Genomic DNA, 143428 nt, shown 5'->3' on the forward strand with positions numbered 1-143428 from the left:
ACACTTGGTCTCCGTGGTTGCGCCTCCAGGCAGGAAAGCGGTGGAAAGTTAACCCATTTTCTATGTTTCCATGGCGATCAAGTGTGGAGCTGTTACAGCCCACAATACAGCAATGGATTACCATGGTTGAAACCAAGTTAAGTATTAATCAAATTAAAACACGGCTGAGAGGGAGTACAGTACGCGGTAGTCATAGGCAGTAGTCTGAGCAGCGGTAAAAGAGGCATTCAAGGTGGCGGCGATGCAAAGTGCTTACGTCATGACGACCAAGCCCTATTATGTTTTTGATAAAAAAATCATTTGGCTAAAATGCCATCAGAACGCTGATAATATTAACTTCTTCTCCTGAAATTGATCACTATCTTCTTGGTCTCTGAACACCAGTAAGACCAAGGAGATGTTGATCGACTTCAGGAGTCAGCAGGCCCCTCCTTAAAACCTTCTCTGACTCTGTGGGGGCCTCAGCCCTCCTCTACGCTGTCGTCTGCTGGGCCCCTGGCAGCTCAGAGCAGGACAGAAAGAGACTGAATAAGCTGGTGAGGAAGGCCACTTCTGTCCTGGGCTGCCCTCTGGACTTGGTGGAGGAAGTGGCTGAGAGGAGGATGCTGTCCAAAATCACATCCATCATGGACACCACCCCTCACCCCCTGCACCAGACTGTGGAGGATCTGAGCAGCTCCTTTAGTCAGAGACTTAGACACCCTGTCTGTAAGAAGGAGCACTACCGCAGGTCATTCATTCCTGCTGCCACCAGACTCTATAATAATGCACTATAACCACAATAACTCCTGTAAAAACCACTGTGCAGCTACATTATAGTTTTTTTTATTTATTGACTGTGCAATATTCTGTGCAATATGCTGAATGTGAAATATATGTGAAGCTTTAAGTTGTTTTAAAAATAATACTTTTACACTTTGACTGGAATGAAAAGCTGAGGTTGATCCTTTTTAAACAGCAGGATTTCTACTGGAGGAATAAACATGAATAGTTTGACTCCTCTGACTGGCATTAAGATGAAAGCAGCCTTTCCTGCCTGCAGGCTGGGCGGAATGCTTTTCCATCTTTTGACCACTAGGTGTCGCCATTAAAGCAAACTCTATCATAAGCAGGTGAATTATTTAGCCAACAGATGACTGCGGGGAGGTCAGAAACAGCTGAGCGGAACCTTTGGAGCGCAGCTTCCGGGAACAGTTTAAGTGTTGCACCGTTGCTTCATGTAAACACTCCCCCAACATGCGGCTGTTTCGCTGGTGTGAAACTAGAAGTCATTCTGGCTCCTCTACGTCTATAAATCAGTGTTTTCAGTATGTGACGTCAGAGAAATGAGTTTATTATTTTAAACCAACAGACAATTCGATTAAAAAGGAAGAAAAGAAGTGAAGTTATCCAGCAGGAGGATGGAGGTGGAGGGCCGGGATTTCCTGAACACTCCACCCATGAAAACGGTTCGGTTCGGAGGGAAGGTGGCGGAGACCCTGGAGAAACTGAAACAGGTCAGAGGTTTGAATGTTTACAGGAGATCAGCGGAGAACATGGCGGCCGCCACTTCCGGTCCAGGAACGGACCTTCAGCAGCGATGATCCAATCAATGAGGCTGAATATCAGCTGACCTGCTGATTCTTTAAAACTATTTCACTCAAATCTGCTTTGAATTAGATGAATATTAGTGACATGAAGACAAGGAAAACTTATTATTGTCCAGCAATTCACTTTAATACAAAATAACAAAATAAAACTGAATAAAATAAGTATCGTAAACATAAGCCTATCCTGATTCACTTCAAACTGTAACAATGAATAGAAAACAATAAATAAAATAAATAGTGCAGATTTTTGGTGCAACAGCAAACTTGTCCAGGGGCGTCAGCTGATCCATTACTGCACAGGGGCACAATAGGGCACCAAAAAAACAACCCTGCATTAAATCCACCGTTAAATGGATCAGACCCCAAACATGCAGGTGGAGATTCTCCGTCATCCAGGTCAGAGTCACTCCAACAAAAGTTAAAATCAATCATCTGGAATGTGTTTCCAAGTTTTTTTTTTTTTTTTTTTTTTACTTATTTTTTATTGAACATTTCTGAACACATACAGTGGAGAGGCAATCATACATTCAACTTCATAAACAATGTTAAACAGCTGTGACCATATTTATCTGGGTACAAGAGTGGTATTCTCCTTGCGCCTGTAGTCGCTCCATTTTTCCCATTTAACAACGAATTTGTCCTCCTGCAATCTCAGTCTATGTGTGATTTTCTCCATTAGAAAAATCTCTTCCACGATGCTCAGCCACTGCTCCGCCGCAGGGGGGTCCTGTCTATACCATAGTTTTGTGATGGGTTTCCTAGATGCTGAAAGTAAAATTTTTACCAAGTATTCATCATCTTTGTGAATTACCTCGTGTGTCAGGCCTCCTAGATAAAGTATTTTACAAGATCTGGGTATTCCATAACCCAGTATTTTTTTCAGAATAAGGCAAACATTACGCCAGTATGTAGTTAGCTTTTGGCACGACCAGAAAATGTGCGTATGGCCTACATCAGTCTGGCCACAGAGTCTCCAGCATGGCTGTGAACTGGATAGCATCCTGGACCTGACCTTTGGTGTTATAAAAAATCTAATCATGTTTTTCCAGTTAAATTCCCTCCACCCACGAGAGCAGGTGGCCGTGCACTGCATTTTACAAATTTTAAACCATTCCTCTTCGCTTATATGTTCCTTTAATTCGTCCTCCCATTTTTCTTTAATGTAGATAGTAGATGTCTTCCTGCCTGCCATCAGTCCCTGGTACAGTGCTGAAATAATTCGTAATTTATTCCCCTCATAGGTTTTATGAAATATCTCTATTATTTTACTTACGTTGGTTTTTATCTCTTTCTCATAATAATCTTTTATTTGCAGGTATCTATACTGGTCTTGGTCCTCTAGTTCATATTTTCTCTTTAACTTATTGAAGTTCAGCATTTTGCCCTTTTCAGTCAATTTACACATTGCTGTGGCGCCTTTATTTGCCCATTTTTTGAAACCTGTGTCGTAAATACCTGGTTTAAACCTCGGATCCCAAGCAAACCAGCTCAAACTCCTAGTTTCTTTCTCTAGCTTGTATTTATCAATTACTGTGTTCCATATTTCGATTGTAGTTTTAGTTATTGAATCTATCTTATTGCTTAGCTTGCCTAAGAGTGTTTTATCTGCTATTAAATTTTTTACTTCTATGGCTTTTCTACCCAATTCCAAATTTTTCCATTTTGAAACATAGTCATCATTGCACCAACATACCAGAGGTCTAATTTGTGCGGCCCAAAAATATTCCTTTAGGGCCGGCAAGCCCAGACCTCCCCTATCTATTGGGAGCTGAAGTGTTTTATATCTAACCCTAGGTTTCTTCCCGTTCCATATAAACCTTGAAATCCATCTGTCCCATTCTACAAATTGTTTTAGCGGGACAGTCAGTGGCAGGGACTGAAACAGGTACAACAGTCGTGGTAAAATATTTGTTTTAATTATCTCCACTCTAGAGCTGAGATCCAAGCCAATGTCCATCCATCTCCCTAGGTCCTTCTTAATATTGTGGTTTATTTCTAGATAATTTGCATCATAGAGTTTATCAATTGTTTTGGTTATGTTTACCCCCAAATATTTTATAGATTTTTCGTTCCACTTAAGTTTGTAGGTATCTCTTATTTTCTGCTGCGGGGAGTAATTTATTGTTAAGATCTGTGTTTTTTCCACATTAATTTTGTATCCCGAGAGTTTCCCATAATCGTCGAGCAACCTTATTGTTTTTAAAAACATTTCATTTGGGTTTTTTAAATAAATCAAAATGTCATCTGCAAACAACCCTATTTTATGTTCTTCCCCTCCTATTTCCACTCCTTTTATTTCCACTTCCTGCCTAATCATCTGAGCTAATGGTTCTATAAAGAGTGCAAAGAGACTCGGTGAGAGGCAGCATCCCTGTCTTGTTCCTCTCTCCAGTGTAAATCTACCTGACAGGTTGCCATTAATCTTAATCTGTGCAGTTGGCTCTTGATAAATTGATTTAATACAGTTTACAAATGTCTCATTAAATCCAAATTTTTCTAAGACCTTATACAAAAAGTTCCAATTGACACTGTCGAAGGCTTTTTCCGCGTCTATGCTAATTAAAACTGCCTCCTCCCCACTTCCCTGCAGATGGTCTATGATATGAAGAGTTCTCCTTATATTGTCTTGTGTTTGTCTTTCCTTTATAAAACCAGTTTGATCCTCATCGGTTAAATCCTGCATTAAATTTTCCATTCTTTTAGCTATGATGGAGGAAAACAGTTTATAGTCAACATTTAGTACCGATATCGGTCTGTAGTTTTGGCAGTATTCTTGGTCTTTGCCTTGCTTTGGGATTACGGAAATAATGGCTTCCTTCCAAGAAGGGGGCATCTTGCCGGTCCTGAGACTATAGTTAAACGAATCATATAGTAGTGGTGTTAATTCTTCTTTGAAGGTTTTATAAAAAGAGGCCCTAAACCATCTGACCCTGGTGACTTTCCTGTTTTAGTTCTGCCAATTGCCTTTGTGATCTCTTCTTCTGTAATTTGAGAGGTCAGTGTCGCATTTTGTTTTGTGCCTATCGCTGGTAGATCCAGTTTTTCCAGAAAATTACTCAACTCCTCTTCCCCAGCCGATGTTGGTTGTGCATATAGATTTTTGTAATATTGCTCAAATGTTCTTTGTATTTCTTCCTGTTCATATAGGATTTTATTAGAAAGTGGATCTCTTATTTTATGTATGTTACCTAATGTTTGTTGTTTCTTAATGCGCCTAGCCAAATTTTTGGTGGCTTTCGGTCCCCCCTCATAGTACTTTTGTTTAGTAAATCTAGCCTTCTTTTCTACCTCCTCCCATAGATTCTCATCCATTTCTTTCCTGGTTTCTTTAATCAGGTTAAATATGTCTGGGTCATTTGTTTGGTTATGTTGTTGTTCTAAATCTCTTAGCTTCCTTATTTGTTTATTGTATTTTTCTAATCTTGCTTTTTTCATAAATGCTGTGTAAGAAATCATCTTCCCCCGTATTACTGCCTTAAGGGCATCCCAGAGAATTACTGGGTCTACTTCATCATTATCATTTTCCTCTTTATATCGGATTATCTCCTCTTTTACTTCCCCAACTAAGGCCTTGTTATTTAATATTCCTTCATTTAGTCTCCATAGAGTATTATTCTTTTGGCTGATAGATTGCGTTATGATCGGAGACATCTGAAACTCCAATCCTACATTCTTTCACTCTGTGCAGTTCTCTCTTATTCATTAGTATATAGTCAATTCTGGAATAATTACCATGTGGTATTGAGTAATGAGTATAATCTCGGTCTAAGGGGTGAAATTCTCTCCACACATCTACAATTGCCGTTTCTGAAATCATAGTATTCATATACCTACTGATTTGTTTTTTACAAATTTTCTTGCTTGTAGTATCCATCTTATAATTTAACACAGCATTAAAGTCCCCGCCACATATCAATATTCCCTCTGCTTCCAAGATAATGAGATCAAATATTTTCTTATAAAGTGCTTTGTCACTTTCAGGAGGGGCATATACATTGAGTAGTGTGATTAACTGATTTTCCAATTTGCCCTTTATCATTAAATATCTTCCTTCTTTATCCCCAATTTCCTGCAATAATTCAAACTTTACACTATTGGAGATTAATGTCATAACTCCTCGTTTATGCCTTTCTCCAAAAGAGGAGGAAAATGAGTTTCCATAGCCTAATTTTTTGTACTTTCCATGCTCTTTTTTTGTTAGGTGTGTCTCTTGTAAGAGAATGACTTGTACATTTTCTTTTCTAAATTTGTTTAGGACCTTATCTCTCTTTTTAATATTATTTAAACCATTGACATTCAGTGATACCACAGTTATAACCTTAGACATTGTTTGTAAATCCTGGTTTGAATCTCAGCCTCTCCACTTGAACTTGTTTCCAAGTTTGAAGACGTTTCTCTTCCATTCAGGAAGATTTTTCAATTCAAAATGGAAGGAATAGAGTTGAGCTCGAATATTTTGTAGAAACCAAACAAGCTCTCCACAGATGCATGGCCCAACACAGAAGAGCGCCCTCCTCTGGACAAGACTCTACATCTACACCTGATGGACAAAGGACATTCTTTGGAGTAGGGATGCATGATATCCGGATTTTGGCCGATATCCGATATGCCGATATTTTAAAAGTCATGTAGCCGATAACCGATATCGATACCGATGTTAAAGCTGGACAAAAATAAGTAGTCATTGAAAATAGCAGTTTTGTTATCCATTTCTGACACTTTGAAAAATAATATACTCAAATATATTTTCATATGCTGATATCAAATAGATTTTTAAAAACGCGGTATCGATCTATTTTACTTTCAAAATCTGGTGAAATTTCATCGTTCTGTTACAAACTCTCGTGATATTTTGCAAATTCTTGTGAGATTTTGTTAGTAAAATAGATTGATGCCGCGTCAATATATCAACATATAAAAATATGGCAACATTTGGTGAATTTTCGGGGGATTTCGTAGCATAACGATGACATATAGCAATATTTCATTAGTAAAAGAGATTGATATGGTGTTTTTAAATGGCAATATATCAGCATATGAAGATATTGGGATATTTTAATGGATCAATATTTTTTCCCTCGTCTTTCGAAGTTTTTAAGTCTGTAAAAAAGAAGTTTTTGAGGAAGAAGTAGTATTTTTTATTTTATTTTTTTTAGACTTTAGAAACTCAGAAGCTGATCAAATATCGGGTTAAATATCGGTGGGGGGGCCGATGTCCGATATTCAGTTTTAAGGCCGATACCGATAGGGGGCCCATTATATCGTACATCCCTACTTTGGAGGACCAGAATGTTCACATTTTGGACAAAGAAGACAGGTAGTTTGAGAGGAAGGAAGCCATCTATGTTAAGAAAGAAAAAACAACCTTAAACGGCCCGTTTTACAGGAGAACAGAAGACCTCACCTGTTCAGCCAGGCCAACTATTCCCTTTAACGACCCCCCTTTCAGAGACATAGACAGGTATGGGGCATTGCAGGCTAACAAAGAAGCCAAACGACCCCCATTCCAAAGGGGGGGACCCGTTCATCCGTTTCTATTTGCATGTTTTCTAAACTAAAACCAGGCTTTGTTGGGCTGCTGGATAAAACCTGGAACTAAACGCTATTTCTGACATTTTGAAGTGAAAAAGCTTCCTGGATGGAAGAGAAACGTCTTCAAACCTGGAAACAAAGTCCAGTGGATTGATTTGAACTTTTTTGGTAGGAGAGGAAAATGAGTCCTTAATTAGATGAAATTATTTTCAGACTGTAGATGAAGTAGAAAAGCACTAAGATGAGCCTCTGACCGTCTGTCTTGTTGCTCAAAGGGCGACGGCAGCGATTATGAACTCCTGAAGCATCAGCTGGCTGATCCAGACATCAAGGTAGAGTCTGAGCTGAACGTAGATCTGTGGTTTTTGGCTGAACTCGGTTCCTCAGCAGGTCTCCTCTCCTCCAACAGGACGCTCAGATCATCAACTGGCTGCAGGAGTTTCGGAGCTGCATGACGCTGCTGACCAAAGACCACGAGCAGCTCATTTACACCGTGCTGGTAAGAGAGCCACGGCCTCCTCTGATTGGCTGCTCTAGAATCCGTATTTAAATTCACTGGACTCAGACCTGAACCTTCAGAGTCTAGTAGAGACCAGAACACAGTGGAACCTTCTATCACCTGAAGAACATCTGCAGGACTAAAGGACTGTTTAAAAATGGCTTCCTGCAGCGGCGTAGGTCTGCCTACAGGTCTGCCTAGAAATAGATCATAGAGCCGCAGCTGATCTAGAACACCGCTGCCTGCATCCTCACTAGAACTAAGAAAGTAGAGAACATCCAGGGGATCGACAGCCAGACCTCTCAGCTCTAATGGATCAGAACCAAACCAGGAAAAGTAGCTTCTAGTTCTTCTGCTCCAATAATCTGGAATAAACTCCCAGAAATCTGGAAATGAGCAGAAAGCTTCAGTTTTTTCAGGCGTTCAGGAATCCAGCGATGATTTCCTGTGATTCCATCTGATCAGCAGGAAGAGGAAACAGACACTTTGCTCTAATAGGGGCGACGATACTTCATAATGTCATTAGAATAAAAGTATGATGAAGTGGAAGTACTCCTGGAAGTAAAGTGTGTCGGTTGAAGTTTCTTCCTTCCTGGTTTTCCTTCCAGAGGCTTCCGTGGGTCGGCCGCAGCCAGGAGGTGGTGGACGAGTTCCTGGGCTTCCTGGCTAACCTGGTGTCGGCACAGACCGTTTATCTGTGCAGCTGTCTGAAGATGGTGGTGTCCCACTTCACGCCCAGTAAGCGGCTCACGGCGGTGGGGGGGGCGCTGTGGGTGACCTTTAAGGTCAAACTGTTTCTGTGTTTTCCAGAGAGAGTGACGGTTTCTGAGGGAGGGGTGGATATCTCGGATTCAGACGATGAAGAGGAGGGTGAGTTCTGACAGCGTTGTCTTCCTCCTCCTGCTGCTCCTCCAGCTGACCTCCTCTTCTCCTGCAGATCTCCCCAGAAGCTTCGCCCAGAGTCACCAGGCGCTGCAGCTCATCATCAGATACGTTCCCTCGTAGGTTCCTCCTCCTTTGGTTCACTGACCAGCTGCATTCTGAGTTCTCCTCATAACCTTCTGTCCTTATCCTGGTAGGACCAGTCGCTTCCTGGTGCCCATTCTCCAGGACAGCTTCCCCTTCATCCAGAAATCCTCCAGAACCCTGGTAGGAGCCTCCTCCAGCTGCTCCCTCCTTACGGCTGATTCTTTGCTCCTAATCGCTGGTGTGTTGATCTTTGAAGGAGTGTTACGTCCACAACCTGCTGAGGCTGACGGTCTACGTCCCATCCATCCGACGGGACGTCCTGGAGCTGATCGTTGGGAAGCTTCTGAAACTGGATGTAGGTCCTTCAGAGTCTGCTTCAGGTGTTAGAGGGGAGCATTTACCTGAGGGGGGGCTAGAAGGAGAATTAGACCCGATCTACAGAGGTTCCAATAAGGAACTTCTGCAAACCCACGATTCTTCTAAACAGCTGGATTTACCTCCATCAGCTCGTCACCATATTAGAAACTGAAATGTTCGTTTACTAAAGCAATTTTATTTTAGATTAACTGAATAATAATCAATAGATCAGTCGATAACTAGAACAATCCATAGCTTCATGCTAGTTGCTAACTCTGGTCCTCAGGTTCATGCTTTAGGTGTCTGCTTTACTACCAGACTGCTGACCTAAATGAACAGGTTTAGCAGGTTAGCTGGAGGCTAACTGGACTCTAGGTGTCCCTTGGAACATCCCTCCTTTCCCTGAACAGATTAATAATCTGCAGAACCAAACCTGAGATGTTTAGCTTAGCAGCTTTCTCTCCTCCATGCGTTTGGATCGGATCCAGTCAGGATGCCTTCATCCCTCCATAATAGTGAACTTTAAAGCTTTAAACAGTACAGATATTATTCTGCCAGTTCCAGACGCTCTCATCTAATCTCCTATACTTGTTTTCTTGCGATCCATTAGGGGTGAATATTTAATTTTCTGTTATTTTTTCATTCAGTGCTAATTTATTATAGCGGCTGACTGACTTTATATCTTTAGTTTCTACACAGAAGCCTAAAAAAAGTGATTCCCAGTCTGAATATACTGGTAACGTTTCTCAGTCATCCAGGTCAGAGTCATTCCAAAAAGTTAAAATCAATCCTCTGGACTTTGTTTCCAAGTTTGAAGACGTTTCTCTTCCATCCAGGAAGATTTTTAAATTCAAAATGTCAGAAATAGCGTTGAGTTCCAGGCTTTATAGAGCGAACCATCAAAGAATCTTTACTACATCTGAGGCTCACAAATTAAACTCTGTTTATCCCAAATAAAGAAGTGAATGAGTGACGATAGAGACGGTCATTATTGCTCCAGATAAAACCGTTCCTGGCATTAAGCAGAAGTTAGGTCACTTCAGGGGAAAAACAGTTTATTTAATGATGCAATGTCTCTGTAGCAGAACGCAAAACAATTCATAAAAATCGGTTTCTTTCAGCTGCGTAACAAAACTCAGAAGTTTAGTTCCTGAAAATGACCTTTAGACGCTCAGCCATGCATGTGGGTCATCATGTTTGGATCGCTGCAGTAGTTTAGCATTTCCTCCCATTCTGCACAGCCAGCGACGGATCATTAAAATCACAATAAATGGAGAACTGAGGAGGCGTTACTGAAGTCTGATTCCTGCAGGCAGGTTCACCACTATAGTGGATTCAGACCCTGAAATTATGGCTTATAGTTTCAGTGGCCCCCAAGATTTTAACTGGCCCCATCTGCCCCCCCCATGAAACATTTCTGGAGCGCCACTGGATCACCTGCAGTTTCTGCAGAAAGGATCTACGTCCAACCAGAAGGTCTGACTCCGTTCCTCTATACTGGTTTCCATTAGGGCTGAACCTGGACCATTCTGATCCCGTACCTTAGAGCCCCGCATGGACAGGATCAGTCTTCCATCTACGGCTGATTCAGCCGCGCTTTTCTGCTCCCAGTCTGAGAACATTTGATCAGTCCCTCAAACCCGCTGATGATCCCGTTTCTTTCGCCTCCGTTTAAATGTTGCTGCTTTGTTTTTTTCATGCGTCATATTGTGCATCACTTGGTGACGCTCGTCTGAGATAAACCGTAGTTAACCTCTGTGGATCCGGGCTGTGTTTACTCAGAGGTTTGTCCGTCTGTCAGGTTTGCTGATGAACGTCGTCTGAAGGTTAATCTGTGTTCCAGGTCAGCGTGTCGCGGGCGGACATCGAGGAGCAGGAGGAGAACGCAGCCCAGAAGCTCCCAGAGGACGGCCTCTTTGACATGGTAGCCACCCTGATGGTCCTGGAGGGGGGCGGGGTCTGAGGCTCTTGGTTTAACGGTTCGTTTGTTTCCGCCAGGATGAGGACATGTCTTTGGATCCGCGGCCCGGCGGCGGCGCCATGGCCCATCCGGTGGCGGAGAGGCTGGACAGCCTGATGGTGGTGCTCCTGGCCTACATCCGAGACGTCTGCCATGTTGACGGTAACCAGAAGGAGCCGTTAGCGGCGGGTTGACGGATCTGGGCCCAATCAGAACCCTCAGTGGAGTGGGCGGGGCCTCAGAACTCTGCTGTTTTGCAGGTTCGTTTCACGCGGATCGGACCAAAGATCTGTACCGAGATCTGCTGAGCGTGTTTGATAAGCTGGTGCTGCCCACCCACGCCTCCAGTCACGTCCAGTACTCCATGTTCTACCTCTGCAGCTTCAAACTGGTGGGTAACTGGGACAGAACCACAGCCGGTAACCAGAACCAGGCCTCAGGGTGTATTTTGTTCTGGTTCCAGGCGCTGGCCGAGGCTTTCCTGGACCACCTGTGGAAGATCCTGCAGAACCCAGCTCAGCCCGCCGTCCTGCGCCAGGCTGCAGCCGGATACCTGGGCAGCTTCCTGGCCCGGGCCAAGTTTGTCCCCGTGCTGTGAGTCCATCGCCTGGTTCTGGGTGGGGGTCTGAGCTGGGTCTAAACCTGCTGTCTTTTAGGACGGTCAGGGCCTGTCTAGACCTGCTGCTCACCTGGATCCACGCCTACATCGACGGGCAGGACAGCAGCGGCAGGCAGGTGGTCTGTGACATCAGCCTCCACGGGCCGTTCTACGCCGCCTGCCAGGCCGCGTTCTACACGCTGGTCTTCAGACACAGAGCCATGCTGGAGGGCAACATGAAGAAAGGTAGGCGGCATGCAGCAAGAAGCGGGTCAGAACCAGGACCAGGACCCGGACCTGATCAGAGTCTCTGTGTTTGCCTCAGGTCTGGAGTATCTGCAGAGTCTGAACCTGGAGCGGGTCGTCATGTCGCAGCTGAACCCGCTCAAAGTCTGCCTGCCCTCTGTCACCAGCATGTTCGCCGCCGTCACCAGGTACCAACGGTTTCTACAAAATCTAAATGCCTTTATCGATCCGCATCAGAGACTCCGCCTCCTCCGTCAGCAGCCCGCTCACCTGCGTCATGCAGTCTCTCATGTTAATCAGTGAGAGCTGTTCCACGTCCGCCGTTACTCCTCCGCTTACCGCTTCTCCGACCTTCACCGCCAAAACACGGAGCCGAGCTATTTCTGCTCCGCTAGATCCGCTATTCCAATCGCACCAAACAGGAAAAAGAACGGCGAGAAGATCCGGTTCGTCTAATTAATATATAGTAACACCAGGTCGGTTATAACTACAAATTAGAGAATAATTCTTATATAATAATAAAAAAACGAAGACTGTTTATTTAAAAGATTGGATAAAAAACTATTGGTTCAACAGACAAGGAAGCAGATTTCTCATCTCCATCAAATTATTTATTTTATACAGAGAGGTTTAAAAGTTTAATACAATTTATTTAAAAGAACCTTTTTAGTTGAGGAAAGGATGAAGAGACGCTGAGTTTGGAAGCAGAGAACAAACATTAAAAAACGGTTTAAAATTATCCTGGTTTTCCCTGTTAAAAAAATCTACAAAAATAAAATGTTTGGGCAGAAACTGAACATCTGCAGGATGCTGATGGAGGTTTTTTAGAGCGTCATATTAAATTTAATCGTTCATTTCTGCATGTTTTGCTCATATGAGTTTAATAATAATAATGGTGCTGCTCTCCTGGAGCTCTGAGGAAGTCTGAGCTGAGCAGGATGGGAGGAACAGCAGAGGCTGAAGGCTTTGCTTTGAGCAGGCAGTCTGGAGACGGTGGATGTGGGATTTCAGGGTTAGGGTCTTGCTCAGGGACCCAGAGGCTGTGGGGATCGAAGCAGGTAGCTTCTCAGAGCAGAAGTTTACCGCTCTAACCACTGAGCCAGAGGTCTGCTACCGTTCATATCAAAGAGCCATTAAGCCCAGAGTCCAGATAATGAAACTCCTTTGGAGCCGCAAAATATTACATTACTTTTTAACAAATTTAAAAATATATATTTTTATTAAACATCTGCCTAAAGTAATCTGTTGCCATTTTAAATAACCAAAAACTTATTTTGATTCTTTTAAAATAAGGAAAAACATAAAACAATTCATATAAATAAAATTTTTTTTTCTGTAGATTGGGGGTCAGCAACCTCTAGGGGTCCACAGAGGTACTGCATGGGGAAAGGTTTGGTTGATTAGTCCCCCCCCCCCCTGCTATTTTTCCAACTAATTGAAATGTCTTTAAATCCACAAAGTAATCCCTCCCTGGGATTATTAAAGTATTTCTGATTCCTGGTTGATGGGACAGGTGTTGTGAATGAAACGGTGTCCAGCTTGAAAGAGCTCCTCTGTGTCCCTGAATGTGAGCATTGATGACTGAAAGACATCTTCTGCCTCCATTTATCTGTTTACTACAGTCTGCTGGATTCATGTTAATGTGGATTTAAAGACATTTCAATTAGTGGAAAAAAATGCAGGAGGAATATAAAAAAAAGTCTAATCAACCAAAACTTTTGCGTCCCCCATGCAGTACCCCTGTGGACCCTCTAGGGGTCGCTGACCCCTGTTGAAGACCTCCGCTTTTGTATAATTTATAGCCGCTACTAAGATTCACAGTAGAGGGTCCTTAAGAGCCACATGCGGCCCCGCCCCCCCTGCACTAGGCCAACCCTCCACGGAGACGACCAGGTGACCCCCCCGTTGCTAACGGTAACGCTGTGGTTGTGCTCCAGGAAGTACCAGGTGGTTTTCTGCTACACCATCATCGAGCGGAACAACAGGCAGGTTCTGCCGGTGGTCCGCAGCTCTGCAGGAGGAGACGGGGTCACCGCCATCACCAACCCTCTGGACAGCTTCTTCCCCTTCGACCCCTACCTGCTCAGACGGTACCAGCCCCCCCCCCCCCCGGTTCACAGGTCCTTCATAGATCCGCCTCCTTCAGTTCCTGTGGTTCTGGTGTGTTGCAGGTCGGGTCAGCTGATTGAGCCGCTCTATCAGGTCTGGGATGAAGTAGCAGAAACCAGTCTGCTTCCAGCCAGAACGGCCCAGCAGGTGAGAGAGGAGACCTTCCTGTTCTCCACGGTTCCTCCGGTTCTCTCTGCTCCCTGACATAATCTCTGATCTCCGGCTCCTCGCTTCCGTTTCAGGGCCTGAAGGACGATGAAGACGACTTTCTGAGTGGGGAGACGCCGCACGGCGATGCCATGCTGGGAATGACGCCCAGCTCCTTCGACTCCAACATCTGCAGCCCCAGCGGCGTGGGTTCTCCCCCCATCGCCCACAGGTTTTAATCCTTCGGACGGAGCAAACTGGTTTTATTTGGAGAACGTTGGTTCTGCTGGACGGAGGTGGGCCGCAGATGGACCATAAAACATGTCCGCCTCATGGCGCTGCAGCAGCGCCGTCCCTCTGGAGCTACAGAACCGCAGCAGGACTGATGCTGTGGAGAATCAAACTCGGTTCCTCCGGTGGTTCTGGTCCGTTGATCATTTGGATCAGAATAAAATCTAATCTTCTGGAATAAAAACGTTTTAACGTTTGTGGCTCAGGAGGAATAAATAAAAAAATACTTTATAATCCCAAAGAGAAAATAAATGTTTGTTCCAGAAACAGTTTCAATCATCGCTCTGATCCATGTGACTGCTGGCAGCAGGGAGGAACACAGACACTAGGGGGCGATAGAGCTTCTGCATTTTCCCCTCATGAAATATTTTTCTTTTAAGTTTTTAACCAAAAATACTATTTATGAATTTAAAAGCCTTTCAAAGATTTACATTTTTGCAGTTTTGCTCCATGAGGCGTGTAGCTCCGCCTCCATAGAGCGTTGCCCTGGTGACGGGCCAACTAACCATCCAGGTAACAAACTGCGTCTCCAGGAAAAGTCCGATCAGCAGGAATCAATGGATCATTATTTATACCTAAAACTGATACATTCACAGTGATTTAATGAATTTAGAGTTAATCAGTAAAAAAAATTAAGTCTGGGAGCGGCCATTTTAGCCCAAATCTAGTAGCCCCTCCCTCCTGCCATCTTCCAGCAGTGACGTCACGGTGCGGTAAGTCTAGTGCCATTCTCCCCGCTTTCCAAGCTAAATCAATGGGAACTACTAGACACATCTGCAATCAACAACAATTATTGAAGATTTCCAGAGGACTTCACCATTGAAATTCACCAGAGCTATAGTGAAACTGACAATGCCCACGTGCATGGCAGCTGGATGCTGGAATACATCGGGTAAAAGGGAAAAAAAAGAGTTATTCCACCTTTCTGATTCCTGATCCTCCACGGACGGGTTGGTCGTTGGATCGCCAACTTGAAGAGGGAGGATTTGCCATCGAACTTCTGGCCAGAGAAAAAACCCGTAATATGTAGCCCACATTTGGAAGAAGAATGTTTTCAAGATGACTTGGATAATAGCGCGTTGTGACAAACACCAGATACAGCACTGGGACTTGATCAACAGCCGATACCGCACCGTGACAATGTCACTAACCAGTAGGTGGCAGTAGTGTTCTTTGACAAACATGGATGCCTCCAGTAAAGCACATTCACATGAAAATTACTCTGAATTAAAAACACTGATCATTTATTGAACAGGATGGAATCATTTCACATTTAAAGAACTTTCAGACGTTTGGATTCTGAATATGAGCGACTTTTCCTTTAAAGACTTCTATCAGTTACAGCATAATCTGTTCCCTGCAGCTGATAACTCACATCTACATTCGCTTATATCAGGTTTATTTGTTCAATTGTTTTTTTTTCAAAAAAATTAAAAAACAAAGTAAAAAAAACTTGATCTAGTTCATAGTTTTTCAGGTTTGTTTATATCAGTAGATTTGATCGTCATCATGTGACGCTGTCTGCATCTCCATCACGCGTCCTTTTTCCAACCTGCCACCTAAAATGCTCGACACTGTATCAGTTACTGAAATTAATTCCCAAAAAAAGCCAAAACAAACATGATTGGATCATTTTATTTCAATCAAAAACAGTTTCTCTTAATTATCAGATCAAATGATGAATGTTTTAGTTTAGCATCGTTAATCGTGTCATCGACGCCTCGTTACGCCCCAAACTGGTGATGTCATCGGGAGTCCTGCTGAGGCCTCCTCACATCCGTGAGGTGCAGTCCGCTCTCCTCACCAGGGACCGGCTCACCTCGGCGACAGACCGACAACCTGCACACAGGGGGTCAGCCAACGTTAGCGCTGTATTCAAAGACGCCACAAACACTGAGGTATATGACGGGCGTGACCAGAGCAGCGGTCGGCCGCCTCCATGTGGGCGTGGCTTCCTGCTGCAGTAAACTAGAACCACCAATGATTTAGAGATGCTGCAGTGCTGCTGGTGGCCTTCAGGGGGAGCTAGCCCTGAAGGTTACAGGTGTAGCTCCCCCTGGTGGCTAAAAGTTGCACATCGCTGCCTGAATGTCTCTGATACTGTGAGATCAGACGATCTAAAGTTACAGATGTGGAAACTTCAACAAGGCGTCGGTATGAGGAGCTGAGGTGAAGCAGACCTCCAACATGGCGTCCGTCCAGAGGAAGGATGTTTGGTCCAGTTTGGACCATCAGAACCTCGCTCACCACGCGTTACCTGATAGAGCCAGCGCCAGGCGGAGCTCCTCCTTCAGAAGCTCCAGCAGCTCGATGACGCCGTCCTCTCCCTGGAGGAGGACAGGAAGTCATTAGGATCCATCTGCAGGTTCTGATCCAAGTACAACCGTCCCTGGGGGGGGGGTTACCTGGCAGGCCAGCCCCCACAGCACGGGGCGGCCGATGAAGACGGCCTTAGCTCCCAGAGCCAACGCCTTGAGGACGTCCGTCCCCCTCCTCACTCCTCCGTCCATGTAGACGTCGCAGCGCCCCCCCACGGCCATCACCACCTCCTCCAACACGTCCAGCTGCAGACAGAGAGGCGTCAGCATCTCCCTGGATCTGAATCTGAGAAACCAGCAAAAGTTTTAATCGCTGGACGCCTTAATGAACTTTGACCCCAGATGGAGGATCTGGACCAATAAAGCAGATGAAGGAAATATTCCACTTTAGAGGCAAAGTAGACTCAGGTTATGGAGCAGCAGGAACGCCCCCTCCACTGGTCCGGGGGTCACGGCCCAGGGGTCGCGGCCCCCCGTTGTCGACTGGTTCTGGGTCCAGTTTTCTGGTTCTGTGCTCTTTCAAACCTCAGTGATGCAGACGAACCGTTTGGAAGCAACCAAAGTCCCACTGACCGTAGCAGGAACACCATCCAGCTGCCGAGCTCCGTGGTTGGACACCAGGATGCCGCTGACCCCATAGTTCACCGCCTGGACGGCGTCCTGACCTGCAGACAGCTCATGGTCAGTTACTGGTTCCCATTATGCAGACCAGGACCACTCCAGTGGTTCCAGGAGATGTTAACCTTTAACAAGCAGTGAAACCAGTGAAGCTTCATTTTCTCAAGATGGCAGCAGCGTGCCGTAGGTCTGGAAAGGATTTCACCTTTTCCACATTTTCTCTACAGCTTTGCTCCAAAATGGATTCGGTCCTTTTCCTTCATCTAAACTTTGTTAAAAAGGTTTATTTTCTTTATACAAACCGTCTTTGGCATTAATCTAAGGGACATGCAGAAGCTCTACCAAGAAAACTTCTGTTATGTGAGAAACTTATATTAGACTAAAAAAAAATGGGAACTAGGGCTACGTTCACACTGCAGCCTAAAGTGACCCAAATCCGATTTCTTTTTCATATGCGACCTGGATCTGATCTTTTCATGGCAGTCTGAACAAAACAGATACTATTTGTTCCAATGCGACCCAGGCCACTTGGCTCTGTGGTCCTGAATCTGATATGATTCTGATCTTTTCAAATGGGACCCGTGTCTGAACGGCCAGTTCGGATTCATCCGACCTGAACGTCATTAATACCAGACATAGGTCACTCTTCTGCGTCCTGCTACGCAGAAGAGGCAAGAAAAACAACAACCATGGCGGATGATGATGCGGAGAGCAGTATTTATGTTTAACCATACTGAAAAGATTGAGTTTTTATGGTTGGAAAAGACCACTAGATGCGCGCCGGCACTACCATCCATGTTTACTTCCGTAAACGTAGAGCACGCTGGCCAGTGATGTCATTGCATCCTCTACTGCACATGCGGGACACTTGCGTTGTATGACTGCAGTTCCCACAGGAGATCACATACAAGCCGCATATATTTGGAAATATGAACAGCAACGCAAAAAAATTGGATTTTGCAAAAAAATTTGAATTGAGCATCAAGGCCTGCAGTGTGAACGTAGCATAAGTCAGCTATCCTTAGCAGGGAACATTAGCTCCCAGGTTTCTTCACCCATTTCAATGTATCCTACTTTATCGTTTTTTTTCCAGAACCACCAGGAACATTGGACCAGGACTGGATCCCCACACATTTTTTTTAGTTCTGGTCCTTGTATAACCAGAGTGCTTATAAAGAAAAGCAGAAACATGGAGGTGGCTCCGTTATGCTCTGGGTTGGGCTGCTGGGATTCATTGAATCTCTGCAGGGAGGAGCTGAGGTCTGACTGACAGAAGCAGGAACCAATCACGGCAGAGCTGGACTCTGAATGCCGGGGACTAAAGATGAGGAACCATGGTTTTATTTTTTAACCTCTTAATATCCACCTCATTGCAGCGAAATTCGCCTATTCTGTAAATCCAAATGGAACAGAAAATGATTGGTGAACTGGAAGCCCAAATTACATTCATGATACGTCATTTGAAAGCTAACAGCTTCTAGTTTCTGATATACATGAATATTGGGTGAGTAAAACACCTAAGCCATATCAGTTCAAACAATAGCTTTTTTTTTATTCTCTGATTTCTGAAATCAGCAGTAATAAATCCCTGCTTGCTTGGACATGCTGCTATAAATGTGCTTTGCTGCTCGCTGTGTCCATAAAATTAACTTGGTTGATTGTGGAGAATCTAATCTTTCCAGCGATGTCTAACATCTAAATTGGTAAACATTTTACTGCTGGAATTTTCATGCGTTCTGAGTTATTAGATGTAAACGCTTTAAAACGGGATTTTGAGGTTAAATCATTTGGTGGAAAAGCAAACGTCTGACTTCTCAGGGAAGCTTTATCATTTTTCTGGCCAATTGTTTACCTTTAAAATCTACCTCAAAATCTACCTTTAAAATCTACCTTTAAAATCTCTGACTGAGCCGTTCCTCCATGATTTCTCAGACTGGTTCAAATCTGCTCCTCTTAAACCCGCCGTACACTGCGTGATTTTCAGGGCGATTTTCCAGGCTCACTGCCCTGCATGTTCTAGATGTTTCCCAGCTTTCACACACCTGTTATCAGTTGATAGATTATCAGGCTTTGCTGAACTGCAATCATCTGGATCAGGTTTGCTGAAGCTCAGAAACCTCCAGAACATGCAGAGCAGGGTGCCTTCAGGACCAGGGTTTAAACGCTGCTCTAGGCTAATGGTGCTGGTACCGTTCAGAATGCCTTTAACGATCACAGGGAGGCGCGTGTGCTTCTTCAGCCAGGTGATGTCATCCCAGCTGAGCGCCGGCTCTATTGCGTTAGCCACATAAACCGCCAAGCCGCTGTCGTTACCGTAGTCGTCCTCAGAGAAGGAGAGGGAGGAAGAGGAGAAGTTGGACATCCTGGGAGTAGACAGACAAAACCGGGTCACACCTTGGTTCTGATGATCCCAGCAGAACCTCCTCAGCCTCCAGGTTTTGGTTCCTACCTTAAATGTGGGGGCATTTTGAAACGGTTGCGCACGTCATCCAGCCTCTTCCCCAGGTAGGGCGTATCCACGGTAACAAAGACCGCCTTGTATCCGGCCTCCTCGGCGCGGCGCACCAAGGACAGCGTGAGCTCCCGGTCCTTGTAGATGTACAGCTGCATCCACAGGACCCCCCCGCTGCCTGGTGCTGATGTCATCGCTGACATCACTTCCTCTATGCTGGAGGTGGCCCAGGAACTCAGCATCATTCCCGTCCCTACTGCTTTGCATGCTGGGAAGACAAGAGATAAAATGCGGGTGAAGCTTTTTAGATGCAGAGTTCGTTCTAGACTAGAGTGGATGTTTTTAAACTTTTCTGGAATGACCTGGATGACTGAGAATCTTCCCCAGCTTGTTCTTCCCTGGGCATCATTCTGCTGCTGTTCCGTTCCTGGACCTGTTCCCGACTCATCCTCAGTTCATTTATAAGATTTTATCATAAAATCCTCCTTTGGTGTCATCTCCCCTTTTCCCCTATTTTTTTTTCTCTGAACACCTGATACTCTTAGTTTGCAGCAAAACTAACTTTAAAAGTCTCAGCTGGCCATTGTCCTGGTCAAACCATTTTATGTTGAGTGGGGGGAGTTCTAATGGCCCCTTATTTAAAGAAAACATTAAATATACCTAATGCATATATATATATTTTTAGTTATTTTACTAATAAATATATTTATCAAATATTTTCTGAAAAAATACTTCTGCCTGTATTGTTAATGGTCAGAGAGTCAACCCCCCCAAGGGCCATTTTACCCGTCTGTCCCCCTCCTGACTGCATGGAGCAGGCTGAGTCAGTGCGCTGACCTCTAGCGGTGGCGGTCTCTCCTGCAGGATGAGCCATCCTCTGCATGGCGGTGGATCCGACGCAGAGCGGCATGCTGAGCCTCTGACCGAGCACAGAGACGGACAGGTCCACCACGGAAACGTCCCTCAGCACGCGCGGCACCAGATGCCACCTGAACACACAGCATGCACGCCCTGATAAACATTTACATCTAAATACCTCACCTTTTCTTCAATTCACGAGGAAAGTGAGAGACTGTCAATGGAATAAAATAAACTTAAAAATAAGAAAAAAAAAATGCAGTCTTTTATTTTAAGTGTATAATATCTGATCATTTTATTTGAACGGTAAAATGTTCGTTCCATTGGTGGATCATCTCCAATTAAGGTTAAATACACTTATTTTAACAAATCATTTTTGCGGTGCACCATCTGTTGTTTATAAACTTCCACCAAAAAACAAGAAAAGCTGCAAATGTTAAATCAAAATTTTCCTTGTTTCCATATTAAGCTTATTGCTTTTTGTGAGTAAACTGGAAAAATGAATAAAATCCAGAAATGATACACTGAAGAACCTTTGTTTATCATTTATAGACACCTAGTAAAATTATTAGTAGCTGGTGGAAAGCACAATGTAACAAAATGGAGACCAAATCTGAAACATTTGCCGTTCAGAGAAAGAGACAAAGATTAACAGGTAAATTAGTGAAAACAGAAAAAACCGGACTGGTTTCAGAACAACAGAAGGTACAGAATGAAAAAACAAAGAAATAGGAGAGAAAGCATCAGAAGAATAAGAACAGACCCCAGGCTGGGAATTGAACCGAGGACCTTATGCTGTGAGGTAGAACTGCTATAAACTGGGCTCCTGCAGCCTGAACTCAGAGATGCTTAGAAGAAACAGCAACAACCAGAGGAACAAGAAACTAAACAAACTGGGATTAATCCACAATAGGCCTGTTTTCCAGTGTAGTCCTGTTTCTCTTTTTCTATGTCTGCTTCTGTCTCCTTGAACCCCAGTGGGCCTCAGCAGATGGCCGCTCACACTGAGCCGGGTTCTGCTGGAGGTTTCTTCCTGTTCAAAGGGAGTTTTTCCTCTCCACTGTCGCTACAAGCATGCTTAGTGTGAGGGATTGCTGAAGAGTCAATGAGCGGGAAAGACTGGGTTGGTTCTGTAGTGTCAGAAGACAGGTTGGGAATAGGAGCTATTGAAATAGATTGAGCTGGATTCAGCCATCTTGGACCAGTGATGAATCAGAACTAAAGTGGAAAAAGTTTCCAAACTTGAAGCTTAATTCCTTTTATGGAAATAAAGATTTACTGAAACGAGGATCTGTGTGGAAACAGAATTTCCTGAACTAAAGCATTTAAAGAGGCGGAGCCATCACTAAGCCCCCCCCCCCCGCCCCGTTCCTTCACATGGATGTTCTGGTTCACTGAAGCTCCTCTATGCAACAAACCAGAACCAGCAGAAATATTAGCCACTCCCACAGCCACCACAAGGGGGCGGGGTTAAGCCTTCATAGGGCAAGTTAGCAATTTTAATCACTTATGTTCCCCTTACAAATGGAGTCCTCCCCCCGTCCCTCAGTAAGGTCTAGAAGCAAAAGATCTATATCCATCCATTCACTATGCTTCTACATGGCTCTACATCTGGTTTTGACATTTGACCAATTAGATGAGTCAGTGAATGATAGATTACCTGCTGGAAATTAACCTGGGAAAAAAGCTGGAAGAAAAAAGCTACTTGAAAATGTAAAAAGTAGAGAAAGTTAGAAAGTTAATTAACTTAGTTAGCAATTCTATTTAGGTTTATAAACTATAAATATAAGTACCCTATAAAGGGATAAATGCAGAGGTAAATGTGAGATCAATAAAGATGTTTTTCTTATTTAATTATTGAAATAAACCGATTTCTCATTTAGTGATTTTTTCTTTCCTGGTTCTTTATCAAACCCGGCAACTGGAGCCGCCGTTCTTCTGGTCTTTCTGGTTAACGGACCAGAAAGTAAAAAAAACTGTTTCCTCTGGATTCTGACGGACAGCTGGGTCATTTTTATTTCCCAGCATTTTGAGAACGTAGGATTCCCTGAGATCGGCGCAGCTGTAATGGGTTAAAGATCTAACGGTGAGCGGCTGCCGCTGCGTCTCGCTCCACCTTTGCCCTCCAGCTGCAGTTACCTGTTGAAGGCGGCCACATTGTCGGCCAGCGTGCTCTGGCCGTCGGCTCCTGAGCGGTAGTAGTCGTACACGGCTTTAGGAAGAACCCGCCTGGCTTCCTCCTCAAAGTCTGAGACACAGACGCGCTGCGCAGACATGGTTCCTGTGAGCCGCCGTCCGTCCGTCTGTCTGAGGATCTGCAGGCTGATCTAGAAATAAGCACAGCTCCTGTAATCATTAACCTCCATCGACCCTCAGGGGTCCGGCTGGTCGCAGCTCCACAGTTTACACAAGATTACGGCTGTGGATCAGCAGGGACTTCATTTCCTGTCGGTTGCCTGGATGTGAATCCTCGGCTGCAGATTAATTAATGAAGCAGTTTGGTCTGACAGACGTCCAGCAGAGACCAACACCTTTTAATTCACTTCTACGTTTATTTGGCATTCAACAGAATTCAATAAAAGGTTTAAGAATAGACACTTTTCACCGTCACCACAAACCAAATGTTTCCGAATAAAAAGGTAAAACAGGAAAGATTCAAAAAAGAGGGAAGTAGATTCCTACAGGAAGTTAGAGAGCGCAGCACAGACCGAAGGAAAATAACCAACGAAGAAGAAGTCTCTACCTGCTTCCATCAGCAGATCACCAAAAAAAACAAACAGTCGACACCAAAGATGTTTGAGTTTAATCCACAAAACGATGCTGAGTGGAGAAAAGGACTCCGTCTGACCCGGGGCGCCACGCCGCCCCGCAACAGTTTGATTAGTGGTTCTCCCCTCAGCCGTGGGGGGGAGGGCCCCACCCCCACAGGCCCCCTAAGGGGCCCCGTGTCTCTGAGGAAGAAGAGCAGAGAAAGAAGAGATGCCCCCGTCCGTGTGAGGCTGACCCCGGTCAGGTGCCCCCCTGCTGCTGCACCCCCACCCTCAGAGAAACCTCCGCTGGAAGCGTTTATGGGAAACATGGTAGAGTGAGCTCTGCAGGTGGAGGGAAGGTGTTTCCAAGAGGAGGGTTAGGAGGCCTTTCCCCTCCTCACCCCCTCCCCCCTGGCGGCGGTGTTTTGCCCGCCCTCGCCCCTGAAAGGCGGGGGGGTCAGCAGGCTCACTAAGCGTTGCGTTAGCCTGAACGCCGGTGGTTGCAGGGGAATGTGGTGCAGCGATGCCGCGAGGCCGCTGCCCCGGTTTGGATGCCCGGGTGCAAAGGAGGGCGGCGAAGGCTCCGCCTCCCATTTTCCTCCCCCTCGGGTGGCCCGGTGCTGCTGTTCCGACTCCCCAGTCCCTGAGGACTCTGGTGGATCTCCAAGCCTTGGCTGGACCATAGACAGGAAGTAGCATGGTGCTCACACCCAGGCCGTCCAGCCCTCGTACAGCTGGGCCAGGTTGTCCATGTTGGTAGCCTCTCTGATGACGAAGTCCACCTGAAAGCACAGGATGAGGTCAGCTTCCTCCACAGCGTTTTAACGCCTGAACACACCGGCTGGTACGACTCGTTAAAGGAAAAGTCGCTCATATTCAGAATCCAAACTTCTGAAAGTTCTTTAAATCTGAAATGATTCCATCCTGTTCAATAAATGATCAGTGTTTTTAATTCAGAGTAATTTTCATGTGAATGTGCTTTACTGGAGGCATCCATGTTTGTCAAAGAACACTACTGCCACCTACTGGTTAGTGACGTCACGGTGCGGTATCGGCTGTTGATCAAGTCCCAGTGCTGTATCTGGTGTTTGTCAATTTTGAAGCATGGTCTGTGCACTGTTATTCCCCGCCACAATGTCAGAGGGACAATCAGGAACTAGCTAGGACTGTGGATGTCCGTGTGTCAGTTTGACGAGCTTGTTCGCCGTCTACAACCCCTCATCCAACGCCGGACGACACACAGTTCCCCCGTGAGTGTTCCCCAAAGACTGACCGTGGCGCCGCATGTTTTGGCTTCAGGTGCAAACCAACAGACCGTCGCACAGAGCTACAAACTATCGTCCTGCACAGTGATAGTGTCCAGAGTTTCTGCCATTAGGTACCAAATAGGAAATACTCATAGCGTAAAGCGGATGTAGAATTGACTAATCAGAGGCCTCCTGTCTGCAGTCACCTACAATATGGGAGAGGTGCAGCAGAGTGTCTGCAGAAGGACGCACACAGACAACCTGGTTTCTGAGCATAAACCAGACTTCAGAGGTGGAATAACTCTTTTTTCCACTTTTACCCGATGTATTCCAGCATCCAGCTGCCATGCACGTGGGCATTGTCAGTTTCACTATAGCTCTGGTGAATTTCAATGGTGAAGTCCTCTGGAAATCTTCAATAATTGTTGTTGATTGCAGATGTGTCTAGTAGTTCCCATTGATTTAGCTTGGAAAGCGGGGAGAATGGCGCTAGGCTTACCGCACCGTGACGTCACTGCTGGAAGATGGCAGGAGGGAGGGGCTACTAGATTTGGGCAAAAATGGCCGCTCCCAGACTCAGTGATTGTGAGGAAAATAATTATTTTTATTTTTTACTGATTAATGCTAAATTCATTAAATCACAGCGAATGTTGTGTAGGTATAAATAATGATTGATTGATTATTCCTCGCTGAACAGACTTTTCCTTTAATCTGTGATCATTTTCTCTCCATGTCCCACTGACTGCGTATAGAGATGCTCCCACTAGGCAGGATGAGCAGAGTTTTTCCTTCCATCTCTGTGCTATAAACACATTGAAACTGTTTTCCATATTTAACTTGGAAAGATTATTAAAAGTTATTAATAAAAGAAATAAAAAAAAAAATCCACCTGTGCATTCTATGAACCAAAGCTCTACTTAACGAGTCTGTGCAGCATCTAGAACCAGAACAGATAGAGAATGTTCATCTATTAATGACATCTACGTCTAAAGAAAAGAAAGACGCAGCAATAAACTCTGTGGGACGGTTTCCATGGTGACAGAGAGGTGATTCTCAGAGAGATCTGGGAAGTTTATCTTTCTTGTTTCCATGAAGAGGTGAGAGAGATACGCTGCGCTGACCTGCTCTGTCTGCTCCTCCTTATTCTGGAGGATCTCTACTTTATCCGTTTCTGTCCTCCTGAACTCCCGTCATGGGGAAAATTTCTATTTGAATGTTTTTGCTCCAGTCTGTCCTGCTAACTATAAACACGATGCGTGACCCAAACTGACTCTTTCTCAGTGAGATAATGGATTTTATTTTTTATTTTCCTCCAAAGCGGATGTGTTTTACTCTGTAACCGCGTCTCTCTTCCTGTCAGACCAATGAAATTGCTGCTGAATTGCTGCGTAGTCCGACTAAAATAGACCTGGGCTCTATCTCAGTCGTATTGGGTGTGTTCAGGACTTTAGTCTAAAACCAGGAGTTAAACCTGGTTTAACGGGTAGATCCCACCTGCTCAGTGACGCTCATCCTCCTGCTGGGATCGATGTCTCTGCCCTCCAGCTTGGCTTTCACTCTCTTCCACACGCTCACCGCATACGAGTTCCTCTCCTGCACAGCTGCAACACAGACAGGAGGCGTTTCAGAACCTCTCAGAGGAGGCGGAGCTACGGCCAGCAGAGCAGCGGTTGGTACCTCGGCCTGTTTTGGGGTCCCGTACGGCCCTCTTTGGACTCGGGTTGAGGCCTTTGCTGCTCATCAGCAGGTTGCTGGGCGGGGTGTCCGTGGGGGTTCCCAGGTTACGAGGCAGCACTCTGCGTGCATTCTGGGACATCGAGTCCTGCTGCGTCTTGGCTGCACTGCATCGGACGGCTGAAACCAAACACAGAGCTTTAGGAATTAAACCCGACCTAAACCTGAGCTCCTCAGAACAAAGGAAGAAAATCGGAACTCAAAGCAAAGCATAACAGGAGCTGCAACTGGTCAGACCAATCATCTCCTTTCTGATAAAGCTTCTAGTTAGAGTGGCTCAGGTTATCCTGATCTATCTCTATAGTTCTGCTGCTATAGGCTTAGACTGCTGGAGGACATAGGGACCCCTTTTTCATCATTCTGCTTCATTCTATCTCTATTCTCCCACTCTGCAGAATCTGTTAGTTCAATCTCTAACGTTCTGCTCTCTCTGCTTTTTCTCATAGTAGCTTCATCTGGTCTGTTCCTGTTTGGCTGTGACTCCATCCTGGAGAGAAATATCAGCTGTGCTGCTGCCATCAACACCTTTGTTTCTAGATGTTGGAGCTTGGCCTGTTTTCCAGTGTTTAGTCCTGTTTCTCTTTTTCTATGTCTGCTTCTGTCTCCTTGAACCCCAGTGGGCCTCAGCAGATGGCCGCTCACACTGAGCCTGGTTCTGCTGGAGGTTTCTTCCTGTTCAAAGGGAGTTTTTCCTCTCCACTGTCGCTACAAGCATGCTTAGTGTGAGGGATTGCTGAAGAGTCAATGAGTCGATGCAATCAGCTGGTTTTCCTTAGATAGAAAACTTTGAATCAATCTGACTGGATGATCTGGTGAACTGGAAAGTGACCTGAGATGACATGATGTGAATTGGAGATATAGAAATAGACTGAATAGAATCTCCTTGGAGATTAATGCGTCCAATCAGAGGGTCTGCACTATCAGAAGAAGCAGAGTCCAGTTGATGTGAGCTTCCTCCTGCATAAAGCTGCTGTGTGGCTGCTTCATACCTGCAGCGAAGCTGGTCTGAGCTGAAGACACGGGGCTGGAGCACTCGGCCTCTCGGTCTGTCACCAGCGGGGAGGCGAAGCCCACCAGGCCGTTATAAACGCTGCGAGGGACAGAGAGACGTGGGTCAGAGACGGGTGGCCTGGGAGCAGGCGGCTGAGGAGCGGCGCAGGGTTCTACCTCTGGCTCTGGGCGTGCAGCTCCTTCAGGGTAGCGGGGATCTCCTCCAGCAGGTCCAGCTGCTCCTGGCTGCGGTGCTGCCCACTGGCCTGGACCACCGTGAACAACACCAGCTGGACGTTGTCCTGCCAGGCTTTGTACTCCAGCAGGTAGTGGCGGACGCTGCCTTCGTACGCCACCTCCTCTCCGTCTGCCAGCGCCGCTTCCTCATCCTGGAAAACAGGAAAGCCATTTAAGCTTTAAGCTATAAACAGGTTGGTCCTGAAGAAGTTCTACAGCTTTCTGTCTCCCTCCAGTGAAGGAGTGAGTTCAAAGGTCGCGTCCACAGCCGCGCTACCTTGGCCATGGCTTTCAGCAGGTGCTTGACGTCGGCCAGCTGGCGGTTGTGGTTGGAGAGGATGGTCTTGATGGAGTCGATCAGCAGCTGCAGCGTCTCTCCGCAGGCCTCCAGCTGCTGCTCCCGCTCCTCCTGCTTCCTCCGCTCCACACTCAGCTCCTCCTCCAGCTGCCTCTGGGCACAGCTCAGCCAATCGGGGGTTCCGATGGGCAGGTCCACCGTCGGACCCTGTGGAGACGCAGGACAAACAGAAAGGGACCGTTTTCAGGCGGTGGACTCAGGCGGAGGAGGAGGAAGGGGCGTGGCCTGCTGAAGGAGAACAACCCACCAGTCTGTGGAGAAGCTGCAGCTCCAGAGGAGAAACTGTGCTGCTGAACTGGGAGGCGTAGGAGCAGGTCTGCTGGCAGCGCTTCAGCAGCTCAAACAGCGCCGTGTCCATGCTGAGCGCCTCAGGCGAACGCGTCCGCAGGCCCTCAAAGTTCAGGATGGTGGAGCACAGGAAGGTGACCTTCAGAAACAAGTTCAGGTTAGATTCACCTGTTTTCTGCTCTTTAAAAAGCAGCAGAGGACGGAAGCTAGCGGAGCGCTAACGGAGCCGTGGTTCCGTCCATCATACAGACGCGCAGACAGCTTATCGTTAGCCTCGTGATTAGCCGCGGTGCTAATCAGCCATGCTTGATAGAAACATCCGCGTAAACTTTTCTACATGTTTAATTCTTTCTAATCTAATTCTTCCACAGCGGGTTAATAATGAAGAATTAAAGTCCTTAGAATATAAATACATTCTATAAATGCTGACGGGTTCAAAACATAGAAATATTTTCTTAGTGCTACCATGCTAACAGGATTCTGCATAGTAGGTTGAGGTTCTGTGAGACAAAGCTGAGAAACGACGTCTTTTTGTTTCTCAGATAAAAAAAGGATAATGAGAGAAAATCTGGATTTTTAGAACGTTGGAGTCGATTGAAGGAAGCACAGGAGCTCAGAGGCAGAGGAGGCCTCTTTTCTTCTGTTTTCTGATCAACTGTTCGATTAGCATTAGCACATCTGGCATCCTATTGGCAAATAGTAGAGAGAGAGAGCGCCTGAGAGCGCCACCTACAGGCAGGGAGGAGTTAAAACCCACTGCTAAAACCGTTCAGTCTTACCAGGGTTTATACAGGAATGATTAACTCTAATTTAATGCTTTTTAATGCCAAGTGTGTGTCTTTATATTTCTATACATCTATAAATGTATATCTATATATATGTACAAAACGGTGAAATTCTTGGTTATCTTTACCGTTGACAGGCTGCAGCCATGTCTGGAATTCCTCGTTTTTGGTGAAATTTGCATTTTCCGATTCTCTAACTTTTTCTCCACCTTGAGCTTTTTTTCTCCAAACACACGGCTTTACGATCAACCAGAAGCAGTTCTGCCCAAATATATTGTGATAATACATCTGGCAAAATCATTTTTAGAATTGTATTTCTTTTTTTAAATAAAGCATTTTAAATGACATGATGACATTCAATACATTTCAATCAGGGTTATAAGGAAAGTTAAAGACTTTTTAATGCCTCTTAAAATAAAAATTTAAGACCAACTTGACAATAAACACAAGAAAAACCTGGAAGTGACAAATTTACACCAGATGTTTATTTTCTGTCCCAGTTGATATGTTTCCAATTTTGAACAACTTTCCAAATAGGAAGAAACACAAATAACGGATATATGTTTAAGAACTTCTGAACTGAATAAACAAACTTGTTTTTTCCGTACTCAATCCCTTCGCTTTCTTAGTCGGCCTACCATCAAACATTATCCGGAGATGTGGTTCTACTGATACTGCTGTTGATGTGAGAGATGAATGTGGAGGCGTTGCTGAGACAAGCGTGGAACAGAACGGAGAAAAACCCGCTGCTTCTCCATAACTTCAGTTTCCCGCTTCGCACATGTGACTCCACTGCTTTGATTCCCGTCGTGCCTCATCTACATTCCCTGGCAGTGGTTTTAGCCATGCAGAAAACTCTTGGATAGCCTATTTAAAACTTCCCCATCTTCTCCAGATAAAAAGTTACTGGCGCATCATCCCAAGGTCCAACTGCAACATCGTTTTTATACGGTAGCGCTATCAGGACGGAACCGATAATGGTTACAGCGAGCAGTTCTGTAAATCTAAGAAAAATATTGTCAATTATTTTATTGTTTGATATTGATTACAAAAACAAAATCCTATTTATTATGTCTTAACAATTTTAAGACCTATGAAAGACTGATTTAAGACATTAACAGGGTTCTTGATCTGCAAGAATCCTGTTAATGCCAGATCTTATTTAAAAAAGAATATTTTAATGATTTTTAATGATTTTTAATGACCCGCGGAAACCCTGCTTACGCCAAGTTCGAATTCAGGGGCTGCGTCCTCTGAACGCCAGATTCATCTACCGATTACGTCGTAGCGCAGCGCCGCGGTCTGTCCGGATCGGAAGAATGGCATCCACTCTTTTCCTGCTTTGTCTGTCAACTGTCATGGTTGCTAGGCGACAGAGTGAACAGCAGTGAAAGCTGGAGAATGCTGGACCCGTTTGAACCCACAGCCAAACTCTTCTGGCCTCCTTATTTTCACTGTGTTCGATTTCAGAGGCTGCGTCCTCCAAGGACCAGGTCTACCTGGACCGGGTCCTTGGAGGATGCAGCCTCTGAAATCGACCCGGTCTACCTGGATGTCAGATTTGCGTTTATCTCTTTAGTTTAGTACAAATAATAGACTTTAAACTACCTCAACTGGGGTGCGTCACTTTAGTCACATACAAAAAAAACAAAAAAAAACAATGCAAGGTCAGATCGCCATACGCTTCAAAAAACACCAAAAAGTAAGTTATTAAGTAGTTTTCTCTACATGACTGAAGAGATAAATGTCTGTTGAGGTAGTTTAAAGTTTATATTTCTCACAAATGTAAAGTGATAAACTAAAGGGATAGACGGGTATTGAATATGGTTATGCTGGTCTGACTGGGTATGCTCATCTGACAGAACGGTGTTTCGACGCGTCCCGGTTTTGCACGGCGGGTTTTACCTGGCTGGTACGCTGGTTGTCTCTGGCCACCATGGCTCGTCTGTCTCTGATGGTCAATTCAAAGTCCTGCAGAACCGGAGCCAATGCTGGGTTTGCTCCACCGGCCCATTTCAGGCGCTGCTCAATGCTGCCCTCTAGAGAAGCCAGTTTCTCCTGAGAAACGAGTCCAGAGATCAATGCTGGTTAATCATGTTGTTCAGTGGGAGCTTTGATCAGGTTATATCTGTTCCAATAACGTGGCAGTTTATCATTAAAATGAAATGCCTCACTTTTTCAAAAATGAACTAAGTTAGAATTACCCTTTAAATGTGTGATCATAATATATAGAAAGAAATGGAAAATACTGGATGCAGGGAAGCTTTAATTTAGCCAAATAACAGAACTTCAGAAACATACAGACAGGGGCTGATTTAGGAAATGTGGGGCCCAAGGCAAAGACAGGCAGGGGCCCCTCTGAACTGAGAAGACAACACAGAACAGCCCCATCCTCCAGATAGAGAAATGTTAATAGAATAGACATCCATTATCTGTTCTAGGTTGTGTCCCTCTCTTCTTGTTTTCCTCTCTATGTTTTGTACTAAAACATGTTCAAACAGCATTTATTATATATTTAGTTTCTATTTGAAAATCTGCTGCTTCAAGCACTTTTTGAGGTTTAATTTATTCAGGCCGTTTCTCAATCGGTGTACTTGTGCGTTCTTGTGTCCTCGTGAAAACGTCATCATCCTCAGCCCTAGCACTGTTCCAATTCACTAGAACAGCAGACCGAGAACGTCAAAGTCCCCGGATGTTGTTCTGGCCCCTCCCTCTTTACCCAGCATGCATCAGAGAAGAGCTGTCAATCCTCCAGACTGACAGCTGTCCCAGCATGCACTGCGGCAGCAGCAGCTTTAACTTAAAAGTATTAAGTTAAAAGTTCTCTTTTCTGTTGCTGTGGTTCAAGAAAAGTACGTTTTAAGATAATTTGAGGCGAGAATATAACACTTTAAAGGAATAGTACACCCAAAACATGATTAGCCTTCATTTTCTACTCACCCCCATGCTGAACAACACTCTGGAGTACTTTTTTGATATCTCAAATGCATCTGGAGATCTGGGAGGCTTCTTGCTGTCTGCTGACATTCAAATAATGGAGGTCTATGGCGCCCGAGACAGAAAGGTCCATAAAAGTCCACAAAAAACGTGTCAATATTCCTCCATACTGCTCGTCCAATGTATTCCAAGTGTCCTGAGTGGGTAGCGTCCATAATTTACTCGAAACGAAGTCATTTAGAATGTTTTTAGAGCATAAACAGTAGTGTATAGGATTTCCTGAAAGCGCGTTCACGAGTCTACGGAAACCGCGGCAGACCAAATTAGATGAAAGTGCGCATTCAGCGTTTTGTGGACTTTTATGGACCTTTCTGTCTCGGGCGCCATAGACCTCAATTATTTGAATGTCAGCAGACAGCAAGAAGCCTCCCAGGTCTCCAGATGCATTTGAGATATCAAAAAACTACTCCAGAGTGTTGTTCAGCATGGGGGTGAGTAGAAAATGAAGGCTAATCATGTTTTGGGTGTACTATTCCTTTAAGCTATATCCCTATATGGCTCATTTACTGATTTAATGCTTAAATGAAAAAAAAGTTCTGATGTTGAGAGAACCAAGGCAACCAGCGGCGCTCTGAGGCTAAATGCAGCCAGGGCTAACGTTAGCCCGTCTGCAGCGGCCCTCTCCCTGCATAGCTGTGTGTGAAGGACCGTTGGCTCTGATGGAGCTATTTTAGTTTTTTTTGGCAACATTTTAATTTGTGTTTATTTGACTATGTTCATTACACCAATCACATGGTGAAGTTTGCAGACGACGCCACGGTGGTGGGCCTCATCAGAGACGACAACGACCTGGACTACAGAGAGGAGGTGGAGCAGCTGGTGGTGCAGAGATAACAGCCTGATCCTGAAGGTGGAGGAGACCAAGGAGATCATGGTGGACTTCAGGAAGAAGCGGCCTGATCACGCTCCACTGCTCATCAACAGCTCAGCTGTAGAGGTGGTCATTCATCACAGACACCCTCACCTGGACTGGAAACACCACCTCACTGGTCCAAAGGGCCCAGAAGCGCTTGGACTTCCTGCGGAGGATGAGGAGAGCCCACCTGCCCCCCTTTAAAAAATGAAATTGTCTAGAGCTGTTTTAAACAGATTTAGTCATTTTGTACACTTCTGTATAAAAAAAATGACTAAATAAATCTATCTCTAAATGAAAAAGGTCATAATTTATTATTATCTAGAGACTATTAATAGGAGGTGAAATGCGACGAGCTTTGAATGTGGTGATGTCATCAGTGCGTACTGATGACATCACCACATTCATTCCCGTTCTCCCAGACTTTTAGGGTTGCTCTATAGAACATACTTGGCGAGGACACGAGTCCGCACTCGCGTTCTAGTGAATTGAGAAACGGCCTCAGAGTGGGGAAAGAATAAAGACCAGATCAATCAAGTAGCAGAATAATGGAGAACCGGCCCAGACCAAGGGGTCAGTTCATGGACTCGCTGTCTCTCATTGGTCCAATTCAGCCGAAACACACGGATCAGATGTGATGTCATCACTGTGAGACACCCAGGGAGTCGTTGATGGCTGCAGACACTGACCTGAATGGCTACGATGGCGCCTTCATCCTGGCTCAGCTTGTAGAGCTTCTTCTTCATGTTGCTGAGGATCACGGGGCGGGGCGCCACGCTGACACCTAGTGGCTGATTATTGGGCCCGAGAACATCCTCATGCTGCCACTAGAGGGCGACAAAGAGAGTAATGTTTAGCCAGGCAGCAGGAGGACAGGGCGCTGGCATCAACCCTATCAGTACCTGGAACATGGCGCTATGCAGCTGGCTCCTCTGCAGGCTGGCCTTGGCAGCATCCAGATTGATTTCCAGCCTCCTCAGCAGGTCCACCTTCTTCCAGGCCGTGTCATAGGAGGAGGCCAGGACCGTGCATCTGTTCAGCAGCAGCTGGGAGACTCGGCCGGAGGCCAGAGTCTGCTCCACCGCCTTCTTGCAAAGCTCCTCCAGAGAAACCTGCAGAACCAGGAAACATCGAACCACTGAGGGCCTCTGATGCTGAGCCCTCCCCTCCCTACTAACTAGCCCAGACCCCCCCCGAAAGGCTTCTGTTTAGCCATATTTTACTCCTAAACCCTATTCACATGGAACTAGTTTACCAAGGGACCAACTGGGACTTGTAATATTAACAGATTCTTTGTTTTAATGCCAGTAATTTGTAAAGTCAAACTTCTCCAGAAAATGACCTTCAATTTTCCTCTAAACTCTGAGGCGCTGTGAAAACTCTGATCCCATACCAACGGGCATCTGGGTTAAGTGGACAGAACTGGGTGGGATAAATGTGATTAGCTGTTATGTCTTTCCTGGTTGCATTTTTATTTGGTGAAGAAAGGAGGCTGAAAAAGTTTGGGTCGCAGACCACCACACCTTCCACGGGGTTACAGGGTTACAGCAAAAAAGCTGGATGAGAAGAAACATCTCCAGATCCAATGGTTGATCCCATCATGCAGCGCTCTGTGCGCTAACAATGACTGGCCAGTGCCGACAGGAACGGCTCTGACCATTTCTGGGGGACATCAGGGTGCGGTTATCCATTCTCTTAAAAAGCTGATATATTTATTTATTTAAAATTAAATGAATCCCCTATGACTATGAGTCTAGATGAAGCTGCTACAGGAGCTGCTGCTGCCACCAAATCCAGGCTTTAGTTTCATACAGAAAGAACTCCTGGATCAGCGCTTCCAAGCATTTCTACTGTTCCTGCTCTCAAACTCAGCTGAAGGGTCACTGAGACCACGACTGGTTCTGCTGGAGGATTCTAGCTGTTCAATTTCCCTACGGACCATATTCCCTACAGACAGCGTTCCTCTACGGACGGCGTTCCTCTACGGACGGCGTTCCTCTACGGACCGCATTCCCTACGGACCATATTCCCTACAGACGGCGTTCCTCTACGGACGGCGTTCCTCTACGGACGGCGTTCCTCTACGGACGGCGTTCCTCTACGGACGGCGTTCCTCTACGGACCGCATTCCCTACGGACCATATTCCCTACAGACAGCGTTCCTCTACGGACGGCGTTCCTCTACGGACGGCGTTCCTCTACGGACGGCGTTCCTCTACGGACGGCGTTCCTCTACGGACCGCATTCCCTACGGACCATATTCCCTACAGACAGCGTTCCTCTACGGACGGCGTTCCTCTACGGACGGCGTTCCTCTACGGACGGCGTTCCTCTACGGACCGCATTCCCTACGGACCATATTCCCTACAGACAGCGTTCCTCTACGGACGGCGTCGCTAGGGATGGGAATCGAAAACCGGTTCCTGTTAAGAACCGGTTCCGTATTTTCCGATTCCATGGCATCGTTTGGCAGCTTACTGAACGATTCTTTTTTCGATTCCCGCAGCACCAGAGCCTAGAGCGCCGGCTCTGGGGAGCACGACTTACGTCACGTTTTTTACGTAAGTTACGTAAGTTACGCAAGTTACGCAAGTTACGCAAGTTGGAAGAACTATTCGAGGAGGAAGACAACGAGCTGCGGTCACTTTGTGAATCAAAGCCCCGTCTTTCCTTAGCCCAGAGGGTAGATCAGGAAATCCAGCTCTATAAAAGCTTGCCCTCCATCCCCTGCAGGGATAGCGCCACACTGTGGTGGTGGAACAAGCAAGATACGCTGCCCTTGCTATCTGACTGGCTGAAAACTACCTCTGTGTGCAGGCTTCATCCACCCCATCTGAGAGGGTGTTCTCCATGGCTGGAGACACCATAAGCCCTGAAAGATCCCGTATCCTTCCAGAAAAAGCAGATATGCTCATCTTTCTGCAAAAGAACTGTTAATTTTCCCTACTACTGTTTTATAATTAGTATTTTTTGTTATTTAAAATAGGTTATTATCCCATCATTTGTTATTAGACATTGTTGGTTATTAAGTTTGTTCTTGTATATTTATTTTTCATTTAAACACAGATGTTACTCCAGTTTCACATTTCCTGTGGACATCTTGATCTTGTTGAGTTTGTAAGATTGTGCAATAGTTAAGTAAACAAAGTTGATTCTGATAATCAAACTGTTTGTTCTCCTTTTTCCCCCAAATTGGAATCGAAAAAAGAATCGATAAAGAATCGAATCATTTCATAGAATCGAAAAGGGAATCGGAATCGTGAAAATCTTTTCAATTCCCAACCCTAGGCGTCGCTCTACGGACGGCGTTCCCCTACAGACCGCGTTCCCCTATGGACGGCGTTCCCCTATGGACGGCTTTCCCCTATGGACGGCGTTCCCCTACGGACCGCGTTCCCCTATGGACGGCGTTCCCCTACAGACCGCGTTCCCCTATGGACGGCGTTCCCCTATGGACGGCTTTCCCCTATGGACGGCGTTCCCCTACGGACGGCGTTCCCCTATGGACGGCGTTCCTCTACGGACGGCGTTCCTCTACGGACGGCGTTCCTCTACGCACGGCGTTCCTCTACGGACGGCGTTCCTCTACGCACGGCGTTTCCTCTACAGTTCTGCTGGAGGATTCTTTCTGTTAAATTTCTCTACGGACGGCGTTCCCCTACGGACGGCGTTCCCGTCTTGCATAATTCCCACCTAGAGAGCTGTATTATGGTGGACCGCCGACAGGAGGCGAGGAACTGTGCTAGCGTGATGTGTAAATAGTCTTAAGAACCGAGCTGGGCACGGTTAACTGACCCAAACTGGGTGGGAACTCTGCATGGATCGGTTTCAGAGGACTAGTGTAAATGGGGCATATAGATCTGGTTTCCCAGCTGCTACTCCGTCACCCTTCGTGTTCACAGTAGAGCTATTTAATATTTTTCAGTCATCTTGTTTTTATGCGTTTTTTTTGGTGGGGGGGTCCTGGGATCTAAAATCTTAATGAAATCAGAGACCCAACAGAATGAGAAGGTCCTAATCCATCTCCTGCTGAGACTCAGAAATGGCCACTCTACCTTGATTTCTGCCCCAAAGTCCTTGGCCTCCACCTGAGCTACGACATCCAGAGCCAGAGCTGACAGGGTGCTGCAGAGGGCCAGACCGATGGCCTGGCTGGGCAGACCCATCAGCATCTGGCGGACAAACTCCGCCGTGAAGGCCTTGATAGGCCGAGTCATCTGCTCCTCGCTGACCACGCCTGACCCCGTGCTGCTGGGCCGCCGGTACAGAGGCTTCCCCAAACCTACGGGTCCATTGGTAGAGATCAGGTCTTCAGCTGGAGGGCAGGTACCTGATGAAGGAAACCTCGAGTCCATAAAACAACCAGGATCTGAAACCAAACCCTGCAGTTTTTTAGAAGGTTTCTGCAGGGCGCCATGCTGACGCCAAGAGCAACGCTCACCGGACAGAGTTTGAGCAAACGATGAGCAGAGGAGGAAGAAGTCTCTGATGGTCTGCAGCCTCTTCAGGAAAAACACCTCATCCATGAGCTGCCGCTGAGTCGGGCTGTCAAAGAAGTGGAGCTGTGCTGCCCTGGCCTCCCTCAGAACATCCACCTTCCTCCAGGACGGCGGCACCTCCAGAGAGCTCAGCTGAGGGAGGGAGAGGAGGACAACGTCATCAGAAATAACCAGACCCAGGTGTTCAGGTCTGAGATACTGAGCGGCTGGAGATAACCACATCATCATCATCATCATCTTCATCACCACTCAGTTCCTCTTTAAGACAACACCAGGTAACCTTTTAACCTTCATAAAACATTTTAATAGCTTCTGTGATTCTACGTTGACCTACACCTCTGTCATTGCCTGATATTCCTAAATTTCCCTGATATTTGTTCCTACATATGTGGCTCCTTCCTGCTGGGATCTATATGCATTAATGTGAGATTATTATCATATTTATCTGTTGCAAGGAGATGTTTGGGGACTCTTGCAGGAATACGCTACGAAACCAAAGTCGAACGTGGAGCTGGAAAAAGAAACGTAGTTCAATCCAACTGCAGGCGACCAGAGATCAGGATGTTACCACTATACGGGAAATGCTGTCTTCCTTCTGGCAAAACAATACAGCTTTTCTCCACTAGGGGGAGCCAAAATCCAACAAAAATAAGAAAGCTGACTTGACACATAACACCATAATAATAATTGGAAATAACTATCCAACATTTTAACTTTTTGTAAAAAATTTATTTTTTTCCCTACATTTTGAAATCAATACTAACAAAGTATTTCAAGATAATTATTTAATATGTCGGTTCTTTGCTTTTGTACATAACAAACCACTAATTGTTTAAAATTACTTAATTCAGAATTGTTCGGGTTATCCATAAGTACTGAACTTTGCTGAATCGAGCCACTAAACTACTGTAAATAGCAGTTTCAGCTGACGCTCTTATAAGTGGCGTAGTAGCACAGGCACACTCAGTAGGGTTAAACAAGCGCACCCTTTCCCAGGCTGTTGTTCTATTGGCTGGAAAGGTTGCTAGGCGACGATCCAGCTGCAATCCGAGAGAGAGCAAAAAAAATCCACAAGCAGAGCCTATGGGTTTGCGAGCATATCTGAGATTCGAGCAGAGCGCGGTTTGTGCGTGAAGAGATGGAGGCAATTTCTCAAATTGAACATATGCGCTCTGGCATTATGGCAGGATAATTCTCCCATACAGATGTGTCTAGTAGTTCCCATTGATTTAGCTTGGAAAGCGGGGAGAATGGCGCTAGGCTTACCGCACCTTGACGTCACTGCTGGAAGATGGCAGGAGGGAGGGGTCACTATATTTGGGCAAAAATGGCCGCTCCCAGACTCAGTGATCGCAATGAAAATAGACTTTTTTACTGATTAACGCTAAATTCATTTAATATAAATAACGATCCATTATTTCTTGCTGACCGGACTTTTCCTTTAAGATTTAACGGCGTTAAAAGTAGGAATTGGGAACTTCTGAAGCTGCAGGTGGATCTGAGGGTCAGAGATCATCCATCAGATACGCAGGTAACCCATCGTGACCCTCAGGTTAGCTACCTTCTCGGTTAGCTGTCCGAAGGCAGCCTCCAGCTGGGTGAACATGCCATCGAAGGCAACCAGCAGCATCTGACCGGCGGACATCTTGGGCGTCTCCTGGCCGTCCATGCTGTGAGGCTGGATCAGCTCCGAGTACTGGGCCCGCAGCATCCTGAACAGAACCAGTTTCACACAGTTTACTCTCTCTGTTCACTCTGAGCGGCCGTCGGAGAGAAGCGATGAAGAGGAGGAGGACCTGGTGATGTGTAGCAGGTGGCTGTGGCCTTCGTGGTCCAAGCCGGTGGTGGCCTGCAGGCTGTCGGCCAGGCCCTGCAGGCTGAGCCCGTCCGAGCTCTGCTCCACCAGCTGCTCCAGCTCCACCAGCATGGTCTCCAGGGTGGGCTCTCCTTTCATCATGCACCGCAGAGCCTCGGGGAAAATGATCTGCCTGAAGTTGGTGTTCAGCTCCTGCGTTGGACCATAACAACCATCAGAACATCTCCCACCGCAGTCATTCCTGCTGCGGCGGCTGAGGGAGGGCGTACCTGCAGGCAGGTGTAGACGGCGTTGGCCAGGTACACGGCCTGGGTGGTGAGAGCCGGCGCCGGCAGCTCCAGGTCGTGAGGCAGCAGCGGGCAGCGCTGCAGGAGCGTCATCAGGCCGCAGACGTTCCCCAGCATGCTGCATAACTCCTCCAAGAACCAAGCCCCGTCCCGAGACGTCAGGTCCACCAGCTGATCCCCGGCGCTGGCTGCGGCACCCTCCATCACCAGGTTACGCCTGCCGCCCGGAGAGGATCAGAAGCATCAGCTCAGAGCTCATTCCTTCCTCTAACAGCGTTTAAAACATGGGTAGAACCAGACCTGCAGAGAGTGCACAGGGCGGAGGTGATGACGGCCGCCAGGCTCAGCGATCCCGGCTCTGCGTTCTCCCGCAGGAAGACTGCGATGCAGTTTTCTATCTCCTGCAGCTGGTCCTCGCAGGCTGCAACCGTGGCGCCCTCAGCCTTCAGCCGCTCCGCCTGGAGCAGCGTGCGCTCGTTGGCCTCTGCCACTTGGCGCTGCAGCGCTAACTCCATGCTGGACAGGAACTGGCAGGACGCTGCAGGAGGCTGAGGGGCAAACAGCACTTCGTACCTGAGGACGGAGACAGAGGAACATCTCAGGAGGACAGGAGACGTCTTCAGGTTTGATTATCGGCATCCGGCCGCTACTTACTGCCTGTAGATGTGCTGGCAGCGCTCGGCGGTCATGTCTCTCAGGAGCTCCTCCAACCAGGCCTTCCACTGGTGGACTCTGTGGAACAGCAGCGTGGTGCGTGGGTACAGCAGAGCCACGGTGGCGTAGCTGTGCAGCTGTTCCAGGCAGCTCCTCAGGGCGGCGCGGCGCTGCTGCAGCAGGGAGCTCAGCTCCGCCTCCAGGCTCTCGCACTGGCTGATGAGGTGGGCCTGGCCTGCGTTCTGCAGGAAGGCAGTAGCTGGAACATAGCTGGGAGGACCTGCATCAGGGATTTAGGGAAAACTAGAGTCAAAGCAAGATGTGCGACCGATGAAAGGGAAAAACTGAGAAACTACGGCAGCGCTTACCCAGGTCTATGGGGCTGCTGATGTCCTGCAGCAGGCTGGCCAGCTGTGTGGCCTCCAGGCTGGAAAAGGCTGCGTGGTACTGGGAGATCCACTGCTCCAGGTCAGCCAGCTTGGCCTGGATGGCCTCCTGCACGGTCCTCTGCTGTGACTGCAGCTGAGTGTGTTCAGAGTACCTGCAGCGGACACAGACGTTACAGCTGCAGCTAAACTGGATCGGTCTAAGCACCGAAGGAGTCCATCTACAAGATGGACGGTTTAAAGCGGGGATGGACTAGAAGGTGAGGAACAGAATAACGGTTGGAGATCCAACCTGATGTCCTGAAGCAGCAGCAATGAGAGAAACATGCAGAAGAAAAACCTAGATTCTTCCCAGCAGAGAGACTAGAGCAGATCCAGGAAATGATCAGACCAGCAGGCAGTGGCTCAGACTTCTAGTCGTTAAGATCTAGAGCATCTAGTTGGTCCACTTTTAAGCAGAACCCTTTCTGTTCTAGCAGATTTGATCTGAAGCCTGTTAGCACCTATAGCTAACTTTCCTTTTTGATAAAGCTTCTAGTTAGAGTGGCTCAGGTTATCCTGAGCTATCTCTATAGTTCTGCTGCTATAGGCTTAGACTGCTGGAGGACATAGGGACCCCTTTTTCATCATTCTGCTTCATTCTATCTCTATTCTCCCACTCTGCAGAATCTGTTAGTTCAATCTCTAACGTTCTGCTCTCTCTGCTTTTTCTCATAGCTTCATCTGGTCTGTTCCTGTTTGGCTGTGACTCCATCCTGGAGAGAAATATCAGCTGTGCTGCTGCCATCAACACCTTTGTTTCTAGATGCTGGAGCTTGGCCTGTTTTCCAGTGTACTCCTGTTTCTCTGACTGTGACTAACTGGATGTGCTCTCTTCATCCTCTGACATGGGAGCTGGCTCGGAGCTCGTCTGCCTGGCTGTGTGTTTCCTGGACGGGGCCGCCTGTGGAGCTGGTTGACAGTTGCCTTTTGTATCTATGCTTCTTTTTCTATGTCTGCTTCTGTCTCCTTGAACCCCAGTGGGCCTCAGCAGATGGCCGCTCACACTGAGCCTGGTTCTGCTGGAGGTTTCTTCCTGTTCAAAGGGAGTTTTTCCTCTCCACTGTGGCTACAAGCATGCTTAGTGTGAGGGATTGCTGAAGAGTCAATGAGTCGATGCAATCAGCTGGTTTTCCTTAGATAGAAAACTTTGAATCAATCTGACTGGATGATCTGGTGAACTGGAAAGTGACCTGAGATGACATGATGTGGATTGGATCTATAGAAATAAACTGAATAGAAATTATAGAGCGATATTTGCTGCAACTCTAGAAGGACAAACATTAAAAACAGTCCATGAGATGACCGCTGCGTTCCTATTGGCTGATCAGTAGACTGAGGAGATCCACAGAGTGAGATATTTAGCACGGGTTATCTCAGGTCTGCAGATGCTAACGCGCTAACAGCCATCTCTCAGTGAGGCAGACTTAGAGCCACGACTACAGATTCCTCCCTGATTCTCCTAAAGTCGTCATGGTTAATCAGCGATGGCCCAAGAAACACACAGGGCAGGTTAAAGGTCACATCTACAAGTTGAACTCCTGGCCAGCAGGTGGCGGCCTCGTTCAGTAACCATAGCAACCCTGTGTAGAATCACGGCTTCTGAGCTTCCTTTAAAGTCAGACTAATCTTCCTCTTTTTGCTTTTTCTTTGTTTGAACCTGAGAAATTTAACTATCCTGGATCTACTAGTTTCTATTCTAGTTTCCTGGATCTACTAGAAACAGCTGATGCCACTTCAACCTACTGTTCCTTTGGTGTGCATGTTGGCATGGTAACCAGAATGTCTACATATTTAGGACCTGTCAAAATGTGTAAAACATGAACTGTTAAGTCATATTCAGCACCACTGCAGACCTCCTGTTGATGTTCTTATCCGAGAACTTCAGCAGGAACCAGGAGGCCTGCATGCTGCCTGCTAAACACAACGACCCAGTGGACTGGATATGGACCCGTTCTGGTCCTAAAGACCCGGACGGAGCCCTGCTGCAGGGAAAGCATCTGTTCTAGCTGCACGGAACACGTGAAGACGGGGAAATCAATCGGCTGGATACTAAAAAGTTTGGGTTTCTAACTACGGCAAAAGGTGAAGAAGGACGCCGATCCGGGCGGTTCTGAGACCTTTGCTCCAGGGTCAGGATCATGTGGTCTGGACGGTTCTCTGCTCCCTCCAGGAAGTCCATCTCCTCCTGCAGCTTGGCCTGGAGCTTCTCTCCCTGGCACAGCAGGTCCTGGAGGAGCAGGTACTCGTCCACGGCCTCCTCCACCTGCGGAAGGACCGCCAGCATCTCGTCTCGGTTCTTGAACCAGTTCACCTGGAAGCAGAACAGACAGAACGTGCTGTATTGCTGGTCCCAGTCAGAATCTTCTCTGTGGGCAGGTACGGCCCGTTTGGGTCGGCTCACCTTGATCTCAGCGACCCTGGAGGAAAACAGCGAGCGAGTGATGTCCCTCTCCATCTCCCTCTTGCTCTTCTTGTTGTCGGCCTGCTGGCCGCCGCCTCCATACACGGCGCCGGCGAAGCCCACCTCCCCGCCGGCGGTCCAGTCCACCAGAGGATCATAGACGAAGGCCTCCAACAGGGTGAGGAGGGTCTCTCTGCCCCGACGCATGATCTGGACCACCTGCAAACACAGAGCTGAGCTCAGAGGCGCCGCAGGCGGCGGGAAGGGGCAGGAAGGCGAGACGTGACGGAGCAGGAACCTGTTCACAGGACAGCCTGAAGATCCCCTCCACCCCCGTGGCTCCCAGGGCGCTCTCTATGTTGTGGGTCATCCTGAAGGGAACCTTCTCCGGCACCCGCAGGCTCTTCCCTAGAAATGGCAGCAGTGATTCAGATCCACCAGGCCACGCTTCCCCTCAGACCATCATCATCATCATCATCCTCCGAGTCAAACTGACCTTTTTCGAAGCACACGTTGTAGTCGATGTGGACCACCTCCCCGGTGGTCATGTCGATCAGCACGTTGTCCAGGTGACGGTCGCCCAGGCCGATGATGTAGCCCACCATGGACATGACGGCCGTAGATCTGGCATACGACTGCAGGACACACCATCATCATCATCAGTTTAAATGCTTTTTATTCCAGAGCTGCTGAATCTCCTGCGTTAGCAGCAGCGCTAACCGAGAAAACATCTCTGCTGCTAACAGCTACCAGACAAAATATCTGAAAAAACGAATCAATGATCTGAAAAACGTTGCGGCTGACCTGATCAGTAGCATCACATCAGCGGACGTTCATCATCTTTGTTTCAATCAATCTGCTGGTTATTATTTTATCCAATCAGACGGTGGATGAGAAAAAAGCTGTGATTTTCTCATTATGTCTGAAACTAAAACTTTCTCCTCGTCCGTCTGCAGAAATTGCTTTATTAACTGTTAGGATATAAAGTAATGATCTGATGAAGCTCCTCCACCCAGATTCACCTCCTGGTGAGGTTTATCATTTTAGATCAAGTAGTTTTACTGTTTTATAGTCCATTAATTCCAAAAAAGTTAAAATCAATCCACTGGACTTTGTTTCCAAGTTTGAAGACGTTTCTCTTCCATCCAGGAGGCTTTTTCAATTCAAAATGTCAGAAATAGCGTTGAGCTCCAGGTTTTATCCAGCAGCCCAACAAAGCCTGGTTTTAGTTTAGAAAAAAAGAAAATAGAAATAGTTATAGTTATTGCGTCTTTGTTAGCCGCAGTGAGGAATGCTCTGATCTTTATATTGAGGAAACCAAACTATCTCTTCACAGACGAGTGGCCCAACACAGAAGAGCCCCCTCAAAAACCTACAATGCAGCGATAGAAAAACCAATCAAACATATACTAAGTTATCACACTAGTATATTTATATGAATGCCAACAACAAAAATCATTATAAAAACAAAACTTCATTTCATGTCCAGGTTTATTGTTTGTCCATAAATCTTGCCCTTCTGAGGTTTACTGAAGGTAAATCTATGTTCTTCATGGTCAAATATTGAGTCACAAACCTAAAAAATAATGAACCAGTTTAATAATGGAGAAGCTATTAGTCAGCTTAATATTTTTGTATATATAAAAACTATTTTTTTTCAGAGAATGTGTTTATTTAAGAACAACTATACAAATGATCAAACACCTAGAAAAAGTAGACTATATTCTATTATTTTCAATGTGAATCCCAGATTGTTCATTCTTCTTTGCCTTTTCTACAAAGCGCTTTAAATCAGTCCTAGCTGTCTTTATCCAGGCTGGATCAGATCCTGACATTTGGAAAAGGAGGCAGGGAGGCAGGATAAAGCCTTAGCCTCGCTGCAGGCAGTTAGCCTCGCTGCAGGCAGTTAGCCTAGCTGCAGGCAGTTAGCCTCGCTGCACGCAGCTAGCCTCGCTGCACGCAGTTAGCCTCGCTGCACGCAGTTAGCCTCGCTGCACGCAGTTAGCCTCGCTGCAGGAAGTTAGCCTTGCTGCAGGCAGTTAGCCTCGCTGCAGGCAGTTAGCCTCGCTGCAGGCAGCTAGCCTCGCTGCAGGCAGCTAGCCTCGCTGCAGGCAGCTAGCCTCGCTGCAGGCAGCTAGCCTAGCCTTGGAGCTAAACCTGGTCCTGGAAAATGACGTTTCTTGCACCATTTTTCTCTCTCTTTCTCTCCGATGCGTCTCCAAGCCCCGCAAAACATCTGCGCTATGGTGAGAGGTGGTGAGTAAATACACTTCCTGTCAGCTCTGTATTACAGAGCAAATACCGCGCATGTCCGACTTTTAACGAGTCAATGGGCAAAGGTTTTTGCACCCTAGGGCGGAAATATGTCACCAATCTGACGATAAATTGAACGACCCTTTACTCATCATTAAAGATAAAATATTTATTTTGCACATCTAAAAAAATATATAGATATATTTCGCAATATTTAAAATTTTTATTTAAAATTTATATTATAAAAAAATAATAAAATGCTTAATGTCTTATTCAGGGTCATTGGGTGTGGGGACGGCGCCCTAGCGCCCTCTATTGGCCGGCTGCCACTGGCGAAATGTCTTCAAACATGGAAACAAAGTCCAGTGGATTGTTTTATGACTTTTTTGGAATGACTCTGACCTGGATGACTGAGAATCTGCACCAGAACAGTCCGTTAATCTGCATTAATATCAAATCCTAAAACTAAAACATCTGGTTTGTGTTGGTAGCTCCCATCATGCACCTGGGTGACTCGCCACCACTCGCTGGGTGTGGTGCAGGAACACCAGAGCTCCTTAGCCAGCAGGTTGGAGGGCGTGGCTTCCATCAGCTCCTTCAGCACCTCCTTCATCACACTGAGGGGCCAGTCCCGACGGCTGACCTCCAGACTCAGGCCCACGGCCTTCAGAGCCGGCCCGATGCGGCTGTAGTAGAGCTCGCTGGGCCGCGGCACCGGGGGGACAGGCTGCGGCTGCGGGAACGAGTCCTGGGCCTGGACGGAGGAACGTCAGAGGAAGCACAAACATTAGCAGAGCTCTGTCTCTTGACAGCAGGTGGTAGATGAAGTTCCAGCCCAGGCTGACGGTCTTTGGACTTGAGCCAGGTTCTGGATGGCGCCGCTCACCTTCTGAGCCTGCAGCACCGCCTCCCTCTGCTGCCAGCGCTTGTAAAGTCCAAAGAGCGGAGTGGCGCCGTCCACCCACTGGATCAGTCCGGATCGGGTTCCCAGGGGGGTGACGGAGTAGTGGCGAGCGTGGAAACGCGGCTGCTCCTGCTGGTTGATCTTGGTGAACATGGTGTTGACGATGGACAGGAACTGCATGATGCGCTCATCCAGATGCAGATCCTCCAGACCTGAAACCAGTTCAGAAGAGCTGAATGAAAATCTATCTCAGTGGAAACCAGGAACTACTGATCCACTTTTCCTCAATTTAACCCATTTAACTGGAAACTTCAAAACTGCTTAGCTTGGCTGCTAACAGGCTAACTCCTTTCCTACATCCCCCACAATGCAATGCAGATTAATTTCAATAAAGTTAATTAAACATGCCAATGTGGAGATCAGAGCATCCTCCTGGCTTCCATGTAAACCTGGTGGAGCCAGACCCTTTCCAAGGTATAATGCTCTGAGTGCCTGCAGCGTCCAGCCCGCTGACGCTCCACTTTAGGGGACCCGGCATCCTTTAGGGACCTGGTGCTTTTAGGGGACCCGCTGTGTTTTTAGGGGACCCGCTGTCCTTTAGGGGACCCGGTGCTTTTATGGGACCCAGCGTCCTTTAGGGGACATAGTGTCATTTGGGGGACCGAGTGCTTTTAGAGGACCCGGTATCCTTTAGGGGACCCGGCGTCCTTTAGGGGACTGGTGTTTTTAGGGGACTCGGCGTCCTTTAGGGGACCCGGCGGCTTTTAGGGGACATAGTGTCCTTTAGGGGACCGGGTGCTTTTAGGGGACCCGCTGTCCTTTAGGGGACCTGGTGCTTTTAGGGGACCCGGCGTCCTTTAGGGGACTGGTGTTTTTAGAGGACTCGGCGTCCTTTAGGGGACCTGGTGCTTTTAGGGGACCCGGCGTCCTTTAGGGGACTGGTGCTTTTAGAGGACTCGGCGTCCTTTAGGGGACATAGTGTCATTTGGGGGACCGAGTGCTTTTAGAGGACCCGGTATCCTTTGGGGGACCCGGCGTCCTTTAGGGGACTGGTGTTTTTAGGGGACTCGGCGTCCTTTAGGGGGCCCGGCGTCCTTTAGGGGACCCGGCGGCTTTTAGGGGACATAGTGTCCTTTAGGGGACCTGGTGCTTTTAGGGGACCTGGCGGCTTTTAGGGGACATAGTGTCCTTTAGGGGACCTGGTGCTTTTAGGGGACCCGGCGTCCTTTAGGGGACTGGTGTTTTTAGAGGACTCTGCGTCCTTTAGGGGACCCGGGGGCTTTTAGGGGACATGGTGTCCTTTAGGGGACCGAGTACTTTTAGGGGACCCGGCGTACTTTAGGGGACCATGGTGTCCTTTAGGGGACTGGGTTCTTTTAGGGGACCCGGCATCCTTTAGGGGACCCGGCGTCCTTTAGGGGACATAGTGTCCTTTAGGGGACCGGGTGCTTTTAGGGGACCCGCTGTCCTTTAGGGGACCTGGTGCTTTTAGGGGACCCGGCGTCCTTTAGGGGACTGGTGTTTTTAGGGGACTCGGCGTCCTTTAGGGGACCCGGCGTCCTTTAGGGGACATAGTGTCCTTTAGGGGACCTGGTGCTTTTAGGGGACCCGGCGTCCTTTAGGGGACTGGTGTTTTTAGAGGACTCTGCGTCCTTTAGGGGACCCGGGGGCTTTTAGGGGACATGGTGTCCTTTAGGGGACCGAGTACTTTTAGGGGACCCGGCGTACTTTAGGGGACCATGGTGTTCTTTAGGGGACTGGGTGCTTTTAGGGGACCCGGCGTCCTTTAGGGGACATAGTGTCCTTTAGGGGACCCGGCGTCCTTTAGGGGATATAGTGTCCTTTAGGGGACCCGGCGTCCTTTAGGGGACATAGTGTCCTTTAGGGGACCCGGTGCTTATAGGGGACCCAGTGTGTTTTTAGGGGACATGGTGTCCTTTGGGGGACATGTTGCTTTGTGGGGATCTGGTGTCCTTTAGGGGACCCAGTGTGCTTTTAGGGGACCCAGTGTGCTTTTACAGGACATGGTGTTTTTAGGGACCTGATGTCCTTGAGGGGACCCAGTGTCCTACCTTTGAAGAGGTACGGGTAGCTGTGGCCGTCTGAGCCCAGGAAGTAGAGCTTCTTGGGTTTGGTCTTGGTGGGCAGGATGGTGACGGTGTTTCCAACACTCTGGATGGTGACGGCGTCCGAGGCAGATGCCTCACCGGGCAGGGCCATCTCCGTGGTCGTCATGGAGACCAGTCGAGGACTGATTTCATCCAGATGTAGCAGGTAGCTGGCTCGCTTCTGAGCGCGTTGCTGCAGACTCATCATGATCTGAAAGGTTGGGGGAGCGGTTACTGGGACAGCTCTACTAACTAGTTTTACCAGAGTTAACAAAGTTAACTAAAGAGGTCAGAGGTGAGCAGCACCTGCTTGAAAGGCAGCCAGCTGCTGGCGGGGTTGGCAGGATTGGCCGGGTTCTTCAGGCGCTCCAGAGCCGACTTGATGGCGTCGCCGTAGGTCTGTTGGAACCAGGTCTCGTGTGGCGTCTCTGCCGGAGCCGTGGTGATGCTGCAGACGTGGTCCAGAGCAAAGACCACAGGCCGCATCAGGGCAGAGTGCTTTTCACGCATGATGGCGACCTTCTCGTCCCTGGAGAAGAAGCAGAGGAGACCATAAACGCGGGGTTGCAGAACTGTCGACGCTTTTAGGAGACACTCTACCACAGGAACTAATTTCCCTTTTGGCAGGGGCCTAAACCGGGCCTAGATTGTAATGGTAACCTGCCAGCATCCTCACCTGCGAAGCGTGTTGTTGTTCTGCACCCTCTTGACCTCGTCCTCCAGCTGCTGGATCCTCCTCAGGACCAGCATGTGCTGCTGCTGCAGCACGCCGAGCCACAGCTCATCCCACAGCAGAGTCACGCGGCGCAGCTCGCCCACCAGCTGCTGAACCTACCAACACAGCAGCAGAACATTCAGTGCCCAGAGCAGAGGGAACATCTGGACCAGCAGAGGGGACATCCGGGCCCAGAGCAGAGGGATCATCGGGACCTTCAGGGCCCAGAGCAGAGGGAACATCCGGACCTTCAGGGCCCAGAGCAGAGGGATCATCCGGACCTTCAGTGCCCAGAGCAGAGGGAACATCCGGACCTTCAGTGCCCAGAGCAGAAGGAACATCCGGACCTTCAGGGCCCAGAGCAGATGGAAAAATATCCGGATATTCAGGGCCCAGAGCAGAGGGAACATCTGGACCTTCAGTGCCCAGAGCAGAGAGAACATCCGGACATTCAGGGCCCAGAGCAGAGGGAACATCCGGACCTTCAGGGCCCAGAGCAGAGGGAACATCCGGACCTTCAGGGCCCAGAGCAGAGGGAACATCCGGACCTTCAGTGCCCAGAGCAGAGGGAACATCCGGACTTTCAGTGCCCAGAGCAGAGGGAACATCCGGACCTTCAGTGCCCAGAGCAGAGGGAACATCCGGACCTTCAGGGCCCAGAGCAGAGGGAACATCTGGACCTTCAGTGCCCAGAGCAGAGAGAACATCCGGACATTCAGGGCCCAGAGCAGAGGGAACATCTGGACCTTCAGTGCCCAGAGCAGAGAGAACATCCGGACATTCAGGGCCCAGAGCAGAGAGAACATCCGGACATTCAGGGCCCAGAGCAGAGGGAACATCTGGACCTTCAGTGCCCAGAGCAGAGAGAACATCCGGACATTCAGGGCCCAGAGCAGAGGGAACATCCGGACCTTCAGGGCCCAGAGCAGAGGGAACATCCGGACCTTCAGGGCCCAGAGCAGAGGGAACATCCGGACCTTCAGTGCCCAGAGCAGAGGGAACATCCGGACTTTCAGTGCCCAGAGCAGAGGGAACATCCGGACCTTCAGTGCCCAGAGCAGAGGGAACATCCGGACCTTCAGGGCCCAGAGCAGAGGGAACATCTGGACCTTCAGTGAGGCAGCTCTGAATAACGCTGCATCATTATGCTAGCATTTTAAAAACCCAGGAACAGATTGGATTTAATTTTGGGAATAAAAAAGGGCTTCTTAACATTAAAAGCCTCTTTCTATCTCAGCATGAAACATGAAGTTTAAGAGGATCAAAATAAGTAAGTCAAATATAAACAATCTGACAATATTATTCATCTTTTTGTGCAAGTAATGCAGCAATCTACAGAAACAAACGTGCAAATGGCATCAGTGCTATGAATCATAGGTATCGTATCGATTTAATACCAATGAGTCCGTATTTCTGACTGACTCGTGTTAAAATGAACGTAGCAGATTATTCGGTCTCTGTGTCGCTAAAATCAGGTGTCGGAACGTTGAGCTCCATCATCTAGAGGTAAAAGAGGAAACCCGGCTTTCTGCTTCCAGACCTGCGGAATGACAGGAGGAAAGTCCAAGCATTTCCAGGCTGTTGGCCTGCTGTTGGCTTTAAATGATGATCTCAGCCCAAATGTTCCAACATTCTACCGATCTCATGCATCAAAACTGATGTTTAATCATTTGTTTTATTTTATAATAATTCAACATTATGGCCACATAACAGGGATGAGAAAGAAAAACAATATTTTCCAGGAACCTTGTTTTGCTGCTAAAATGTTGAAAATTATGAACAATTCTAAAGATGTTTAACTGTATTTACAAATTTTTCAGTTTACAACAGTTTTATTATGAGAGCTAAATGTGAAATATAGAGGATAAACATGCAGGGATGAAGATTAGAAAGCTGCTCTTCTACCTGCAGCACCATGGTCGGGTTGGCAAGGGAGAGCTTCTCCACTATCTTGCTGTAACAGTCCTGCATCATGGCCTGGTCCTGGCTGGAACAGGTCGCCATCTCTTCTGCAGCTCCTCCCACTTCTGCGTTTTGCAGCTCCTCCTCCTCCTCCTCCTCGTCATCCTCCTCCCCCTGCATGCTCCCGAGGAAGGCCGGCAGGGACGGCGGCATCTTGGTCCCTGTTGAGACATCAACCAGTAGATCTTCACTGGTTCCATATTCCAGCTATGAGCAGCTGGATGAATGAATGTTGATCAAAGAATTTCTAAAACTATTTTGGAGTTTTATAAGCTATAGAAACGAGACCATCCTGCAGAGCCTCTGAGAAAACGTCTGCCACCAAGCAAACATTGGCCCCCCCTAACATTGGCCGTCCTTAATAAAGCTAACATTGGCCGTCCTTACTAATGCCAACATTGGCCGTCCTTACTTATGCCAACATTGGCCGTCCTTACTTATGCCAACATTGGCCGTCCTTACTTATGCCAACATTGGCCGTCCTTACTTATGCCAACATTGGCCGTCCTTACTTATGCCAACATTGGCCCTCCTTACTTATGCCAACATTGGCCCTCCTTACTTATGCCAACATTGGCCCTCCTTACTTATGCCAACATTGGCCCTCCTTACTAACGCCAACATTGGCCCTCCTTACTAACGCCAACATTGGCCGTCCTTGCTAATGCCAACATTGGCCGTCCTTGCTAATGCCAACATTGGCCGTCCTTACTAATGCTAACATTGGCCGTCCTTACTAACGCCAACATTGGCCGTCCTTACTAGTCCTTACTAATGCCAACATTGGCCGTCCTTACTAGTCCTTACTAATGCCAACATTGGCCGTCCTTACTAATGCCAACATTGGCCGTCCTTACTAATGCCAACATTGGCCGTCCTTACTAATGCCAACATTGGCCGTCCTTACTAATGCCAACATTGGCCGTCCTTACTAATGCCAACATTGGCCGTCCTTACTAATGCCAACATTGGCCGTCCTTGCTAATGCCAACATTGGCCGTCCTTGCTAATGCCAACATTGGCCGTCCTTGCTAATGCCAACATTGGCCGTCCTTGCTAATGCCAACATTGGCCGTCCTTGCTAATGCCAACATTGGCCGTCCTTGCTAATGCCAACATTGGCCGTCCTTGCTAATGCCAACATTGGCCGTCCTTGCTAATGCCAACATTGGCCGTCCTTACTAATGCCAACATTGGCCGTCCTTACTAATGCCAACATTGGCCGTCCTTACTAATGCCAACATTGGCCGTCCTTACTAATGCCAACATTGGCCGTCCTTGCTAATGCCAACATTGGCCGTCCTTGCTAATGCCAACATTGGCCGTCCTTGCTAATGCCAACATTGGCCCTCCTTACTAATGCTAACATTGGCCCTCCTTACTAATGCTAACATTGGCCGTCCTTACTAATGCTAACATTGGCCGTCCTTACTAATGCTAACATTGGCCGTCCTTACTAACGCCAACATTGGCCGTCCTTACTAGTCCTTACTAATGCCAACATTGGCCGTCCTTACTAGTCCTTACTAATGCCAACATTGGCCGTCCTTACTAATGCCAACATTGGCCGTCCTTACTAATGCCAACATTGGCCGTCCTTACTAATGCCAACATTGGCCGTCCTTACTAATGCCAACATTGGCCGTCCTTACTAATGCCAACATTGGCCGTCCTTGCTAATGCCAACATTGGCCGTCCTTGCTAATGCCAACATTGGCCGTCCTTGCTAATGCCAACATTGGCCGTCCTTACTAATGCCAACATTGGCCGTCCTTACTAATGCCAACATTGGCCGTCCTTACTAATGCCAACATTGGCCGTCCTTACTAATGCCAACATTGGCCGTCCTTACTAATGATAACATTGGCCGTCCTTACTAATGCCAACATTGGCCGTCCTTACTAATGCCAACATTGGCCGTCCTTACTAATGCCAACATTGGCCGTCCTTACTAATGCCAACATTGGCCGTCCTTACTAATGATAACATTGGCCGTCCTTACTAATGCCAACATTGGCCGTCCTTACTAATGCCAACATTGGCCGTCCTTACTAGTGCCAACATTGGCCGTCCTTACTAGTGCCAACATTGGCCGTCCTTACTAGTGCCAACATTGGCCGTCCTTACTAGTGCCAACATTGGCCGTCCTTACTAATGCCAACATTGGCCGTCCTTACTAATGCCAACATTGGCCGTCCTTACTAATGCCAACATTGGCCGTCCTTACTAGTGCCAACATTGGCCGTCCTTACTAGTGCCAACATTGGCCGTCCTTATTAGTGCCTACATTGGCCGTCCTTACTAGTGCCTACATTGGCCGTTCTTACTAATGCTAACATTGGCCGTCCTTACTAATGCCAACATTGGCCGTCCTTACTAATGCCAACATTGGCCGTCCTTACTAATGCCAACATTGGCCGTCCTTACTAATGCCAACATTGGCCGTCCTTACTAATGCCAACATTGGCCGTCCTTACTAATGCTAACATTAGCCCTCCGTCCTAATGCCTACATTGGCCGTACTTACTAATGCTAACATGCTAACATTACACCTCCTTGCTATAACCATGCTATTTTTTATTTTTTTCCTTTGCACCAATCTGTTTTTAGGCAAATGAGAGTAAAATGCGAGTAATGTACATTCCAGACAAGAGTCTGCTGCTACTGAACTCAGTTTTATTATAATAAGAGTAAAACCCCTTTGAATGCAGGATGGTAATCTGTTTTCAGGAGGACTTTCTCACCTAAATAAAATAGATTCAAACTACTTTTTACCCGCTGATCACAGCAAATATAGCTGCCATTGTTCCAGGCAAAGAAAGGATAGGGTAGCTCCGCCCAACGCGCATCAGACCCACTTTACCACCGCGTAGCTAGAGCAGCAAAGATGCTTCAGCCATTTTAAATGGTTCTGCTGCGTGCGGTCTGAAAGTAGCATTGGATGCCATCAGCCTGCAGGAGCTGGGGAGTACCTGCGCTCTGAGCCTCCCCTCCTAAGGACAGGGACCCCACAATGGCCGGGTAGAGGATTAGGTGGGGGGAGTCCTGGGCCACCCGGCACAGCAGGCTGCAGATGCTCTGTCTGATGTAGGCCTCTGGATGGTTGAGACGCGAGAACAGCTGAGGGATGATGCCTGGGGAGGATGAAGAGGATGATGAGGCTCCGACATGAAGGGTTCACTGCTCCATGGCTGCAGTACTTACGCCTCCAGGGAGCGGTGGGGGTGGAGGCCAAGCCCAGCTCCAGCCCCTCCCTCAGCTCTCCAGCGTGCTTTACCAGCAGCCGGAGGAGACGCAGCGTCGCCATCACGATGACATCATCGTTGCTCTGTTTGCCGCCCTGGCAGGACAGCAGCAGCTTTGGGTCGTTCTCGTCAACATGAACCTAAAAAGGAAACAATGGCGGTAAAACCGGGCAGAACCAGCACCCGGGTCCAGAACCTTCACTAACCGCCAAGTCTCACCTGTCCTGCATTCAGCTTGAGGAAGGTGAAATAGGCGTGGCAGGAGACACGGTACAGCCCGAAGATCCGGTCCACCACCCTCCTCCAGACCCCAATCAGTCCGTCTGTGACGTGCTGGCCTGCATCTCCGAGCCAGGGGCACGAGGCGGTGAGCTGCCGCCAGATCACGTCCACCATGTCGTCCTCATCATCCTCCTGCTGCAGAGCCATGTCCTCGTCCTGTTGGAGCGGACGGAACGGAGGAATGGGTCAACGCCACAGGAGACAGACTTCCATTTCTATATTCAACTAACCCGACAGAAGGTCAGACAGGCTGCTGAAGGATAGATTCCCCATAAAGCCATATTGCAGTTGTTAAGTCGTAGGAAGCGGCTGTTCCAATCGTTGCATTCCTGAATTTTCCCGAGTGGTGCCCGACTTTACACGACTGAATAAAGTGAATGTGATTGGTCGATTATCAAGGGGGCGGGATTGTTGTGGCAGAAGGTTCGCAAGCAAGTTTGGTTGAGGCCGGTTTGTTGGAAGCATCTTGCTAACCAGTTAGCAACTTAGTGCTAGTAGGTTCCCAATGGGAAATTCCATTGGGACCAAGTAGCACTAAATTGGTGACTTTGAAACGACGCTGTCAAGGAACGCTATGGACAGAGGAAACATGCAAGAGGAGGAGAGTTTAGTGTCGGAGGTCGTGGATGAGTCTCCTCCGTCATCCATTTTTTATTTAGAGGAGGAAAGCGGGAACGAAGATGTTGTGGAAGAGGACGCCAGGGCGGCAGAAGCTTGGTTTGGTGTAGAAGGCTTCCAGCCGTACATGTTTGAGCCCTTGCCTCGCAACGCTGCCAGTTCTGTTAGCTCTACGCCTGCCGAAGACACAGACGTCCATCCCCGTGAACACTGGGACGCAACTCAATGGGAAAGGAAAGGATTCTGCGACACATGAATCAAGATGCCATGACCGAAAACATTTGATTGACAGATGACTGTTGATATATGATTGGCTGAATGTAGGTGTTTAGGCTGACGTAGAACTAACTGGCCTGCAGAAGATAATGGGGAAAAAACACTATTGTTTAAAAATTTTCTAACTTTTGGGACAATATGGTCTGATAAAGAGTACCTTTATATACACGTTTAAGCCAGAATTACCTGACATTTAAATTTGATTTCCCAACGACTTTATTTTTTTGTACAAATCAAATGAGTAACTATATGTGGTTTTCTATTAGAACTTTAATCCCTGCTGCAACCAGACTCCACAACGCAACAATCAAACCATAATAACTTGTGCAGTGCATAATGTGCAACTACTATTTGATACCCTATGCAATAACTATATATATATATATATATATATATATATATATATATATATATATATATATATATATATATATATATATATAAATATCCATCTATATCCCGACACAGCCGAACTGGGATAAACTGGTACTTTATCATCAGTGTGTCCTCTTTATCGTGTCCTCTTTATCTACGATAAAGAGGACACACTCTGGTGCGCCTCCTCCAAAATTGTAGGTGGCCACACACAGTGCCGCATGCAGGAGGCCTCTGATTGGTCAAATCTACATCTGCTCTACACTGTGCGTATTTCCTGTTTGGTACGACTGGTGAAGATGGAGCAGCTAGCAGAGCGAGGTGCGGGAGAACGCTGGGACCCTTTTTCCACCTGGATCTCCGCTCTTTTTGGCCCTCATGTCCCTCCGTTGTTGCACAAACTTGCCCCCACTTCCTCACCGCCTCGGCCGTACCTCTAATCGATGCATCACTCCTGCCAGAAGATAACTGGTTTACCTGAATCCCAGTGGGTCGACACATGGCCTGTCCCAGGATGCTGAAAATGGTTTCTTTGTCTTCTTCACTGGTGCTCGCTGGCAGCAGATCCTCTATGTCCTTCTTTTCCTCTGGAAGCAGCGGCAGACCCTCCCCCTGACTGAGAGAGAGAGAGACAGAGAGCAGGCTGAGTGCTGCTTGATTCTTTAAGGAGTGGTAGGTCCCTGCAGAGCCTCCTCTGCTCCCAGCTCTTGTAACGTGGCAGATAAAGGGTGGAAGGAGGAAGACAGAGGAGCCGCAGATTCAAGCAGCATTTAGAATAAATGGATTGTTGTTGGGCTGAAGCTGAATCCGAACACTAATCTGTTATTTTGCCTTTAGATGAGCTCTCTGAAGACGGCTCTTATTGGTGTTCAAGTATTGTCGATAATATCTAAAGGTTTTCTCCCTATGTTTAGCACTTAATGATAACGGGCTGCCCTGGAGGGGCCTTCTACCCACCTATGCCCATTTTCTGGGGGAACTATGGCAAACTATGATGAAATCACTGCTAGCTGCGCGGCTAACCAGCGGTGCTGTAGAGGGCCGCACTGGATAAACGCGGTGATTTCATCTCATCATCAAAACACTCCAAGCCGCTTCTTGTAATTGCAATCATCCATTTATTCCATTTGGCCTTCATAGACTTTACATTGACTGACACATACTGACCAGGCTTAACTACACTATGATGCCGACAATAAAGCGACAATACAGCACGGTCAACAGAAACTACGACCACCACCGGCGCACCCGCTTCCTCGTACATAATGACGCCAGAATGATTCATACCTTAGTGACACTGAGCCCACCTTAGACACACCCAACACCCAGGTGTCAAAGCCGTGTGATGCTGCCATATTAGTAATTGCTTATCTTGCTCATATGGCTCTTAAAGTGGATGTGTAAACCTTTAAAAAATATATATTAGATTTATTTTAAGGCTGTATTGTATGCTATTATTTGTGTTCTAAATCTGTATTAAAAATAAATCCGTAGAGTAGGAATGTTTTACTACACAGGTTTTTCTAAGTATTTACAGTAATTGATTGATTCCCCCCAAACATTTCCTGCAGACCACCTTTTCACATTTATGACAAACGTAATATGAGCGCTTTCTTTGTGCAGCGCTGAAGCTCCTGGCGGCGTTTTCTGTGCCTCGCCAAAGCTGCTCTACTGCGGCGGAGGGGCTGGAAACCTGCGTTTTGCCCGCAACTGTTTTACCAGTTCAAGGATAAAATCTCTGCGTGAAAAAGTGACGTACAAACAGCTTCTGAACAATACCAAAGCGTTTATAGCTGACATTTCCAGGAGATCATAAATTACAGCCACAGGCCGCCTTTGTGTCACAGCTTTTATAGAATCCTTTCTAATCATCTGATCCGACACACCCACCCTACCTGTGTTAGGTTAGGGTTACCCTCTGCGTTGATCATCCTGAGACTCGCTGTCATAATCTGAGCCGCTTCCTATCCAGTCCTCCTCATCGGTCTCTTCCCCTCCGCCCGAATCGCTATCATCAATATTTTAAAGCATTTCTAAAGCCTGTTTCGCTGTTCGATTACTTCTGAAAGCCGTTTTTCCATATTAGCCAAAGAGTTCTAGGTGGAATGTTGGTTGCTAGGCAACGGGACTGAACATCTTTACAATGCCACTAATAGAGCCGTCAAAATCACAGCTTTGGGAGATCGAGGTAAAATTAACCATATTTATTTTTTACTATTTTTTTTTTAAAGCTACGTGAAAATGAAGGAAATCTAGAAACTGAAAAAGTCAATTAACATGAGCAACATCAGATTAATTTTAAATATAGTTCTTTCCCTTTAAAATCTCAGAACCGTCAAAATGACGGCTGTGGGAGTTCTAACGTTACGGATTAATCGATTACTAAATTAGTTGACGATTATTTCAATAATGGATTAATCGTTTCAGCCCTAAAGCAAACAGGGCGCTGCTGTTGGAACAGTGCAGAGAGACGAGGTCGGAGGTCAGAGCAGCGTGCAGACGTTCCTCCAGGACGCCGTTCACTCACCTGGCGTTATCCACCACCTTCCTGCCCCAGCGGTAGGCCCAGCTGGCCAGAGCTGCCCAGGACTTGGCCATCTCTGGAGCCAGGCTGGTGGACAGCTGGTAGAGCTGGCCCAGCACGAAGTCTGCCTCCCCCACTCCTACGTTGACTGGAAACAGAGACAGCAGGTAGTTAGACTCTGGGGGGGGGGGGTCCTAACAGTATATCTGCTGAGCCGTCTGACCGGAGGTGACCACGGTGATGTGGGGGACGCTCTGGTCTTCCAGAGGAAGCTCCAGCAGCTGGCTGATGTTCTGGCTCAGAGGGGACATGTTGACCGCAGCGGAAGAGTTTACAGCTCCGGACTTCTTCACCACCTGAAACAAACGGATCAGTTGATTAAACGGCGTCCGGAAGGATCCGGATGGACGGCGGAGCGAAGCTTGCCTGTTTCAGCTGAGGAGTCATGTCCTTCCAGTCGGCCAGCAGCCATTTGCAGAGAGTCAGCAGAGAGCGGCAGGCCGCTCCTTCGTTCTTCCCCAGCTGGCAGTAGGACAGGGCCGCACTGCTCAGCATCTCCATGGCAACCACCGACTGGCCTGCAGACGACAAACCGTTCAGACGGAGCTCAGAGACACGACACAACGCTCCCACACCTGGACTACATCTGCTTGAGGGATCTACCTGCTGCTGCCGCTGCAGACTGAGGCATGATTCAGCCACTAACCCTCCTGCTGCCGTCACACCTCAGCTACACCGACTACCATCAGGAGGTTTCTCACCTCCAACGCTGCCGCCATTTGAAACCCCAAAACATGGAAGGACTTCCAAGGATGGCCGGATTTAAAAACTTTCCGTTGCCCTGAATTCGTATTTTTAATTTTGGGAGAGATCAGACCTCCCAGCCATCTGGAGGGAAACATCTGAGCCACCAAACCTGCAGAGGAAACCAAACCCATCCGACAGACTTTTACATCCCAAACTCTTCCTCACTGAGGAGGAAACGTTTCTCTGCGTGTCTGGGGCTCAAAATGGTAATAAAAATGGTTTAAAAAATAAAAAATCAAGACAACGGAGATGATTCACTTCATCTTTCCGACCGGATGGGGGGAACCGTTTATTTACAAGTCAGATTCCAACATGCTGTACTCCAGCTTACATTGGTATTTCCCCCGAAACCGCCTGACCTGTCTCAGCTGTATTTATTAGTGGTGGACCGATTCCAGGGGCGGGTCCACGATCCAGCAACCGGCAGGGAGGGCACTGATGCCAGTTTGAGAGCCAAAAGTTTCTTCAACTATTGTCACCCATTCCATCCATCCATCCATCCATCTTCCTCCGCTTATCCGGGGTCGGGTCGCGGGGGCAGCAGCTTAAGAAGGGAGGCCCAGACTTCCCTCTCCCCAGCCACTTCTTCCAGCTCTTCAGGAGGAACCCCAAGGCGTTCCCAGGCCAGCCGAGAAACATAGTCTCTCCAGCGTGTCCTGGGTCTCCCTCTGGGCCTCCTCCCGGTGGGACGTGGCTGGAACACCTCACCAGGGAGGCGTCCAGGAGGCATCCTAACCAGATGGTGAGCCACCTCAACTGGCTCCTCTCGACGTGGAGGAGCAGCGGCTCTACTCCGAGTCCCTCCCGGATGACCGAGCTTCTCACCCTATCTCTAAGGGAGAGCCCAGCCACCCTACGGAGGAAACCCATTTCGGCCGCTTGTATCCGCGATCTTGTTCTTTTGGTCATGACCCAGAGTTCATGACCATAGATGAGGGTAGGAACGTAGATCGACCGGTAAATCGAGAGCTTCGCTTTTTAACTCAGCTCTCACTTCACCACGACGGACCGGTACAGCGCCCGCTTCACGGCAGATGCTGCACCAATCCGCCTGTTGATCTCCCGCTCCCTTCTTCCCTCATTCGTGAACAAGATCCCAAGATACTTAGACTCCTCCACTTGGGGCAGGACACCCCCCCTGACCCGGAGAAGGCATTCTACCCTTTTCCGGCTCAAGACCATGCCCTCGGATTTGGAGGCACTGATCCCCATCCCGGCCGCTTCACACTCGGCTGCGAACCGATCCAGCGAGAGCTGCAGATCACGACCTGATGAAGCCAATAGGACCACATCATCTGCAAAAAGCAGAGACGCAATCCTAAGGCCACCAAAACGGATCCCCTCAACACCTTGGCTGCGCCTAGAAATTCTGTCCATGAAGGTAATGAACAGAACAGAGTCCAACTCTCCCCGGAAACGAGCCCGACTTACTGCCGGCAATGCGGACCAGACTCTAACACCGGTCATACAGGGACCTGACAGCCCGTATCAAAGGGCCTGGCACCCCGTACTCCCGGAGAACCCCCCACAGGGCCCCCCGAGGGACACGGTCGAACGCCTTCTCCAAGTCCACAAAGCACTTGTCACCCATTCCAGGTAGGCAATAAAAAGTTCTACTGTATTCACTTTGTTTTAGTCTTTTTCCTGCTTCACAAAGGTAGGCAGCAGCTTGACATGAAGCCATGATGGCAACTATTTTACATCCAGGTAGTAGGGAGATTCGATTCAGTATCGATTTCCTGACCCAACGATTAGATTATTTTCGATACTCAAAAATACACCACGATACGATTCGATTAATTGTTTTTTTTTTTTTTTTACACCTTACAGGCTAGACAATGTTTCAAATTTGAAATAAATCAATGAAAGCTGTAATATCGTTATGCAAATAACAGAAGTAGAAAAGTTGCACTCCACCCAGGCCTATTAAAACCTCATTCACTGAAAAATAGTAGATTATAGATTCTGAAAGGCCTTGCATCAAAAAATACTGCATAAAATCAGTGCAATGGTGGAACGCAATACCTCGGCTCCAGACGTCCCCCCCCCCCCTCTCAGACGCTCCGCTGCTCCTCTCCCAGATTGTAGCTGATGGCAGACAGTGCCGCAGACAGGAGGCCGGCTTGGTTTGTTTTTATGACCAAAATTGCGGAAAACAACTCGTGAAGTTTGACCCGCTAGAAGAGCGAGGTGCGTCAGACGGCTGGGAACCTTTTTCCACCTGGATCTCCGCTCTTTTTGGCCCTCATGTCCCTCTGCCGTCGGACAAACTCGCCCCCACTTCCTCACCGCCGTATCTAGACCCACAGCTAGTTCCTTATCGGCCCTCTGGCATTGTGGCGTGGAATAACGTAACGCAGAGCACGCTTCAATGTTGGGCAGAAATCAAAAATATGTGCAACAAGCTCACTGCGACGCACTGCTGCAGGAGGACAACCAGACCTTCAGCCTCAAATAACATGACAACTACACCTGGATCTACAGGCTTCTTTCACATCCAGGGTTCAGTAGAGGAGCTGATCTCCATTGGGGCTGGTCTTAGACTCGGAGAGATTCAGATTTATTTGATCATTTTATATATACGAGTGTATACAAAAAGAAATTTCATTTAAAACAGCTCTAGACAATTTATTTTTTTTGAAGTGCAGCCTTGAAAACAGAAAAAAAATTATGATAAATGGTCATTTGTCAATGTTCTGTTTAGGAGTATTTAAAGTTTGGAAAGTCAGGATTTGGGTCCACCAATGGGCTCTCTGGGCTTCCTTAGATCAGCTTTGCTTCATTACTTTCTCTCCTTAAATGTCTCATAAGTGATTTGATCACTCATCCAGCTGCTAACATGTTCTGCTTTATTTTCAGCTGGATTTCCCTGTGGTCTAAATCAGTGGTTCCCAGCAGCAGAATCTGTCCTGCAGGGTTTATGTCTTTCCTTGTTGCTTCTGATTGCAGAAGAAGATCCCTGATATGAATGAGGTGTGTTGGAACAGAGACATAGCTAAAACCCACCGGACTGGGAGCCTCTGCTTTAAAGGAAGGTCAGATGTCCGTCTTATTTCCATGCAAAGTCAATTGTTGACGCGCATAAAGGCGCAGCAAAAGGTCCGGCAGCGTCTAGAGCAGCAGCTTATGAGCTCCTGAGCATCAGAGGTGCTTTACAAGCAGCAGCCGCTGGAGCTGGAAACATTGAACTTCAGCTGCTGGACGCGCCGCATCAACCAATGAGAGAAGCTGATCTGGGAGCTGGCAGGGAGTCAGACGCAGCACTGCTGATGCAGAGCGCTATGATCACTCCTCTGAAACAGTTTATTAACGCCTAAATTAACTTCGAATGTAGAAACCTGCCGGCAGAATATGTTGGCTTTTATTATCCTGCTGCCTGCAGTTTGTAGCACAGACCTGAAAAACGCTAACATCTACTTCCAGCCGCCACCAACAGGAGGGGAAAACCCTGGAGAGGCGAGCGGGCCTGAGGCAGCTGCTGCTGGGGATTCCCAGTGACAGCGCAGCGCCGGTATGTGGGGGTCTGAGCGGCTCCCACAGAGAAATAATCTTTGAAGGCAGGATGGTAATCTGGATGAACTGACTGCACAGACCATGTTTTCAGGAGGACTTTCTCACTTCAACAGAGATTCTAACTACTTTCTACCCGCTGATCACAGCTAATATAGCCGCCATTGTTCCAGGCAGAGAAAGGATAGAGTAGCTCCGCCCACCGCGCATCAGACCCACTTTACCACCGAGCAGCTAGAGCAGCAAAGATGCTTCAGCCGCATCAGAACTAAACTGGTTTAAGCATCAGAAATGAAGCAGGACGCGTGTTTCTGCTGCTCCTGCTGCTTCGCTCTGAACGTAGCATAAAGTTTCATGATAAACAATCTAATAAAATAGATCGGATGTTTTAGACGAATCGTCCTTTCCACCATCCATTGCTTTCATGACCGTCAACCTAAAGGGGACTTGGGGGACTTAAAGCTTTTTAGCTTTAAGTGGAACCTCGACATCTTCCAAAGCGCTTTATGTCATTTCCATCATCCGGTTTTATAATACATCCTTTAGTTTCACAGTAATGAGAAAAAAAAACTTTTTTTTTTTGGATAAACCAAATCCTGACGGCATCAGATGATGACGCTGCTGCTGTTAAAAAGTAAAACTAAACACGTTCAGATCAGAGAACCAGGTTCTGCTCCTTACCAGCCGTTCGCAGAACTTTGGCCTTCTCCATCTGAACCTCTGCTCCCCATTTCTCCCCCACTGTCCCCCCCAGGGAGAGGCGCTTGAAGGCCTGACACACATCCTCGTTCTTCTCCTCCTGCGTCCCGTTGCTGCACTGGCTGAGGAGCCGAGATGCTAGAGCTATGTTGCCTTTCTTACGGGCAAACTTGACGGCGGTTAGACAGAGCTCCAGAAGATGGCCGTCTACGGCGGAGGAGGGACCTGTGGAAGACAGAAGGCCGTCAGGGAGGGGCTGGGTTATAACCCGAGCATCTATCCAGGAAGCTCACCTTTCTTCAGGTTTTGGAGCAGCTGTCTCTGGAATGTGGAGTAGCGCAGAGCTTGGAGGAAAAGCTGCACGTCTTGCTGTTTGCAGGAGTTCAAGGCTTCGCTGCTGAGAGGAATCAGACAATCCTGGAAAACAAGCAGGGGAGCGTTTTAAACCAACGGACCTGGCTTCATTTCTCGGTCTGCTTGGTTTCTGCTTACTTCTTGGCCTGTGAGGGCGTTCTCCAGGGCGCTGGTGCAGTGCAGCTGCAGGGTGGACAGGGTGGGCAGGGCGTCACAGAGGGTGAGGGTGGACAGGCGAAGAGGACCCAAGCAGATCCTTCCTGTCTGCTTCAAGCATCGCACCAAAGTACTGCAACGTGACGTCAACAGTTAAAAACAGGCCGCAACACGAGGGCAAGAGGCGGGACAGCAGAGGCCTTCTTACTCTGGGCTGGATGTAGCGCTCCTCTGCTCCTGCTGCTGGCCGCTTTTAGCCATGGCGCTTACGGCGCTGCGGAGCAGCTGCACCTCGATGGCTCTCTGCAGCTCCGCCGGATCAGGACTCATGGAGGGCAGGAGCCGCTTCAGATCTGCAAAAACATTGTCCGTCCTATCAAAGCTGGTTTCAGCGCAGCGTACTGAAGGCGGCGCCTGGTTATCAGACTCACCCAGCTTGTCTTTGTTGCCCCCCGGAGCGCTGTAGTCCTCCCCAGGCAGCAGCTCCAGCTGAGCCCCGCACTCGGACAGGTCTCCCTCCTCAAAGCGGCTCAGAGCCTGGATGTAGTTGAAGTCGGTCCGCAGGCCGACGCTGACGGAGTTCTGTTTGAGGGTGCTGGCGGTGGCCTGCCACTCCTTCACCGCCGCCCAGTCACACAGAGACACGTAGCACTGGCACGCCTTGTTGGCCAGGAAGTTAATCACCTCAGGGGAGCATTCAGTCGACTTCAGCAGCACAGTCTTCCTGACGTCACCTTATGGAGGGAACAACAGTTAGATACGGATCAGGGACGCCTCAGAGAAACACTGATGAAGATTCTCAGTCATCGACGTCACAGTTATTCCAATTCCTCTGGACAAGACTCTGTCCATCTACACCTGATGGACAAAGGACCAGAATGTTCACATTTTGGACAAAGAAGACAGGTGGTTTGAGAGGGACGTGAAGGAAGCCATCTATGTTAAGAAAAACCAACCTTACAACCTACAATGCAGCGATAGTTCCCGCTATCATCGCAGCTCCAACCCCTTTAGAGGAGAACAGAAGACCTCGCCTGTTCAGCCAGGCCAACTATTCCCTTAAACGACCCCCTTTCAGAGACATAGACAGGTAAACTGGAAAAAACTATCTAGAAATAAGTAAAAATTTCTTAAAGAGTAGCTGAGTGGGTAAATGAGATGATATTCCAGTGGAATATTGGATATTTCTACTCTTAAAATAAGATATTTAGATAAAATGCACTTGAAATAACACAATGCAATTGTGTTTTTATTTTAAATGTAAATCATCTTGTTTCATTGGCAAAATGTCTCTTTTACCTCCTCAATTCAAGAACAAATGCACTTATTGTTCTTATTATTTGGATTTTTCCAGTGTATGGGGCATTGCAGGCTAACAAAGAAGCCAAACGACCCCCATTCCAAAGGGGGGGACCCGTTCATCCGTTTCTATTTGCATGTTTTCTAAACTAAAACCAGGCTTTGTTGGGCTGCTGATAAAACCTGGAACTAAACGCTATTTCTGACATTTTGAATTGAAAAAGCTTCCTGGATGGAAGAGAAACGTCTTCAAACCTGGAAACAAAGTCCAGAGGGTTGTTTTTTAAATCTGATCAAACCTCAGCAGGTGGCAGAACAGCTCATGGTCACAGAAGTGAAAAGAACTTTGTGTTCTGGTTGATTTCGCACCAGTTTCTGTTCTGGTTCACACAAGGCTCCAACACTGACCGCCAGCCTTAACACCCGGCTGCCAACCGAACTCAATCGAACCCAGCCACCACAGAACCAATCCTGTCATCCCCTCGTCAAACAAAAGCTTTAAACCAATTAAAACACGGCAGCATCTGGAAAATGTTCTGAGAGATAATGAACTTCCACCAGCTCTACAAAAGATCAAAGATCATTTAGCAGCAGTGATTAAACCAGCGAGCATCAATAAAACCACTGAGACTCTGATTGCTTCGTATTCGTCCTCGTTAAAGGAGAAAATCACAGTTTCTGTTCTGGTTCTGAACCAGATGTGGAAACCTGGTTCAGGCTTTTAGCTGGCTATGCGTTCAGGCGTACACTATATGCCCTTTATTAAAAACTTTTCAGATGCAGCAGCTGCTGGCGTTGGAAAAATGGAAATTTTGCTGAAAATCAGAGAAGCTGCTCTGGGAGCTTTTTCCAACAAATAGAACGAGCGTCGAACCGTCCGCTGCCTCCGTCTAACCTTAGCATTAAGCTCACTTTCCATTTTCACACATTTCCATCGTGAGCTAAACCTCTTCCTTCTGAGGGCGGCCATTTTTATTACAATAAATGACCTTTATAAAGTTTTTTAAGGACTCAGTGGAGGAAGTGGCTGAGAGGAGGGAGCTGTCCAAGCTTCCATCCATCATGGACGCCATCTTCCACCCTCTGCAGCAGACTGGAGAGGAGCTGAGCAGCTCCTTTAGTCAAAGACTTTTACAGCCTGTCTGGAAAAAGGAGCTACTGCAGGTCATTGAGGGTCAAATAGAAAGGAGTGAGTTTATGGTGAGTGATGGTAGATCAGCCTCTTTTCTCCATGTAGTCTATATCGCACTAAAAATGCTCTAAGTAATAAAAATGGAGAGAAATTTACAGTATCTGGACGCCTCTAGATCAGTCAGGTGACGAAATCCAGTTGTGAGGTTTAGAGTAGTCAAACATTCTCCAGCAGGTGTATAGAAACACTACTTCACGCATCGTTAAGCACTCTGAACGCGTTGTTAAAACGTCATTACGATGCTCTGTTGTACTGATGCCAATTGTGGGAATGGCTTTGGATCGGGAAAAGGAATGTTGAATTATCCGAAGGACTCGATCTGGAAAGTAAACGGATTAGACAAAAATCACCCGAACATTCTGTGGCGTCCAAACCGATACAGCAAACTATGTTGGATCATCACATCCCGGCAGATTATTTTATCATCAATCCTGCTCTCACAGCATCAGTTGGATTCAATAAAGCAAACTACACTACTCAAAAAAATGAAAGGAAGACTTTGTAATCATAGTATAGCATGAAGTTAGTTAAACTTGTGTGATATTGATTTGGTCAGGTCAGTAGCAGAGGGGGTGTTAATCAGTTTCAGCTGCTTTGGTGTTAATGAAATGAACAACAGGTGAACTAGAGGGGCAACAACCAGACGACCATCAGAACAGGAATGGTTTTACAGGTGGAGGCCGCTGACATGTTTCCCCTCCTCATGTTTTCTGACTCTTTTTCACCAGTTTAGCATTTAGCTAGGGTCACTGTCACTACTGTTAGCATGAGGCGCTACCTGGACCCTACAGAGGTTGACAGGCAGTCCAACTCCTCCAATAAAGCTGATTCAAAGCATCGTTTATTGTTTTATGAAATATTTTATTTCATAAAACAATGATCCCTAGCTAGCTGCCAGTTTAGTAGAGCCACAGCTCCATTTCCATACGATTATGATCCGGCCTCCAGAATAACAAGAACCGCGATCGATAACAGTCAGCGCAGGCAGGGACCCACAGCTGGAACCAGGTAATAGCCACATCCGAAGGGGAAGGTTTCCCACCCAGACAGCAGAACAGACCCGGCGCATCGAGCTATTTTCCATGCATTGTCCCTTCTGGCTCCTTTCCGGCTGCGGTCAGCTGGACGCAGACGGTAGCTCACCATCGGCGGCGTGTTTGGGGCTGCTGCTGAGCTTCAGCAGGCCTCCTTCAGAGCTTCTGATGCTGCAGTCCGACCCGGTCACAGCAGAGAGCTGGTCCTGATACTCCAGCGCCGCTTTCTCAAAGCTGCAGACACAGATATTGGAGAAGTGCATGATGGGAATGAGAGGGAAGGTGATCAATTACATCATCAATAAGCTTCCGGAGGCTGTGGCTCATTGGGACGCGTCCTGAACTACGCGCCGCTGCTCACTCTGCATCATTGTTACATCAATCTAAACATCTTTCTAATTAATTGTTAAAAATGCTTTTAGATTTTATTTAATGCCTCTTTAAGGTGGGCAGCCTCTGAGATCCTCACCGTCCCTCCGCCTGCAGGGCCACCGAGGAGACCCAGCCCAGACTCTTCCCACAGGTCAGGAGGCTCCAGGCGGCCAGGCCCTGGATGGCCTCTGGACAGCGCAGCTCGCACAGAGCCTCAACCAGCAGCGCCAGGGGAACCTCCAGCTCCGCAGCCTGACGGGAACACGACACAGCTGATCCAGCGTCTGCAGACAGACGGAGCAGGAACCGCCAGCAGGCCCCATACCCACCTGAGCGCCGCCGTTCTTGAACTCTGTGAGCAGGTCGAAGCCGTGGCGAACCGTCACGGCGGGCTGGCCCGACAGAAGCCCGACCCTCATCAAGGCCAGGCGGATCCGGGTCAGCCAGTCCTGGCAGGTCTGCCGGTTGGTGTAGAAGAAGGTCTTTATGGCCTGGAAGAGATGAGGAGGACACGTCGCATCACAGCCGGCCGTGTGAACGGGTCAGACGCTCCCATCGGGTTCTGCTGTGGGCGGTACCTTTGGCGGCGCGGTGAGCGCGTTGGCGCAGCCTTCGTAGGCGTTGTACATCAACTTCTCCAGGTTCTCCAGGTACTGCAGCAGCAGGGTGAGGCGGAGCTGGTTGGAGTGGTGGCCGTCGCCGTCGCCTCCAGGACCGGCCCACGCTCCCAGGTCCTGTTCGGGGTTCAGGCTGTGTGCAGCCAGGCTTCGGATCATCCCTTCATCAGAACCACACAGACCCGTCAGCTCACAGCAGAACCTGAACACGGCTCTGAAGGATCGGCTTCTTACCTTCGATGGTCTGGAAGGTGTCCTGGGCCCGACCCAGAGGCGTGCGGAGCTTGGACAGCACGGTGAACTGCGCCGCCTCCCAGACCGCCCACTGCCACAGAACCGCCTCGGTTTTCAGCAGCGCCCTGGGCACGGCGTCCGGCCGGCCGCCGTCCGCGCTCCCACGCCGCTCCCGCTTGTCCAGCCGCTGGCAGCTGTGGTACAGACGCTCCAGCCACGGCTCCTTCCTGTCAGCAGAGGAGCAGAGGAGCTGAAGGCAGCGACCAGAACACCGACCGCACCACAACTTCTAAACATCTAGAGGATCCATCTGGGAAAAGTTCTGCTCTTTGGTCCTGATGTCTACAAGCTAAGGACACAAGCTTCATTTTTCTCCCTCTCAGATCAGAACCACTGGTCCGTCCAATCAGAGCTGCGCTCAAACTTAAGGAACCACAGAGGTCGTTAAGACGGTTCGAGTCTGAACAGACAGGAACCAGTTTTTCTTGACCCTGGAAGATCTCGTTTCCATCTTTGCAGGACTTTCCTGTAACCTTTGTGTGAAAAAGTGCAGCAGGCATGAATCTGCAAGCTAGTTGCATCTTTCTTTGCAAAACTACTTTAAGCATATTCCCATCCCCTAAAGGCCTGGAATAACACATTTAACCACTTAACTGAAATTAGTTGAAAGAGATGTGACCATAAATTGAAAATTGTGTTTTGTTAATTTGCGACCATATTGCAAATGCAATTAATCGTCCAGTCCTAAACCAGTGCTCGGCAACCAGCGGCTCTTTGGTGCCCCCCCTCTGCGGCTCCCTGGAGCTTTTTCAAAAAATATATGATTTTTTGTTGTTGTTTATTTTAACATGGGGCAGGAGGTAGGGATGGGAATCGAAAACCGGTTCCTGTTCAGAACCGGTTCCGTATTTTCCGATTCCATGGCATCATTTGGCAGCTCGCTGAACGATTCTTTTTTCGATTCCCGCAGCACCAGAGCCTAGAGCGCCGGCTCTGGGGAGCACGACTTACGTCACGTTTTTTTACGTAAGTTACGCAAGTTACGCAAGTTGGAAGAACTATTCGAGGAGGAAGACAACGAGCTGCGGTCACTTTGTGAATCAAAGCCCCGTCTTTCCTTAGCCCAGAGGGTAGACCAGGAAATCCAGCTCTATAAAAGCTTGCCCTCCATCCCCTGCAGGGATAGCGCCACACTGTGGTGGTGGAACAAGCAAGATACGCTGCCCTTGCTATCTGGACTGGCTGAAAACTACGTCTGTGTGCAGGCTTCCTCCACCCCATCTGAGAGGGTGTTCTCCACGGCTGGAGACACCATAAGCCCTGAAAGATCCTGTATCCTTCCAGAAAAAGCAGATATGCTCATCTTTCTGCAAAAGAACTGTTAATTTTCCCTACTACTGTTTTATAATTAGTATTTTTTGTTATTTAAAATAGGTTATTATCCCATCATTTGTTATTAGACATTGTTGGTTATTAAGTTTGTTCTTGTATTCATTTTTCATTTAAACACAGATGTTACTCCAGTTTCACATTTCCTGTGGACATCTTGATCTTGTTGAGTTTGTAAGATTGTGCAATAGTTAAGTAAACAAAGTTGATGCTGATAATCAAACTGTTTGTTCTCCTTTTTTCCCCAAATTGGAATCGAAAAAAGAATCGATAAAGAATCGAATCGTTTCATAGAATCGAAAAGGGAATCGGAATCGTGAAAATCTTTTCAATTCCCAACCCTAGCAGGAGGTCAAACAAACATGTTTTCCAATGCTTTGTAACATCTGTATAATAAATAGATCTAAACAATAAATGTAACCAGAGATCAGAGGTCCCAGCCTGCAGCAGGTGTGAGCGGCGCGGCGCCAGGCAGGTGGCTGCTGCAAACAAAGCGGCGGGTGTTTCTCAGGCCGTGGAACCCAAAGGGGAAAAAGGAAGATAGTTGATGAGGATTCAAAGAATAATGGAGGAAATCATTTGCTTTCATCAACAATCAGGAAGGATCGCCTGCATGATTGCTTTGGAAGGAGAAGTCAGATAATACGATTAGGAAAGGCATTTCCAGGGAAGGCTCAATCTGCAGCCCACCACCAGGCTGGGAGGGAGAGAAAAAGTGCTACTGCAGAACTTCTGGATAAATTAGAGGAGAACAAAGATAGTTTTAAGACGTGGGTTACATCTCCAAACTCCACTACTGCTGCTAGTTTGCTTTCAAGCATAGAAAACCGTTCATAGATCCAACAGGTGGCGCTCTGATGCAGGGATGGGAACTTTCTAACATATTCCCAAATCCTCAAAATAAAAATCACACTGCAAAAACAATCTAGAAATAAGTAAAAATTTCTTAAATTAAGTGTATTCCCCCCTAATTTGAGTAGGTAAATGAGATAGTTTGCCAATGGAATGAGTAATTTTACTAATTAGATAATATGCACTTGAAATAAGACAATGCAATTGTGTTTTCTTATTTTAAGTGTAAATTGTCTTGTTCCGTTGACAAAATGTCTCTTTTACCTCCTCAATTCAAGACCAAATGCACTTATTTTAAGAAAAAAATGACTTATCTAGATTCAGATTTTTTGCAGTGAAGGAACGCTGTTGATGTGTGATTTCAGGGTTAGAGAGCTCTGCTCTGATGATGTCACTTCCTGCTTGGTTCCTTAATCAGCTCCTCCCATCAGAAACACATCCACCATAGAAAGATTCCTTTATCCTGTTTCTATCATTTCATCAATGCAACCAAACCTGAACTGTTCCTCCCTCACCTGCTATGAGACATTTGCTCCAGGATGAACTTTTAATGATGAATGCTTATTATATATTTAAGCCCATATAGTCATATTCTATAGTGGGATAAAACACTTAGAGCCTGTGTTGCCATAAAAGGCTGATAGAAGACTTTTACAATTTTGCGTCTCCAGACAGATTAGTTTTTTGGTCCAATATGGCTCTTTGAGCAGTTTGGGTTGCCGACCCCTGACCTAAACAGGCAACTGTTGAAGCCTAACCGTGTTTTTTCCTGCTCTGCATCCAGAGGTATCAAGTAACAAAGTACAGCTTTACTTAATTACACTTTTTAGGGACTTCTACTCATTACATTTTCCCACCAGTATCTGTACTTTCTATTCCTTACATTTTTAAAACAAACGTTACTCGTTCCTCTTGGCTTCGGTTTAATGTTTCTAAATCTTTATTTCCCGTCATGCGCTCCATCCAATGCAGATCATTGGCTCCGCCCACATCTAGTGAAAACTAGTGTGATTGGATGAGTCATAGAAGGCAAACACTCATTGGTTAGCTAAAGGAAATCATCAGAAGCTAGCAGGTGTTCTTCAAACTGCTAACGTGAATTGTCTATGCCATGCTACAATGTGGGATTCAGAAAAAGATGTTGAAATGTCTGAAAGGTCGGACACAGACGAGAGCGTATCGGGAGACGGAGACCAACCAGACCTCCCTCATCCTTGGCCCTATCTCAGAGGATTTCTAGAAATAGTCGAAAAATTGAGCTTTCAGTTCACTTAGTGGCATCTGGCTGTTTTTTTAAAGGTTACTTCATAGTTTTATACTTTCAGTAGTTTTTGGAGCAAATACTTTTTCACTTTTACTTGAGTAAAGAGGTTCAACCTTTTACCAGAGTGTTTTTAAACTGCTACTGCAGTTTAAAAACACAGTGGAGACTGAAGCTCAGTAATTAGAACGGCAACTAACAATTATTTTGCAAATTGATTACTCTATCAATAATTTTTTCACTTAATTGATTAATAATCAGATGGCCAAAGGTTCTTTAAAGAAGACTTCTTACGAAATTAAACCAGGTGAAACTAAAACTTTCTGGATTATAGAGCAGATTGATTTTATCTTAAATAGAAATGTTGGTATAATTCCTGCTCTAAGTGGGTCCCTCTGTCAGCTAAAGGCGTGGTTTAGAGTCTCTATACTCCAGTTAACGGTTAATTGATTACTAAATTAGTTGACGGCTATTTCACTAATTGATTAATCTCATTAGTTCAGCTCTAGCTGTAATTAAGGCCTCTCTAGTTTAATGGTAGATCTGAGTAACGTCTAATTTTGATCCTGTAAATGATCAGAATAAGAACAGGGCCGGTCAGACTGAGTCAGTGCGTCTCTGGTTCTACGATGGATCAGGTTAAGGACTTAGGAGTCGGGTACCCTCCACGATGCAGGACTCCATACAGGATGAAGCTGATGAGGTCGCTGAAGTCCTGGGGGTGGAAGGTGCTGCTGGGCGAGCGGCTCATGTGGTGGCGGATGGCCTGAGAGATCTCCCTGACCTGGGCGTGGCTGCGGTTACTGCGGAGCAGAGAGAAACGCAGATCGTTCAGCGTGGATCTCAGAGCGCCGCCGGCTTCATTCAGAGGACGACTCACCTGAGAGCCACGTCCAGAGGAACCGTCCGCAGCAGCTTGGCGAAGGCCTGCCTCACTCTGACCGCTGAGTGAACCAGCTGGACCCTGCAGACGTCCACGCACCTGGAAGGAGCGGAGCAAATCAAACAGAGTACGGAAGCCTAGAGGGCCAGAAGGAGGAGGCTCACCTCTGCAGCAGCTCCGTAGACAGAGAGGGGGAGAGGACCTGCAGGCTGTGGCACGTCTGAAGGCAGATGCTGTGATCTTCATGCAGAGCTAAGAGGAAAAACCACGGTGAACATTCCCCAGAGAGCCTTCAATCACAGAGGAGGGAGGAGCGGTTGGAGCCTCACCGTTATCGAGCAGACCTCTGCAGAACCTGCTGAACGACGGCAGGGAGAAGAGCGGGCTGTAGGTGTCCGACTTCACCATCAGCAGTGAGATTTCCTGAGCCCAGGTCAGCAGGAGCTTCCTGACAAACACAAACATTCAGTTCAGCCAATCACAGGAAGCCGAGCAGCACCAGGAAGCGATGCTTCATTCAGCCGATCGCTGCCCTGAATGTTTCTGATTATTGAACAGAACCGGCCTCAGCGTGACGGCGGGAAACATTCATCTAGCTCTGGTTTCTCCCTCATCCATCATCCACCAACCTGGCATCGGGATAAAGGTGCTCCTTGGAAAGCAGATTACCCAGCAGGCCGAGAACCGTGGCGAAGTGCTTCTTGGTGGCCGTGGTCACCGTGCTGATGACGGCCCCGTCAAACAGAGACGGCGATGACGACGACAAGCTGGAGGAGATGAAATGATCGTGTCTGCGGAGAAAACAACAATTCCTTTAGTTCACCAGTAACAGTGGAGGGAAACGTCTGAATACTTCCTGCTTCCAGGTACGCAAAGGTTCCCTAAGCTAAAGGAGACATGGACGTCACTAAAGCTAAAAGACGCGCCTTCCAAATGTTGGCTACATATTACGGGTTTTTTCTCTGGCCAGAAGTTCGATGGCAAATCCTCCCTCTTCAAGTTGGCGATCCAACGACCAACCCGTCCGTGGAGGATCAGGAATCAGAAAGGTGAAATAACTCTTTTTTTCCACTTTTACCCGATGTATTCCAGCATCCAGCTGCCATGCACGTGGGCATTGTCAGTTTCACTATAGCTCTGGTGAATTTCAATGGTGAAGTGTAGGGCTGCAACTACCGATTATTTTAAAAATCGATGAATCGGCCGATTATTTTTTCGATTAATCGGACAATAATATTTCTTATATTAACCTCTTTATTCCAAAATAAACATTTCAGACAGAACAAACAAGCACACCAGTACAGGTTGCTCATTAACTGTACTGGTGCAATATGAAAAATAAATGTTTGTGTTAAAACTACGCAAACTTACATGAGAAATGTAGCTGTACATCCACAAAATATAGGCTACTTTGTTTCATAAAGCGCAAAAAAAGACATTTTTGTTTTTAAAAGCCCCTAAGGGGCTCAAACAATAGGCCCCCCATTTCAACAAATGAGTTTTATTTTAGACTAGAACTTAACTGCTATACTTTCCTGTCTTAAAAGGCAGAACCTTTTAAGACAGGAAAGTATAGCAGTTAAAGTTGCTACTTGAGAAAATACTTAACCATAGAGATAAAAATAGCCCTGTGATTCAAATTATAAATTGTATTTGGAATAAAAATGAGAGAACTAGGGGTGCTAAAAAACACATCCTCCAAAGACAGATGTTTACATGGGAATGTGGCAGATAATTAATTGACATATTACTGATCTTGCTGGATTTTATTCTGCTTTAATTCCATAAATTGCAGGATCTTCTTTACTTTATCTTTGCCAGAAGATTTAAACTTTAAAATCCTTGCCCTCATAATTTGCAAGTTAATTTATTTATAAAGAAAATATAAACGCTGCTTAAGCTAATTCAAATGAAATTAAAAGTAAAATAAGTAGCCAACCTTATCACTGTCTGTAACCTACTAACACGGTAAGGAAAGCATCAGATGAGCTACCTGAGAAACTAACGTTACGTTTCCCCTCTTTAAAACCAAACAAACATGGCCGCTCACCCTGCTGATCAGCTCTCTTCACTGCCATCGAAGGCTCCAACGTGTTTCCTTTTCAGGTGCTGCATCATAACAGTGGTGCTTCCGTGCCATGTTCATTTGTTTTTACAAAAGTTGCATGTTATGACTTTTTTCGCTTTACAAAGCGCAGGCTGTCTGGAAATTGAGACGCAGCTTGCGTTTGCGGTATCGGTCATTAGAACATTTGACTTTACTGCCTTTTCAAAACAGCCTTTGCTCACCTGCGGCGCTGGCTCGCTCTGCTGTATTTTTTTTCTTCCCGCGTTTCAATCGAGTGGCAGTGTTTACGACAGCGGCGAATGACGCATTAATCGCGCGACACAACAAATCGATGACGAAATTCTTTGCCAACTTTTTTAAAAGTCGATTTTTATCGATTCGTTGTTGCAGCCCTAGTAGAAAGCGTGTTCCCTTACCTGGTGCAGTGTGAATACAGCGAGTAGAGCACAGCGTACTGGATGGCGGGGTAGAACACAGCCAGCTCAGAGTGGACCAGAAGCAGGTTCTGGCTCAGCAGAGTGAAGACTGTTGGAGACAACGCCCACATCTAGAGGAAACAGAACAGACCTTCAGCATCCACATCTGCAGCTCCAGCAGAGGAAGAAGTCTGCGTCATCAGACCAGCTCACCCCTATCAGAGAGTTCTTGGTGTTCCCGATGGTGGTGAGGGTGCTGAGGTTGAAGATGACGGTGAACTGAGCCTTCTCCACAGGCAGGCTGAGGGAGGCGAAGGCGGGGTGCTGGATGGTGGAGCACGGGCTGCAGGGGCCGGCGTCCCGGTCCGACGGAACCAGGCTCTCCATCAGGCTGCGCAGAGCGCAGGCCATCTCCCCCAGCACCAGTTTGTACGCCGCCTCCAGCGTGGGGATGTTCTTGAGGCTCAGCAGCGCCTGGTAAACGCCATGGACAGCGGCCATCACCTGTGGAGGACGCCAAGAGAGGTGGGCGGTCAGTTCTGCTCAAACCTTTCAGGAAACCAGCTTCAGCGCCTTCTGGATCAGGGAAGCTGCTGATGGGAGGAGGTGTCCTACATGTGTACCTCTACAGCCTCTGTTTTTGGGATAAACTGGGGCCAGACGGGGCTCCACATACGCTCAGCCTGACCGATTCTCGCTGCCAGCTTATGAATTCTTCTGATTTATGGGAGCAACCCTAACCCCACCACAGGTGCCTATTTTCTTCCCATCTAAACTTTGTTGCGGCAGCGTAAACAGGCGGCGTATAGAAAGGTTTATGGGATGTTTGCTGCACCTAGTGGCTCAAAGAGCGTGGACATGCAGAGCAGCTGTCAGTCTGTCCGTCTGACGCTGCGTCTGCTGGTTTAAATCCAGCACTGACTGGGACTCGAGGGTTAAAGGTGAGCTGCTTAGAGGGACGTTCCTGTTGCTATGGTTTGAATTTGAGGTTTGAAACTATGAGATAAAACAAAGGACTCTTAAAATAATAAAAAAAAAATAATTCACTAATGCATTTTTGATAAAGCTTCTAGTTAGAGTGGCTCAGGTTATCCTGATCTATCTCTATAGTTGTGCTGCTATAGGCTTAGACTGCTGGAGGACATAGGGACCCCTTTTTCATCATTCTGCTTCATTCTATCTCTATTCTCCCACTCTGCAGAATCTGTTAGTTCAATCTCTAACGTTCTGCTCTCTCTGCTTTTTCTCATAGTAGCTTCATCTGGTCTGTTCCTGTTTGGCTGTGACTCCATCCTGGAGAGCAATATCAGCTGTGCTGCTGCCATCACCACCTTTGTTTCTAGATGTTGGAGCTTGGCCTGTTTTCCAGTGTAGTCCTGTTTCTCTGACTGTGACTAACTGGATGTGCTCTCTTCATCCTCTGACATGGGAGCTGGCTCGGAGCACGTCTGCCTGGCTGTGTGTTTCCTGGACGGGGCCGCCTGTGGAGCTGGTTGACAGTTGCCTTTTGTATCTATGCTTCTTTTTCTATGTCTGCTTCTGTCTCCTTGAACCCCAGTGGGCCTCAGCAGATGGCCGCTCACACTGAGCCTGGTTCTGCTGGAGGTTTCTTCCTGTTCAAAGGGAGTTTTTCCTCTCCACTGTCGCTACAAGCATGCTTAGTGTGAGGGATTGCTGAAGAGTCAATGAGTCGATGCAATCAGCTGGTTTTACTTAGATAGAAAACTTTGAATCAATCTGACTGGATGATCTGGTGAACTGGAAAGTGACCTGAGATGACATGATGTGAACTGGAGCTATAGAAATAAACTGAATAGAACTGTTTCATGGTTCAGTAAACTGCTGCTTGCTCGGGTCTAGGACTCACAGCTCTAATGGAGACACTCCTATCAGAACAGAGAGCCTGTATCTCCTCAGGCTTCAGATGATTTATGATCAGATACCAGCAACAGAGGAGTCAGAACGACCCGACCTCTCTGAGGATGGAATGAGGAACACGTACCTCCTTCTCTGGATGGAAACGTAGATTCAGAAGCTGAGAGCCTGGAACCAGGAGCTTCTCCACAAACGAGACGGGAAGCTTGGTGTTCACCTGATCCACAATCTGAAACACATTCACAGCTTCAGCTCCAAGTCAGAGCGGAACAGAAACAAAGCAACGATTCTCCAACCATCAACGCCCCGCTGAAATCAAACCATGCAGCATCTCTGCAGCTCCGTCAGAGGCAGGAGCAGATGGAAGGAAAGGGAAACCTTCAGGTCTGGTTTATGCTGATGGTTTGATTCCAGGCAGAGGCTGAAGGAGCGGAGCTGTAGGAGCCCCAGTCTGCTGCTGGACGACAGGAATCAGGAGCTACCGTCTAAAACTCTGCAGTCTGGTTTATTTCCAGTCGCTCGATCTTCAGAACGCAGAGCTTCAATGTTTGCTGCTGATTTCCCCCCCGACCCACAAACATTAGAGAGGAGAAGAACGGTACCAGAGTGAGCAGGCTGAGCACAGCCAGGCTGTAATCGGAACCACAGGCCACGCAGCAGTCCAGCTGGTCCAGGCCGTAAACCAAGATGGCCTCCATGAGCGAACCCGTGGGCTCCACGCTGGCCAGCAGCACCCCCACACACTCGTTCCCTGCCGTGAGGACGGCCTCTGAGAACTGGACCTGCTTGGCTGCCGTCACGCAGGCCAGGACCCGGTTCAGAACCTGTGAAGAGGCAGACAGAGGAGGCCATGGACGCCGTTCTCAGAGAGGAAGTGCCGCTCCTGCTCCGCCTGGAGGAGACACAACTTCTTCCTGATCTTACGTCTGTGACGTAGGCTTCGGTGATGGGCGGTCCCCTCACTGGGCTGAAGCGCTCGCCGATGCTGCGCACCACGGTGCTGAAAACCCTCAGCAGAGCCGCCAGCTTGGGCAGGGATACTGACGGCGGAGGGATGTCGTCATCCGGGACGTCGCCTGACGTCACGTGATTCAGATCCTACGCAGAGGGGGACCGGGTCAGAGTCTGATCCAATAACCATCAGCTACGGATCAGCAGGGGCTCACCTCAGCGTAGGCCTCCATGTCCTCCAGGAACTGGCCCAGGAGGGTGGTGGAGAAGGTCAGGTCTGCCACCCAGAACTGCTCCAGGCTCTGTAACCAACCTGGAAACGGGACGACATCATCAGATACACGACATCCACAGCTTCCTGTTCTGGGGTCGATGCACATTAAAGGTCTCAGATAAAACCTTTTCTTTCAAATGATTCAGTCATAAAAATGAAATAAAACACCAGACTGTCAGATAAAATGGTTCATTATAATTTATCAATAGTTGTTTTAGACATTTTCACAGGTCCAAATATTTATTTCTGGTTACCATGCCAACACTAAAGGATTCTGCACAGAGGGTCAATAAATGCTGCTGTTTAGAAACACTTTTATAAAAGTTAGAGGATCAAATTTAGCTTTTTACTCCAGTTAAAGTGTAAATGTACAATTTTTAAAACTACTAATATAAATATAAAATTACTGCAGGAAAAACTGTTAAGGCCAGAAGCCAGGAACATTTTTCTATCATCTTGGGCGGCAAACAAAAAGAAATTAATTATGTTGATGGTTTTTATGTTTTTCTAAATACCAACAGGCCAGAATGAAAATTAGCTTAAATGAAACAAAACTAACAAGTTTAGTTTTGAAATACAAGGAATAGAAAATAGAGATAATTTCAAAAATATACAGGAAGTAAAATTAAAAAGTCGTCTAAAAAATTATCATTCCAGTAAAGTATAGATAGCTTTAATGATTACTAAGTAAAGTATTTGTACTTAATTACTCGACGCCTCTGATTCTGCACCAGTAGGAGAAGTAGACTGAGGTCATGTGACATAGCTCCTTGCACTGATCTCTATTTATTCACTGGATTGCTGAAAAAACTGAAGTCGCCATTTTGGTTCTCTCCACCCTCACGGAGCGCGTCATAAAAACGCCTGTGATGTCATGTGATTACCATAAAAATGTCATCAATACATGTATTTTATATGTACATCATCAATTTAGTGCTTTTGATAAATCATCAGATAGTGTGTGTAATATTCCTGATACATTATTATTATCCTCCATTAACACTTTAATTTTGCTGTGATGGATTTATATATCATGGAAACCTGCTTTCACCTCGAAGAAGTAAAAAAATGCAAAGGGAAGGTTAGAATCATGAGATATAGTTGAATATTATGATCATGACTTTGAAAGTTGAATTTATGATTTTGTGTCTAATAATTATGACTTTCTATTTGGCATTTATAGTGACCGCAATGCAATGGGCCATTATTTATTCTAAGTTAAAGTTAATCTGCTGATGCTATAAAACAGCCAGTCTGTGTCAAAGTGATGAATTTATCTTTATTTTAAGTCTTAAACCCCCTGAAAATGAGAACATCATTGTTGTTCGATGCTGCAGCTCACAGATTTTTTACAATGCAAGCCGTCGTAGCTAGGGAGTACCAATATGGCAGCTGGTGACTTCACAGCACCGCTTGCTACCAACAGCCTATCCAGTGAATATAGATCAGTAGCTCTGTAACAGAGCAGAGAAACGGCTTCTTCCTCTCTGAGTGACATTTCTCAGAAAACAAACAAAATCAGGTAATGTTTGTGGTTCAAGTCGTGGGCTGGCCAATCAAGCACCAGTACCAGCGTAGTCATGGAAACTGCTTAGGTACCACAGGCAGCCTGACCAGAACCAAGTCCTGCTGGGAAAAAAACCCCAGAGGAGCAGAACCAGCAGATCAGCGCCGACTGTGGACCCGTTCCACCAGAACCTTAAAACATTGTCCATTCTGGTCCCCTACTTCCAGACTCTGGACCCTGAGGTCCACCGTTTGGACCAAGCAGTCTGGTTTTGGTTCTTTTCAGCCCAGTGTGTAATGGACCCTGAGGTTCTCCTTCTGAAGCTCCTCCACGTCTTTCCTGAGGTTAGTTTCTAATCTGACCCAAACTCACCTGAGACCTGCTGGGTGAGAGACTGTCTCTGGGTGTGGTCAATGTGCCAGCCCACCAAGATGTCCACCGTGTCCTGAGGACAACATGGAGAAACAGCTGGGTTAGGAACAGAGGGACACGGAACGATGGGGGACAGAGGGACACGGAACGATGGGGGACAGAGGGACACGGAACGATGGGGGACAGAGGGACACGGAACGATGGGGGACAGATGGACACAGTCAACGACGGAGAGAGGGACGCAGTCAACGGCGGACAGAGGGACGCATTCAATGATGGACATAGGGACGCATTCAATGATGGACAGAGGGACGCAGTCAATGACGGAAAGAGGGACACAGTCAATGACGGACAGAGGGACACAGTCAATGACGGACAGAGGGACACAGTCAATGACGGATAGAGGGACACAGTCAATGACGGACAGAGGGACACAGTCAACGACGGACAGAGGGACGCAGTCAACGACGGACAGAGGGACGCAGTCAACGGCGGACAGAGGGACGCATTCAATGATGGACAGAGGGACGCATTCAATGATGGACAGAGGGACACAGTCAATGACGGAAAGAGGGACACAGTCAATGACGGATAGAGGGACACAGTCAACGACGGATAGAGGGACGCAGTCAACGACGGACAGAGGGACGCATTCAATGATGGACAGAGGGACGCAGTCAACGGCGGACAGAGGGACGCATTCAATGATGGACAGAGGGACGCAGTCAACGACGGATAGAGGGACGCAGTCAACGACGGATAGAGGGACGCAGTCAACGACGGACAGAGGGACGCAGTCAACGACGGATAGAGGGACGCAGTCAACGACGGACAGAGGGACGCAGTCAACGGCGGACAGAGGGACGCATTCAATGATGGACAGAGGGACGCATTCAATGATGGACAGAGGGACACAGTCAATGACGGACAGAGGGACACAGTCAATGACGGATAGAGGGACACAGTCAATGACGGACAGAGGGACACAGTCAACGACGGATAAAGGGACGCAGTCAACGACGGACAGAGGGACGCATTCAATGATGGACAGAGGGACAGTAAATGATGGACAGAGGGACAGTCAATGACGGACAGAGGGACACAGTCAACGACGGACAGAGGGACACAGTCAACGACGGACAGAGGGACACAGTCAACGACGGACAGAGGGACACAGTAAATGATGGACAGAGGGACAGTAAATGATGGACAGAGGGACAGTCAATGACGGACAGAGGGACACAGTAAATGATGGACAGAGGGACAGTCAATGACGGACAGAGGGACACAGTAAATGATGGACAGAGGGACAGTCAATGACGGACAGAGGGACACAGTAAATGATGGACAGAGGGACAGTCAATGACGGACAGAGGGACACAGTAAATGATGGACAGAGGGACAGTCAATGACAGACAGAGGGACACAGTAAATGATGGACAGAGGGACAGTCAATGACGGACAGAGGGACACAGTAAATGATGGACAGAGGGACAGTCAATGACGGACAGAGGGACACAGTAAATGATGGACAGAGGGACAGTCAATGACGGACAGAGGGACACAGTAAATGATGGACAGAGGGACAGTCAATGACGGACAGAGGGACACAGTAAATGATGGACAGAGGGACAGTCAATGACGGACAGAGGGACACAGTAAATGATGGACAGAGGGCCAGTCAATGACGGACAGAGGGACAGTCAATGACGGACAGAGGGACACAGTAAATGATGGACAGAGGGACAGTCAATGACGGACAGAGGGACACAGTAAATGATGGACAGAGGGACAGTCAATGACGGACAGAGGGACACAGTAAATGATGGACAGAGGGACAGTAAATGATGGACAGAGGGACACAGTAAATGATGGACAGAGGGACAGTCAATGACGGACAGAGGGACACAGTAAATGATGGACAGAGGGACAGTAAATGATGGACAGAGGGACAGTCAATGATGGACAGAGGGACAGTCAATGACGGACAGAGGGACAGTAAATGATGGACAGAGGGACAGTCAATGACGGACAGAGGGACACAGTAAATGATGAACAGAGGGACAGTCAATGACGGACAGAGGGACAGTAAATGACGGACAGAGGGACAGTAAATGATGGACAGAGGGACACAGTAAATGACGGACAGAGGGACAGTCAATGACGGACAGAGGGACAGTCAATGACGGACAGAGGGACACAGTAAATGATGGACAGAGGGACAGTCAATGACGGACAGAGGGACACAGTAAATGACGGACAGAGGGACACAGTAAATGACGGACAGAGGGACAGTAAATGACGGACAGAGGGACAGTCAATGACGGACAGAGGGACACAGTAAATGATGGACAGAGGGACAGTAAATGATGGACAGAGGGACAGTCAATGACGGACAGAGGGACACAGTAAATGATGGACAGAGGGACAGTAAATGATGGACAGAGGGACAGTCAATGACGGACAGAGGGACACAGTAAATGATGGACAGAGGGACAGTCAATGACGGACAGAGGGACACAGTAAATGATGGACAGAGGGACAGTAAATGACGGACAGAGGGACACAGTAAATGATGGACAGAGGGACACAGTAAATGATGGACAGAGGGACAGTAAATGACGGACAGAGGGACAGTCAATGACGGACAGAGGGACACAGTAAATGATGGACAGAGGGACAGTCAATGACGGACAGAGGGACACAGTAAATGATGGACAGAGGGACAGTAAATGACGGACAGAGGGACACAGTAAATGATGGACAGAGGGACACAGTAAATGATGGACAGAGGGACAGTCAATGACGGACAGAGGGACACAGTAAATGATGGACAGAGGGACAGTCAATGACGGACAGAGGGACACAGTAAATGATGGACAGAGGGACAGTCAATGACGGACAGAGGGACACAGTAAATGATGGACAGAGGGACAGTCAATGACGGACAGAGGGACACAGTAAATGATGGACAGAGGGACAGTCAATGACGGACAGAGGGACACAGTAAATGATGGACAGAGGGACAGTCAATGACGGACAGAGGGACAGTCAATGACGGACAGAGGGACACAGTAAATGATGGACAGAGGGACAGTCAATGACGGACAGAGGGACAGTCAATGACGGACAGAGGGACACAGTAAATGACGGACAGAGGGACAGTCAATGACGGACAGAGGGACAGTCAATGACGGACAGAGGGACACAGTAAATGATGGACAGAGGGACAGTAAATGACGGACAGAGGGACAGTAAATGATGGACAGAGGGACAGTCAATGACGGACAGAGGGACACAGTAAATGATGGACAGAGGGACAGTCAATGACGGACAGAGGGACAGTCAATGACGGACAGAGGGACAGTCAATGACGGACAGAGGGACACAGTAAATGATGGACAGAGGGACAGTAAATGACGGACAGAGGGACAGTAAATGATGAACAGAGGGACAGTAAATGACGGACAGAGGGACAGTAAATGATGGACAGAGGGACAGTAAATGATGGACAGAGGGACACAGTAAATGACGGACAGAGGGACAGTCAATGACGGACAGAGGGACACAGTAAATGACGGACAGAGGGACACAGTAAATGATGGACAGAGGGACAGTCAATGACGGACAGAGGGACACAGTAAATGACGGACAGAGGGACACAGTAAATGATGGACAGAGGGACAGTCAATGACGGACAGAGGGACAGTAAATGACGGACAGAGGGACAGTAAATGATGGACAGAGGGACAGTCAATGACGGACAGAGGGACACAGTAAATGATGGACAGAGGGACAGTCAATGACGGACAGAGGGACAGTCAATGACGGACAGAGGGACACAGTAAATGATGGACAGAGGGACAGTAAATGACGGACAGAGGGACAGTAAATGATGGACAGAGGGACAGTCAATGACGGACAGAGGGACAGTAAATGATGGACAGAGGGACAGTCAATGACGGACAGAGGGACACAGTAAATGACGGACAGAGGGAGGCAGTCAGTGATTTAAATGAAGCTGAAAGGCTCACCCTGAAGTTGGTGCTGAAGACGTGTGGGTAGCAGCGGGCTACCTGGAGGATGCACCTGACGCTCTGACACAGCAGCTCTGGGGTGTCCACGTTCTCCAGGATGGACTGCAGGTTGTTCATCACCAGCTGAAACACAGAAGACAGCGAGTCCATGTCTGGATCCCTGGAGGAAGGAGGAGTTCTGACCATCAGCATCAGCTCACCTGCATGATATGAGAGAAGGCCTTCCTCTCCCCGGCAGCCTCCAGAGTCCGCTGCGCCGCCACCAGGTACAGCAGCTTCACCTCATCCCGACTGCTGGAGTTAAACTTGAGGAAAAGCCACTTGAAGATGCGCTCCGCCTCATAGCTGAGCACGGTGCAGAGGAGACCTACGCAGGCTGCAGCTTCCTGACGCAACTCCCACAGCAGCTTACTGCTGCAGATGGAGAACAGGATGGATTACAGCAGCGTTTCCCAACCGGGCGTACGCATACCCCTGGTGGTCTGCCAGTGCATTGCAAGGGGTACATGAAAATATTTTACTTCTTAAGCCGAGCATCACACGGCTCCATGTGTCGGTTTCATCACACTGTATGACCAAACCGCAGGGTTTAAAAGTTCCCAGCTCACCATTTTCACACTGTGCAACCCGATGCTCTGATGCGATCTACCTGCTCACACTCTACGTCTAAAAACCACTGGTCGGACCCATCAATCTGGCAGAAAAAGAAGAACACCCTTGTTTCCACTTGGCAGTGCTCAAGGTTCTGGTAAATCGGCTCGTAGCTCTGCTACAAAAGCAGGATTTTCCCACGATCACCGTACGGCGGCATGTTTGACTTCCTCCCGACCTTACTGAACACCTACCTGATCGGTAGGTGTTCGTTAGAGACTGGTCGCCACTCGTTACGCCCTGTACACGTCACGATTCAGGACGCACTATGAGTCTGAAACTCAGCCCGATTGAAAAAATTCTCACACAACTTGAGAATCTGTAAAGTGTATGCTGGGCTTTAGGTTGTAAAATAAAATAGGGCTTGGATCTGTTCTGCTTTCAGAGGACCCAACTGAAAAATTAAAAAGATTTTATCAGACTTCCGGTTATGGCGGCCACGTAGGAAGACGTGCAGAACTTTGCTCCGCTGTCTGCTGCGCTTATTAAGGGAAAATAACTGCTGCTCACGAAAAATTTGTGTCAGGAAAAAGATAGAATGCCTAACTCATCCAAACAGCTCAAAGGGAAAAGTGAGGCATCCAAGCAAACGAAGCTTTTCGACCACAACCTCCGCGGTGAAGCTCGCAAAGCCAACAAAAACATGGCGGAGCCTGAAGAAATTAATGACTCAGAAAATAGTAAGTCTGACCAAATTTTGGTCGCGCTCGAATCATTGAAAAGCGAGTTTTCCTCGAAACTCGACGGTCTGTTGGTGACACTGCAAGATATGAAACAGGAGATGAAAGACTATAATGAACGTATGCTGCGAGCAGAGGACCGTATTTCCTCCGCGGAAGATGAAGTGGCTAACCTACAAGCTAGTGTGAGCGCCTTACAGGCTAAAAACAAGTCGATGGAAGATAAACTCACTGACTTAGAAACAAGGTCTCGCTTGAATAACTTAAGGCTTGTAAACTTGCCAGAAGGTGCAGAGGGTTCAGATTTATGTGCTTTTTTGGAAAAGTGGATACCCGAAGCACTGGGAAGTGAGAAGCTGCAGACCTCTCTGAGCTTGGAAAGAGCGCACAGATTGGGCCCGAGAAAGGACAGCGCCTCCCGACCCAGAGCCTTGATAATGAAGTTTCTTAACTTCAGAGAGAAACAAGCCGTCATTCGTGTTGCACGGGAAAAAAAGGATATCTTCTATAAAGATAAACGGGTCCACTTCTACCCCGACCTGGCCGCCGGGCTCCACCAACAGAGGAAAAAGTTCGACCCGATCCGGGAGGTGCTGCGCAATCTGAACATCCGCAATGGAATAACTTATCCTGCAACTCTCCTAGTGACTTACGAAAACGAGACACTGGCATTTAAAACACCAGAGGAAGCAAGCGAGTTTAGCAAAAAACTCCAGAGAGCTCAGGACGCATAAAGCACTAAGTAATGCCTCAGACGGTACGTGAAGTCTGCGAACTTATTCGGTTTGTTACATGTTTATATTTCTAATATGTTGTATAGTTGGGTTCCTAACTTGGGTTACAAAAATTATTCAAATGTGAAGAGTACCTTCGAATGCTGTTCAGTGTTCGTGTGCAGGGGTCTGTATTGTGCCTGGCAGCGACGGGAGCACTTTTTGCAGAGTGAACTGGACGTGGTTCGGCTAATCCTCAATGACTGTGGATTGGCTAATGGCAATAACGGGAGACATAACGGTTGTGGGTGGGGCTCCTTCTGTTTGGGGAAGGGATTTGGTAGTAGGGAAAGGGTTATGTTCTTTATGTTCTCTATGTAGGATGTATGTTCTATCATCCGGTTTTGTTGTGTCTCACATTTTTACAACGCTAAGCATCCCACTACTTTTGTTGATGTATGTCTCAAACTGTAAAATGTAATTTTATTTCATGGAACTGCAGAGGGCTCCAACGCCTTCAAAAAGTCAAACAGGTCATGAATAGACTGAAAGAAATGGAGTCTAAAATTATATTCCTCCAGGAAACGCATCTTCTCGATGAGGATAATTTGAGGGTGAAGAGGAGGTGGAGGGGTAATATATATACAGCACCGTTTACGTCTCATTCTAGAGGAGTTATGACACTTATACATGAATCTATACCATTGCAAATTGAAAACATTATTAAAGACAAAAGAGGAAGATACCTAATACTTCAAGGCTCCCTAATGTCGGAAACTCTAATTCTAACTAATATATATGGCCCTAATGTGGATGATAGTAAATTTTACAATGATTTACTCCTCACTCTGTCTACGCTTAAAGGATCTCACATATTGGGGGGGGATTTTAATTGTACATTACACCCAAGCATGGACAGATCAACTGGAATTGATCAATCGCATAATAACTGTAGAGCTGCAATTTATAGAATGATGAAGGAGCTGAAGTTGATGGAAATATGGAGAGAGAAAAATCCAGCTAGCAAAACATACTCCTGTTATTCAAGTTCTTTCAAAACCTTCTCCAGAATAGACTTCTTCTTAATCTCTGCAGAGTTACAGTTTAGGATTCATGATTGCTTCTATGATAACATTGTAATTTCTGACCACGCCCCATGTTGCTTGGTTTACAGAGATGACCAATTAAAGAGAGACCCACCGAGATGGCAGTTCCAGCATAAATGGTTACAAGATAAAAACTTTGTGAAATATTTAGGGAAACAAATAGACGAATTCTTACAATTTAATACTTCAGAAACGACAGCATGTACAAAATGGGAGGCTCTTAAGGCCTACCTTAGAGGTCACATTATTAGTTATACAGCGTTTAAAACGAAACAAACTGAAAAAACTCGAACACAATTAGAAGATAAAATAAGGTTAATCCAAGCTAAAGTAAATAGTGGAGATAAACAATTAGAAAATGAATTACTGGCTTTGAGAGCAGAATATGATAAATACTCAGCTTCAAGGGCGGCATCAAGTTTGTTGCGACTTAGGCAAACATTTTATGAACAGGGCAATAAAGCAGGCAAGTTACTGGCATGGCAAATAAAACAATTAGAAACTAAACAACCAATTACATCTATTATAGTAAATGGACAAATTTTACATGATCCTCAAGAAATTAATGTAGCCTTTAAGAACTATTATGAAGAATTATATAAGGCACAAATAAACATCAAATCGGAAGACATAAATCAATTCCTTAAAAATTTAAATATACCAAAATTTTCAGAGGAAGACAAGGAAAACTTGGATCTAGAAATTACAAAAGAAGAGCTAGGGCAAGCCATTAATGATATGAAATCAGGGAAAAGAGCGGGACCAGATGGTCTCCCCATAGATTTATACAAGACGTTTAAAGATAAACTTTTGACCCCTCTACTAGATATGTTTCAGGAAGTTTTCCATTCAAACTATCTCCCCCCCTCAATGAACGCCGCCATGGTTATCCTTTTGCCAAAGCCAGGCAGATCTCCAAACAAATGTGAGAATTTTAGGCCCATTAGTTTACTAAATTCAGATCTAAAAATAATCTCCAAGCTGCTAGCACGACGTTTACAAAAGGTGCTCCCAAAATCAATTGATCGAGATCAAAATGGATTCATTTCGGGGAGGCAGGGTTTTCATAACGTGAGGCGAGTTCTAAACATAATTCATTATAATAGAGGTACCTCAGACTCAGCTCTTTTATCACTAGATGCCGAAAAGGCATTTGATAGGGTTCACTGGGAATATCTATTTCAAGTTATGGAAAAATTTGACTGTCGTAATAATTTTGTAAAATGGGTGAAAATATTATACAACAATCCCTCAGCTGAAATAATAACTAACAAGAATATATCTAGATCAATAAAGATCAACAGGGGCTGTAGGCAGGGTTGCCCATTGTCACCTTTACTATTCACTCTGGCAATAGAACCATTTGCCATTGCTATTCGCTCACACCCACATCTTAGTGGAATCAATGTCGGACCTACAGAACATAGGATTTCCTTGTTCGCGGACGATGTGATCCTTTTCATATCAAAATTAAATCAGTCAATACAAATTATTTTGGAAATAATTAAATCATTTAGTGGTATATCAGGATACAAGATAAACAGAACCAAATCTTCAATTCTTTTATTAAATACAAATGAAAAAATTAACCCATCATTAGGTGTATTACAGTTTAAGATGGTAAATGAATTTAAATATTTGGGGATACACATCTCACCAGATTTGGAATGGGTAGCTGCGACCAACTACAATCTCATATTAAATGAAGTAGACAATTCATTTGAAAGATGGACGTCTCTACCAATGTCTATGATTGGGAGAATAAATACAGTTAAAATGAATATACTGCCCAAGTTACTTTACATATTTCAGAATGTTGCTCTTCCACCTCCTCCTGAATTCTTCTCCCAAATAAAGAAGAGGATGTTATGTTTTTTGTGGAAAAACAGAAAATCCAGACTCCGTTTGTCTTTACTATATCTCCCTTATGACCGTGGGGGCTTGAATTGCCCAAATTTTCACTTGTACTACTATGCTGTGCAGTTGAGATCTATGATGTTTTATTACAGTGATCAGTCGCCGCACTGGGTTGACATGGAGACTCAGGATTTAAAAGTGACTCTCCCCTCATACTTCTATTCAGATTCAGTATCAAAGCTTTTGAAACATACTAAAAATCCATTTCTTAAAAACATGATAGGCGTATGGAGAGATGTAAAAAAAAAAATTAATGAACCACACTGCTTGTCTCTGTTCAGCCCAGTGTGGGGTAACCAATTCTTTGTACCCGGTAGAGCTGACTCAACCTTTAAAGCATGGAAAAACAAAGGACTCCAGATGATTCGGGATTTTTATGTATCAGACTCAGACATACTAATGAGTTTTCAGGATCTACAACAAAAATTCCATCTGGATAAGAAACATTTCTTTAAATACCTTCAACTCAGAAACTTTATAAGAACGAGTCAAAATAATGTGCTGGCTAAACCTGCCAAATCAGCTTTGGAAAAAATGTTAACAAGGGATAGTTTAAAGGCAGGTATTATATCAGAGTTCTATCACTCACTGATGTTGCATACATCTGAGGGATCTCATGACAGACTTAATGCTTGGAAGGGTGATTTACAATTAGTTATCTGGGGAAGAGTGGCAAACAGCATGCAAATTGGCCCATACCAGCTCTATCAACACTGCACTGAAAATGATCCAATTTAAATGGTTAATGCGGGTTTATGTAACACCAGTGGACCTCAACAGATATAATGGGGTAATACCTGATGTATGTCCAAAGTGTACAGTGGATAGAGGAACTTGGATTCATTGTGTGTGGTATTGTAGGAATATTATATTGTTTTGGAAAGAGGTAAAAGATGCAATTGAGGAAATTATTTCCAAACAAATAATTATGGATCCGAAGCTGTTTGTGTTTGGACTAAGCCCAGACAAACATAACTACACTAAAAACGAATTAATTTTTATAAACTTAGGTCTGCTTAATGCAAAAAGATGTATATCACTTTTCTGGGGGAAGTCCCATAGACCGACTATAAAACTGTGGTTGCAGCAGATGGCATCTACCCTCCCTCTGGAAAAGATTACATATGTATTAAAGGGTAAACAGAATCAGTTTGAATCCATATGGAATCCCTTTATTAAGTATGTCCAACATCTGAACTTCTTGGAAGACGGCGCAAATGACTGAAGATTCTGCTCACTGCGGTTCCCAAAGAAAATTCTGTTAAAGGACATGCACTGCTGAAGTAATTATTTCAGTATACGGATGAGGTGTAGACTATGCGATGGGTTACATTGGAACTAAGAATGTGGGAGACATTTTGTTGTTTTTGTTCTGTGTTGTGTATTTCATTGTAACTTGAACCAAACTACTATTATAACTGACATTCTTTGTTAAATGTTCAAGCGGTTTGTCTTAACTGTTAAAATTTCAATAAAGATATTTTGGGAAAAAAAAAAAGATTTTATCAACCACAAAGTTTTTTTTCTTCTATGTTGGAGTTCATCTGCTGTGACAAACATCCAAACTGTGCAGAGGAACAGACTGGATGTAGAGAACAGCTCTTTAACTCTGAGCTATCGCAGCTCAGCAAAGCAGCTCAGCTGTCTGGATGCAAACAAATAAAACTCATAAAGTCAGACTGAATATCATTTTTGTTCTGCATTTCGTTCCAAATTCATCAGATTTAAATGAGATTATAAGAGAGTTACTGGGGAGCTTTATAAATACAGGTTGATATTATGATTTTTATTTGAGATGTAAAACATTAAATTATAAAAATTAAATGCTCAATTAAAAGATAAGTAAAATAGTCTTTATTTTATTTATTGTACCCTCCATTCAATCATCAATACTTTTGTCTGGGGGGGCGGTCATGGTAAGAGAAAATGCTAAAAGGGGAAAACTGGCGTAGAGGAAGGACTAAAGGAGACAGAAAAAGCAGCTCAGCTTAAGATTTAAATGGAAAAAAAGGGTTTAGAAAATCATCATCTTATATTTAGACCTTTCCTGAACTTTCAAAGATCATTTTGGATCGTTAATAAAGTGTATTCTTTGGAGACTTCCGGTTGGACCGCAAGATGGAGTAGACGCTTTTTCCTAAGCTCCCACCTCGAACATTATTACTCTATTAATTTTCACTTTGTGTCTGTTAAATCAATAATATCTATAAAGTTACACTGGAACCCTGACCAGTTAGTTAAACGATGACCAGCAGAACAAAGAAAGAAGAGCAGAAAAAAGACGAGGGGAACATCATGGCTGTGCTAACGGCTACGTTAGCCGAACACAAGAAATCCCTCTCAGCGGAGTTCAATGCGGCGTTTACTAAACTTGAAACAAAACTGGAGCACTTTGAATCTACCATTACTACCCACCACCAGCGAATTACATCACTGGAAAATGTGGCCACTACCATGAGCGATGACATACAGGCAATTCAAGCTGAGCTAGCTACAGTGACCGGAGACAACAACAGGCTGAAAGCTAAGCTAATTGACTTGGAAAGTAGGAGCCGCCGCAACAATGCTAGGTTGGTGGGACTTCCTGAAGGCATAGAAGGATCACATCCGACAACATTTTTCTCTCAACTACTGCTGGAGGTCTTCGGGGAAGATGTGTTGAAAAAGGCTCCAGAGCTGGATCGAGCACACCGGGTGCTGACGGCGAAACCGGGCGCCGGTGAGAAACCCAGAGCCGTAATCTTGTGTTTCCACAACTATCTGATCAGGGAGCTCGTTACACGCAAAGCCAGAGAATTACGAGGCAAGTTGAAGTACAAAGGTACCTCGTTCCATATTTTTGAAGATTACTGCCCAGAGGTCTTACAGCAGCGCTCAGCTTACCGTGGGATCATGAAAGAACTGTATGATCGAGGACTCAAACCCACTTTGCGCTACCCAGCCAAACTATTCATCATGACCGAGGATGGGAATCGAAAGTTCCTGGCTTCACCTGAGGTCGCCAAGCGCTATATTGGCTGTCATCCGCCTACCGCTGGCCCGTCAGTGGAATAATGGTTGGCTGCATCCAAGGGTTTTTTGTTTCTCTCTTTTCTGAGTGTATTAATCTAGCCACTTCTAGATCTCAGATAATTCTTCATAGCTTGACTAAAGCTGTCTCTAGAAATTTTTTACTTCATTGTTGTTATTATTCCGATTAACCTATATAATCAAAATAAGCCCTGGACCTGATTACTTGTATTTACTCTGGTTGTACTGCCAGTGTGTGTGACCAATTGACTACGTATTCAGAGCCAGCATAACTATCTTGAGGTGTTTTAGCCGATTATTTTGACTTTACTTAGTTATTGAGTTTTTCAGATGTTCCTCTGCAGTTACACTGGTTGAATTTATGGCTATCTGGTTTGAGCTGGTTACCTTCCGACTAGTGACCATTCTAATTTTGGGAAGAGGAAAGTGTTAGTCTAAGATGAGGGAAGTCTCTCAGGGGATAGAAGATGCCCTGCAGTGCAATGGACACTTAAATGTTTGTTTTTGCTTTAAAGGGGAGCTGGGTTCAGATGCATGTGTTGTTACTCGTGGTATAAATGGGTGTGTGCGTGTTTTTTTTTTTTTTTTTTTTTTTGTGTGTGTTCTTCTCTTACAGTTGTTGGCCAACAATATACCAAGTATCAATCTCCATTCAGCCAAAATGGGTCTGCCATACTGCAATGTATACATCCCTCGCGGAATAATAAGGTATGACCAGCACAGGTAATAATCTGAGGGTTGTTTCGTGGAATGTGAGAGGTCTGGGAAATGCCACTAAGATTGCTAAGGTCATGGCTCACTTGCAGCAACTTAAAGGGGACATATTCTTCTTACAAGAAACACACCTTCGTAATAGAGAAATAATGCGACTTAAAAGAAGCTGGATTGGCCATATATTTCACTCTAGATTCAACGCCAAGGCTAGAGGAACAGCCATACTTATTCGTAATAATATTATGTTTGAACAACACAAAATAATAGCGGACACGGAGGGCCGTTACATAATTGTGTTCGGCAAACTACAAAACTCTCTGGCCATACTAGCCTGCGTCTACGGTCCAAATTGGGATGACGACACCTTTGTGTCTAGACTCTTTTCGTCTATGCCTGATATTGAAAACTATTATTTAATTTTAGGAGGAGACTTTAATATGATTCAGGATGCCCTTTTGGACAGATCTTCAAAAAAAACAATCTCATTATCTAATGCTGCAAAAAGTCTTAATGTTCATAAAACTGAGTTGGGACTGGTAGATCCGTGGAGACATAGGAACCCGGCACTTCAACAGTTTTCCTTCTTTTCCCATGTCCACCATACCTATACACGCATAGATTTTTTCCTTATTGATATAAGACTGCTTTCTAAAGTTAAAGCCTGTGATTATCACACTATAGCTATATCTGACCACTCTCCAGTCTCCTTAGATTTAGAATTACTCTGTCAATCTCGTTTTAAATTTTGGAGATTTAATTCTATACTGCTTACAGAGGAAGACTATAAACAGTTTTTAAAAAATCAACTTTCACTCTACTTTGATCTTAATGACTCACCTGATATATCGAGAAGCACCCTCTGGGAAGCCTCCAAAGCATATATAAGAGGTCAGCTCATTAGCTTTACTTCTAATTTGACAGCGAAGAGGTTACGTTACACCAATGATATACTGAACCAGATTAAAGAGGTGGATTCTAGATATTCAACCAACCCGGATCTTGACCTTTACAATGAACGTGTAAAACTTCAAACCGATTTCAATCTTACTACATCTACGAATGCTCTACTTCAGCTAACCAAGACAAGACAGCGGTTCTTTGAATCTGGTGACAAAGCGGGGAAACTTTTAGCTTTCCAAGCGCGAGCTCAGGCAACCTCCAAATTAATCCCATTCATCAGATCAGCTACAGGGGAGATTCTCTCTGATCCCAGGAAGATAAATGATAGATTTACGTCTTTCTATTCAGAACTATATACCTCCCTAGCCCCTTCCTTGTCACATGACTCCCTTGATGATATCATCTATCCAAGGATAGATGGTGAACTGGGGGGAGGTCTGGGTGGGCCTATCACTATAATGGAGGTGCAAGAATCTATCAAATCTTTAAGTTTGGGCAAATCTCCTGGCCCAGATGGTTTCACCTCAGAATATTATAAGGCCAATGGGGATCTTTTGGCGCCAATATTAACGGATGTGTATAATGAGGCCTTCTCAAACCAGCGCCTGCCTAACACCTTATCAGAGGCTACAATATCGCTGATCCTTAAGAATGATAAAGACCCCTCACTGTGTAGTAGCTATAGACCTATTTCCCTCCTAAATGTAGATTTGAAGATTCTATCTAAAATTCTTGCAACCCGCCTCCAGCGGGTACTTCCCCGCATTATTTCATTAGATCAGACAGGCTTTATGACCGGGCGACAATCATTCCATAACACCAGACGGCTTCTAAATATTATTCATACGCCAGGCACCTTATCACCTGAAATAATTGTATCTCTCGATGCCGAAAAGGCTTTTGATCGGGTCGAATGGGGATTTTTATATAAAGTAATGGAAAGATTTGGTTTTGATAACAATTTTATCCTTTGGGTTAAGCTGTTGTACTCATCACCAGTGGCCTCAATTAAAACAAATGACACGGTGTCTTCACCCTTTCCTCTTGGAAGGGGCACGAGGCAAGGATGCCCTCTGTCTCCCTTGCTATTTGCTATCGCGATAGAGCCTCTGGCAATCTGGTTGCGTGCAGAGGAGGGCTTTAAGGGTATTCTGAGATCAGGTGTAACCCATAAGGTGTCCCTTTATGCGGATGACTTACTCTTATACATTTCTGATCCTCATACATCTCTTCCAGTGCTCCTTAACATTCTAGAACAGTATAGCAAGTTTTCTGGTTATAAGATCAACTATCAGAAAAGCCAATTATTTCCCTTGAACTCTTTGGCAGGAAACCTTCCTCGCTCAATTTCACCCTTTAAATGGGCTGAAGCAGGGGATTCGTTACTTAGGGATATTTGTTTGTTCTTCTATGTCCAGCTTGATGAACAAGAATTTTTCCCCGTTATTAGAGAACATGGAGAAAGATTTTGACAGGTGGTCCTTATTACCATTATCTTTGATGGGACGGGTGAACCTGGTTAAAATGATAATTTTACCTAAATTTTTCTACCTTTTTCAACATGTTCCTATACTAATTACAAAGTCCTTTTTTGACAAGTTGGATAAGAAAATATCCCAATTCTTATGGCTTAAAAGACCTGCCAGACTTCGTAAATCAGTGCTACAGTCCCCAACTTGTGAGGGTGGACTTACTCTTCCCAACTTTAGGCAATACTACTGGGCAGCTAATATACAGAAACTATTATATTGGGGGTGTGATGCTGAGGCTTCACCTGCCTGGGTGCAGATTGAAAGGGCATCTAGCCGTTATTCGTTGTCCTCTCTGCTTTGCTCTCAGCTCCCCCTTCCCCTCTCCCTGATAGAGAACAATCCCATTGTTAAAGCCACATTAAGGATTTGGATCCAATTCAGGAAACAGTTTGGCCTGCATGGACCTTCGATACAAATCCCCTTAGCTAAAAATTGTAACTTTATGCCTTCAGTCACGGATTCGGTTTTTAACTTGTGGCACGACGGAGGGATCAAGACTGTAAAGGATCTTTATAACAATAATATCTTTTCATCCTTTGCTGAACTTTCATCAAAATTCCAACTGCCTAATTCTCATCTCTTTCGGTTCTTTCAGGCCAGGGATTACGTTAAAAAGGTGTTTCCACATTTTCCTAATCGACCCCCTGAAACACTTTTAGATACTCTTCTACAATTAGACCCACAACGGAAAAAATTTATTTCATTTGTATATAATTCTATCAATAATAATAACACCTCAAGACCTGCAGCCTTTGTTAAAACAGCATGGGAGGGGGAGTTGGGTACTGGGATAGATGAGGAGCAGTGGGAGGCTGCTAAGAATTTAATTCATAAGTCCTCGATCTGTGCCCGGCATGTTTTAATACAGTGCAAAATATTCTATAAAGCGCATTACACAAACTCAAAATTAGCAAAGATTTACCCATCAGTCAGCGACATTTGCAATAGGTGCGGACAGTCACCAGCTAACCATACCCACATGTTTTGGGCGTGCCCAAAGCTAACCGGATATTGGGGTAACATTTTTAAAACACTAAGCCAAGCATATAATCAGACAATTCTCCCCAATCCGTTATCGGCTATATTTGGCATCCCTCCAGACCCGGGCCTTTCGCGTTCTTTGAAACGAGCCCTAGCCTTCACTTCCCTTTTGGCTCGAAGACTTATTTTACTTAGATGGAAACTAAACGTCCCCCCGTCTCATGACTATTGGGTCAGAGAGGTTCTTTACAACCTGAAGCTGGAAAAACTCAGATTTTCACTTAAGGGTTCCTCCAGTAAATTTATGGAGACTTGGAGACCTTTCCTATCTATTGTGGGTAACATGACCTTGCTACCTGATTCAGAAGAGAATTAAATTATCTATAGGCCTTCTCATTGATATCCAACCCATTTCTTTTCTTTTTAACCGATATATACTCTTCGTCCTATAATTTATTTATTTATTTATTTTTTTATTTATTTATTTTATTTTTTTATTTATTTTTTTTTTTTTCATTTGTAATTTATTTATATACTTGTTTAACTTAATAATATGCACGCTTAAGTACATATTTATTTATTTAGTTAGTATCAGTATTATTATAATTTTTTTTTTTTTTTTTTTTTAATCTCTTTTCCTGCCTCCTTTCGAATATGTGTGGATGGATGTGTGTGTAAGTTGTGTTGCTAGAAACTGCTATAGGGACTGGATCCCAGCAGTCTGTCCTGTGCTTGGACCTGGACAGGGTGGGTTTGGGGTGGATTGGGTTCTGGGAGAAATTAGCTTGTACTTCTTTGAAAACTACTGTGTTTTCATTGTTTGTTGTGTGTCAAGTTGTAAAATTCAATAAAGAAAGTTGGAAAAAAAAAAAAAAAAAGTGTATTCTTTGTACCAATAATTAATAAGAGTTTACATTTCAAACCTACCACAGAGGGACTTTTACATATATTTGCTTCCCTTCCCTTATTTCTACCTGAGTTGCGCTCACTGCCCTCCTGTTTAACACCTGTGATGAACGGGGACGGCGTGGCTCCGGCGGGTCGGTCTGTCAGATAATAGACTCCGCTCAGCACAGGTTCAGAGCAATGGTCTAAAGCCGGGCAACACTCATCAGAGCGTCGGGTCGCAGTATGAAACAAACATGGTGAGCTGGGAACTTTTAAACCCTGAGGTTTGGTCGTACAGTCTGAGCTGTAGCTGCGTGCAAAGATTGAAAAAATCGTAGTGTAAGCCCGGCTTTAGTGGTTTAACCCCTTGTTAAACCCGTCATCATGGGCCAGGAAACCTTGCGTTTCCCCTCCCAAGTCCCCAGATGAGGCCTTATTATGTATGTGAGCGTCCACACCAGCCAGTGTGAGCACCTCACACCTTTGCTAAAAGTATAAACGTGTGGTACGGTGTGTCCCGCTGATCACAGAGAGGAACATGAGGTTAGAAAACATTTAAATACTGTAGAGAGTTTTATTTGAATTCAAACAGGTCGGTTCAATAGCCAGCACTGATCACAATGCAGGTCTGGTTTTCCAATGAAGTTGATCTACGATTAAAGTTTCTGATACAAAGTGAAACCAAATGCCTGAGAGGAATCTGGCTTCAGTTCCTCCATTCACCATCTGTGCCCAGCGCTCCTTCACACAGGACCACAGCTTCAACTTACCTCTCGTTCATGATGTCGTTCAGGGTGCTGAGGATGTTGTCCAGCTGTTTGACCATGGTCTGAAAGAGGACAGAAGGTAGGAGGCACTTATTCTGGGTCAATACTTCTGGCTTTAGACCAGAACCGGGCTTTCTGGGTGCTGTTACTAAGTTCTAGATGTGTGATGCTTCACAGGAAGACTTGAACAGAACACGGCAGGACTGACCACTTTGCTCTCTCCATGGCTGATAAACTCCTTCAGCTGTTTTAGGGTGACCAGCCTCCGGTCACGATCGTCCTCCCTGGAGACCCTGCGCAGGAGGTTGGCCAGTCGAGACTCCTCAGAGTGAGTCATCCCTCTGTCTGCAACAACAAAACCCAAAACCAAAACGTCAAACAGGTCAGATCTCGCTTCATGGAGACCATAGTGGCTAGGCTTAAAACTTTCCTTTTTGATAAAGCTTCTAGTTAGAGTGGCTCAGGTTATCCTGATCTATCTCTATAGTTCTGCTGCTATAGGCTTAGACTGCTGGAGGACATAGGGACCCCTTTTTCATCATTCTGCTTCATTCTATCTCTATTCTCCCACTCTGCAGAATCTGTTAGTTCAATCTCTAACATTCTGCTCTCTCTGCTTTTTCTCATAAGAGCTCGTCTGCCTGGCTGTGTGTTTCCTGGACGGGGCCGCCTGTGGAGCTGGTTGACAGTTGCCTTTTGTATCTATGCTTCTTTTTCTATGTCTGCTTCTGTCTCCTTGAACCCCAGTGGGCCTCAGCAGATGGCCGCTCACACTGAGCCTGGTTCTGCTGGAGGTTTCTTCCTGTTCAAAGGGAGTTTTTCCTCTCCACTGTCGCTACAAGCATGCTTAGTGTGAGGGATTGCTGAAGAGTCAATGAGTCGATGCAATCAGCTGGTTTTCCTTAGATAGAAAACTTTGAATCAATCTGACTGGATGATCTGGTGAACTGGAAAGTGACCTGAGATGACATGATGGTGCTATAGAAATAAACTGAATAGAACTGGTCATTCCAACATGAGGAGATGTAGTTCATAGCTCACCCTGCGATTTCCTCATTTCCTTTGAAGCTAAAGCACAATTTCCATGCTGAAAAGTAGTGGGATCCGTTGTCACGTCATTGGGTCTCAACTCTTCCCCCAGCGACTTCCAACCAAATGTTGTATCACAGACACTTTGTTCAACTTCATATCCAGCTGGGAACAAAAACAGGACTGATGTCAGCAGAACTTTAAACCCTTTAGATGGAGTCTGAGGGGGAAAAAGTCCAAAATACTAGAATCTGGAGCAACAGGTCTGTTATAAGCTAAGAGTTGGAATTAAACCCGTTCATGGTGATCGGGTTCAGGGATATGTAATAAAAATCTAACATCACAATTTATTTGGGCTATAATTGCAATACACTACATATACATATATATATATATATATTAGGGATGCACGATATTGGGATTTTGGCCGATATCCGATATGCCGATATTTTAAAACTCATGTAGCTGATAACCGATATCGATACCGATGTTAAAGCTGGACAAAAATAAGTAGCCATTGAAAATAGCAGTTTTGTTATCCATTTCACTTTGAAAAATAATATACTCAAATGTATTTTCATATGCTGATATCAAATTGATTTTTAAAAACGATCTATCGATCTATTTTACTTTCAAAATCTGGTGAAATTTCATCGTTCTGTTACAAACTCTCGTGATATTTTGCAAATTCTTGTGAGATTTTGTTAGTAAAATAGATCGATACCGCGTCAATATATCAACATATAAAAATATGGCAACATTTGGTGAATTTTCGGGGGATTTCGTAGCATAACGATGACATATAGCAATATTTCATTAGTAAAAGAGATTGATATGGTGTTTTTAAATGGCAATATATCAGCATATGAAGATATTGGGATATTTTAATGGATCAATATTTTTTCCCTCGTCTTCAGAAGTTTTTAAGTCTGTAAAAAAGAAGTTTTTGAGGAAGAAGAAGAAGTAGTATTTTTTTTTTTTTTAGACTTTAGAAACTCAGAAGCTGATCAAATATCTGGTTAAATATCGGTGGGGGGGCCGATGTCCGATATTCAGTTTTAAGGCCGATACCGATAGGGGGCCGATTATATCGTGCATCCCTAATATATATATATATATATATATATATATATATATATATATATATATATATATATATATATATATGACAATATGTTTAAATTACCTTCAACAACAAACAATAGAGTGCATAACATTGCACTATATACTCATTCAAGCTTTTGGTTTCACGTTTAATTTTATTTTATTTTTTTCCATCTCAAAGCTTTTCTGCCACATGTCATCTTTGGGTGTCAGAATTAGACCTTTAACAAGATCCCAGCAACCAAACAGGAAACAAAGCAAAAACAAACAATACTAAATACATTTCCAAATGAAAAAGGGCTCTTTTGTGCAGAATACAAAAAACAAATAAAAAGAAAAAAAGAAATTGACCTCAAATTACTGCCCAAAAAGTAGAGCATCTCCAAACTATCAGCATTGATTCCAAAAAACGTTTAAAATCAATCCACTGGACTTTGTTTCCAGGTCTGAAGACGTTTCTCTTCCATCCAGGAAGCTTTTTCACTTCAAAATGTCAGAAATAGCGTTTAGTTCCAGGTTTTATCCAGCAGCCCAACAAAGCCTGGTTTTAGTTTAGAAAACATGCAAATAGAAACGGATGAACGGGTCCCCCCCTTTGGAATGGGGGTCGTTTGGCTTCTTTGTTAGCCTGCAATGCCCCATACCTGTCTATGTCTCTGAAAGGGGGGTCGTTAAAGGCACTTTTAATTGAAAAAGCTTCCTGGAAGGGAAACAAAACGTCTTCAAACTTTGAAACAAAGTCTAGTTGACGTTTTTTTTTATTTTTGGAACGACTCTGACCTGAATGACAGAGAATGGAAGGAGGGGAACGAGGCTATATAACCGACCTGAATGAATCGCACCACGGATCTGTTTTCACCGAGGAGCACGGCGGCAGCAGGAACTCACCCTCCTCCTGATGTGCTTCTGCAGCAGCGTAGGCATCACTGAGCGCCGCCGTCTGCTCAGGGCGCCTGGAGGGCAGTACGTCATACAGCGGTCCAAGCTCTCTGGGCTTCACTTCGTCCTGAAGGGATGACACGCCGTTACCTCTGAGGAAAAGGACAGAATTATTTCCTCTAACTCCCACATCCGCCCCACTCTATGCAGTCAGACTGCTGCCTATTTCAACCTGTTGGAATCTGTAGAATGAGGTTGATAAACATGCATACAGTAGCAGCCATTCAAAGTTTCCCACTTTCCTTGATGGGCCCTTGGCTGGTCCCCTGAAATTACTTTTTAAACATCTAAAATATTCTGTCATGATTTATGGACATTAAGATCTAAAGAGAGGCGCCATCTCCTGGTCAGACCCTGTAATTCAGTGAAAGGGTAGAGTCAGAGTAAAACAAATGTGCACGCCCTGTAGAAGGCCAGTGGCTGGAAGTTGGAGGGGATTTTAATGGGAGTTGCAGGGAAATTGGCTGCCATTCAGCTGGCGTTTGACTGGGAATTTACAGTTAATCTGACTGGTAATTTACAGTAGCAGCCATTTTGAATGGCTGCTACTGTAAATTAAAGATCCGTTTTTGCTCCTTGTGGTAGAATCAGACATCCAACATCAGCTGCTTCATCAAGCTAGAGCTCTGCAGAGTACGTGAGCACCACTGACACATTTATGAATATGGATGATGAAATGTAAAACTGGGAACACATCTTCCACCTTCAGCCTGCTGGAAAGCAGCCCCACGGTGACCCGGATGATGGATGGATGGATGGATGATGGACGCAGGCTTTTAGCTGAGAATATTCCATAGGGTGTCCACCGTTGTGGATTACATCTTTAGGCTCTGCATGGCGTAGGGGGGTCTGGGGGAATCCTCCCCTGGAAAATGTTGAAATTCAGACTCTGAAACGTTATTTCCTGCATTTTGATGTGGAAAGCAGCTAACTTCTTTGTTCCAACACTACTTTCCTCCTGATTATGGGAAGTATGTGAGCTTGGCTAGTAGGGTTGTCAAAAGTATAGATACTCAAAAAAGTATTGATACTGAAAAGTTGTCCCGGTACCAATACCGATACCTTCACTTCGATACCGGTTCCTGAACGATACTTTTTTCGATACCAGTTTTATAATATAAATTCAAAGAAAAAGAAAATTACACAACATAAAAAAGTAAAAATCTTAAGTTTTATTTTAAGCTCTGATTTTTCCATTTACATTTTGCCTCTTACATAAAAAAAAAATTCAGTGTCTAATATTCACTGTTACATTGTGAGGACCTTTTAACTTAGCAGTTTTCCTTTAGAAAAATTACCATGTCTGACAAACAAGCCCGTTGAATGGGATCCTACTGACAGCGCACCGCTGGTATGGGGGGGTCTGAGCGGCTCCAACAGAAATATTGGAAGGCAGGATGAACTGACTGCACTGATTAAGTTTTCAGGTGGATTTTCCCACTTAACAACATAATAAAACAACTTTATTCCCACTGATCACAGCAAATATAGCTGCAAGGCAGAGAAAGGATAGAGTAGCTCCGCCCAACGCGCGTCAGACACACTTTTCGACCGCGCAGCCAGAGCAGCAAAGCTGCTTCAGCCGCGCGTCAGAAGCTGGTAGAAGCAGCAAAAATGAAGCAGCAGACGTGATTTTGCTGCGTCCGGTGTGAACGTAACATGATTCACTCCGCTCTGGCTTTGCTCCGCCCACGGGCTGCTGAGAGGAAGATGGTGGCGCCGGCTGCGGTCCGCTCTTCTTGCAGTCAAACACCGAGCAACTTTCTGCTCTTAAAATGTTTCCGTGCCAGATGTATTGCATTGCGCACTATTGGCATCAGTCTTAATAAAGTGAAGTCGCACTTTTGACCTGGGGGGCATTTTAAAGGGGTTCTGCGACGCTCGCAACCAGTTCACAACAGATACACATGAACCCTGGCTGTAGGGGTGACCACCTGTGTATTTTTCCTGGATGACGCAATCACGTTAAAGGAATAGTACACCCAAAACATGATTAGCCTTCATTTTCTACTCACCCCCATGCTGAACAACACTCTGGAGTACTTTTTTGATATCTCAAATGCATCTGGAGATCTGGGAGGCTTCTTGCTGTCTGCTGACATTCAAATAATGGAGGTCTATGGCGCCCGAGTCAGAAAGGTCCATAAAAGTCCACAAAAACGTGTCAATATTCCTCCATGCTGCTCGTCCAATGTATTCCAAGTGTCCTGAGTGGGTAGCGTCCAGAATTTACTCAAAACGAAGTAATTTAGAATGTTTTTAGAGCATAAACAGTAGTGTATAGGATTTCCTGAAAGCGCGCACATGCGCGCTCACGACGCTACGGAAGCTGGCAGACCAAACCAGCGCATTCAGCTCGGCAAAGAACTCATGCTCTTCCTCAACACTGAAGTCCTCAGACATTTTTCTTTCGTTGTTTCTTTCTTTGCACAGGTAACAGCACATTTCTTCTTCTACGCTTGCATTATCGGCAGAGGAGACGCTGAATGCGCACTTTCATCTGGTTTGGTCTGCCGGTTTCCGTAGCGTCATGAATGCGCCGGCGCGCGCTTTCAGGAAATCCTATACACTACTGTTTATGCTCTAAAAACATTCTAAATGACTTCGTTTCGAGTAAATTCTGGATGCTACCCACTCAGGACACTTGGAATACATTGGACGAGCAGTATGGAGGAATATTGACACGTTTTTTGTGGACTTTTATGGACCTTTCTGCCTCGGGCGCCATAGACCTCCATTATTTGAATGTCAGCAGACAGCAAGAAGCCTCCCAGATCTCCAGATGCATTTGAGATATCAAAAAAGTACTCCAGAGTGTTGTTCAGCATGGGGGTGAGTAGAAAATGAAGGCTAATCATGTTTTGGGTGTACTATTCCTTTAAGTGTTACAGCCAATCACCGAAACTTGGTACCTAAAGACGAGGCATGTTTCGATACTCTGTAGAACCGAAGCATTTCGGTCGGTACCATAAAAGAACTGACGTTTGGTACCCAGCCCTACAATACTCATTTTCAAAAGTATCGATACAGTGCTACCAACAGTGGCACCTAAACAGTCATTCATCTTCTGCGCAGATTAGAGGAAACACTGTGTGATTGAATAAATCTACGCACTTTTCAGTTTCAGGCATTTTTCTGTAACAGGTGCAGCTGCTGAGAATTATTTTTGTTTGTTAACCGGTTTGGCTAGCGTCATTGTTATGTGTGTAAAGCATAGCCAAGGAAGGAACACTTCATTTTAATTTTGTAAGTTTTTTTTATCAAGCTTGCTTAATATTTTGCACAGCATACAACCTCAAAATATTGTTTATTGTATTTATTTATCTATTTATTGTACTTTGTATATTAATTAAAACATTTCTGTAGAATTTTGGAGTTTTTGCTTTTATCCTTGTGGTATCAAAAATAACATTGAGTATCGAATATTTTACTTAGTATCGGTATCGAGTTGAAAAGTTTAGTATCGTGACAACCCTACTGACTAGAGATGGAAATTTCATCAGGAAGATAAGAGATTATTTTTCGCTATAATATTATGTTTCATAGGTTAAGAATCAGAAAGTGAAATGCGACGTTCACACCGAACGGCATCAAAGAAGCTTCTGCTTCATTTCTGATGCTTGACCACATTAAGGTCAGACGTCCAGTAAAGTGAGTCCAGAAGCTTCTGCTGCTCCTGTGTTCGATGCCAGAGAGCAGCTTTGCTATATTAGCTGTGATCAGCGGGTAGAAAGTAGTTAGAATCTCTGTTGAAGTGAGAAAGTCCTCCTGAAAACATGGTCTGTGCAGTCAGTTCATCCAGATTACCATCCTGCCTTCAAAGATTATTTCCCTGTGGGAGCCGCTCAGACCCCCACATACCGGCGCTGCGCTGTCACTGGGAATCCCCAGCAGCAGCTGCCTCAGGCCCGCTGCCTCCTCGCGGTTTGCTGCGGCGGCTGGAAGGCATTTTCCACGTACGTAATCCAAACTGCAGATCATAAAAGCCAACATATTCTGCCGGCAGCTTTCTACATTTGAAGTTAATTTAGGCGTTAATAAACTGTTTCAGAGGAGTGATCATAGCGCTCTGCATCAGCAGTAGAGGTGAGTATTGGCTTGAGTGTTGCGATTCGATACATGTTGCGATACTTGGGTCACGATATGATATTATCACGATATTGCAGTATCACTATATATTGCCATATTTTCCCCAGCTATCAAAATCAAATGATGAGATAAAACAGCAAGTGCTGTATATTTTCATCAGAAAATATTGATTAGGTATTATTATCCATGTTGCTTGGGGTTTTCTTCCACTGTGACTGCCTCAAATCGAGATTTGGTGCTGCACGCACAGTTAAAGGGCTCCACAGCGCTTTCTGCCAGAGTGGTGGTGCAGAGGTAGCCCATTTTCCCATCAATGATTTATGTAACCATTTTTTTTTTTGAAAATCGATACTAAGAAGTTTAAGATCGATATTATATTGGGCAGCCGAATATCACGATATATCGCCAAAACGATTATTTCTCACACCCCTAATCAGCAGTGCTGCGTCTGACTCCCTGCCAGCTCCCAGATCAGCTTCTCTCAGTGGTTGATGCGGCGCGTCCAGCAGCTAAAGTTACATTTTTCAACTCCAGCTGCTTCTGAAATTTTTAGCAAAGTTTCCAGGGAAAAACAGGGCATACGCATTGCTAACAGCCTGGATGAGCAGATGGACGAATGGATAATGGACGGCTGGATGGACAGACAGGTGGATGGATGGTTGGTTGGATAAAAGGATGGATCAATATTTTCATTTTGAATTTATAGAATTCGATCAGTAATTACTAAATGGATATATTTCTCTTTAAAGTAAATTTATTAATCAATATTAAACATTTTAATAATTAAACTCGTTGAATCTAAAATTGAAAAACAAGAAAGTGATGCTAGAATATCAGGTAAGCAGTAACAGCATAGTTAGCCGGCCTGGTAACTAGTTACTGTGATCAGTAACGATAACTAGTGAAACCCTTGAAGCGTCACTCCTGAACGCTCTGCTCTCCATCAGAACATCCTGAGGAGCCGTAATCATTTAAAAACTGTTTTTATATTTACTCGCCTCTATTTATAAAACATTAAAGTTAGTTTGATGAAACATTAAATCAATGGGTTCCAAAGTGAGGAAGAACGTCAGAACCGGGAACGAGGAACCGGTGAGTGAATGAAGACTGAAGCCAGGAGACGCTTTTTGAAACGGATCAGGAATTTATCCAAAAAATGAAATTGTCAGGCAAACTGAAGGTATCAGCAGGTTTACTGAGCTTCACAGCATTCAGCCTCCAGCTAAAAACAGGCCCAGCTGATGAACTGGGGGGGGGGGGGTCCTAATGGTAAATCCATTAGACAGCTATTAATTGAAGAGGTGCCTGCGTGATTGGTCGAATATAGGTGTTCAGGCTGACGTATAAATAACTGGCCTGCAGAAATAACAGGGAAAAAAACAGATTTTAAGAGAGGATTTTTTTTTTAAATACGAATTTTCTAAACTTTTGGAAAATATCGCTTGATGAAGAGAACATTTATAAACATGGTTAAGCCAGAATGATTTGATATTTAAATATGATCTCCCTACGACTTTAACAAAGTGCAAAGGTCTTAAAGTGCTACTTGTCTACATTAAAAAGATATTAACATAACATACTTGTCATTACACACAACGTTTCACCTTTAGCAGTAAGTTTAAGTTACACTTGTTTGAATGAACCTATGAAACATAATATTGAGGCTAAAATGATCTCATGTCTTGCTGATAATATTTCCATCTCTGGTCAAGCTCACATACAACAAAGACAAGGTTAGCTGCTTTACACCTTCAAAATGCAGGAAATAACTTTCAGAGTCTAAATTTGAACATTTTCCAGGGAAGGATTCCCCCGGACCCCCCTACGCCATGCAGAGCCTAAAGATGTGATCCATCATGGCGGACACCCTATGGAATATTCTCCGCTCGTCGGAGGAGTTCTTCTCCATTTAATCAGGTAATAATCTGACAGAAGGGAATCACCAATCCATCCAGTTTCCTTCATGCTTATCCCTGCTGGGCGGTCGAGGGGTGCTGGTCCCCATCTCCAGCGGTCTATGGGTGAGAGGCAGGGTCCACCAAAGGTCGCCAAGGCAACACAGACAGGCAGGACAAATAACCATTCACACTCACACCTAAGGAGAATCTAGAGAAGCCAACTAACCTAACAGTCATGTTTTTGGACTGTGGGAGGAAGCCGGAGTACCCGGAGAGAACCCACACACTCTCAGGGAGAACATGCAAACTCCAGTCTATTCAATAGAAGCCCAGTAGGGACACCTGAATCAAACCCAACAGTTACACCTCAGCATTTATTTAGCTGAATGAGTGGAGTAACGACCAATGAGCTGTTTGGAAACGCTCACAGCAGTTTGAAGTGATGGTGAAACAGATCACTATGACCGAAATAGATCACTATGACCTTGTGCAAAAACTGAGCACATCCAGGTTTTTATCAGTCAACCTCTGAATCAGCTGATCGTAGTTCTTTCAAAGATTCACAGACGATGGGTGGATGGTTGAATGGATGACTAGGTGGAGGGTAAAGATACCTGCTAATTCTGAAAAAATCTAAAACCAAGATTTCACTCTGCTAAAGGAGCTATGAGAGGAAGCACCTGCTTCCTCTCATAGCTCCTTCCTCACTGCCGGCTCTATTCAGACGCAGCTGATAAAAAAAAAGCGGCGTTCCCCTTTAAACTGGAACCCGCTGATCGTTTAGCAGCATGTTTTTTCTCCCAAACTGTTTACATTTGATCAATTCAGTTCAGTTCAGTTTATTTCTATAGCTCCAATTCACAACACACGTCATCTTAAAGGAATAGTACACCCAAAACATGATTAGCCTTCATTTTCTACTCACCCCCATGCTGAACAACACTCTGGAGTACTTTTTTGATATCTCAAATGCATCTGGAGATCTGGGAGGCTTCTTGCTGTCTGCTGACATTCAAATAATGGAGGTCTATGGCGCCCGAGGCAGAAAGGTCCATAAAAGTCCACAAAAAACGTGTCAATATTCCTCCATACTGCTCGTCCAATGTATTCCAGGTGTCCTGAGTGCGTAGCATCCAGAATTTACTCGAAACGAAGTCATTTAGAATGTTTTTAGAGCATAAACAGTAGTGTATAGGATTTCCTAAAAGCGCGTTCACGACGCTACGGAAACCGCGGCAGACCAAACCAGATGAAAGTGCGCATTCAGCATCTGCTCTGCCGATAATGCAAGCGTAGAAGAAGAAATGTGCTGTTTACCTGTGCAAAGAAAGAAACAACGAAAGAAAAATGTCTGAGGACTTCAGTGTTGAGGAAGAGCATGAGTTCTTTGCTGAGCTGAATGCGCACTTTCATCTGGTTTGGTCTGCCGCGGTTTCCGTAGACTCGTGAACGCGCTTTTAGGAAATCCTATACACTACTGTTTATGCTCTAAAAACATTCTAAATGACTTCGTTTCGAGTAAATTCTGGATGCTACCCACTCAGGACACTTGGAATACATTGGACGAGCAGTATGGAGGAATAATGACACGTTTTTTTGTGGACTTTTATGGACCTTTCTGCCTCGGGCGCCATAGACCTCCATTATTTGAATGTCAGCAGACAGCAAGAAGCCTCCCGGGTCTCCAGATGCATTTGAGATATCAAAAAGTACTCCAGAGTGTTGTTCAGCATGGGGGTGAGTAGAAAATGAAGGCTAATCATGTTTTGGGTGTACTATTCCTTTAAGGCACTTTACAGTTCAACCAGATCATCCAGTCAGATTTATTCAAACCAGCTGATTGACTCTTCAGCAATCCCTCACACTAAGCATGCTTGTAGCGACAGTGGAGAGGAAAAACTCCCTTTGAACAGGAAGAAACCTCCAGCAGAACCAGGCTCAGTGTGAGCGGCCATCTGCTGAGGCCGACTGGGGTTCAAGGAGACAGAAGCAGACATAGAAAAAGAATCATAGATACGTTTAAACACTGCCTCACTTTATGTAATGGAAATGTCCATTAACTGTCTGGAAAGATGCACTAAATTAAGTGCTATTTCGTTAACACGTTTTCAGAAAATGATAATAAAAGTTGTCCAAGTCTAAGGAGACGTTGAACAGGCGTGATTTCTGTTGGGTTGCTATTTGAACACCTGTGCATGACTCCTGCTCTCCACTGTTATCCAATGAGGATCGTGGTGGTTTAGCTCTAACAGAGCAGATATTCCTGAAATAAGAGGCAGCAGCGAAGGTTGCTGGGCTTCCAGGAGCCTCGGCCTTGACCCGGCTGCTTCACCACAGGTCCGAGGGCTAACCCTCACTCATCACCCCACACCAAGCAGCTAACTGATGAATTATTGCCCCAACAAGGCAGCGCAGCCACTGCTTTCCGGAAGTGATGTGAAAGCAGGTAACATCACAGCAGGCTGGCGGCGTCCCTCAGCTGACTAGCATCGCTAGCCGCAACTAGCAGCAGGGTAGCATGCTAACGCTTCACGTTAACGCCAATTCCCGCGTGAAATAAGTGTTTTTATTGAAACATGCTGTGGATTTGCCCTGTCGTTAGGTATCACAGCGGTCTATGGTCAGTTAGGCGCTAACAGCCGTCGGTCCCAACCCGCTGCGGGCGGCGGTAGCCCCGAGCTGGGCTCACCGTGGCGGAGGCTGGAGCTAACCTGCTGCCGCTCCGAGGAGCCTGAAATAAAACGCGGTAAATACGGAGAGGATAAACGGGTGGAGCGGAGAAGGTGGAGGAGTGTGGTTCCCACACTGCCGCCAGCCGGGACAGAAAGACAGCCAGGCCCCGGAGAGGCGAACCAACCAACCTGGGCTGCCAGTAGTTCCAGTGAGGCCGCAGTTTGTGGGCGCCGCTGAGCCGAACCCCCGGGGCTTTACGGCTCATTCCCTCCCGGGTTGCTGCATGACCTTCCGCAGCGCTGTCGGACTTTTCCCGCAGCTTTTTTTCTCTCTTCACATTTATGCTTGTCGGCTATCAGTAACTGTTAGCAACTTGTCATTATAGCTAACACACGACGCTGTTCTTCTTCTTTCACTTTTACGTCGCGTTAAAGTTCTTCTTCTTCTTTGGAGGACCTGCGGTAGAAAAGCTTTGCTGTGACTCAGGAGCGCCCCCCTCCGGCTCCACCAGGTGGAGACCGACAGGAACCGATGAGGCTCGCAGAGCTACAGGAATATCTTTGCATACTTTTAGGTATTCATTACAACTACAACACAGATTACATTTGTTGGTAAAATCTCTATGATTTAGGAAAACACCATTTAGTATGGAAGCCCGCTTCTGCCACATGAAAGTAAAAAAAATACAGTATGATTTAAGGAGGGCCAGCCCTCCTTAAATCATACCGTACCTAGCCTCGGGCTGAAGCTCCTATCCGTGACAGTAAATAACTCAAGGAGCTCTAGAAGTAATCCAATGTTAACTACCTCAATGATGCATGCAGTATATAAAGCCCTTCCCTGTCATGCTCATCCTGTGACAGTTGGCATATGGTGTAATTTTGTATTACTTTAAACTGTAAAATCCTTGCAACAAACTAAATTATAATAAATCTAAAATTCTTTCTTTAAACCAAACTATGATGTTCCTCGAATATTTGGCGATTTAAATGTTTAAATATTTTTGCAAAAATATGTTGCGGTGCATGATGGGGTTATTGCATCTAAAGGTCTTACGTGCATTGTTGCCAGGTTGGGATGTTTCCCAATCTGGCAGTTTAAGATGGCCGTCTATGGGTAAAAAATGTTTTTCTTTAGATTTATGGCCTTAGAGATCAATAGACTTTGGTTGTAATTGGACGAATTTGCGTATATCCAGGTGGTTTATGAACCTTTTTTGGGCTGGAAAACATGAGTCAGTGACATCTGGCAACCCTGCTGATGTGAGTGTGGATGTTAGGCTGCAGCAGTCACTGTGGCGTCCGTGTTAATAACAGGGGGGGGGGGGGGGGTCCATAAGTGGGCTGGTGTAGATGGAAAAATGCCAGGGCCGAAAATCGTTCCCAGTCCGAGCCTGCCAGGATCCATATTCATTAAGCTCCATAGTAAACTAGCCCCACCAGCCAGCGGCCAAAATCAATCATTTTTGCCTGCAGTGGTCTACCCTGGATCAATGCCCCAGGCCCTAAATCTGGCGGCCCAATCACAATGCAGAGATGTGTTTTGAATTTCTGGATGCGAAGTGGGCGGGGTTTTGAGGGCGCGACGTCAAAGCTGCGCGACGCTGGAGAACGCACAACAAGGAGGATGGCAACAACTATTGAACAGTAGCATGAACTGCGGCAGCAGCAGCTTCCAGTGGAGCGCTCCATGGAAAGTTAAAAGTTCTCTTTTCTGTTGTTCAATAAAAGTACGTTTTCATTTTTTTTTCATTTCATTTATTGTTTATTTGAAAGGGGACAGTGTACATTAATCAACATTAAAACAATGTAAATATACCCGAGTTAGCTAAAGAGCGCTAATTTTCATCGGTTGTCCCCCAGCCAGATATTAAAAAGGCAACCTAAACACAAGTATAAAATCACAAGATAAAATTACAATACCAATTACATAAAAAACATTATGGTTAAGAAATACAATTCATGTAAAATAATTATAAATTATTTAAACAACACAGAAAACCTTAGTGCCCACAAATGTGTCTCTCTACAAGCCATTTTTTTTGCATTCTTTTTGAATGAAGAGAATGACAAAGAGTCTCTGATGGTTTCTGGCGCTGTGTTCCATTGCTGAGATGCTCTTACGGAGAAGACAGCCTGACCAAAGGCTGTTTTTCTCCGGGGGAAGATGCAGTCTTCCCTCACTGCCCCTCTGGTTACCCTGACCTCACTGGATCTGAACTGTACAAAGTCACATAGTGGAGCTGGTGCTAAACCATGTCTGATTTTATAAATTAAACAGATGTTGTTGAACTTGATAAGATTGTTCCAGGTAAGTAACTGATATTTCCTCACAATGCTACAGTGATGGTAATGGTATGGTTTTTTTATCCAGTATTTTTAATGCTTGTTTATATAATGTTTCTAATGGTTTTATTGTAGTGAGTATTGGACCAACTTATTAGACAATATGTTATATGGGATAAAATCATGGGAAAAAAAATATGATTTAGCAGCTTCAGTTGAAACAAAATCTCTAATGAATCTGAAGTTTGCTAAACTAAACTTCTTTGGATATGAGTTTTGAAATTGAGATGCGAATCTATATGTTAAACTAAATATTTATATTCAGTGACGACCTGTAATCTTTCTCCAGATATTAAAATTTCCGGTTCTATATTTATGAGGTTGTTTTTTGAAAAAAATCATGGTAACTGTTTTAGATACTGTATGTTCAGTTGCAGACAGGATTGCTCAAGCCAGGTTGAGATCAGTGACATGGCCTCAGTTAGTTTTGCAGCAACTTCCTCTGTGGATTCTCCATAAGCCAAGATAGCTGTGTCGTCTGCATACATCAGAGTGTCACAGTTCTTACACACAGATGGTAAATCATTAATATATAGACTGAAAAGAATTGGAACTACAATTGATCCCTGTGGAACACCAGTTGATAATAGTAAGGGGGTGGAATTGTATTGGTCAATTCTTACACTTTATGAACGAGATGAAAGGTATGAATTAATGAGGCTAATGAATTTGGAGGAAAAATTAAATGCACTGAGTTTGTACAGTAAAACTGAATGATTAACTGTATCAAAAACTTTACGAAGGTCTAAAAAGATTTGTCCCACTATCCTTCCTTTGTCCATATTGGATTTAACCTTTTCCATAAAATAACTTGTTGCCGTCTCTGTAGAATGATTAACCCTAAATCCAAACTGCATTGAGTGTAAAGGAAAAGAGCTGCAATTAAGATGATTAATGATTGTTTTGCAACCAGTTTTTCAAAAACTTTAGATAATGTTGGCAAAATGCTAATAGGTCGATAATTAGATGTCAGAAGAGAGTTACCACCTTTAAATATGGGAATGACGCTAGCAAATTTCCATGGCTCATTGGTCTAGTGACATATTAATGATGTGTTAGTGAACCCATATTCGTTTTAACATGTGTGTGTCCATCCCATACACGTCTTTTGCTCTTGAATACTTAAGCTGTTTAATTGCCTTTTCCACATCCGATATGGATACAGATGTTGGATATAGTGGGGGCTCAATTAACAATTCTGAACTAATGGCAGGTATGTTGTTATATTTCACAGGAAAACTTTTGACTATGGTCTCAACAGAATCAACTAAATATTCATTTAGTGTCTGTGCCACATCAGTCTGATCCTGCAAAAGCATGCCATTGTTCTTCAACTGTATTAAATTGTTACTGGAAAAAGTTGTACCTGTTAATTTAGTAATTTGTCCCCAAATAGCTTTTGGGTTTTCATGACAGTTTTTAATAATTGTGATAAAAAAGTCTGCCTTTGCTTTTCGTAGTTGTCTTGTCACTTTATTCCGTAATGAAACAAATTTTTGTCTCTCACAAGATAGTTTGGACTTATTGGCTTTTTTAAGGGCATTATCTCTGTCTTTCATTAAATGTTTGATGTCGTCACTGAGCCAGGGAAGAGAACACTTTCTGCTTTTGTGTTTAAGTGTCACTGCAAATTCATTAATTTTTGTCTGTAAGCATTTAGTGAATTTCTGACTAATTATTTCCAGTTCATTATCCAATAGTAGAATGTCCCAGTTCATATTTCTAATTGCAGTGTAAAGTTGTTCCTGTTTGTTCCTTGGAATGCCAGTGAACTCCTTCTTTCCGGAATAGGCTGAGAATCGCTGTCTGGTTAATTTTCTTGTTATCAGCACCATGTTATGATCTGAGAGACCAGTCAACATATTGTATGATTTTGTGATCCGTTCAGGATGATTGGTGAAGATTAGGTCAATTTTAGTGCTACAAGTGTTTGTAATCCGTGTCGGTTGTTACGGCTGCAGTGGGTCTCTGCTTTTTCTTTTAGGGTCCTGGAGGCAGGCCTTCTGCAGGTGTTATGATTTTTCCCTGATTGGTGCTCTGCTGCTTTAAAAGCTGTCATGCTGCAGCAGTCAGCAGGCTTTTTTCCTCCTCTCCCTCTTCAGAACTTCAGTTGGTTTGGTTTGGACCTTATGATTGAGTTTTGTTAGGTTTGTTTTGCGTTTGTTTATTTCTAATTGGTTATGGGTAGTGATGGGTTGATGAGGCGTCATGAAACGTTTCGACACATTACCAAACTGTATTGATACAGTGTCGATACTGTGTCACTGAATACTGACACCTGCTGGACATTAAAAATCCCTACAGGCAACCTAGCTGACAGAGTTAACTGACACTGATTTGATGACCTATTATATACACTAATATGATGCAATTCATTGTATGATGCATTGTATTATTATTAAAACATATTTGATATTTTAGACACAGTCAATGAATAATGAGAACCTGCATCATAATGTAATAATCTCTAAGTAAACATGTAGTAAATGAAGATGCTTGTTCACTGGTATTTTTTTTACAATTTTTTATTCAAAAAAATAAGTTGTTGCAACGTTTTGAAATTCAGTCTGTTGCACTTTTTTGATATTAGTTCTCCAGCTGTGGAAAACACCCGCTCACACGGCACAGATGAAGCTGGAGTGCACAAAAATGTTAAGGCCAGGCGGAAGAGGTTTGGATAAACCGTCCTTTGGTTTTTCCAATATACAAGAGGATCCTGGGACCTCGCAATATTGCCCTCTGCCATGTATCTCTGCACCTCAAGGATGGCATCAGCTGTGGCACTTTTGGTCTGCCTCCCCACTTCGAGATCAAAATGTTCCCAAAGGTCATCTAAAAAAAAAAAATAAAAATAGTATTTTAGTACATGATTTAAAAACAACAAAGAAATGATGCTCAATATCATGCCTGAAGTGGGGGCAGACAGCTGTTGTGAAGATGTTCCCGGCTGGGGCTCATTTGAGCTTCCAACTATTGAGGCACATTCTGTCCGCAGCCTGCTGTACTTCCATTTTCACTCGTTCCCGTTCCTCCTCGCACTTTTTGGCCAACAGTTGTTTGATGGTCTGAAAACCACACCAAGTCAAACCAGAAGAAAATCAATATATTTAAAATAAATTTGATGAATAAACTACCACTTTAGATAATTTCCACACAAACCTTTCTGGTTGGCAAAACATATGAGGGCTCAAGGAGCTGAACCAGCTCCCTGAACCCTTCATTCTCCACAACAGCGAGGGGCTGGCAGTCCTTTACAATGAAATTAAGCACAGCCTCATCAAGCATCTGCTTCCTGGAAGCTTGATGGTTTAAAATGAGAAAGTGTAAATTATTCAGAATTATCAATAAAACAAAGTCAGTAAGTTGTAAAATACCTGTATACCTGAGTTCATCATGGGTGTATCATGGATTTCACGCTCATGCTTGGCCTTATAATGCCTCAGCATTGAGGAGGTGCTGTTATTTAAATATGCAAGCTCTGTTGAGCAATTGCGACATTTAACCTGCAGAAAATAACACGAACAGTAAACTAAAGGTCACTTTGAAATGAATTTCTACTCAGAAAATCAAGTGGAAACTCTGAGAGGAACAGGATGAAACAAGGAAATTAAAACAAATACCTTATTTTCCGAAATGACATCAAAGTGGTCCCACACGGCAGAAACCTTTCTTTTTGCTTGAGGAAGCTCCATAATTTTTTGATGAATTTTATATTCGCAAAACACGCAAGATTGTTTTGGCAGATGCGCTTCCTTATAAAGGCTTGTCAATCAGTTCGAAACATCGGTCTTCGGACTTCGGACTTTTCCGTAGCGATACACACGTCGACACAGGTTTCGCTCTATGAGACGAACACATGCGCCGACGCATCGGTGTTGCCCGACCCATCACTAGTTATGGGTTTTGTATTAATCTGTTTTGGCTTCTTATTTCAAGTAATCCTTTTTCAGGTTTTACTTAATATAATTTAATAAATTTCCTTTTTTTATTAACTCTGAAAATCCTTGTGTGGTCTCCATTAATGTTACCCCACCTAACAAGCCAGGTGGACGTAACATTGTGGGGGCTTGTCTGATTCATGTGGACTAATTATGCTTAATTGGCCTCATTGTTTGTCTTCAGGTTGCAGTTACATGCCCCTGATTTTGGTTTTCCTGTGTTGCAAGATGTTTGTGGGTTTTTGGGCTACTTTAAGGTCTTTGGAACTGTAAAGGAAGAAAATATTCTAACATAGTTAACTTTGGAAAAAGGTTGGCTTTTCATTTTCTTCCCTCTCCAGGTCCACCCGGCGAGCTGCGTTTGGTAATATGAAAATCAGCAAGGCGTGTTGACATCACAGAATTACAGAGTTTAATCCAATATAAGACAATGCATAAACTTAGAAATAAGACAATGCACAAACCTACACCAGAAACTGCAGAACAACAGAAACATACATTCAGTTACCTGAGGTAAAGAAAAATAGAAAAGAGAGAGGCAAAGATGCGTCTTTGGAGAGAGCTGGTGCAAAAGCAAAAAAATGGCAGCTATCTGAATTTTTGCCCCTGTGCACAAAATTTTATAATGTAGATAAGTCCTTCCCTTTAGTATAAGGTCGTCCAGCTTGACCAATTGGAAGCTACTTTGGACACTCAGAAAAACTAATTTACGGCCGGGCCCCCCACTGGATTCTAAGGTCATCTGGCTGTCATGAGATAAAGTTTAACAGAATCGATGTGGAATGTTGAGGGCCCCTTTTCCTGCCATAAATCTCAAGAACAAACTTAAATTCAGTATTTTGGTTCAGGGAAAGGTTATCTTCACAGCTCAATCTTGCTCTTTTGCACCATTCCACCCCAAAAGATTGAATCCTGCCTTAAACCACATAGAATCAACAGAACATGAGATACAATTCCTTTTTCTCACATATAAAACATAATATTCAATCTAACATATTCAATTACCCCATTAAACATATATCCTGAGCAATTTTCTAATAGTAAACAAAACATTTTCATTCAAACAATTTCAATTTGATTCTGATATTCACACAGATAGTACAACTTTCAATTAAAAAACATGATATTAATACTTAGAAAAATGTCTTAAAAACTAAATGTTAGTGTTTTAACATTCTACATTTTATTCAGTATCACAGCATCTCAGAGGTTTATTCTGGAAGACCTTTGATCTTCTGTAAACCAAGGAGACCTCTCCCCTGAGGCTCAACTGTTATTCACCCCCCAGGAGATACTCATTTTAAGGCCTCCTGTGCTTTGAATACTTACCCATTAGTAGTTTTAAATCATTAACACAGCCTTGTTCAAAATTAAGAAATATGTTCAAGCGAGAGTGTTTACACATGCCATAAGATTAACTGTAATAAAGTCTAAAAATAATCATTTTTCTTTAACAGAACCTTACTAGATTTTGGACATTTTTGGTGTTCCATATGTCTGTTGTTGGAGGTCCATGAGGATTTTTGCTCTTTTGTTAGAGGGGGGGGGGGGGGGGGGGGGGGGGGTCTCTTTGTTTTGTGTCAGGTAAGTGCTATCTGGTGTTTGTTGTTTGGCAACTCCATTTTAGTCGACCCTGTTTATTATTTTAGTTTGTTATTTTTGGGCTGGACTCTGGGCTGAGGGCACCGCCGTGGTTTGCTGCCTGAGAGGTTTTGGCCTGGAGGGATTTGCTGCCAGCGGTATCTTGGTGCTTAAAGTGCCTTGGCTCTTGGAGGAAAGCCTGAAGACTAGGCTAAGGTTAGTCAGGGCTTTGATCGGTTAGTTAGTGGTAGGATAATGGAGTTTTGCCATTTGTTTGTACCAGTTATGCACTTCCTGATTGTTGGTTAAAAAAAAACAAACAAACAAGAAAATTGGTGTTTTCTGATTAGGTTGGTTTGTTGGATTATTTTTTGTTGAAAATGGATACTGTGGGTTCTTTTTTGGCTTCCCCAACTTTAGGACTGTTGGAAAAGCTTACTAAGGAGCAGATGCATCAAGTAGCTGAACACTTTGAAATTGACCTTGGAGTTACAAAAGGATTTAAAAAACCCCAATTAAGGAGTTTCTTAAAAGACAAACTTGTACAACTAAATGTCTTTGCCATTTCTTTTTCAGATGCTGATGTGTCAGATGTAACTTCCCGGGGCTGGTGCTTCAAAGTTGGATGATGACTCGCCAGGTCCAACGGTATCTCAAGAGTCTCAATTAAAGGTTCAATCTATGAGAACTGAGATGGAAATGCGGTTTGAGGTGGAAAAATTGCGGCTAGCACATGAGCTTGAGGAGAGAAAACTAGCTTTACAAGAAAAGAGGCTAGCGCATGAACATGAACAAGAAGAAAAGAGGCTAGCACATGAACATGAACAAGAAAAGAGGCTAGCGCATGAACACGAAGAAAAGAGGCTAGCACATGAGTTGGAGGTTAAGAAATTATCGTTGGAAGCTGAGCGCTTGAAGTTGATGTCTGAGGGCAGGTTAAGTGGTGGATCTTTCAATCTGTCTCAAGGTGGTGATAGGTTTTCTGGACATAACTTGGTTAACATGTTGAAGCTGGTACCCAAGTTTAATGAACAAGATCCTGATGTGTTTTTTTCTTTGTTTGAGGACATGGCAGAGGACAATGAGTGGGGTGATCGTGATTGTTCTATTCTGCTGCAAAGTGTGCTGGTGGGTAAGGCCCAAGAAGCTTATGTTTCATTAACATTAGCTGAAAGAAAGGTATACAAATCTGTTAAAGAAGCTGTTTTGAAGGCTTATGAACTGGTTCCCGAACATTACAGGCAACAATTTAGGAACTGCAGGAAGGCTGAAAAACAGACAAATACAGATCTAGTCAGACAACTAAACACCCAGTTTTATCGTTGGTTATCAGCTGAAGGTGTGAAGGACTTTGAATCCCTTTGTGATTTGATGGTGTTGGAACAGTTCAAGACCATTATTCCAGCTCGGGTTGCCACATATGTTAACGAGCAAAAGGTAAAAACTGCTGCTAAAGCTGCTGTCTTGGCAGATGAGTATGTTCTGACCCATAAAACTGTGAGGGATTACAATTGGGAAGGCAGCTATAGCTTTCAGGAATCTCATCATGACTGGTTCTCTGGTAAGACTGGAGTGGAAGCTAAAGCAGACTCTGTTTGTAACTATTGTCGCCAGAAAGGAAAAATGAGTGTCCTCTGAATACCAAAATTAAATCGGCTAGGAGTAAACGAGATGATCAAAAACCTGTTGCTTTAGCCAGCGTTTCACAGTTGCATTCAGTGGAGTCTACACATCCAGCTAAAGTTGAAAGTGTAAGACCAACTGTTTTAGCTGTACCTGTTGACTATAAGTTTTTTTCAGAACTGACTGTTACAGATCCCCAGATTTGTGAGAAGGATGTCGGACAGGACTATACACCCTTCATCACAAATGGGTTTGTTTATTTGAGTGGCAGTTCAAATAAAGTGGCTGTGAAGATTCTACCTGACACCGGAGCATCTGAATCTTTCATATTGGAATCTGTTTTGCCATTTTCTCCTTTATCTGATACTAGTTGTAGTGTCTTAATTAGAGGTATTGGGTTGGAGACTTTCTCTGTGCCTCTTCATAAGATCTACTTGCAGTCAGAACTTGTACAAGGAGAGGTAACTATAGCTCTTCGTCCTTCTTTGCCTGTGGAAGGTGTATCTCTCATTCTAGGAAACAATCTGGCAGGTGGACGTGTGTGGCGAGATGTTGCACCCCCTCCAGTGGTCCGAGCTTGTCCATCCGTTTCTTTGTCAGACGTATGTGCTCGAGACTTTCCTGAGGCTTTTCCAGCTTGTGCAGTAACTGTGGCTGATAAGGAGGTTGAGTTTGGTGAGCCTAGTTCCATTCTTGAGAAGACTGCCTGTTTGCCAACTCTTCCTGTTCCTTTGTCACTCAGTGAGTTGATTGCAGCCCAGCAGGAGGACACAACCTTAGCTGCTCTGTTTGACCAAGTCCAGGCAGCTGAACAGGACACAAAAGTGTCAAGTGGATATTTTCTCCAAAGAGATCTGTTGGTACGTAAATGGTTGCCTTATAGTGACGGGGAAATTTTGGTCCAGTTTATCAAGTTGTTGTTCCAGTCAAGTTCAGAAACCTTGCTTTGAAAACTGCTCATGGAGGATTGTCTGGACATTTAGGGGTCAATAAAACTTATAATCGAGTTTTACAAAATTTTTTTTGGCCACGTCTGAAAAAAGATGTTGCTTATTTTGTGAAAACTTGTCACACTTGCCAGTTAACTGGGAAACCTAATCAGACCTTCAAACCAGCTCCACTTTTTCCCATACCGGCTGCTGGTAAACCTTTTGAACACTTGATCGTGGACTGTGTTGGCCCACTGATTCCTTCAAAGTCAGGATCTGTGTATTTGCTAACAGTTATGTGTAGAAGCACTTGTTATCCTGCAGCCTATGCTCTGAACTTGGCTGGCAAACTAGCCTCTGAGAATCTTAAAAAGGCTCAGAGAAAAATTAAACTATGGTTTGACCAAAAAGCTGAGATGGTTACAGAGGTCCCTGTTGGGATCCTCTGTTTTAAGGGGGGAGGTATTACGGCTGCAGTGGGTCTCTGCTTTTTCTTTTAGGGTCCTGGAGGCAGGCCTTCTGCAGGTGTTATGTTTTTTCCCTGATTGGTGCTCTGCTGCTTTAAAAGCTGTCATGCTGCAGCAGTCAGCAGGCTTTTTTCCTCCTCTCCCTCTTCAGAACTTCAGTTGGTTTGGTTTGGACCTTATGATTGAGTTTTGTTTGGTTTGTTTTGCGTTTGTTTATTTCTAATTGGTTATGGTTTTTGTATTAATCTGTTTTGGCTTCTTATTTCAGGTAATCCTTTTTCAGGTTTTACTTAATATAATTTAATACATTTCCTTTTTATTAACTCTGAAATCCTTGTGTGGTCTCCATTAATGTTACCCCACCTAACAAGCCAGGTGGACGTAACAATGTATATACAGTATTATTCATTATTGAGAGCTTATTAGAACACTTCAGTTTGTTGATGGGTGTAATTACTGATTAATAAAACAATTATTTTGACCTATTTGATTTAACAGTATATGTTACACAATGTCCCTTTAAATGTTCAAGTTAAGCAGAAAGTAGTCAAACAAACAGAGGTATTCTTGTGTTCATTCTTCCATGATAAATAAGTCACTTTGATTCATGCAGCTCTTTTATTTGTTTCTCAAATAAAAGAATAAACATTATTTTCTGTTGTGCATTACATGCAGGAGGACAACCGGTGTGACTTCAACAAACATATCCTGAAGATTGTTGCTCTCCATGGTGCTGATGAGGATCCCGTTAATGTCTCCATCCTTGTTGAAGGCCAGGAGATTTTACCACCATGCCACAGTACTGCAAAAGCCTGCTCGCTGCTCATGGGACTGATATATGCGCTGAACTTGGCAGACCCTCTCCCTTTGCACTACACTTTTGAAGTGTTCCAAAAACTTTTCCTGGAGTTGGATGGATTCAAACTATCAGCAAAAGTAAACAACTTGAAGTTAAAGTTGCTTTCATCTTAGAGGAGGCAAATGTGGCATCAAATGCCAAGAATTAGAAGTGGGTTCCAGTTAATGTTAGTGCAAGGTTGCATTGTCATTAATGAGAATGGTTAGAATGATTTTGGTTCATTGTGGAAATTGCATTCTTCAAAATCCACTTGTCTGGACGACTGGTTCAAATGTTGAAATTGCACTTTTTGTGTGCAGGTTTGTAAGATTTTTATTGCTGATTTGAGTGGCGACTATATTAACTGTTGCTTTCCCAACAGTTTCCAGTAACTATAAAAAGTAATTGAGTTCAGATGAGAAATAGCTGAAATATAAACGGGGAGGGGGGCGACTAAAGACATATATATATAATCTCAAAGTATTTGTCTTAACTGTGTAACGAATCAAAATGTGTTTGAGACGGAGAACCCCTGAACCTCAGAACAGCATCCTGAGGGATGTCGTACAAACTGATTTTTCCTAAATGTAGAGCAAGTTACGTAAACTGCCCACATCTCCAAATGCAGAACAGTGAGCAGATTTGCAGTTAAATTAAAATGCATCCCAGTCTGTGGAGAACTTTGCCCAAGGTTTATGATGGGATGTTTATTGCAAGATGAATAGTCAGATTAGTGCACATTTTGTCACAATAGAACCACAAACCTCAGTGTGTTTCACGGGGATTTTATGCGATAAGCCAAAAAAAAGTGAAGGGAAAACAAGGTGTTGTTTTATTAATAAAATGTTTTAATCACCAGACCTGTGTTGGTGTATATTTAATACTGTGTATTTGTTGTTTACAAGTCATACCAAACTTCTCTTTTTTCTGTACAAATTCTAATGCAGTACAACAAAATGCACTTAATAATAATGCAATATTTGTACATGCTTTTTCCATTTAAATAGAGGCAGACATAATCTATACTCCACTGCTCAAAGTTTAAATGGCTGTTTCAGTTCTGATCCTCGCCCAGAGGTTATTTTCAGCATGTTTGTGTAGGTTAAATATTCTTGATCTTACATGAGTAAATTTCTGTAATGAATCTTCAAACTGAGTTTTAGAGGGTTTTACTTTTTTATTGCCTATTTGAATAGTACAATTCCAGTTAGACTGTCAAATTTCTGGCTGGCCCATGAAAGATTGGACAATTTAAAACAATAGTGTATTTACTTTGTTAAACTGTTTAAAATGAAAAATAGTTTAATGTATATAAAATATTTAGACTTTTATTTCAATTTATTTGGTAACATTTGTCAAAAGAACAATGGCAATGGTTACCTAATATTAGTGAGTAATGTAACATAATGAAGCAAAGTAAATGTCAATCAGAGAAAATAATTAATATCTACTTAATTACTTCATAACAGCAAATTCTACAGGGATATAACATTTACTTCAAATTTTGAGTAAAATGCAAGTTCACTTTACTTACTTTTTAAATAAATCTAACTTACAACTTGGATGTAATTAAGTAAATGTTACCTTGTAATGTTACCTTGTAAATGTTATCTTTACAACTGTTTTGTTTAATGGAAAATAAAATTCATGTGATACTGGCAAGTGTTACTTGATATTGCAGCATTAAATTTTACTTAAATAATTTTAGTGCAAATAGCTTACAATATATTTTTTAAGTAAATCTTATGAGCTGTTTTTTTTTTCAGTGTAGATTGGTAACCCCGCCTCCTGCTCTCCTCCATCTTGTCTGCTGTCATGATTCATGTCTATTCTATTAACATTTCTCTATCTGTAGAATGGGGCTGTTTCATGAGTTGACTTCTCAGTTCAGAGGGCCCCCTGCCTGTCTTTGCCTCGGGCCCCACATTTCCTAAATCCGCCCCTGCTGCAGCTCCTGCTTGCCAGCTGCTGGTGGGGTAACGCAGCAGCCCCCATCCAAACGGAAAGCTACAGCCTTCAGATGCTTAACATGGTGCGAAATGGGGGGGTGGGGATAAGCTGACATTCCCGCCGCTTCTAACCTGTAGATCACGTGACAGACGAAGCTTCGATCAGCAGCTGTTCCCGGTCAGGGCGAATACGCATGCGCAGAACCGTTGAGCGATATGCAGGCTATGAAGCTCTGCGCATGCGTGTCTGAACGTTCTGTTCGCGGACGGGAGGGCGGAGTCATTGTGACTGGGCGGGAGGGCGGAGTCATAGTGACGTCACACATTCCATTCCGTTGAGAATTCATTTCCAGGCTGGGTTCCAGAGTGAGAGGTCTTATGTTTGCTATTTGCTCAGAAGAATTAAAACCGATTTCAGAAATGGACGCACAGCTTAGATCAAAGGAGCAGCCGACTGGAGACATCAGTGTCTCATTTAACAACATGCAGGACATCATGGAGCGCCACCTGGAGAGGCTGTCGCCGCTTCAGTGGACCTTGCTTGCTGAGGGTCTAAGTGATTCGGAAATATTAGGAGTCATGACCGACATCATAACAGACGTTTTTCAGCACTATGTGGTGAAAACACTGAGAAACGTTATTCCAGGGATTGAACAGAGTACGGAGATTGGAACCGAGACCAAGATCTCAGAAGATCAGATCAACATGACTTTGACTGATTTGATCAACACAGAAATGGCCTCCATTCTGGAGGAGATACCAGAAAGCTGTAAGCTTGGAGAGCAGTTAAACTCACTGATAGGACAGGAGGTCTCTCATAAAGTTTCCCACATTGTAAATGAGATCCAAAACACCTCGGCCTACTCTGTAGAACCAGCGCTTTATGTAGGTCACCTTATCCCCAAGCCCAGCACGCTCAACAATTTAGTTTCCTGCATAGTTCAATGTTTCCAAAGGTGTGGCGGCAGAATGAAACCCTGCTTCCCTGAAAGTTGCTGCAGCTTCTTTCCAAAAGACGGAGCAGCACATGCATCAAACCCTGAGACTGAATCGGACCCTTTGAACAAAAGCGCGTCTCAGACGGTAGCAGAACATTTTCCTATGTGCTCGCTTTCTGAGAGCATTACTGAAATAATACTGCAATATTCAGAAGAATGCAGTCCTACCAGCTCCTCAGAAGATGTTACAGACTTTAGCGCGGAAGAACATTTCCAAGCAATCAAAGCTGCAGAGGAAATCAGCCAAATTATTGCTGAAGAACTACAAAACTCTGTGTCTAAAGATTCAGCTGGACAGAAAGATGGCAAGTCTTTCTCTGCACCATGTTTTCCCTGGAATAGAATTGTCGGTAAGATCAGAAACATTTTATCATCCAGGCTCAGAGCTGCACCCGCGGAAAAACCAGAAAATACCAGAAAACCAGAGTTTCACAAGTTTGTCGAGCAGCAGTTCCAAAAAATGATGGTTTGCCTGAAGAAACCCCTGGATTTAAAGGATGTAAAGGTGATCCAACTGAACCCTGACATCGGTCCAACAAACCAAAAGATGAGCCTCCTGTTTCCTGGATATCTTCCTGACCTTACATCAAATGTGGTCTACAAAGACACAGGCAACTTTTCCAAACTGGATTTTCAGGCCATCAGAGATCAAATTGACCAACTGTGTGCAGAACCAATGGAAGATCCGTTTCTAAATGAGAGGGTCAGAGAGTTCTCCAAGGAACTGATACATAAACTCTATTCTGAGATCATGATCAACCATTTTGGTAGAATTCCCTTTCCTCCAGAAGGGAAATATCTCTCAGATTCTGTCCTCTCATTCAAGAACATAAAGGACACTTCAGGCCAGATTAAAGTCTCCCCTGAAATCTTCTATGCCAGAGTAGAAGATGAGGTGAGGATGTTTCTGCACAAGATTTTTCTTTGGCTGGACAGTGAGAAAACACAGAAGATCAGTGAAGTAGACAGAGTGTGCAGCGCGCTCTCAGACATCCAGGATGTGGTTGGAGAGATACTAGGTCAAACTCTACAGCGAATCCAAAGTAAAGAAAGCAAGTCTCCAAGTCCCAGGGGGTCCACAGATCTCCCCCTGCCAGATCCCGCCACCCCCAGCCAAATTTCAAGAAGCAAGTCTCCAGAGCCACCTGCTGATAATTGTTCCAGCTTAGAGATTACATCTGTTGGCTCAAACCAATCCTGTGAAGGAGATGTGTCGTCCTTCGCATCGAAATCTGATTCCCGGATTTTGAAAAGGAAAAGATTTTCCAGGAAGAAGCCGTCCAAAAATCAGTTCTCTACATCAGGGGCCGAATGTGACGATGTAATCCAGTCAAGCCAGGTGGACACCAACGAGGAAGTAGAGAAAGTTTTGGCATTTGCTGTAATGAATGCCGTTTTAAAGTGTTCAGAGACAAGGGGCGGACCCCTGACGTCCAAAGAGCTGACAGATGCCTTGACTGAACTGTCAGGACAGAAGGTAGAGAACCTGTCAGACTTTTTTTCTGGTGAAAACGATGAAAGCATTAGAAAAATCGTTAGCGCCATCTGCCGACATCTGGATACCGAGTTTGGCTCCATAGACGCGGCATTCAAGGCTATGCTATCACAGCCTGTTTGTCCCATTCAGAGTGCTGTGCTGAGATGTTTAAAAAGTCACCTCCCCATTAAAAGCCCAAAATGTGTAGGTCTCCAGCCCTTTAGCAAAATGAGAAACGTTTTTAGGAATCTGTTTAGAAGTAACAAAGTCCATCCCGCCGACCTGTAGATTCCACAGCTCAGACACACAATCTGCCAGCTATGGCCTTTTTATATTTTTACCTTAAAAAATTATAATAATAATAAAAACATTTAAATAATATTAATAATAATAATAAAAAAATACATAAATAATAAATAAATAAATAGGTTTTCACCGGGGGCTCCGGGGTTTTCCTTTTAAAAACCAATTCAAATGAACTTTATTTAATAATAATAATAAAAAAATTATAAAAAGAAATAAAAAAAATATAAAATAAATAAAAAATAAAAAAATAATAAAAAAATATTTAAAAAATACATAAATAATAAAAAATAAATAATAAAATAAATAGGTTTTCACCGGGGGCTCCAGGGTTTTCCCTTTAAAAACCAATTCAAATGAACTTTATTCTATTCGTCTCTATTTTACTCTATTCAAATATAATTTTTTTATAATATTGTCAGACTCTAACGTTTGCATCTTTTAACTGATCTGCTGAAATAATAGAAATGTTCATGTTGTTTGTTGCTGTTTTCTTAAATGACGAAGGCAGCCTGAGCTTCACAGACAAAGGAAGGAATATATTTTTCTACACAAAGGTTTTGCTTTGTAAAATACCTGTGTAAAAACTAGTAAGTTATTAGCGTTACATCTGCTCAGTGAGAATGTAGACTAGTCAACTATTCTGACTGTTCATAGAGGAATGTTAAGAAACATCAAAACATACTTTACCTTGTCATTTCTATTCTAGATGTAGAAATGATACTTGCCTAATATGTTCTCTAGGTTAGCTAGCTAGACTTTTACAGCACCAGTAGCCTGCTTAGTTTTACAAGTGGGTATGGATGTAAGCTCGCAGAAACAGGTAAAGCTCAATTGCTTCTTCTGGAGTAGCAGGTGGGTGTAGATTGTTTTCTGCCATTGCAAGGCAACAAATGTCAAAACCAATCTTATCACATGGGTGCGGGCCTCTTGGCTGGCATTCCTCTCTACAAGCCTGTATTTGTTGATGGACTACTGGTCTAAGGTAGTTTGTAGAGCCAAACAGGTGGGGACAGCTGTACAAAATCTGTGGTCGTTCACTTGGGGCCTCAGCATTCCTGGTGTGACCAAGTCTGTGGCAGTTCCACAGATGGGCAACTTGCTGCAGTTCATCTGAAAAAAAGTCAAATTAAGAATTAATAATAATTATAGGGATATTTTACAAATGTGTAGAGTCCTCTGTGAAATTCATTGTAAAGCTCTGCTGAACCTTATATAAGGTTTTAATAGAGAAAGCTGTTGTGTTTAAAACTTTTGTTACAGCATTTTTGTTAGAACATGTCATAATTATTCTACTATCTTCAGTGTAAAGGATTAAAAAATGTGAATACAATTATTTACATTTTCTAATGATATACTGAACACTTCTTAGAAAAGCACAGTTAATTATGGTAACATTTATTGCTAAAATAAACAAAATGTGCATAAATTATTTGTGATGCTGTGCCTTAAATTATTACTGTAAAGGAGCAATACTTAAACAGAACTCTAGGTGGCGTAGCACCACAGATTAACGCAGTCGAACAGAATGCAAGCTTAAACTTTATGCGTCTTCGTTCATACATATAGACAGATAAAGGCTTCAGGAATTGAATTAAAAGGTGTAAAAAAAGAACACAGGCGCTCCTGTAATTTTATAGCTCTGTTAAAGTCTAATTTCACTTTTACATTAGGTTAATTTAGGAATGCATGTGTGCAAATGAGGACAGTGGATTGTGTCTTTATTTGATTACATCAGAATTCTGTCAGAAATATTAACAATAGCCTAAGCTATGGAAAGGTGTAATAGTGAAAGTATCCAATAGCTATACTGCAGTAAACAGTACAGCTATTGACAGAGGACTATATTGATCATTTAAGTGAATAATGATTGAAAATGAATTTATTAGCAACTTGAACCATTTAAAATATTATCTCAATTCAACAAAAAAGAGAAAAAAATGAGACTATCTACCTCCATTATTTCCAGACAGGAGAACTGTATTAGATTTTTATCTAGGAAGTCTCCTGAGAACTGGTCCATCTCCTTTAAATCTTGAAAGATGTTCATCCAATATTGTGCATGGTGTTTTCTTAGAACCCCCCCCCCATTGTTCTATCCTTTGGTTATGATTACTTGAACCACTAACGCAGCACCTCGCAGAAAACTGGTCTTCATGATTACTTTGAAAAAATATCTGCATCTGTTCTACTAAACAGTTCTCTGTTCCCAGGTCTGACCTGATACGCGTTGGAGTTCCGCTCCTGTTTTCCACTTCATCAATAAAGTACCCAGCTATAACCCTGGGATTACTATTTGTGGAGTAAGCATGAAGCCGTATGACGAAAAAACGCGAAAATCCAACAGCTCCATTAATGCAGATTCCGTATGGTTTTAGTTTGTCGTATGAATCCACATGCCACATGAAGTTGGCACCTGGGTTTCTGTAGAGACGTCGTCTTAGACGATTCTGAAGCCTCAGCTGTACTCCTTGAGGATCTAGAATTTTGAGAAGGTACCGGACCTTTCGTTGGGACACCACCAAGCCAGCTTGAATGCATTTCAGATGCATTAATCTATAGCCATGAAACATCCCATACTGGTTTAAATGCTCCTGCAGGAAAAGTGCAACTTCCAGCAAGTCAGAGTGGGCTTTCCGCCTAAACAATCCCAAAGACTTAAGGTTTCTGCGCAATGTCGACAAACTAATATTAATTCCATCCACATTGAGGAAACTCAGTATTTTCCAGTGTCGCATACCTAAAAGAAAATAAAAGCATATTAAATCTGTCAACGCACTCATTGTCCACGTTTCTAGTACTGTGGCTCAGCAATGACTGTCCTCCCCGATCTCCTAAGTATTATCTCGTAATTATGAGAAACAACCTCGTAATTATGAGATAATATCTCGTAACTATGAGATAAGCTGTCAGATTTTTTTTCTTCGGTGAATGCAATACGCTTCCGTAGTATAGCTCATGATCAAGTGCTTTTTCAACATAAAAAAATGTGTTTATTACACATACACATAATAATGAGTTGATAACCTCATTAAGTAAGTTGGTCTAAATTAAATTACAGAAAATGTTCTTAACTCAATAATAAATGGATCTTGAACAGACATTTCAGCCCTAACTTAACTCAAGTTACCACCCGTTCCCAAACTTTCCTTCAGCCCGACGAGTCGGATGTTCTTCCTACGAATTCTATTTTCCTGATCTTCACATAGTCCCAAAGTTGTTTGAGTTTCTTAGCATAGTTGCCGTTATCTCGCGCCATGCTAGCCACCTTGTCTTCCACGTCCGAGATACGAGCTTCAGCTTCTGTCATCCGTGTTTGAGTTGCACTCAGAGCGCTTTTAAGTTCTGCCATGTCTGTTTCAAGGGTGGAAAGTAATTAATTACATTTACTCAAGTTACTGTAATTGAGTACTTTTTATGAGTAATTTGTAATTTTCTGAGTAGTTTTTGAAATATATAATTTTTACTTGAGTAAATTTTAACTTAAGTAGTTTTACTTTGCTACATTTAAAACCCCCTCACGTTACTGAGTAAAAAAAAAATAAAAAATACTGATGGTGAAAAAATTTAATGTGGCCCTGCTTTGTACGGAGCCCCTCTGATGACATGGTCAAAAAAATTTTTTTAATTGTGGCCACGAAGTAGTATTTCGTGCGCACGAAATACTTATTAATAATATTAATATCATTCCTGGACAACTGGGTAAGCAAATTGAGCGCGCCTTCTCTAAGGTATAAGGCGCGCTCGATTTGCTTACCCAGTCGGTCTCCGCCAGTAACGTGACATTTGTTGCTAAGACGCCATTTTAGGTGGAAAAGGCATAGTGTAAACAACCGCAGCATAGCTAAACGAAGGACTAAAGGCCCGTTTACATAGCAGCCTGTCCAAGATAAGTCATTACAGTTAACATAAGCCTGAAAACAGGGGCGGATTTATTGATATTATTAATAAGTATTTCGTGCGTTAAACTTATTGCGTGGCCGCGAAATACTACTTCGTGCGCACGAAATACTACTTCACGCACGTTATACTTATTGCGTGGCCGCGAAATACTACTTCGTGCGCACGAAACACTACTTCACGCACGTTATACTTATTGCGTGGCCGCGAAATACTACTTCGTGGCCACAATTAAAAATTTTTTTTGACCATGTCATCAGAGGGGCTCCATAGCTTTGCAATTACCCTTTCTATTGTCTCATAATCCAGTGCTGCGCTTCCCAGCAAAACGGAGCTTTCGTCTTTTAAAACATCAACATCCAATTTACGAAAAAATGTGGCGGTAAGTTAGTTATCATGGTGTTGTCTGTTGGACAGTAGGATTGAAAATAGTTTGCACTTTATGGTTCAGGTTGTGACTGTCCTTGTGCTGTGAGGAAGTATGTTCCTTAGCCCAGCTGATCTTTAGCAGGTGTGGATGTCCACTGAAATACGCCTTGAACTCGATTAAAACACCTTGTGCTCAATTCGATTCATGACTCATCCTTTTTTTGCATTAAATAACTCAAAGTAACTAAGTAACTTTTACTCAAATTACATTTTAACTGAAGTAATTTTGTACTTTTACTTGAGTAAATTTTGAGATGGGTAATTTTACTTTTACTCTGAGTAGAATTTAGGCAAAGTAAAGATACTTTTACTCAATTACATTTTTTTAGTACTCTTTCCACCTCTGGTCTGTTTTTATAAGTGACACATCAGATGCAACGCCATTCATACAGCTCCCACCTTGGTCATTTCGGCAAACAAAACACTTATGTCCATCTTTGAATGTTCTTCTTGGCTATCGGAGTTTGCGTTAGCATTGTTAATTCTGGAGGGCTAGCATTAGCTTCCCCCACGGTCACCGTGACTAAGCGCGTTTGTACGCTCTTTTTCCTCTGGCTTGCGGACATTCTTAGCTGAAAGTTTTGAACTCTGTAACTTTAGAAAGCTACCACTGGCCTGAAAAGTGCAGTTTGGGAGAGAGTAAGTAGTTAGAAACCACAATAAAGTTGACGGGATTCCTCATCACGTGACTCTTGTTGCTGTTTCCTTAAATGACGAAGGCAGCCTGAGCTTCACAGACAAAGGAAGGATAAAATCCTTCATTCTGATTCTATCAGGGATGCAGCAGATTTTTCTTTATTCTATTGTCAGGCTCCGGGGTCTTCCTATTAAAAACCAATTCAAATGAACGTTATTCTATTATTTTTTATTCTATTAGTCTGTATTCTACTCTATTCAAATATAAAAACAGGACGGGTCTGGTTTTGTTCATTTCCTTCTGTCACCATGTTCCATAATGTTATGGAAGGTCCTGGAGATGAAAACTGAGGCAAATCCAGAGAGAGAAAAGGGTCCAAACATGGTCTGACAGTAGTAGTAAAATGTGCACAGGTTTTAGTCACAAACCAAATTCTCTATTTCCACAGCAGCCACTCGGAGAGATTAGCTTCATCTCTGCAGGATTTGGTGGGATGTTGCTTTGTCCCTGTGCCATGAATGTCTGAGGTTCTCACTAAGACAGAGAAAAGGTGATGGTTGCTCTGACTTATGAAAATGTAAACAAAATAGCACCTTATAGAGGAAAAAGAATGAATAATATAATCCAATAAGATAAAATCTAAAGTTATGTGTCACTTTAATCTGAATTAGATTTCACTAAATGAAAAACTAAGAGAATGTGATTTCCCTTTCCTCCAAAAATATTAATGCACATTAATGCAAATATATGGGATGTAGTTTGGAAAATGCAACTAAAATACATAAAAGCTATGAGTTTATTAACTAAAATTATAGATTTGCAAATATTAATAATAATTTTTGGCACATTTAAAACAGTTGTTTCAAAGATAATGAAACCTAAAACCTGCTTAATGGATTTAAATGTAGGATGATAACATTTATCATGATCCCTCTACCTAAAGCCCCCCACAGGCTTTAGGTAGAGGGGGGGCTTCAAAGCTTAACTTTGAGGGACGGCAGCAGAATGCGCCATAAGATGTTCTGATTCTTAGGTCAGAGGTGACGAGGTCTTCAGAGAGATCTCCCTATTATCCCAGGTTGGCTTCCAGCAGAATAGTAACTGGTTCGCTGTTTATTGACTAGAGTTAAATTATCTGCAGATAAATAGACTGAAAAGCGGCCATTTTACCGTTGACCCAGTTACAGGAGGTTCGGTAAAGATGGGCAGGCTAAGGGTTCCAGGAATCTGCCTAAACCTTTTGTTGAAGAGCTTCAACAAAACAAATGAGAATAAAGGGGCAGAATAATCCCCTCTGATTGGTTAATTAACACATCAGTAGTCCACCTGATGTGTTGAAGACCAGCTGTTCTGCAGACAACGTTCAAAATGTGGCCTGTATAAGGGACCAACATCAACAGAAAGATGACGCCCACCTGAAGATGTCTGACATCAGCTTTGGCTTTTTGATTATTTCATTATCCAACATGAATGAAAAGGGAAATGTGTTGTAATGTGTTGTGTTTTAATGAAAGATGAACATTTTTAGTATCTGAATGTTTGATATTAGTTTCTTAATCCAAAGAAAGTCCAAGTGTTAGATGAGCAGCTGATGGCTGATGGTCAGTATTGGCAGAGATTTCTGGATTAGAGAATGAACTCTGATGATCGGGTCATCTCAGCTACCATTGGGGAAGAGGAGCGCTGAGATTAAATCCTCCAACTTTTCAATCTGTGCTTTGACTGACCCTGATTCTGAAGAGCTGAACTGAATCTGTGTGAAACATCTTTATGATTTTAACATTTTGCATAGAGATTGATCTTTTTTTTACTTTTAATGAAGCTCAGATTAATAATTTGACTTACCCTTTAGAGAGATGATGGAGTCTAATGTTTTGACTGATTTGAACTTTCCTCTTTCCAGGGGGACAAAGGGTAACTGATAATAAGAACTAAAAATTAACATTTTCAGCAAATAGATATTTTACCATAAAAGTATCATAATGGGGAAAAACAGTTCAATGTTTTTGCCAACTAAGGTGTGATTCCAGGGCTCTATTTATTGGCAACATATTTTAGCTATCATAATCTTTTCCAGGATTTTTCCATCTATTATAATCATTTAACATTGTCCACTGACTTGATTGCAGTTGTGCATTTTTGATCTATTTTTTTAATTATTATTTTTAATGTCAGTTTCTTATTTTTTAACTTTCTTTACATTCACAATTTTAGTTTTTTAGGTTTTTTTATATTCATAAATATTCCTTTTTTAATATAAATTATACAAGGATATTATCCTTTTATAATTGAAAGGGTGGACTGTTGTTGGAAAATTTAGATTTCTCTTCTATTCTATATTAATTTATCCTATTTCCTCTCTATAAAAGTTTTCACTCAGCCTGTTTCACCTTGAAGGCCACGCCATTCTCTGCAGGATGGTGTTTGTAGACCAGACAGAGCTTCTTCCCATAACAAACCAGATTCTTTCTCAGGTTTATTCATAACATGTTACTGTTTAACCAAAGTGTCTGTAATTAGTTTTGACTCTGACTACTTTCCATTGTTGTAAGTAAGGAGGAAAGAACGCTGCTCAGATCAGAACAGGGCAGAATGCTGTGCCATTAGGGCTGTATGATGATCTGTTCTCTCTTTGCAAAGATGTGAATAAATGTGCCGACTGAGTGAAATCCATCCACCTCCGTTTATTTAACTAGTATTAGTCAATAGTTGAATACTTTTTTCCCACGACACGGTCAATCTACGTTCCTAACCTCATCTATGAAGAACAAGATCCGGATCCAAGCGGCTGAAATGAGTTTTCTCCGTAGTGTGTCTGGGCTCTCCCTTAGAGATAGGGGGAGGAGCTCAGTCATCCAGGGAGGACTCAGAGTAGAGCCGCTGCTCCTCCACATCGAGAGGAGCCAGTTGAGGTGGCTCGGCCATCTGGTTAGGATGCCTCCTGGACGTCTCCCTGGTGAGGTGTTCCAGGCACGTCCCACCGGGAGGAGGCCCAGGGGGGGACCCAGGACACGCTGGAGGGACTATGTTTCTCTGCTGGCCTGGGAGCATCTTGGGATTCCCCCGGAGGAGGATCTGTAAGGCAAGTGATCAAAAAAACGGTAACTTGCCCTGGATCGGTCACATGACTTTCAGTAGTAGACATTAAAAATTTCCCGTTTTCTTCACGTGCCCTTGCCTTGTCCTTGGTTGGACCATTGGTTGGTCATTTTGATTCAGTCTCCTTTTGCACAGTAAATTGTCAGTTTGTAGTCTTGCTTTGGATGTTATCATCCCAATAAATTGCTGTAATAACACCAAGATTTTTTACTTTATTTTCTGAAATCAGTTTAATCCCATCCAAATGAAGTGACTGACTAATCAGCTTCTTTTTCAGAGACTCTGGTCCAAAGACTATAACTTCTGTTTTGTCTGCATTCAGAAGGAGAAAGTTAAGAGTCATCCAGGTTTTTATGTCTTCAGACATGCCTGTAATCTATGTAATGGGTTAGCTTCATCTGGATTATAGACAGATATAGCTGGGTATCATCAGCATAACAGTGGAAATTAATCCCATGTTGTCTAATAACTCTATCGATTGGGAGCATGTATAAAGTAAAGAGAATTGGTCCTAGCACTGATCCCTGTGGTACTCCACAGGTAACCTTTGAGCATGAGGAAGATCTATCATTAACATGAACAAACTGAATTTGATCAGATAGATCAGATTTAAACCAGTCTAGTGCTGTTCCTTTAATTCCAACAAAATATTCAAGTCTTTCTAAAAGAATATTCTGATCAACTGGATCAAATGCAGCACTGAGATCCAACAGGACGAGCACAGATACAAGTCCATTATCTGAGGCCATGAGAATATCATTAGTGACTTTCACCAGAGCTGTTTCAGTGCTATGATGAGCTCTAAAGCCAGACGGGGCCGCCTGTGGAGCTGGTTGACAGTTGCCTTTTGTATCTATGCTTCTTTTTCTACGTCTGCTTCTGTCTCCTTGAACCCCAGTCGGCCTCAGCAGATGGCCGCTCACACTGAGCCTGGTTCTGCTGGAGGTTTCTTCCTGTTCAAAGGGAGTTTTTCCTCTCCACTGTCGCTACAAGCATGCTTAGTGTGAGGGATTGCTGAAGAGTCAATGAGTCGATGCAATCAACTGGTTTTCCTTAGATAGAAAACTTTGAATCATCTGACTGGATGATCTGGTGAACTGGAACGGGACCTGAGATGCCCAAACAGTCCTAGTTAGATCCAAACATATTATTCAAAATTACTGTATGTCAATTTAGGACCAATCAACAGATTTTTAGTGGCTTGGTTCATGAAACCAACATGAAAAATGAGCAGAATCCAGATTGGCAGATTTTCTGGGTTAGTACCATCCGATGATCCGTCACAGAACCCCTGCTGTGGCCCAGTGGACCCAGTCATTACTGACCAAACAGAACACGGAGCGACACAGCAAGCATTTTATTTCTACGTAAAAACTCAATTCAGTTATAATCATTTCAGCTATAAAAGAACTAAACAGCTTCTAAAAATGCAGACAGCCGACGTCTCCCTGCGGTTCTGGTGTTACCCCGCCCGCAATAAGAACCACAAAGATTTGACTGGAGAGAAAAAAATCACGTGTGCCGCCTTTTCCAAGGCTTTAACAAACAAGATTTGATCTAATGTGAAAAAGAAGAAGAAGCTTTCTAATTCCAGCTGGGTGTCCTGAGCAGCAGGAAGGCGGTTTGCAGGTTCTGCTCCATGACTGGGTCGGTACTCAGGGCTGCAGCCCGTAGTTCTCTATGCCAACCATTCTCCTGCGAGGCTGAAAGGAGGAAGGCAGAAAGATATCCCCTTTATTTAACATTATTTCTGAAACACACAGCAAAATACCGTATTTTCACGACTATAAGGCGCATATAAACGTCTTTTTTTTCTCAAAATGTGCGGCGCGCCCTATGGACTTCTGAGACCACCATGCACCATGTAGAACTCCTCATTAAGGAGATGATGAAAGAGTGGCTGAGGGAGGTGAATGTAAGGAGACCAGGTGGTTTTTTTCCACTCATCACCATCGCTGTTAATCTGTGACTCCATGCGTGTCCATCTCACAGCCGATGTTAAAAACATGGTGAAACAAATTAAGCTGTGCTCGCTGTTATTCAACCGCTTGACATCGGTGTGAACCGGACGCAGCAGGTGCAGCAGGCGCAGCGAGTTTACATGCAAAGTCAATGGTTGACGCGTGTCAAGGCGCAGCAAAAGCTCCCGCAGCGCGTTTTGAGCAGCAGGCGCAGCGCGTTGGGAGCGTTTAAGCATCTGAGGCGCCGCCAACGCGCTGCTGCAGCTCAAGATGGAAAAATTGAAGTTTTGCTGCTGGACTGCAATTATAGCTGCAAGGCAAAGAAAGGATAGAGTAGCTCCGCCCAACGCGCGTCAGACACACTTTTGCACCGCGCAGCCAGAGCAGCAAAGCTGCATCAGCCGCACATCAGAACTAACTGGTACAATCTAAACTGCAGGCAGCAGGATAATAGAAGCGAACATATTCTGCCGGCAGAATAATTCCACAAAAAGTGGAAGGCAGCGCCGTGCAAGTTACGCCACCGTTAGCAGATGGATTGTTGATGCTTGGACTAACGTTTCTGCTGGCTCTGTTGTTCAAGCTTTCGAAAAAGCCGGCATTATTTCTGAGGAAACGCCTGGCAAGGAAAGTGACTCTGACAGCGAAGAAGGGGAAATTGGCATGTCTGATTTAGCGCAGCTGTTTAATTCAGAAACAGAGGATGATGACTTTGATGGGTTTGATTAATACTTTGTAATAAGTACATGAATAAAGCACAATCATACTCAGTTTTGCTCCCGCTCTATTTTTCTAATTCAACAGCAGCCTCTGGGTTCACCGCGGCGGCTGGTAGGTGTTCTTCATTTAAATAATTTAAAGGATTATAAAAGGATCATAGGATAATAAAAGCGAACATATTCTGTCGGCAGGTTTCAGGATTTTAAGTTAATTTATGCGTAATAAACTGTTTCAGAGGAGTGATCACAGCCCTTTGTCATCAGCGATGTGTCTGTCCCACAGCCAGCTCCCAGGTTTGAATAATACTTTGTAATAAATACACCTTGCAGCTATAAAGTAGTTTTAATATGTTTTTAAGTGAGAAAGTCCACCTGAAAACGTAATCATTGCAGTCTGTTCATCCAGATTATCATCCTGCCTTCTATACTATTTCTGTCGGAGGCGCTCAGACCCCCACATACCAGCGGTGCGCTGTCAGTAGGAATGGCTCACGGCCAGCTCCCAGGTTTGATTAATACTTTGTAATAAATACATGAATAAAGCACAATCATACTCAGTTTTGCTCCCGCTCTATTTTTAAATACGCAGTAGAGATATTTAAACGTAGTAGAGGACATGTACCTGTATATAAAACCCGCGCCCTATAGTCCGGTGCGCCTTATGTGTGTGTTAAATACAGAAATGGGACACATAACTGAGACGGCGCCTTTTAGTACGGTGCGCCTTATGGTCGTGAAAATACGGTAATGAGTTCATGACTATAAGCTGAAAAAACAAAACAAAAAAAACACTTTATTTATAGTTATTTTAAAAAATCACAAATACTCAAAGGATAAAAAGCAAAATCAACCAAACAGATTTAATTTAGAAAGAAAGATTGCAAAAACTAGTTTGGCTTCCGCCACATTACAAAGAATACTTTAGTTAGGGTGACCAGACGTCCTCTTTTTTACGGACATATCCTACTTTTTCAGACAGAAATAAAATGTCAAGGAGGAATTTCAAAATCAACCAGGATTTTGGTTGACTGCCTCAAACACATTACATAGCCTACAGTGCATCATGATTCCATTGCCACTCCTAAAAAACATCTTGATCTGCACTGCTGGGACAAAAAGAACGCTTTCAAAGCTGGGCACATTTGCAGCACTCACTGTGTGGTGGTGTAGTAACAGAACTTCTATATATAGATGCACGGTGGCGCTATCTGCAGGCAAGTATAAGGCAAGTATACAACCCCCACCCCCCTTTTCCTCCTCTCGCTACTTAATAAACTATATGTGGCTGATCATCCTCTGCCGAGCGTAAAGAATCTCTTTGTCTAACTATCGAGATTTTATTTCTTCCAGCTCACAAGAGGTGAGTCTAAACACTCTTTAATTTCTCTAATTTCAAAGGAAACCCTAAATTAAATCCCCCCCCAAAAAATCATTGCATTCCGTTTATTTTTGGATAAATATCCTGATGAAAGGATACGTAGATCTTTGAATATTTCTCTCTCATTATTCTCGTTTCTATCTATTTAAATATGATGGAAATGTTTGCTTGTATTCTCATTAAAACATTTTCTCATTTTCCTGTGAATATTTTAACATTTTAGTAGCATATTAATTCACTTTAGGTCTGGGGTTGCCATGGCATTACAAGGCAATTATGGAGGTTCTCTCTGTATTTTTCTTATCAAGCCCTGTGAATTTAAATCTACTTTGACCCCTGAGCTGCAGGAACCAAGGGGGAAACTGAAGAAAAAAAAAAAAAATAGCCAAAGTAGAAAGAAGAATGATTTTATTATTTTCTTTTTTTGCAGATTTTATTGATCTGTGTGTAAAGCAGAATTCATAGTAGATCAGGAAGTGTTTGCTTTGGGATGGAAACCCTGGAGTCTGAAACCATTCCTTTATGGTAGTTGTTGTTAGCCCGTTTGTCGGCTAGATTAACCGATAGGATGTGTTGAACTAGATCTGCTATTTTCCCAACTTTTGTGAGACACTTTTTTACAAGGTAGAACATTAATTCATCAAAAAGTTTATTTGAATTTTATAAATCAAAGTTTTCTGTCCAACAGCAATGATGATCTGCACGGCAGCATTCTATGCCCAGCTACTGTAGCATCTAGGATAGAGCTGCCAGTACCGGAAAGAATCTGGTTGTTATTCCAAATTGTAAAGCTTTTTTTTTTCTTTTGCAACATAAAACTGACTAAAACCTTTTTAAGTTTTAGTCGACTAAAACAGAGTAAGAACTATGACATATCGTAATAACTAAAATGTGACCAAAACTAATAGATGCAGTCCTGAGGACTTAGACTAAATCTAAGATGGCAGCCAGAAACGGCACTCGGGACCGTTCTCTTCTTCAGGGGGGGCTGTGGAAACCCGCCATCCTGGCATCACGCCGTCTCCTCCCAGCCTTTGTGTGGGAGCTCTCTCATAAAGTCCCTTTCTATTAACAATCTTAGACCATCATCAGTTGTGGGTGTTTACCTTTTCATCATCACAGCAGCAGCAGCAGCAGCAGCGGATCAGGACCAGGATGACCAGAGTAAGGACCACACCTGAGCAGAAGGAGGAGAGCGATTGTTTTCAGTGTGGGTGGGTAAACCGTTACATGTGACATCACAGCGAGTTTTAACTGAATATTACGCTAAGAGATGAAAATATGAGGTGAAGTCGTGTAAACGAGCTGCTCTGTTGATTGTTTGGTTTCGTGATGTTATCAGAGTTCTCAGATTTTGCATCGCGATCGATGGAAGAGGTGGCTTGAACTTCCTGCTTCTCTCTCCCTCTGATCTCGCCCTGCCTCCACAGTCAAAGAAACATGTTGCAGCTATGAATACAAACAATTTTAACTGTTCAAACCAGTGATGGGTGCAGATCAGGTATTAGAGTAACTGACATTTTGTTTAGCTTTTATTAGCCAGTTAGCATTCACTAATGTTTAGGATGGGGGTTCCAAATGGTGGTGGTGGTGTACATACTTCTGTTCCTAACAGAGCACTTCGCTCTCAATCTGCAGGTTTACTAGTGGTTCCTAGAATTTCTAAAAGTAGAATGGGAGGCAGTTTTAGTCCGTGAGGCAGACACCCTGTCTACTTTTAAGGCTAGGCTTAAAACTTTCCTTTTTGATAAAGCTCATAGTTAGAGTGGCTCAGGTTATCCTGAGCTATCTCTATAGTTCTGCTGCTATAGGCTTAGACTGCTGGAGGACATAGGGACCCCTTTTTCATCATTCTGCTTCATTCTATCTCTGTTCTCCCACTCTGCAGAATCTGTTAGTTCAATCTCTAACGTTCTGCTCTCTCTGCTTTTTCTCATAGTAGCTTCATCTGGTCTGTTCCTGTTTGGCTGTGACTCCATCCTGGAGAGAAATATCAGCTGTGCTGCTGCCATCAACACCTTTGTTTCTAGATGTTGGAGATCGGCCTGTTTTCCAGTGTAGTCCTGTTTCTCTGACTGTGACTAACTGGATGTGCTCTCTTCATCCTCTGACATGGGAGCTGGCTCGGAGCTCGTCTGCCTGGCTGTGTGTTTCCTGGACGGCGCCGCCTTTTACAGTTGCCTTTTGTATATATGCTTCTTTTTCTATGTCTGCTTCTGTCTCCTTGAACCCCAGTCGGCCTCATCAGATGGCCGCTCACACTGAGCCTGGTTCTGCTGGAGGTTTCTTCCTGTTCAAAAGGAGTTTTTCCTCTCCACTGTCGCTACAAGCATGCTTAGTGTGAGGGATTGCTGAAGAGTCAATGAGTCGATGCAATCAGCTGGTTTTCCTTAGATAGAAAACTTTGAATCAATCTGACTGGATGATCTGGTGAACTGGAAAGTGACCTGAGATGACATGATGTGAATTGGAGCTATAGAAATAAACTGAATTGAATTTAATTATATTTTATTCATATCGAATTCATATCAAATATACCACTGAATTATGAAATGCACAATTAAATAAAATACCCATGAAATAAGTATGAAATAACAGATTTAAATTATTCATTAAATTTTATTCAAGAAAATGTATTTAATTACTTCACTGCATATTTGTATATAATTACAGACTGTAGTGTATGTTATAGTCTGTGTTATGTTTGAGGTCAGAGCCTGAAATGTTTTTTAACCCCTGGTTTAGTGAAGCAAACCTTCGGTTGGCTGAGTCCAAAATAAGAAAATAAAATGTTTCGAGCTGCTCAGCATCCAGAACAACTAGAGCTGAAAGGTCTACTCCCACATGCAGCGCAGCTCTCACCGATGAAGATGAAGAAGACTGCAAACGAAGCGATGTCCCAATCAGACTGGAACATCTGCTTGGACTGCAGTCTGGAGACCACATCATTGAACTGGTCCTCAAAGTCCTGCTGAAGGTTTCTGTCATCCATCTCCTGCTCTGCTTCCAGAAAAACAGATATTAGAACATAAACCCCCAATCTGCCAGAGGGATGAATTATTCTAACTGAATTAGTCATTTAGAAACAGGGCCGTAACCAGGAGTTATACCGAGGACAAATATTGAGATAAATCTTACTTGACAAAAAAACATCCTCATATGGTGACTTTTAAAAATATATTATGGAAACGTGAATAAAGAGTTAAATCACAAGCCCGTAAATGAGGTGAATATAATCATTTTTATAACTATTCCAAAACTCACAAAATTAGACTATTTGAGTGAGTTTAGAACAAGACATGAACCCATTAACCAATTACAGCAAATTAATCAATAAAATGGATCAAATGATCTTTGGTATTTTATTTTATTTTTTAAATAATCATTTCTACCAATGCTATAGAAAAGCAACAAAAATTCTAACATTTTATTTGGCATTTTTGGCATCCCCACAACAAGTTTCATCTAACACTGTTTTTTAATTTTTCCATGTAGAGGTTGGAAAACAGCTGCAACAGAAAATGATTCAAAGCAGCCTGAGAAACATCAGTCACCGTGACATGTTTTAGACTTTTAAAGGACTGAAATCTACAGTTTAGGTTTGACGAATCTAGAATTTAATAACAAGCTTTTATCTAATACAGCCCCTTAAAACCGACAAATTAATCAAACTGCTGCAAAATAATCAGATTAAAAATGTTGATTAAAAATGTTTATAGTCTTCATCCCTTTTTCCTAAATATGTCCTTAGGTGGGTTAGGGGAAGTCATTTCCAGAGGACTGCATCCCCATAGCAGCGATATGAAATGTGGAGTCATCTCCATGTCATGCATCTGTTCTACCCAGCCACTGAAGCAGGTGAACCAACCTGTGCAGATTAGACTCACCTGGTTAATTGGCTGGGTAGATTAAATACATGACATGGAGATGACTTGTTGACTCCACATTTCCCATGTCTGCCCCAAAGTAAGCATCTCTTCCTCATAAATCTTCAAGAAAGTTTCCTCAGATTTCTTACTGAAAATTCAGCATTTTTCTGGAAGCTGAAAACAAAATGAGCATTTTTAGATAAAATGTCCGGACAGGTGGCGCTGCTGCAGAGTATACCGGCTGTCCTAGGAGTCCCGGCCTGCTGCGCTTTGCCCAAAATCTCTCCTCTCTTGTTACCCAATTTCCTGTCTGCATTAAATAACGGCCAAAAAACAAAAAAAAAACACATCTTAAAAAATAAAATTCAAACCAAATGCCAAATAAAAATAGCACCAAGCTATTTAAATATTTAGTTTGCAAACTAAATATTATGTTTGGAGCCAAAAATTCATTATTTTGACTAAACATTTAGCTAGCTAAATACTCATCTTAAATAATATTTAGTTTGGTAAAATTAATATTTAGCTTGCTGACACAGTTTTTAATTGTCAATCTTAAAATTATGAATGACATAATTAAAAAAATATTAACTAAAATAATAAATCCCTATATTTTTCTCTTGAAACATGCCAAATATCCATAAATATTGCTCCTAATTTTTTACTGCTTAACTTTACTAACGGCTCTCCATACACACATACTCCGGAGAACAGGCTGGTTTTAGTTACCGGGGTGATTTGCAGCCAACAGCTTTCAGGAAATGAAGCTGTTGTTTGTTCTACGTTTCTCAGCTGCCTAGTAATTTGTGGACGCTCCCTTAGAAACCGAGCGTCTGACGTCCATCAGAGAGAAACACCTGAGCCAGGCTTAAACTAACTTTACATTAAAACCTGGAATAAACGCATCATTTCTCTACATGCTCAGAACGGGCAGACGTTAAAATGCAATAAAATAAATCGCTTATTTCTTTAGAAAACACGGAAAACCCGAGATGGACTCGGACCTACCTGTAGAGAGAGGCGCTTCTCCTCATTCTGGGCTTTTCCTTCCGGGTGCAAAGATCTTCTCTTTTTTATAACAACCTTTAT

General features: G+C 44.5%; 4 protein-coding genes and 1 long non-coding RNA gene across 6 annotated transcripts in view; 1 reads left to right on the forward strand and 4 right to left on the reverse strand.

Moving 5' to 3' along the window:
• Positions 1–1185: 1185 nt before the first annotated feature.
• Positions 1186–14482, forward strand: rrn3 (RRN3 homolog, RNA polymerase I transcription factor). Its single transcript, XM_038300829.1, has 17 exons — positions 1186–1496; positions 7397–7453; positions 7531–7620; positions 8229–8358; positions 8431–8490; positions 8558–8621; positions 8700–8769; positions 8846–8944; positions 10790–10870; positions 10945–11068; positions 11167–11297; positions 11370–11500; positions 11563–11750; positions 11830–11938; positions 13688–13840; positions 13922–14006; positions 14102–14482. Exons 1-17 carry the CDS (start codon positions 1401–1403, stop codon positions 14243–14245), a joined length of 1812 nt encoding a protein of 603 aa, XP_038156757.1. The 5' UTR covers positions 1186–1400; the 3' UTR covers positions 14246–14482.
• Positions 14483–15916: 1434 nt separating this feature from the next.
• Positions 15917–22961, reverse strand: hao1 (hydroxyacid oxidase (glycolate oxidase) 1). Its single transcript, XM_038300840.1, has 8 exons — positions 22683–22961; positions 20523–20674; positions 19683–19953; positions 19424–19596; positions 17189–17280; positions 16703–16861; positions 16555–16624; positions 15917–16136 (listed from the first exon to the last, which is right to left on the reverse strand). The coding sequence occupies exons 1-8, from the start codon at positions 22817–22819 to the stop codon at positions 16069–16071; spliced, it is 1122 nt and encodes a 373-aa protein (XP_038156768.1). The 5' UTR covers positions 22820–22961; the 3' UTR covers positions 15917–16068.
• A 120-nt stretch (positions 22962–23081) lies between these two features.
• On the reverse strand, positions 23082–110358 carry smg1 (SMG1 nonsense mediated mRNA decay associated PI3K related kinase). Its single transcript, XM_038300854.1, has 64 exons — positions 110088–110358; positions 101189–101331; positions 99209–99361; positions 98376–98512; positions 98171–98229; positions 84489–84702; positions 84286–84411; positions 80252–80324; positions 78314–78411; positions 78072–78245; positions 77750–77971; positions 77275–77376; positions 75486–75776; positions 75273–75403; positions 73418–73579; positions 73118–73236; positions 72953–73040; positions 72786–72887; positions 72568–72708; positions 68404–68630; positions 68131–68330; positions 67882–68043; positions 67650–67804; positions 67290–67414; positions 64087–64389; positions 63864–64008; positions 63638–63788; positions 63439–63562; positions 63128–63370; positions 58556–58707; positions 58353–58485; positions 58133–58277; positions 56083–56221; positions 54274–54492; positions 54014–54194; positions 53782–53943; positions 50753–50970; positions 48809–48963; positions 48439–48661; positions 48097–48343; positions 46007–46236; positions 45626–45874; positions 43364–43502; positions 43166–43275; positions 42868–43086; positions 42584–42777; positions 40407–40579; positions 40039–40318; positions 39685–39957; positions 39367–39601; positions 39078–39289; positions 38843–38993; positions 37224–37413; positions 36838–37112; positions 33685–33894; positions 33472–33609; positions 30838–30990; positions 28107–28286; positions 27779–28006; positions 27442–27653; positions 27264–27364; positions 26218–26394; positions 26035–26141; positions 23082–24075 (listed from the first exon to the last, which is right to left on the reverse strand). Exons 1-64 carry the CDS (start codon positions 110162–110164, stop codon positions 23998–24000), a joined length of 10935 nt encoding a protein of 3644 aa, XP_038156782.1. The 5' UTR covers positions 110165–110358; the 3' UTR covers positions 23082–23997.
• A 4590-nt stretch (positions 110359–114948) lies between these two features.
• LOC119793529 lies at positions 114949–115237 on the reverse strand. Its single transcript, XR_005282104.1, has 2 exons — positions 115169–115237; positions 114949–115076 (listed from the first exon to the last, which is right to left on the reverse strand). It is a non-coding gene; the product is annotated as an uncharacterized LOC119793529 (long non-coding RNA).
• Positions 115238–135997: 20760 nt separating this feature from the next.
• smim22 (small integral membrane protein 22) overlaps positions 135998–143428 on the reverse strand; it is a 7445-nt gene continuing 14 nt past the window's right edge. The window contains exons 1-4 of one of the 2 annotated variants that reach the window (XM_038300741.1): positions 143348–143428; positions 141333–141470; positions 139577–139647; positions 135998–136115 (exon numbers count right to left, since the gene is read on the reverse strand). The exon at positions 143348–143428 is cut by the window's right edge and continues 14 nt beyond it. In XM_038300741.1, the coding sequence (XP_038156669.1) occupies positions 136068–136115; positions 139577–139647; positions 141333–141462 (249 nt within the window). In that variant the 5' untranslated portion in view covers positions 141463–141470; positions 143348–143428 and the 3' untranslated portion in view covers positions 135998–136067. Of the gene's footprint in view, positions 136116–139576; positions 139648–141332; positions 141474–143347 lie in introns of both variants that reach the window. The other variant, XM_038300748.1, reaches the window with a different exon arrangement.

This window comes from Cyprinodon tularosa, unplaced genomic scaffold, assembly GCF_016077235.1.
Source record: "Cyprinodon tularosa strain WSP-4 unplaced genomic scaffold, ASM1607723v1 ctg1122, whole genome shotgun sequence".
Classification (NCBI taxonomy): domain Eukaryota; kingdom Metazoa; phylum Chordata; class Actinopteri; order Cyprinodontiformes; family Cyprinodontidae; genus Cyprinodon; species Cyprinodon tularosa.

Coding starts and splice junctions, on each gene's coding strand:
- rrn3 (XM_038300829.1), top strand. CDS start 1,401: ATGGAGGTGGAGGGCCGGGATTTCCTGAACACTCCACCCATGAAAACG. Junction 8,770..8,845: donor AGAAATCCTCCAGAACCCTG/GTAGGAGCCTCC, acceptor TGATCTTTGAAG/GAGTGTTACGTCCACAACCT. Junction 11,939..13,687: donor ATGTTCGCCGCCGTCACCAG/GTACCAACGGTT, acceptor GTTGTGCTCCAG/GAAGTACCAGGTGGTTTTCT.
- hao1 (XM_038300840.1), bottom strand. CDS start 22,819: ATGTCTGCGCAGCGCGTCTGTGTCTCAGACTTTGAGGAGGAAGCCAGG. Junction 16,862..17,188: donor TGGATGGTGTTCCTGCTACG/GTCAGTGGGACT, acceptor CTCTGTCTGCAG/CTGGACGTGTTGGAGGAGGT. Junction 16,137..16,554: donor CCTGGCGCTGGCTCTATCAG/GTAACGCGTGGT, acceptor CCCTGTGTGCAG/GTTGTCGGTCTGTCGCCGAG.
- smg1 (XM_038300854.1), bottom strand. CDS start 110,164: ATGAGCCGTAAAGCCCCGGGGGTTCGGCTCAGCGGCGCCCACAAACTG. Junction 68,331..68,403: donor CACCTTCCAGACCATCGAAG/GTAAGAAGCCGA, acceptor GTTCTGATGAAG/GGATGATCCGAAGCCTGGCT. Junction 38,994..39,077: donor CACCTGCTACACATCACCAG/GTCCTCCTCCTC, acceptor GGTTCTGTTCAG/GATGCTGCGGGCCCAGTACT.